A 141,664-nucleotide genomic window follows, 5' to 3' on the forward strand; every position below is an offset into this window, starting at 1 on the left:
CTCCTCTTCCTCTTCCTTCTTTTTTTTGTTGGTATATGTTATTTATCCATAATGAGGAGTTTCATTATGATACTTTTCTACATGTATACAATGTTTTTACTTATATTAAATATTTAAAATAATATTTTAATTTTTTATTTGAAAGATCAAGAAAGAAGCATATAGAGAGAGTGGGCGCTCCGGGGCCTCCAGCCACTGCAAACAAACTCCAGACATGTGCGCCTCCTTGTGCATCTGGCTTATGTGGGTCCTGGGGAATCGAACCTGGGTCCTTTGGCTTCTCAGGTAAATGCCTTAGCTGCTAAACCATCTCTCTAGCCCTTATTTATGTATTTTGAGGTAAGGTCTTGCTCTAGCCTAGGCTGACCTGGAACTCACTATGCAGTCTCAGGCTGGCCTCAAGCAGTGATCCTCCTACTTCTGCCTCCCTAGGAGTTCTAGAATTAAAGGCATGCACCATGCTCAGTTGTTTTTTTTTTTTTTTCTTTTTATGAGAGAGCGAGAGTGAGAGAGAGAGAGTCAGAATTGGCACACCAGGACCTCTAGCCATTGCAATCGAACTCTAGACACATGTACCACCTTGTGCACATACGTGACCTTGTGTGCGTGCATCACCTTGTGCGTGTGGCTTACGTGGGTCCTGGGGACTTGAACCTGGGTCCTTAGGCTTCTCAGGCAAGCACCTTACCCACTAAGCCATCTCTCCAGCCATTATTTCTCTTTTTAATTGAGAACTTTATGATAGGAACATGTTGCAAATCTCCTGCCCCAATTCCACTGAGACCCCTCCTCAATGAGGTTACCCGGAATCCTGGTGGAATGCCCTTCTTGAATCCACAGAGGGAAGCCATGCTGAGTATGGTAGAACCCCAACAGAGCATGAAAAATAGCTTGTTGTGCGACAGAGTTATCAAAATGAAGCGAAACAACTTTCTCTGTGGGAGGCACTGTATTGGGGGTCTTATTATGACATCATCGCATCCTATAATAAATCGCCAAGACCTCCCCTGAGGTTAAGTATCTCCAAGCTTTGGTGGCAGGCCTAAGGTTTCTTTCTTGTTCATATTGTCGTTGGTTACACTTATGCAAAGCATGTTTTCCCTATGGAGCAAAAGAATTTGCATATGACTCTCCTGATTGGACTCCATCCTTCTTCTTCCCCTCTCACCCCTGTTTTGGCCACTGTCTACGCTCAGGGATACTTGCTCATTAAGTAAATGAATGACCACATTGGACACACCTGGATTTGATACTTGAACTACTTTGTTTTGATGTGACAGATGATTTAACAAATAGGGGACTCTTGTTGTCCATCGCTGGGAGCCTGAAGTAGCTGAGAAACAGCCTCATGATGTCCAAAGCTCTTTGAGGGCTGCGCTCCGAGAAGGAAGCTGGACTTCCTGAGGCTGGAGGGATGGCTTAGCAGTTAAGGCATTTGCCTGCAAAGCCAAAGGACCCAGGTTCGACTCCCCAGGACCCACGTTAGCCAGATGCACAAGGGGGCGCACGTGCCTGGAGTTCGTTTGCAGTGTGGAGGCCCTGGTGCGCCCATTCTCTCTCTCTGTCAAATAAATAAATAAATAATAAACTATTTTAAAAGAAGGATGGGAATTTCAGGGTATCTTGTGCCCCAGGGCCTCTTCCTCTGCAGATACACCACAAGTGCATGCACCACGCTGTGCGCCTGGCTTTATGTGGGCACTAGGGGATTAAACCCAGGCCAACAGGCTTTGCAAGCAAACACTTTTAACCTCTGGCTGTCTCCTCAGCCCCCAAGCGTCATTCTTTTGTTTATTTTTCAATGTAGGGTCTCACCCTAGACCAGGCTGACCTGGAATTTACTATCTCAGGCTAGCCTCCAACCCATGACAAGCCTCCTACCTCTGTCTCTTGAGTGCTGGGATTAAAGGAGTGTGCCACCACACCCGGCTCCTAAGGGTCATTCTGTTCTTTTCTTTTGCTTTTTTTTTTTTTTTTTTTTTATGAGAGAGAGAGATTTGGCATACCAGGCCCTCCAGCCACTGCAATTGAATTCCAGAGGCATGTGCCACCTTGTGCACATGTGCGTCCAAGTGTCATTCTTTATATGACAGAACCCTCATCTCAGGAGGGAGCAAAATGCATCAAGGCTTCTGTCTTTAGTGACAGAAGATTCCCCCTGACTCACAGGTATACTGTAGTGTCTCTGACATCTCTAGTTTCAAGGGAAGGTGGGAAGGGCATCTTTCTTCTTTGGGAGCCAATTGAGTTTTGTTCCTAGAGCTAGTGGTTCCAAGAACCCTTGTCGTCCCTTGTCCAGAGGCTACCACACCAATGATGATGAGTTATGCTTGATATATACTGGAAAATGTTACATTCTATGTTTGTGCTGGATACAAATTGGAGAATGTTACTTTGTGTGTCTTGAACTGGATACAAACTGGAGAACGTTACTTTGTGTGTCTTGAACTGGATACAAACTGGAGAACGTTACTTTGTATGTCTTGAACTGGATACAAACTGGAGAATGTTACTTTGTGTGTCTTGAACTGGATACAAACTGGAGAACGTTACTTTGTGTGTCTTGAACTGGATACAAACTGGAGAATGTTACTTTGTGTGTCTTGAACTGGATACAAACTGGAGAACGTTACTTTGTGTGTCTTGGGCTGGATACAGATTAGAGACCGTTACTACTTTTCTTTTCCTTGTTCTTTTTTTGGGGGGTAGGGTCTCAGTCTAGCCCAGGCTGACCTGGAACTCACTATGTCGTCTCAGGCTGGCCTGCAACTCACAGTGAGCCTCCTGCCTCTGCCTCCCCAGTGCTGGGATTAAAGGTGTGCACCACCACGCCCAACTCCTTTCTGTGTCTTAAAATTTTTTTCCTTGACTCTACCCAGGAGCCCACCTGCTTCAACACCAGCAGTGACTGTCACCTCTAAGGTCACAGCAGTAGCTGCTATTCACTGAGTGCTAAGCATGGGGCTGGAGGTTGAATGAGTTACTCAGCCTCTGTGGTTCTTTTGCCTCATCTGTAAAAGACGATGTGCATTAATTAATTACCTCTCCGGGGTGCTTGTGGAAATAAAACTGCTGATAACAAAGGGTTGAGGACAGTTCCTCAGGAAAATGGCTGAAGTAGCATTGCCTGTCCTTGCTGACTTTTTTTTCGCCCCCGCTTTGGTTTTTCGAGGTCTCTTTCTAGTTCAGGTTGATCTGGAATTTGCTCTGTAAGTCTCAGGGTGGCCTTGAACTCACGGCAGTCCTCCTACTTCTGCCTCCCAAGTGCTGGGATTAAAGGTGTGTGCCACCACGCCCAGCACCGTGCTGATTTTTTCCAACCCCATCCACAGTCAGGAATACGTGTTCAGGGAAGTTAAATGACTTGTCCAAGGTGACACAGTTGGGGAAACCAATAGTCAAAGTCTAGTCTGTGCTGCACACACTTTCTCCTCTTCACACTAGCTTCTCTGTGACAGGAAGCTCCTCCCAAATGTCCCAAGGGTGGGATGTCTTGCCAGAGACATGATTTTGTTTGTTTTATTTTTTTTGAGGTAGGGTCTCACTGTAGCCCAGGCTGACCTGGAATTCACCATGTAGTTTCAGGGTGGCCTGGAACTCTCAGCCATCCTCCTACCTCTGCCTCCTGAGTGCTGGGACTAAAGGTGTGTGCAGTTTATGATCGGCAGACATCATTTATTTATTTTGGCCCTGGGTAGACTTTTTTTTTTTGCACGGAATCCAAGACAGTCACAGTCTGCCACTCCAGGAGTGTCTGTGGATTCTTCTGGAACTACCCCTTGTCTCATCTGGTAGATGGGGACAGAGAATGTCAGGCTTGCCTCCTGCTGTGGTCATCAACAAAGACAGGAAGCCCTGCAGATGAGAATCCTCAGGTCCAGGCAAGGCACTCAGATAACCAAGTGCTGGCGGAGCTGGCGCTGGAACTCAGGCCTCCAGGCTCCCTGTCCAGCCGCTGAGGGCTTTGTCCATTTCCTGTGAGTGTCCTACAGGGGCCAAGAGACTCTCAATCAGCTGCCCCAAGCTTGCGACTGTCCCTAGCCCGCGAGGTGCCAGGGCTGACCCCGAGTCCCTGTAATACACAGAAGCCGACACTAGAGGGCGGCCATGCCACTTAAATTCATTGTGTCCACAGGGCTTTGAGGAGCCTCTCCACCCGATGATGATGAAGATGGTGATTGGCCAACGCTGTTATTTACTGAGCCAGCACTCTCTGTACTGAACACACGTCATCTCTAGTAGGCAGTTTCTCTCCCAAGCACACCGTGTTCACATATGTTTGGAATCTCAGAAAATGGACCGCCTCCAGCCAAGCCCCGACATCCCCATCACCTTCAAGAAAGAAAAGAAAAAAGAAAAGCTTAAAAAAGAAAAAGTAGCCGGGGCGTGGTGGTGCACGCCTTTAATCCCAGCACTCAGGAGGCAGAGGTAGGAGGATCGCCGTGAGTTCGAGGCCACCCTGAGACTGACTACATAGTGAATTCCAGGTCAGCCTGGGCTAGAGCAAGAACCTACCTCAAAAAACAAAAAATAAATAAAGTAATATGTAAAAGATTGAAAAACCAGAAGGCACTAAGCACTGATTTTCCTTACTTAGCCAGAAATCCCGCAGGAGGCCGATGGCTTTGGTGGCTGGGGTCTCCTCAAAGGTGCCAGGGGGTGGGTCAGCCTTGGTTCCACCTCTTCCCTGGGAGCAGGGAGCCTGGACGGAGAGGCGCCGAGCCCGCTGCGTGTACATTTCATGTCAGAAAAACCAAAACAATCCCCAGAAGCTTATATCTGTGTCATGCAGCAGGGAGGTGGGAATGAGTATGTTCTGGGGCGAGCCCCTGTCCTGCAGGGAAAGAACGACCACCAGACGAAGATCCTTCTCGATCACACTTTATTGGAGAGCCTCTTGGTTAACAGGAAAGTTGATGGCGAGGGGCGAGGGGCCCAGGAGTGTAGCTGCTTTTATAGGGCAGAATACTATGGGGCGCCTGCTGATTGGCTGCCATAGGCTCACCCACCCACAGGAGCCACGGGATAGGCTCAGGACAAGGTGCATCAAGCGCATGCACAACCTCAAGGGAGGTTGCTGCCTAAATGAGGAAGTATTTACCTCAAGACTGGCGGGAAGCCAGCATCATCTTGTAATGGCGTCTGCATTGGCTCCCTACAATGTTCCACTCTTTCAGCGATAGAGTTAGCTGACAGAATCAGCCACATTTGTGTATACAGTGGTTGGGAGTGTGAGTGTGTGTGTGTGCACATGTACATGTGGGTGCCAGAGGCCAATGTCAAGTGTCTTCCTCAATTGCTCTCCTCCTTATTTTTTTACATTACCTTATTATTATTGTTGTTGTTGTTTTCTGAGGTTGGGTCTCTCGCTGTAGCCCAGGCTAACCTGAAATTCACTATATGGTCTCAGGGTGGCCTCGAACTCACAGCCATCCCTCTGCCTCAGCTTCCTGAGTGCTGGGATTGAAAGTGTGCTCCACCATGCCCAGCCTACTTCATACTTTTGACACAGGGTCTCGTGAACATGGAGCTCAGTGATTGAAGTAGCCAAGCTGCTCATTGAGCCCTGGGACTGTCCTCCTGTCTCTGCCTTCTCGCATTGGGGTTACAGGTACGGATTACCACGACTGTTTTGTTTTTTTTTTTAAAGTATTTTATTTTTGTTTATTTGGGGATTTTCTCTGCAAGTAGATGTCGTGAGGCCACATGCTTGGTGCTCCATCTAGTCATCTATTCGGTAGGCTGAGGCAGGAGGATTGTAGGAATTCAAAGCCAGTATGAACATCATCATAATAATCTACTTAAAAAAAAAAAAAAGGAGCCGGGCGCGGTGGCGCACGCCTTTAATCCCAGCACCCGGGAGGCAGAGGTAGGAGGATCTCCATGAGTTCAAGGCCACCCTGAGACTACATAGTGAATTCCAGGTCAGCATGGGCTAGAGTGAGACCCTAACTCAAAACAAACAAATAAATAAATAAATAGCCGGGTGTAGTGGCACATGCCTTTAACCCCAGCACTCCAAGAAGGCAGAGGTAGGAGCATTGCTGTGAGTTTGAGGCCAGCCTGAGACTATATAGTGAATTCCAGGTCAGCGTGGGCTAGAGCGAGACCCTACCTTGAGAAAAAAAAAAAAAGTATGAGCAATGCAAAAATTAGAGGACATTCTGGGGCAGTTGATTTGATTTTATGAGAGAGTAGATTGAAGAAAGATTATGCTCTTTACTGAAAGAATTCCACTGTGTCCTCCACCCTAGCTGACTTTAATTAGCAGGTAGCCTGTGGATGATTCCCAGTAAGTACTAAGTAGCAACGTAACTTCAAGCAACCAATGCCTTCCTCCTTCCTCAGCCCCCTGCTGACCTCCCCCAGGCCGTCCAGAGGAGGCTGACATCTCTTCAGTCGTGGAGAAATGTTCAGAGCCTTTTTGCTCAGAGAGGGCAAGACAACATTGCTGCTGGTCTGCAGGGAAATTGAGGAGGCCATGGGGATTGTGCCACCTACCCCCAGGTTTTAGGCCCTGCATGAATGATAAAGGCCTTGAATGATAAAGCCTCAGCCTCCTCCTGAATAAAATGGAGAATCCTCTCTGTCTTGTTTTCTCACAAAGCCTTGGTGATACCTCTCAAGGAAGGGGGGGGGGAGACAGTACAGTGATTCATGATGGTAAGAGAAAATTGTATTTTGCTAACAGAGGGCCTTTCCTTTGGCTGAGCGGAGATGCGAGGGACTTGGTATGTAAGACAGAAAGCAGGGGCTACCATTGGGCTGAGCAGAAAAAGGAAGTTGAAATGCACTGAGAGAAAATCCAGGAAGCAGAGCAAAGCTAGGAGCTTGGGAGGGACCCCCTCCTGGGACACAGTGACTGCGGTCTCTGACAGAGCTTGGGGAAGCACCGAACTCTGCCATCTGGGGTGGGTGGGCTGCCAGCCGTCAGCCCAAACGGCCTCCTGGACAGCTGGCGGTGGCTCACGTTTAATCAGTGTCTGCGAGGGCCTAGCATCCTTCCCGGCACCCAGAACCCGGGGTAGATTCCGGCAGTCAGCTGGACCTTCCCACCTCTCTGTTCCAGCTACCTACCTGGCACCAATGAGCGCCTGGTCCAACTCATTCAAGGAGCGAGCAGGCTGTTAACGGTGGAGTGAAAGTGTCTTGGCAGCGATAAAGCCCACCTTTAAGGGTTACTGGGCCCCTTAGCACCAGACAGAACATTGGCTTGTTTCTGCAATGGTCAATCTCTCTTCACCTTGCTAGGATTTAGAACCACCGTGGAGACAAATCACTTACCGTGTCTGTTAGCCCGTTAGGGATTTTCTAGGTTGGATTAATGGAGGTGGGAAGAGCCACCCTAACTGTGGGTGGCACCATTCCATGGGCTGGGGTCCTGGACTATCTAAAAAGGAGAGAGCTGCCAGAGGTAGGAGGATCGCAGTGAATTCGAGGCCACCCTGAGACTACATAGTGACTTCCAGGTCAGCCTGGATTAGAATGAGACCCTATCTCAAAAAACAACAACGAAAAAAAAAGTAAAAGTAGCACCAGCGTCCATCTCCGTAATTCCTGTGGATGTGACAGTGTTGCTGTGGCTGAATGCTCCTGCTGTGCTTTCCCGGGCGTGCTGGACTTCCCACTGAAAGCTTAAACAGAGTGAATGCCCCCCAGCCATAAGCTGCTTCGGGTTGGGTATTTTGTGCCAGCAATGGAAACAGTAACTGATATGCCCTCCCTGGCCCAGACCAGTGCATGCAAATGCTTTCTGAGTGTAAAGTGTTCTGTTGCGTTCCTCTGTAGTCGCCCACCTCCCCCTGTGGATTTAGTCATGAGGTAAGATCTCACGCAGCCATAGGAATTCCCTAGTATGTAAGAATGACCTTGGGCTGGAGAGATGGCTTAGCAGTTGAGGCACTTGCCTGCAGAGCCAAAGGACCCAGGTTCAATTCCCCAGGATCCATGCAAGCCAGCTGCACAAGGTGGTGCATGGCGTCTAGAGTTCATTTGCAGAGGCTGGAGGCCCTCACATGCCCATTCTCTCTCTCCTGCTCTCTCTACCTCTTTCTCTCTGTCAAAGAAATAAATAAAGTAAAACAGGGCTGGAGAGATGGCTTAGCGGTTAAGCGCTTGCCTATGAAGCCTAAGGACCCCGGTTCGAGGCTCGGTTCCCCAGGACCCACGTTAGCCAGATGCACCAGGGGGTGCATGCGTCTGGAGTTCGTTTGCAGTGGCTGGAAGCCCTGGCGCGCCCATTCTCTCCCTCTGCCTCTTTCTCTCTCTGTCTGTCGCTCTCAAATAAATAAATAAAAATTTTAAAAAAATAAATAAATAAAGACATATTAAAAAAAAAAAAGAGTTGTGCGTGGTGGCGCTTGCCTTTAATCCCAGCACTCGGGAGGCAGAGGTAGGAGGATCACCAAGAGTTTGAGGCCACCCTAAGACTACATAGTGAATTCCAGGTCAGCCTGACCTAGAGTGAGATCCTATCTCGAAAAACAAAAAACAAACAAACAAACAAAAAAGAATGACCTTGAACTTCCAGTCCTCATCCTGTCTTCACCTCCAGTGTGCTGGGATTACAGGTGTGCGCCATCACGTCTGATTTATACAGTGTTGACTGAACCCAAGGCTTTGTGCCTGCTAGACCAACACTGCCAACTGAATACATCCCAGGCCCCACATTAGTGGCTTTATAAGAATAGTCTTGGGCTGGAGAGATGGCTTAGTGGTTAAGCGCTTGCCTGTGAAGCCTAAGGACCCCGGTTCGAGGCTCGGTTCCCCAGATCCCACGTTAGCCAGATGCACAAGGGGGCGCACGCGTCTGGAGTTCGTTTGCAGAGGCTGGAAGCCCTGGCACGCCCATTCTCTCCCTCTCCCTCTATCTGTCTTTCTCTCTGTGTCTGACGCTCTCAAATAAATAAATAAATAAATAATTTTAGAAAAAAGAATAGTCTTGCTGTGTGATGCCCCTACCAGATTATGGTACCATAACCAGGTGTCCACCAGATGCCAAGTAGAGGCAGTACCCTAGACTCTAGAACCATGAAGTAAATAAACCTCAGTTCTCCAAAAATTAGCTGGTTTCAGGTATTTTGTTACAGCCACAGAAAGCAGACTAAGACCCCCCCAACAGTGTGGAGAGCCCAGCTATTTCCCCCTCACCAAGAAGCACCCAGCCCTTCACCAAGCAGCTGCCCTGTCCTTCCCCTCAAGTGACAGGTGGAGCTGCTAAGGACACAACCATCCCCAGGGGTCACATGGGCCTGGCTCGACATCCTATTGGACAATACTCTAAGGCTGCTTTCCCACAAGGCCTGACCACCCCCAACAAGACCAGCTTCTGTCTGGTGGCTGGCTCTGAGACCCTCTGTTGCCAAAGCTATGTAGGGGACTGGCCTGGAATGCCCTCAGCTAGAAGGGTCCCTCCATACTGTGGTATGAGAAGCGGGAATGTCATGTTCTCAGGCTGTCAGTGCTTGGCTCTTACAAGAACCTATTACTTCATCGGAAAATGTTCAAAGGGTGACATTTACAGGGCATTTACAGAACTACAACAGCTAATCAACACATTAAAGTACACTCCTCCTCCCTAGTCAGCAGGGAAGTGAAAATGAAAACAAGAATATTTAAAGAAAAATATGTCTAGGGCTGGAAAGATGGTTTAGTGCTTAAGGCACTTGCCCACAAAGCCAAAGGATCCAGGTTCAATTCCCCAGGACCCACATAAGCCAGATGCATAAGGTGGCACATGCATCTGGAGTTCATTTGCAGGGGCTGTAGGCTCTGGCACACCCATTCTCTCTCTCTCACAAATAGATAAGTTTAAAAAAATTTAAAAATATCTTTATTTATTTATTTGAGAGAGACAAAGAAAGAGGCACACCAGGGCCTCCTACCACTACAGAGATACTTCAGAAACTTGTGGCACTTTGTGCATCTGTCTTTCTGTGCGTGCTGGGGAATCGAACTCTGGTTGTCAGGCTTTGGCAAGCAAGAACCTTTACCTGCTGAGCCATCGCTCCAGCTCCTACTTTCCTTTTCTCTTTCTTTCCTTCCTTCTTTCTTTTCTTTTTTTAAAGAAAGAACATTCTAATCCCCTATACTCAGGAGGTTGAGGCAGGAAGATCACAAATTCCAGGCCTGCCTGGGCTGTAGAGTAAATTCAAGCCCAGCCTGGGCAGCTTAGTGAGAACCTGTCTCAAAATAAAAAGTAAAAGGAAAGTTGTGGATGTCCTAACTTAGTGGTACATCATTTGTCTAGCATGCACAAGGCCTTGAGTTCAATCCCCAGTACTGCAAGAAACAAAATTTTAAAAAAATTATGAGCATGGCTGTGTATCCTATAATCCCAGCAGGAAGATCAGGAGTTCAAAATCATCCTTAGCAAATTCAAGGCCTGGATGATATAAGACTCCACAAACATGGGTACTGTGGATATGGCTTAGTGGCTAAAGCACTTGCCTGAAAAGCCAAAGGACCCAGGTTCAATTCCCCAGGACCCACGTAAGCCAGATGTACAAGGAGGCACAGCATCTGGAGTTCATTTGCAGTGGCTGGAAGTCCCAGCATGCCCATTCTCTCCCTCTGTCCCTTCCTTCCTCCCTTCCTTCCTTCCTTCCTTCCTTCCTTCCTTCCTTCCTTCCTATCTGATCTTTCTTTCTCTCTCTCTCAAATAAATAAATAAATATAAAAATAAAGACTCTACAAACTAATACACAAAACTAAAACAAACAACAATGACAAAAAGCACTTTAAGGGTCTCTTCTTTTTCATACCCTCTCTTCCCATATTTCCTCTGCTTTTTTCAAAGGATGCAGACCTGAGGTACCCTCACCCAGGTATTCTGCTCTGAGCGTCTGTGAGCTGACAGAGGATGCGAAACTAGGGTGGCAAATTTGTCCTGGTATCCCCAGGAGGTTTTGGTGTGTGCACCCCAAATCCTGCATCTCAGGAAACCCTTCAGTCTCCAGAAAACTCCTGTGGTGTGCCAGGGACTGTCCTGGTTTAGAGATGGCAAGCCCCTAATCTCTAGGGCCATCTTCAGTTCCGGGCAAACCTGGATGGTGACCAAACTACACAGAAGGGACAGAAGAAAGAAAACAGATCTTGTGGGTGGGGGACACCCACTGGTCCTATGAGGGGTCCAGAGGGCGTCAGAAGGCAGGAAGGGAAGCCTGTGCTACACTAGATAGCCAGCAACTCAAGGGGGATCATCCTGTTTCTATCTCTCCGGTGCTGGGATTATAGGCCATGCTGCCATGCCCAGCTTTTACATAAGTGATAGCGACCCAAACTCAGCTTGTCTCCCCTTCCCCACACCTTAGGATATTGCTCCAACTCAGGCTGACTTGCAACTCACTGGGTAGTTTCCAGGCTGGCCTTGAACTCACAGAGATCAGTTTACCTCTGCCTCTCAAGTGCTGGGATTAAAGCATGAGGCACCACGCCCGGCTCAGATTGTCTTTAAATTTTTATTTATTTATTTAAGAGAGAGACAGAGGGCTGGAGAGATGGCTTAATGGTTAAGCACTTGCCTGTGAAGCCTAAGGACCCTGGTTCGAGGCTCGATTCCCCAGGACCCATGTTAGCCAGATGCACAAGGGGGCACACGTGTCTGGAGTTTGTTTGCAGAGGCTGGAAGCCCTGGGAGGCCATTCTCTCTGTTGCTCTCTGCTTCTCTCTCTCTCTCTCTCTCTCTCTCTCTCTCTCTGTCACTCTCAAATAAATAAAAATAAACAAACAAAACAACTTTTAAAAAAATCATTTAAAAAAAAGAGAGATGGGCTGGAGAGGTGGCTTAGCGGTTAAGCGCTTGCCTGTGAAGCCTAAGGACCCTGGTTTGAGGCTCAATTCCCCAGGACCCACATTAGCCAGATGCACAAGGGGCGCACGTGTCTGGAATTCGTCTACAGTGGCTGGAGGCCCTGGTGTGCCCGTTCTCTCTCTCTCTGCCTCTTTCTCTGTCGCTCTCAAATAAATTAATAAAAATAAAAACCAAAAATTAAAAAAAAAAAAAGAGAGAGAGAGAGAGAGAGACAGAATGGGTGCACCAGGGCCTGTAGCCACTGCAAACGAACTCCAGACACATGCACCATCTTGTGCATCTGGTTTGCGTAGATACTGGGGAATCGAACCTGGGTCCTTAGGCTTCTCAGGCAAGTGCCTTAACCACTAAGTCATCTCTCTAGCCTTCAGGTTGTCTTTAAAAAAATATATTTTTTTTTCAAGATAGGGTTTCACTTTAGCCCAGACTGATCTGGTACTCACTATAACCTCAGGCTGTCCTTGAACTCATCAGTCCTTTTATCTCAACCTCCTGAGGGCTGGGAAACAGGTTTTCATGTAGCAAGCCCTTTACCTGCAAAGGAATCTCTTCTGCTTCCCCCACACCATGTGTTAATAGTATTATTATTTTTTAGAGAAAGCGAGAGACAGAGAAACACACACACACACACAGAGTGAGAGAGAGAGAGAGAGAATGGGCGCACCAAGGCCTCCAACCACTGCAAAGGAACTCCAGATGCATGTGCCCCCTTGTGCATCTGGCTAACGTGGGTCCTGGGGAATCGAGCCTCGAACCGGGGTCCTTAGGCTTCACAGGCAAGTACTTAACCGCTAAGCCATCTCTCCAGCCTCCCACAGCTGTCTTCTAACACACAGGTTAGAGTCATTCTCACTTGCCCTGCTCTGACCCTACAAGTGACTTACACTGCATCTGGACATACAGAACCTGTTCACTGAGGCCACAGGCTTCCCACGTCCTTCCACTCTTCCCACTGCCCGGCATGAGTCACACAGACTCTCCAAGGCCGGCCTGCCACTTGGTCTTTGTACCTTTCACTTGAAGGTTCTTCTTCTGATCATTAGCGTATGCCTGCAGCTGAAGTCACCCTGGTCCATAGGTTTTCCTGCTTTGCACACTATCCCACACTTCTCCATTCCTCAAAGAATAGGACAGAAAATTTCTTTTTCTTTTCTTTTTTTGGTTTTTCAAAGTAGAGTCTCACTCTGGCCCAGGCTGACCTGGAATTAACTATGTAGTCTTCTCAGCGTGGCCTTGAACTCACAGCAATCCTCCTACCTCTGCATACCGAATGTTGGGATTAAAGGCGTGCACCACCACACCGGGTTTTCTTCTTCTTCTTCTTCTTTTGTTGGTTTTTCGAGGTAGGATCTCACGCTAGCCCAGGCTGACTTGGAATTTACTATGGAGTCTCAGGGTGGCCTCGAACTCATGGCAATCCTCCTACCTCTGCCTCCCGAGTGCTGGGATTAAATGGGTGCATCACCACGCCTGGCTTTTTCCTTCTTTTTTGAGGTAGGGTCTCACTCTAGTTAAGGCAGGCCTGGAATTTACTATGCAGTCTCAGGATAGCCTTGAAATCACAGCGATTCCCCCTACCTCTGCCTCCTTAGTGCTGGGATTAAAGACATGCGCCACCATGCTCAGGAGGGGGGGGGGGGAGAGAACGGGTGCACCAGGGCCTCCAGCTATTGCAAACTGCAGACTCGTGTACCACTTTGTGCATCTGGCTTTATGTGGGTACTGGAGAATCAAACTCGGGTTGTTAGGCTTTATGGGCAAGCACCTTAATCACTGAGCCATCTTTCCAGCCCCTAAGAGGTTTTCTTTTTTAACTATTTATTGACAACTTCCATAAATATGCACAATATGCCATGATCATAACCCCCTCCCACCACCCTCCCTTTGCCCCTCCTAACCCCCCTCCACTGAATCTCTTCCTCTGCCCAATCAGTCTCTCTTCTATTTTGATGTCACCATTTCCCCCTCCCATGATGCAGGTCTCTGTAGGTAGCGTCAGCCACTGTCAGGTTATGAATATCAAGGCCGCTTTATGTCTGGAAGACTGCATTGTAAGCACTCCTCCCCTTCCCTTGGCTCTTACATTCTTTCTTCTGTCTCTTCCGCAATGGTCCCTGAGCCTGGGAGGGTGTGATAGTGATGTCTCAGTGCCAAACACTCTGCTGGCACTTCTCAGCACTGTGGTGAGCTTTGAGTCACCACCATCTGAAAAGAGAAGCTTCTCTAACCAAAAGGGAGAGTAGCATTAATATACGGGCATAAACATAAGTGTTTAGTGGGCATAATATATGCATTTAGCCAGAAAACAGTAAGGACCAAAGTTTTTTGTTTTAATTTTATTTTTATTTTGCTTATGTGTGTGCAGTGGGGGGGGGGTGTGTGGCACATGCGCACATTTGTGCCCTTGCCGCGCCCCACAAACTCACCTTTCGGTGGCCAGAGTGGAACAGCGGATGTCAAGCGCCTTCACTCTCCCAGTTAGTCTGTTTTTTGAACCGGAGTCTCTCTTTTTACTGTTTCCGGAGTTTGATGTCAGGTCTCTGCTCCCCTGTAGGACTGGGGTTACAGGTGCGTGTGACCACGCCCAGCTGTTGTACATGGGGTCTGGAGATTTGAACTCCTGGCAGTCTCGGGCCCTCATGCTTACACAGGAAGTGCACCTATCTGCTGGGCCATCTCTCCAGTCTTAGAAGTTCTTCCTTTAAATATTTGTATTTATTTATTTGCAAAGAGAGGGGTGGGGAGAGAAGATACACACACACACACACACACACACACACACACAGAAAGAGAGAGAGAGAGAGAGAGAGAGAGAGAGAGGAGAGAGAGAGGGAGAGAATAGGCATGCCAGGGCCTCCAGCTGCTGCAAACAAACTCCAAATACACGTGCCACTGTGCAACTGGCTTTACGTGGGTACTGGGGAGTCAAACCCGGGTCCTTAGGCTTTGCAGGCAAGTACCTTAACCACTGAGAAATCTTGCTCTCTCTCTCTGTCTTTTTTTTTTTTTTTTAAGTCTGAGACTTTTATTAACTCATACACAATTATTTGTCTTCTGGTTTGTTGAAGCAGTAAGTCAGACAACACTTGCCACAGTAATGCCTGTCAAAATGGCTGGCCATAAAAACCCCAGCCCCACACTCATCAGAAGGACACTCTCGACGAAGGCGACTAATTTTAGCATTTTCGTCCACCTTATAATATTTCAGGACAGCCAACTTAACTTTCTTTCTCTTGTGCTTATTTTTCTTGGGAGTGGTGTAAGACTTCTTCTTCCTTATTTTAGCACCACCACGAAGTCTCAGTACAAGATGAAGGGTGGACTCCTTTTGAATATTGTAGTCAGACAAAGTACGCCCATCTTCCAGTTGCTTTCCAGCAAAGATCAATCTCTGCTGATCAGGAGGAATTCCTTCCTTATCCTGGATCTTGGCCTTTACATTTTCTATAGTGTCCGAGGGTTCAACCTCGAGCGTGATGGTCTTCCCCGTAAGGGTTTTCACGAAAATCTGCATCTTGGCGGCGGCCACCGCAGATGGCGGATCGGAAAGTCTCTCTCTCTTTTTGAGAAATCTCTTTTCTAAATATTTTATTTATTTGCACAGAGTGAGAAGAGAGAGAGAGAGAGAGAGAGAGAGGGAGAATGGGGACAGAAAGGTCTCTAGCCACTTCAAGCAAACTCCAGATGCATGCTCCCCTTTGTGCATCTGGCTTTATTGGAGAATTGAACCCGGGTTATTAGATTTTGCAGGCAAACACCTTAACCATTGAGCCATCTCTCCAATCTCAAAAGTTCCTGTATATACCTTGTTTGCAGCCATTTCCCTGGAGCCTAGGCGGAATTTGAAGCTGAGTAGAAGTGAAATATGCATTTGCTGACAGACCTATCAGGTAAGGATTCAAAGGTTGCCGGGGTGGAATAGCAGCAGTCCAACCTCATTATTCCACACGTGGGGAAACTGGCAAAATCATGTGCCCAGCTGCACAGATGCAAACCCACTCGAGGGGAAGCTGCATGATGGCAAGGAAAACGGATGGCGTGAGCAGAGTGGGCATCACCTGGCCAACATCAGGTGGGCAACAGCAGTAGGAGGGTGTGCCAAGACAGTCTGGAAATGTTTTCCCATCAACCATCACAGCCTCTGTAGACAACGGTTATTTCCTCCTACATGTCCCTGCCAAGTTATCATGAAGACAGATCTCAGGACACTTTGCTGCCCATTCTACACCCACAAAGCATGAGAAAGTGGCCACAAAAACCGGTTCCTATAACTTCTTTTTTTCTCCTTCTCCTCCTCCTCCTCCTCCTTCTTCTTTTTAATGTTTTTTTGAGGTAGTGTTTTCCTGTAGCCCAGGCTGACCTGGAATTCACTATGGAGTCTCAGGGTGGCCTCGAACTCTCGGCGATCCTCCTACCTGTGCCTCCCGAGTGCTGGGATGAAAGACGCGTGCCACCACGCCCAAACCCTGTAACTTCTGTAAAATCAATGCAGGCCCGGCTCTCTGAGACTGCAGGAAGGGACTGCTTAGGGAAAATGCCACATTTTAGAGTTAGGATTCTGTTAGACCGATGGCTATGTCCGTGGGACAAAGGTCCCCTGAAGGACTTAGCCCAGGGAAAGACAATGAGTTCTTTCTGGACAAGTAATGATGGTGTTGGTGGAAGTGAAATGAAACACATCAAAATAAAAACACAGAGGCTAAAGGGAAGTCAACATTCAAAACAAGCTGCTAACATGCCCAAGGCTTGGGAATTGCTGAGGAAGAGGGGGTGGGAAGATTGTAAGAGCCATAGGATGCGTAGAAATATCCTGAGGCACAGTATCCCCCCCAGTAACTAACAAAGACCCTAACTGGAAACACCAAGGACCTCACTGAGCAGGGTCCTCAGGGAAATGGCGACGAAGGTGGGGTATGGAGGGATATAAAACTATAACCTATGTAAAAAGTATTTACATATATATATATATATATATATATATGTATATGTATAAATGGGAAAAAAATGAAGAGATTTAGTGGAGGGAGGCTTTGGGAGAGGGAAAAGGAGGGTGGTGAGAGGTGAATATGATCATAGTATACTGTTACTATGTACGGAATTGCCAATAAAAAAAAGATGGTGCTGATACCATTTCATCCAGTCTGTACATCTAGTGTGTGTGTGTGTGTGTGTGTGTGTGTGCGTGCGCGCGCGCGCACGCGCACACGCGTGCACAGGTGTATACGCGTGCAGAGGCCAGGGGAGGACACTGGGGTCCTCTTCAATGCTCTTCTCCCTTATTTCTCTGAGACAGGGTTTCTCTCCAAACCTGTCACTGTTTTTATTTTTTATTTTAATTTTGGGTTTCTGAGGTAGGTTCTCGCTGAAGCCCAGGCTGAGTTGGAATTCACTATGGAGTCTCAGGGTGGCTTTGAACTCACAGAGATCCTTCTACCTCTGAGCCACCGCGCTCTACCTTCACTTTTTCTTTTCTTTTCTCTTTTTTGAAGACTGGCTGGCCAGGGAGCCCCGTTGATCCTCCTGTGCACCCCACCCTAGTGCTGGGTTACAGGCTTGCACAACCCTGACGGACTTCAAGGTGGATGCTGGGAATCCACGCTCAGAGTCTCTCGCTTACACAGCAAGCACTCTTCCTACTCTTCCTAGCCCAGTCTCATATGGATCTTGAATATGATTACTTCCACCGAAGAGGAATTCATCTCAAATGTCTGCTACGTTAATTAACAATCAGAAGATTTCATCAATGCATCCATTATACTAATAAGGAAAACCTTGGGGTGTAATGAGATGGGGGGGGTAGGCTGTGTGGGATTCTGACCTTACAAGACTGCACCCATCTCCTAGGCTCACCTACTTAAAGTCAGGAGCTGTAGAAATATTTACATAATGAAAATCGGTAAGAGCCTCCACTCCATGGCGGTGGAGAGCTCAGTAAGAAATCTCCGGGGTGTGGCTTTCTGATAAAATGCTGGAGGACTGCTTCAGCTTCAAGGGCTATTTCTGAGTCTGTGAGGTTGAATCCCAAGTCCCTGTAGGTCAGATTCCAATTGGACTGGTGTGTGTGTGGGGGGGGGGGGGGCTGGATACATTTAAAGTTCACAGGCTAAACGAGGCATGGCGTTGCATGTCTATAATCTCAGTACTTGGGAGGTACAGGCAGGAAGACCAGAAGTTCAAGGACAGCCTGGGCTACATGAGACCTTCTAAACAAAATCAGCTGACACCGGGTGAGTCTGGTATGCAGCCAGCGAGCAGCACGCTTACTTACGTACATCATGCTACTCCGCAAGTTCGGACAGTCCCACAAAAGGCACTGGCAAAGCTGAGCCTGGAGTCACAGGACAGAAACCTCAGCGCTGGGCTGGAGGTGGCTTAACTGTTAAGGCGTTTGGCTGCAAAGCCTAAGGGCCCAGGTTCGATTCTCCAGCTCCCACGTAAGCCAGATGCACAAGGTGGTACATGCATCTGTAGTTCGTTTGCAGTGGCTAGAGGCCTTGCTTGGCAGACCCATTCTCTCCCCCGCCCCTCCCTTCCTCTCTCTAACAAATAAATAAAAATAAAAAATTGAAAAAAAAAAAAAAACCCCGGAGCCCCAGCACTTAGGAGAAGGTAGAGACAAGAGCATTAATGAGTATAAAGTCAGTCTGGACTCCATGAAACCCAGTCTCCTTTTTTTCCCTTTTCTTTGTGAGGTATGGCCTCACTCTTGCCTAGGCTGACTTCAAACTCATTTTGATTCTTCTACCTCAGTCACAAGAAAACTGGGATTAAAGGTTTAAACCATCACTCCCTGTGAAACCCTGCTTTAAATAAATAAGCCTCAAGCTGGTGGCCATCGCCTTTAATCCCAGCACTTGGGGGGCAGAGGTAGGAGGATCGCCACGAGCTCGAGGCCAGGTCAGCCTGGGCTAGCGTGAAACCCTATCTCAAATTAAAAAAAAAAAAAAAAAAAAAAAAAAAATCAAAACCTAAGAGCAGCACCGGCCCGCTGGCTTTTCTCTCCCAGCCACGCCAGCCAGGGCAGAGCACTTGTGTAAGGATGCCACTCCGAGAGTCACGACCGGGCACCTCACCCAGCACCCTGCCCAAGCTCACGACCCCCAGGGCCACGCGTTTAATTACTGAGGGCCGCAAACACTCGGTTCCTGAGCTCTGAGCCGAGCGGGGCCCCCGAGACAGGAAAAGAGCAGCGAGTAGAGCTGGAGACCATCTTCGGAGACAGACTCGCAGCCTCCTCCGGTTCCAGGCGGACAAAAGAACTAGACCAAGTGCGGCAGTGGCCGCGGCGCTGCCGGCGGAACCTGGCCTGAAGATGGGCGTGGGGGAGGACTTCCTGGGAGGAAGCAGCTGGACCGGGCGCCAGTGGGCTGTTTTCTTTTTTCCACGGTGGAGGAAAAGGATTTGTTCCGGGAGGAGACTGCCCACCTTCCAGGATGCACACTGCATCGCGTCTTGCACACACACGCTCATTTGCACTTGTAACACCTTCGCAGCTCACCGCTACCCCTTCCCCACGGTTATTCCCTCTTGACAAGAGCGGAAAGCCTGCTTTCTATATTTTATATATATATATAATTTTTTTTGAGGCTGCTGGAGATCTCACCCCGGGCCTTAGGCACAGCGCCAGCACGAGTTCGCGGCCCCAGTCTGGCTGGCTGGGGGAGGCGCGCTCGCCCAGGCCCGCGCTCGGCTCTCGTCCGCGCTCCCACGCCCGGCTCCGCCCGCAGCTTGGAGACAAGCCCCGCCCCTCGCTCCGGTCCAGCGACGAAGCCCCGCCCTCCAGACCCGCCCCCTTCGTTCCCATTGGCTGCCAGGACGGCCGGCTCCCCAGGCCCCGGGGCTGTGATTGCCGCGCGCCCACGTCAGTCCCGGAGAGGGAGAGCGGGCCTTGGGGCTGGCTGCCTGACAGCCGCAGGTGGGGCCTGGAGAGCCGGCCGAGGGAAGGATCCAGAACCACTCCCCCCTCCCCCCCGCTTCTCGAAGCTCCGAAGCCCCCCGACTCCTGCGCGGGGAGCGGCCAGGATGCCCCGCGGGGACTCGGAGCAGGTGCGCTACTGCGCGCGCTTCTCTTATCTCTGGCTCAAGTTCTCGCTCATCGTCTACTCCACGGTGTTCTGGGTGAGTGACCCCGGGGCAGCCGGGGGCATGGGCGTGTGCGGGGGCGTGGGGGGGCCCCACACTCCAGTGATGGGCTCCTCTCTTCCCCGCGGGACCCCGCGTTGGAGCTAGCTTTAGGCGCCCCAGCGCGCGCGCCCTGGCTCCTCGATGCACTTCCCTGGGAATCGGGAACTAGAGGAACTAGACGGCTGGTGGCCCCAGCTCAGCCCTGGTCCCGAGCGCGGGAGCAGCTTGTCCCCAGAACGCCACGTGGCTCACCTTGTGCACCTGTGACGGGTGGCTTGGTTTGCCAGCGGAATCCCCCGGCTGGGTAGGCCATGGTGACGGTGTCCACCGCGCCCACCCCACCTGCAGGGTGTTGCAGAGTTTGCCATCCCCATCAACCTGTGCACAGGTGCAAAGTCAGCCTTTGGGGTTGGCACCGCCTGGATTCGAGGTCTGGTCCTTGCTCGTGCCTCCTCCTCCGAGCAAGACGTTTCTCTGGGGTGCCTCGGTTTCCCCTTTGATAAAGCACGAAGCGCGTGTGTTCCTGGTGCAGTTAGGGCATCCCAGCTAGTCCACGTCTCCTCTCCGACGCTCCTAGGCGGTGTTATTATTTCTCATGTCACTGGACTTCCCTCCCTTTTCCCTGTGCGGGAGCAGGATGGCCTTGAGTGGGCACAAGGCTGCTGCCCATCCACTTTCTAGCCGAGTGATCCTGGGGGGACGTTACTTCATCTCTCTGGATCACACCTTCCTCATCAGCAAATGGAGACAGTCATTAGTTTGTCTTTGGACAAAAAAAAGGTTGTGGAAATTAAATGAAGTAGTGCTTAAAGAGATGGAATGGTCAAGTGTGACTTGTTATGCAGACAGGATCTCACAATGCAGTGAGACTAGCTTGGTTTGTTGTCATCCCTTGGTTGGTTGGTTGGTTTTGTTTGAGACAGGGTGTTACTGTAGCCTTGGCTGCCTTGGGACTCACTATGTTGCCCAGAGTAGCTCAAATTCACAGCAGTCCTCCTGCCTCAGCTTCCCAAGTGCTAGGATTATAGGTGTGTGCCACTACACCCAGCCATGAGGCTGGCTGGTTCGCTCCCTCCCTGTTTGTTTGTTTGTTTCTTTCTTTCTTCAAGATAGGGTCTCACTGTATCTCAGGCTGACCTGGAATTCACTATGCAGTCTCAGGGTGGCCTCAAACTCATGACAGACTAAAGGTGTGCGCCATCACATCTGGCTGAGACTGGCTTTTTGAAAGGTTACTTTATTTTAGTTTTTGTTTGTTTTTCAAGGTAGGGTCTCACTCTAGCTCAGGCTGACCTGGAATTCACTATGTAGTCTCAGGGTGGCCTTGAATTCATGGCGATCCTCCTACCTCTGCCTCCCAAGTACTGGGATTAAAGGCGTGCACCACCACGCCCGGCAGTGTTTTTTTTTTTTAAGACAGGGTCTCATGTAGCCTCAATCTTGCTATGTAGCTGAGGATGACCTTGAACTTCTGATTCTGATTCTTCTGTCTTCATTTCCCAGTTGGTGGAATTACAGTTGTGTGCCACCATACCTAGCTTGTAAGGTCATTGTATCTGGGTCTTAGTTGAGAAACAAGGACATCTTTCTACTACGAGCTGTCTCCACACTTCCTTCTCTAAAATAGCCCTCGTTCCCTGTATAGACATGGGTAGCCTTGACCTGGGACCCCAAGTGGTTCCTACTGTACCCCTCATTACATCTCTTCTGCTAGCAGCAGCTGATGGCACTGACTTTGACTGGGACCCTGTTGCAGTTACTTTCACTTTGCTGGGCAGACCACCCAGCCCCAAGCAGCTGATGGGAGGAGCGTTTCTTATTTCGGCTTCAAGGGGAAGCTTCACCGGGGCAGGGAAAGCATGGCATGAGTAGAGGTTTGACGTTACTTCTCACCACAGCAGGTGGAAACCAGCAGCAAGATAGTGAGCTGAGCTCTGGCAAGAGGCGGAGGCGGGAGGGGAGCTTGCTGTAATGCCCCCAGCCCACTCCTAGAAACACGCCCTCTCCAATTGCCAGCAGCTGGGGACCAGCCGTCCAAAACCACACCCTTTTAGGGTGACCCTGCCCACACTTAGGACATTCTAATTTGGCTGTGTTCCTGACCCTCTGGCATGTGGTAGGCAAGTTTCTGCTCTGATTTGGGCCTTAGAACTGCCCACTGGTCATCCTATTTCAAAACATTCAGCCTCAGGTCAGCTTCTAGCCTAGGTCTCTGACTCCGATTCCCTGTAGGAGAGGTGGACAGTACAGGCTGGGGACTGGAAGGAGAAACCGAGACCCAGGGGGCAGACAACTGCAGGAAGGCAGAGGCTGGAGTGGGGGTGATTCGCGCTGTCGTTCGGAGGCTTGCTTTCACCCACAGTTGCCTGAGAATGGAAGAGAGAGTTTCTCACACGCTGCAGGTGCCTGGGCCCTGGCGCAGGTGTGTGTGTCAATGTACAAATGCTCCTCCAGTTGTTGTACTCTAGATGGTTCCTGAAGTCCCCAGGGTTCTTTCCAGCTTTGTTTGGCCTGTAGGCCAGTTAAAAGGCCAAGTGTGAGTGGTAGAAAGGTGTGGTCTCCACTTCCTCCCCTCAGTGTTGAAAGAAATTGTGCTCGCTCTTTACCCCCCTCCATTTTTTCCACGCGTCATACTTTGCACCTCACTGGGGTTATTTTTTTTTTTTTTTTGGATTAATGATATGACAAGAGTGTGAACAAGAAAAGTACTGTATAAAAGTGAATGATAGCCGGGCGTGGTGGCGCACGCCTTTAATCCCAGCACTTGGGAGGCAGAGGTATGAAGATCACTGTGAGTTCGAGGCCACCCTGAGAATACAGAGTGAATTCCAGGTCAGCCTGGGCTAGAGTGAGACCCTACATAGAAAAACCGGGGCGGGAGGAGGGGGGGAAGCAAATGATGGCTGGGTCTGGTGGCACAGACTTGTAATCCTGAGGCCAAAAGATGGAAGGTTCCAAGCTTGGCCAGGGCTATAAAGAGTTTAAGGGTGGCTTCAGGCAGATTTGTGAGACTCAGTCCTAACAATTTAAAATGGGCTGGGGGTATAGCTCAATGGTAGAGAGTTTGCATAGTATTTACAAGGGTTCAATCTTCCTATCACAGCTAAAAACAAACAAAAATCCACAAAAGACCCACAAAAAGCCCCCCAAAACAAAAAAAAAAGTAAACGCAGTTCCATAAAACCAACTTTGAATCTGCAAAAGTCAGTGGCATGGTCTTTGCAAGCCACTGGAGAATCCCACCCGCTTGAGACTGAGAGCTCAGGACTTGGAGTCTTTCCTTTAGGCATCTGAGGCCGCCCTATTCCCATCCCTGGCAGTATTTCTGCTTTGAAATCTTCCCACCGCAGGCCAAGAACTCAGCCACCTGCCAGCTCTGCTGGGGCAGCTCCAGGTACCAGAGTGTGACTGCCGGGCGGAGGCTCTGCAAGTTAAGTAATGTGTCCCGACTGGGGTTACTGTGAATTGGAAACCATTTACAGAAAAGTCCATTACCTTGAGTTCATCTCTGTCCTCCCCTCTGGCAAGAGGAGGGGTGAGGACCAGAGTTACTCACTTTATAAGCTCACATCTCTGTTTTTAGATCTGGTGGGGCCATAAGAGTTACCATAGCCTAGCCTTCTGTTCCTTCTGTAAAACTTTTTTTTTTTTTTTTGAGGCAGGGTTTCATGTAGCTCAGACCTGGAATTCAACATCTAGCCAAAGCATGACCTTGAATTTTTTTTCTTTTCTTTTGAGGCAGAGTCTCACTCTAGTCCAGGCTGACTCCTTCCCACCTCCACGTCCTCAGGGCTGGGATTACAGGCATGCACCCCCATATGCCTGGTTTGTGCAGTGCTGGGGTTGGAACCCAGGGCTTCATGCCTGCCAGGCAAGCACTCTACAGACTGGGGTCCATCCCCAGCTCTTCACTTAAATGAAAATCCTTGTACATTTTGGAGATCTGCCAGGGGCTGCCTCTTTCTTTCTTTCTTTTTAAAAATATTTTTATTTTTATTTATTTATTTGACAGAGAAAGAGGGAGACAGAAAGAGAATGGGCGCGCCAGGGCCCCCAACCACTGCAAACGAACTCCAGATGCGTGCGCCCCCTTGTGCATCTGGCTAACGTGGGTCCTGGGGAATTGAACCAGGGTCCTTTGGCTTTGCAGGCAAATGCCTTAACCGCTAAGCCAGCCCTCCAGCCCCCCCCCCCTTTTTATGGCCATACCATGGCTTATTTCATCTGGCCACAGCTGGGAATTTGGAGGTTGTTTCCAGTTTGCTGTTGCTATGGGTCACGTGGTGAGCATCTCTGTTGAGTCTGTGTGTGTGGAGTTCTCTGGGGTAGAAGTGAAATTGCTGGGGTGAACTCCCCAAGAATGCATAGCATAACACAGAAATACAGCTATACGTGTATATGCATATGCGTAGCTTGATGCGTTTTCAAGTTAGCTGTACGCCTCCGCCCTCAGGTCACCCAGGGGAAGGAGCAGCGGACCAGCAAGGTCATTAGCTCTTTCCTGTAGTAGCAGTCGTTATGGGAACACTGAGCCATGTAGAGTATTGGTGTTTGTTTTATTTTTATTTATTTATCTGTGTGAGGGAGAAAATGGGTACATTGGGTGGGGCCTCTGCCACTGCAAATGAACTCCAGATACATGTGCCACCATGTGCATCTGGCTTACGTGTACCCTCAGGGTGGTCTTGAACTCGTGGCAGTCCTCCTACCTCTGCCTCCCAAGTGCTGGAATTAAAGGCGTGCACCACCACACCCGGCTGGTACTTGGTTTTGGTGGACATTAAAAAAAATGTTTTAAGAAATATTCCATTTATTTGCAAGGAAAGAGAGAAAGGGAGGGAAGGAGGAAGGGAGAGAATGAGAATGCCAGGGCCTCTATCCACTGTAAATGAACTTCAGATGCATGTGCCACTTTGTGCATCTGGCTTTACCTGGGTTTTTTAGGCATTGCAGGCAAGTGCCCTAACCACTGGACAATCTCTCCAGCCCTTGGAGTTTGTTTGCAGTGGCTGGAGGCCCTGGCATGTCCATTCCTTTTCTCTTTCACTCGGCAAATGAACTCCAGACACATGTGCCCCCTTGTGCATCTGGCTTATGTGGGTCCTAGGGAATTGAACCTGGGTCCTTGGCTTTGCAAGCAAGCGTCTTAACCACTAAGCCATCTCTCCAGCATAGTTTTTTTTTTTTTTTTTTTTTAAACTGTTTGAGAGAGAGAGAGAGAGAATGATAATGGGCACACCAGGGCTTCTTGCTGCTGCAAATGAGCTCCAGGTATATGCACTGCTTTGAGCATCTGGCATATGTGGGAACTGGTCAACAGGCTTTTTTTTTTTTTTGACAGAGCAAGAGGGACAGAGAGAAAGAGAATGGGCGCCTCCAGCCAGTGCAGACGAACTCCAGACGCATGTGCCACCTTGTGCATCTGGCTAACCTGGGTCCTGGGGAATCGAACCTGGGTCCTTTGGCTTTGCAGGCAAATGCCTTAACCGCTAAGCCATCTATCTCTCCAGCCCTGGTCAACAGGCTTTGCAAGCAAGTGCTTTTAATCTCTGAGCTACCCCCTTGGATTTATTTTTCTTTTATTGTTTTAAATTTTTATTAGCATTTTCCATGATTGTAAAAAAATATCCCATGGTAAGTCCCTCCCTCCCTGGATTTATTTTTAAAGGAGGTGTTTCATCACTACTACCTGTGGAAATTAGTAGCTCTCATCATAGAGAGCAGACAGCGGAGACTTTACGACACCCTAGATAAATGTGATGAGTACTGAGGGCCATGACCCTAATGCTCACCTACTCTGACCAAAGGCAGGTTCAGGGTTGCAGAGATGGCTTAGTGATTAAGGCACTTGCCTTTTAAGCCTAAGGACCCAGGTTCGCCTCCACGGTATCCATGTAAGCTGGGTGCACAAGATGTCACATGCGTCTGGTGTCCGTTTGCAGTGGCTGGTGGCCCTGGCATGCCCATTCGCTCTCTCTCTGCCTTGTTCTTGCTGTCTCTCTCTTTCTAAATAAATAAATAAAATAAATATATATATTATATATAAAATATATATATACATATATATGTATGTATATTAAAAAGTGCAGGTTCACAATTGCTAACATGAGTAAGACCCTGAGGCACTTACAGTAATCCCTCAGGCCATGCTGGAGGGTTCCCTGAGAGGGTGTGTTCAGGGCCACTCCTCAGAGCTGGCCTGAACCCCCAGTTCTCCTTCTCCTCAGCCCAGTGCTCCTGTCTCTTCCCTGATGTCTCTGCAAGTGTCGCGCAGAGCTTCCCCTTCCCGCCTGTAGGCTGAATCGTTGTGAGGCACTCGCCTGCCCTCAGACTGCTGGGGCCACATCTCTAATTTTAGCCCCGCAGAGGATATCCCAGAGATCCGTTTACGCGGCTGCTTTTCCGAGGCTGGGCTTTGGGCTCCTGCCGGTTAGGGGTGTGGTTAGGGGTGTGGTCCACGTGTGTGCTCTCTGAATGCCGGTGGGGGATGGGCAGGCAGGAGGCAAGGGAGGTGTATGAGGGTGATGGAATCCCACCAGCACCCAAGGCTGGGATCCAGCCTGGCTGCCTGATTGATCACCATAAGCTTTGCTGAGGCTTTGAACTTGCAAAGTGAGCTGAGCGGGTCTCCCTGCCACCGGCTGTCTAGAAAGCAAAACCTATTGGATTTGCACGTGGGCAAGGGTGTGTGTGGTTGGGCAGGTGGGTGGATGTGGGGGGAGAGGGTGTTGAGGAATCAAGTAAAGGAGAGCCAGATGGGGGCCAGTAGGGAGGGTAAATGGTGGAGATTATGAATGTTAGAGCAATACGTCTTCTCCCTCTAAATCTGTTTTTCTTCTCTTTTCTTTCTTTCTTTCTTTACTTAATTTTTTTGAGGGAGGTGGGGACTTGCTCTAGCCCAGGCTGACCTGGAATTCACTCTGTAGTCTCAGGCTGGCCTCAGTCACCTGCCTCTGCCTTCTGAGCGCTGGGATTAAAGGCCTTTGCCACCACTACTAAGTCGGTTTCTTTCCTCCCTGAGACAGTTTGTGTTGGTTTTGAACTTGGTACGTAGCAGAGGATGACCTTGAACTTCTAATCTTTCCCTCCTGCCAGGTACACTCACCACACCACCCTTAATTCATGTGCAGCCGGCGTTTGAACCCAGGGCTTTGTGCTTGCTAGGTGAACATCCTACCCATTGAGCCACATTCCCAGGCTCTGAACCTTTATGTTTCCTTGGCACGGTGTGTTTCCGAGTGTGGACTCTGTACTGAGCTGCCTTGGTCCCGTCTCCACAGGATACTGGGTGACTGACCTCTGTGGGCTTTCTCTGCCTGATCTGTAAAATGATACTAGAGTCTGCCGAGCGTTGCTCAGGGTGAGTGGGTTGACACGTGAAAGAGTTCAGAGCCACGCCTGGCACGGCAAACAGTCTGCTGCTTATGCACACAGGGTACTGCTTACTGCCCCTCTCCCACCGGGCACTCTGGACTCACCCAGGGAGAATGTGAAGAGCCCTCCAAGATGCCTCAGGACCAACCTTCTTATTAATTTACCCAGGAGAAAACAGACTGGGGAGAAAGGGGGCTGCCTCCAAGCCAGGCAGCAAGAGGAGGATACCAGGAAACAGGTGTCTCTGCCCCAGACCTTATCTTTCTACTTGCTGGGTTAGGGTGGGAGGTGGATTCTGTGGGAGGAGCCAGGCCGCCACCTCCCAGTGTGGCAGTGGGTGACACCAGACAGGGGAGATTGTTTCTAGTGGATTTTTTTTTTTCTTTGTTTGAGATTGGGTCTCACCTAGTAGCGCAGGCTGATCTGGAACTCCCAGTGATCCTCCTGCCTCAGCCCCGAGTGCTAGGAATTATAAGTGTGCCCCACCAAGCCTGGCTTTAGCTAATATGTGTGTGCGTGTGTGTGTGTGTGTGTGTGTGAGAGATACATTTTAAAAAATTTATTTATTGGAGACAGAGAGAGCAAGAGAGAGAGCATGGGCACACCAGGGCCTCTAGCCATGTTAGATGAACTCCAGACACTTGGGCCACCATGTGCATCTGGCTTACATGGGACTTGGAGAATCAGACCTGGGTTTTTAGGCTTCACAGGCAAGTGCCTTACTCACTAAGCCAGCTCTCCAGTCCTCTAGCAGATATGTGTGTGTGTGTGTGTGTGTGTGTGTGTGTGTGTGTGGTATTTGAGAGAGAGTGTGAAAGAGGCAGAGAGAAATAGAGAGAGTGAGTACGGCTGCTTCAGGGCCTCCTGTCACTGCCATTGAACTCCAGGCACCTGCAAAAAAAGAGTTCTGTGTTGGGCTGGAGAGATGGCTTAGCGGTTAAGGTGTTTGCCAGAAAAGTTTATGGGCCCAAGTTCAGTTCCCCAATACCCACGTAAAGCCAGATGCACAAGGTGGTGCATGCATCTGGAGTTTGTTTGCAGTGGCTAGAGGTCCTGGTGCACCCATTCTTTCTTTCTCTCTCTCTCAAATAAATAAATAAATATATTAAAAAAGTGTTTTGTTTTCACGGAAGACATATGTGCACCTGGCTTAAACACTTCAAGCAATGTAGGAAGCCACAGCGAAGAGAGTAAAAATCATCTTCAATTCTCCCTGGGGAAGGGACCCCTTGTTCCAAGTGGCAAATGCCTGTCTGGACATCTGTTTATGTGTGTGTGTGTGTGTGTGTGTGTGTATATATATATATATATATATATATATATATATATATATATATATATATATATATATATATAATATTTCCTTATTCCCCTCCCTCCTGCTCATTAGGCGGGGCCATCTTCACATGATTGGTAGGCTCTTCAGATGAATGAGCTTCACCCGGAAGGAAGCAGAAGCCTTCACCTCGGCGGGGCCATCTAGCATAACTAATGTTCCGTGGGGACTGGTTCATAGGCTGGCACTGGCCACGGCCTCCATCCTCAGCCTGGTCGGGGAAGGCAGCCTTCCAGCGTCCGTCCCTGTTTGCAGAAGGGCAGCGAGGACACAGAGAACCCTGTCACTCACGGTGCCTTTCCCCCCTTCAGGGTGATGGCTGCCTCGGCCTGTAGAGCTGGACCCTCCCCGAGGGGCTCTTGGTCCCACAGAAGTGGGCAGAACTTCCTACCCTCCTTCCCCCACCCTTTCTCTCTGGGTGACTCACTATGTCACCATGGGTGGGGCTCAGAAGAAACCAGATAAGGCGCAGGTCTTGAAGTTCCTGGGCTCGCTGGCCCCACCTGCAGCAAAGATGTCGCCCGGGTGAGCCAGGACAGAGGGCATCGGAGAAACCCTTTCCCAGGCAGGACCTTGCACCGGAGCGGCTTTGGTGCCACATCTTGCCGGGAGGCAGGAGACTCTAGGCGAGACCCGAGCGCGGTGCAGTTAGTCAGTCAACAGCTACTTGACAGCAGTTGCATGTCAGGCTCTGGTTGTGAACTGTGAACAAGAAAGGCTTTCAGGGCCTGGAGAGATGGCTTAGCGGTTAAGGCGCTTGCCTGCAAGTCCAAAGGACCCAGGTTCGATTCTCCAGGACCCACGTAAGCCAGATGCTTACACAAGGTGGCCCATACATTTGGAGTTCGTCTGCCGCGGCTGATGGCCCTGGTGTACCCATCCTCTCTCTGTGTCTGCCTCTTTCTCTCGCAAATAAATAAATAAATAAAATATTAAAAAAAGAAAGAAAGGCTTCCAGACAAACACACAGGTAGAACTCTTGCTAAGAAGGGAATCTGATAGTGAACGAAAACTGGGGGCTCCTACTTTTGGGTGGTGTGGCCTAGGAAAAGGCCTTAGTGACGAGCTGACATTTCAGCTAAGAATCAGTGAGAGGATGCTGGTCACAGGAAAGGACCGGGGCAGGACATCTCCCCGAGGCAGCAGGGCCGAAGTGGACGAGGACGCATAGGGAGAGCCACGTGAGGATGGAGAGCATGATTGTATGAGGGGCCCGGGGGCTGAGCCACAGAGAAGTTGAATTGTCAGGACTGGTGGCAGGGTTATCTGGAACCTTTGTGTGACCTGAGTAAAGGACCAGAGTATAGAGTTCTCGTCTGTGGCCTCCAGGGTCCACCAGCAGCATCTGTGGGCCGTGAGGTAAGCATGCACACGAGGCTGGGTGAAAAGTGCACTTCTAGGCTCCAGGACCAGCGTAGCGTCTGCCTGGGCCAGGGATGTCACACAGCTGGCTACCAAAGTGGTTTAGGTCTGAGCTAGGCTCTGGGCTAGAAGAGGTGTGACACAGAAGTCTAAAGTATTACTTGGCCAGGTGTGGTTTAATCCCAGCACTCAGTAGGCAGGGGTAGGAGGATCTCTGTGAGTTCGAGGCCACCCTGAGACTTCATAGTGAATTCCAGGTCAGCCTGGGCTGGAGCGAGACCCTACCTCAAAAAACAGAAACAACAACCACAACAAAACTGTATCACTTGTCCCTTCTATAGGCTCAGCTACCAAGGAGACATCAGGCAGGGTGGGATATAAGAGAGACTTGGAAGAAGAGTCCGAGATGAACCTTGGTGGGGAGAGTATCCCTCCCTGTGGGGCCCTGCAGACTGAGGTTGGGTTGGTCAGAGGAGGAGGGGGGAAGGGCCGGTTCTGTCAGGCACTTTGCTAGGATAATAGCCACATGGTAGTCAGTGAATGAATAGAGCAAATGCACTTATCCATGTGGTCAGGCATGAGTCAATGCTAACACTCTGTGCCTCATTTTTTTTACTTTTTGAGGCAGGGTCTCCTTTTAGCCCAGGCTGACCTGGAATTCACTATGTAATTTCAAATTGGCCCTGAAGTCAGAGATCTATCTTGGATTCCCAAGTGCTGGGATTAAAAGTATGCACCATCATGCCTGGCAGAGGAGAAAGAGAAAAAAAGAAAGAGACAATGGGCATGCCAGGGCCTCTTGTCATTGGAAACAAACTCCAGATGCATGTGCTACTTTAGGCATCTGGCTTTGGGTACTGGGGAATTGAACCTGGGTTGTTAGGCTTTGCAGGCAAGCACCTTAACCACTGAAGCATCTCTCCAGCCCTGCATCTCGATTTTCTTTTCTGTTGAAAGAGGTTTAGCCATTGCCTCCCGTCAGGGAGAGGAGTGGCGTAGGCATATCCTCAGGGCCTGTGGCCAGATGGTCTCACAGCATGTCATGACCAAGGCTCTCAAGCTTTCCTTAGCCCCTCTAGCTCCTCAGAACAACTGTGCTCTGGGGAGGACAGGGACGCTGTCCCATTGTGTCCATTCAGGCGCTGAGGCATGAGAGGGGACATGACATGCTTCAGGCCACTGTTTGTTTGTATCTGTCTCTGAGACGAGCTTTGGTCGCTATGAAAACAGTGCCCATGGTGTGTTATTTTAATATCTTCCAAAAGGGGCTTTCTCACTGGGGAGGCATGCATATCTTGGCCTGCAGAGCAGCCTTGGCTCAGTCAGCCTCGCTTTCCTGTGTACAGAGTCCTCTGCTTCCTGCTCTAGGGGGCTGGAGCCACGGTCCCAGGCAGCTGCACATCCCTTGCAGGACGGTCACCCGGCATCCCAAGGCCGGTTCCCTGGCCCCAAGGTAGAGTTGGTGTGCCTGGTTCTTCCGCGCTGCCAGGTGCACGGTGGAAGTCCCCGGGGGTGACCACGGTTGGGGGTGTCATATCTACGGACTCACTGTGTGTCCCGGGGCTATCCTGTGGCAGGGATGAGAATGAGGTGGCGGGTGGTCACCCAGTCTGGGACAGTCTTCTGGGTGCCGTGGGGGTAGGGTGTCTGAGACTGGGCCTCTTCCCACGGTCAGAAGACAGCGCTGTCTAGGCCAGTGGGCTTCCACTGTGGGGCTTAGGGTTCCATTGGGTCATGTGACCAGGCCCCAGCACCAAGACTGCTGACTCAGTGGGTCCGGGGTGGAGCCCGGAGCCTGCAGCTTCCAAATAAGGTCACAGTCACATGTTCTGGGACATGTTTTGTGGTGGGATCAGCTTCTCAAGGTGATGTCTTTTGTTTTTGGTATTTTTTATTTTATTTTTAAAGTTTTATTTATTTATTTGTTTGAGAGAGTCAGAGAGAGAGAGATAGACAGAGAGAGAGAATTGGGCGCACCAGGGCCTCTAGCCACTGCAAACAAACTTTAGAAGCATGCTCCACCTTTTGCATCTGGCTTACGTGGGTCCTGGGGAATCGAACCTAGGTCCTTTGTCTTTGCAGGCAAGTGCCTTAAACACTGGACAGGAACTCCAGCTTCACGTGCCACTTTGTTGTGTCCAGCTTTTTTTTTTTTTTTTTCTTTTCAAGGTAGGGTCTCACTCTAGCTCAGGCTGACCTGGAATTCCCTCTCTAGGTGGCTTTGAACTCATGGTGGTCCTCTTACCTCTGCCTCCCAAGTGCTGGGATTAAAGGTGGGCACCACCACACCCGGCTGTGTTCAGCTTTAAAATATATACACACACACACACACACACACACACACACATATATACACATATATATATATATATAAAACTTATTTTAAAAAATATTTTATTTATTTATATTTGTAGTAGACACACAGAGAGAGAGAACAACTTTGTGCATCTTGCATCTGGCTTATGTGGGTTCTGGGGAGTTGAACTTGGGTCTTTAGGCTTTGCAGGCAAGTCTCTTAACTCCTAAGCCACCTCTCCAGCTCTGTGTGAGTGTGAGTGAATCAAACCCTGGCCAACAGGCTTTGCAAGGAAGTGTCTTTAGCCACTGAGGCATTCCCTGGCCTGTTTTTTAGTATTTTTGAGACAGGTGTCTCACTCTCTAACTCCGTGGCAGTTTTGTCTGAGCTTCTCTTCTGCTGGGGTTACAGGCATGCACAAAACTGTTGCACCCTGCTTGCTAGATGAGTTTGTTGCCAGCCCAGTTCACATCTCTGTTTGGTTCTGGCTCAGCCTTTGACCTGGAGCCACTGCCATTGGCCTGGCTCTTGAGCCCCATCTGTCTGTCTGTCCCTTGGGAAGTTGGAGCTGGCTGAGTCCTAGATATGCTGCAACAGCTGCAGACTTGGGTGACCCCGGAGGGCTGGTGGAGGACCTAGTCATCAACTCCCAGGGGCCCCTGGCAGGACCTCTGTCAGAGTTGACTCAAGACTCCCAGAGGGGTAGCAATAGCCAGTTGCTTGGTGTGTGTGTGTGTGTGTGTGCGTGCGTGCATGCATGGGCACATCTGGGCCTCTAGTTGCTGCGCACGAGCTCCGGATGCGTGTGTCACTTTGAGCAGGAGGCTTTACCTGGGTACTGGGGCTTTGAACCCGTGCCAGCAGGTTTTGCAGTCAAGTACCTTTAACTGCTGAGCCATCTCCCCAGCCCCAGGGCCTGGTTCCAATCCATTTGTTGCTGTCCTTCTCCTCTGAGCTCCCCTCTGGTGCTGGGTGTGTGTGCGTGAGACAGTGTCTCATGCGGCTCAGGCTGCCCTTGACCTCACAACATCGCCAAGAATGACCTTGAACTTCTGGTCCTCTTGCCTCTGCCTCTCCAGCACTGGGATGACGTGCGTGCGGCCACACACTTGGTTTATGCGGTGCTGAGTACGGAACCCACGGCCTCGGGCATGCTCGGTGAATGCTGTTCCAACCGAGCGAAGTCCCCAGCCTCCCTCTCTGCAGCCCGGATGTGCCTCTGAGCTGTCAGTTGGCTCAGCCACGTGTCCTCCAGCTCCATTGTTTGCTGGTGCCTCCTGCTTGCCTGAGCGGCTTTAGGGACGTCCTTCTGTGTGCACCCCCATAGTGATGGGGGTGGAGTGTCTTCCTGCCCCATCCTCAGGGGAGGAGGCTCAGAGAGGCCAGTGGCTGGCTAGCCAGTGCCTGCTGTGAGGAGGTCTATGTGGGCTGTGGGTGTTGCAGTCAGCTTGGAGCTGCTGTCGGAAAACACCCGACCAAGAGCAGCTTGTTGGAGGAAAGGATTTACTTTGGCTCACAGACTCCAGGGGAAGCTCCACGATGGCATGAGCAGAGACTGGACATCGCCTGTGGTCAACTTCAGGTGGACAACAGCAACTGGAGAGTGTGCCGCACACTGGCATGGGGAAACTGGCTCTAACACCCATAAGCCCGGCCCCAACAATACACACTCCCTCCAGGAGGTTCCACTTCCCAAATTGCCACCAGTTGGGGACCTAGCATTCAGAACACTAAGTTTATGGGGGACATCCAAGTTGGACCACCACAGTGGGGGTCCTCTCTCTCTCTCTCTCTCTCTCTCTCTCTCTCTCTCTCGCTGGCCTTGGACGATGTGTTCTTATTTCTTTGCTCCGCTTACTCGGTCACTGTCAAACTCTTTTTTAGGGGGGGCATCTGGGAGTTTCTGGAGGCTCCCTAGGGCTGGGGCCAGAGCTCCCTCGGTGATGTGGGCTGGCCGCTTGCTCAGTGTGGGAAAGGAGGGAGTATGCAGACCCCTCCCCCAACAGAGGCTTTTGAGCCCAGATCCTGTCTGGTTCTTGCAGCCACAGGAAGGAGAAATAGAGCCAGTTTCACTGTTCTTCAGAAATTTGTTCATTTTCTTTTTGTGTTTTTTTGGAGAGGGTATGCCAGGGCGTGAGAATGCGTGCTCCTAGCGAGGAAGGGCAGCCTCCTGTGGGGACAGTTGGCCTGGGAGTCCAAAGAAAATGGGTCACAGCTGCTGACCGGTGGCTAATTTGCTGTGTGACCTTGTGGGAGTGACAGTCTTTCTCTGGGCCTCAGATTCCCATCTGCAAATGAGGGAGTTGAGCCAGATCAGCTTATCCCTGGTGGCCCACCCCATGATGTTAGGTGGTCTACACCATCATGCTAGGTGGTCCAGGGGAACGTTTAAGTGTGTGTGTATTAAATAAAATGCATAGTAAAGGAAATAATTAAGTACCTCAAATCTGTAATCTCATAGGTGTTAATAGGTTAGCTCAGGACCATATTTTCAGAAGAAAAGTCATTCACTCAGAGCAAAATCTCATTCAGTATTCCATCACTCAGGAGGTTGGAACAGAAGGACTGCCATGAGTTTGGGGCCAGACCGTGCTACCTAGTGAGTTCCAGGTCCGCATGGGCTACAGAGGACTGAGGGGGAGTCAGGTGGCTTTGTTAGGCACTTAGGGTGACTGGGTCCCTGAAAGTAAAAAGGCAGGAAGGTCTGTACTTGCTGGAGATCAAAGGATGACCTGACTTCTTGTCTCTTGCCTCATTTCCTAGGCCTGGTTTTCCATACCTGCACCCCTCCCTGGGAGGAAGGCCTTTTTCTGGAATCCTGACCTTCTGATTAGTCAAGCTTAGACCCCAGAACTTGGCATCATGGCTGGGCTTTTCTTGAGCCAGCCTCTAGTGGTCTCTCTCTGGCTCGCTTGAGCCAGAAGGTGCACCCCTTCACCGTAAGGATAGAAACACGATTGTAGGGAGATGGCAGGCTCTTTCCGGGCTGACTGACCACCGGTGAACCGCCAGCTTCTGATGAGTTTCGTCTTACCACAGTCCACCTGGGCCAAGGCGAGGGGACAACCCCCCTGTGCCCCTTACTTCCCCACGAGCTTGTTACCCGTCTCTCGCTTTCCACATGGCAGGAGCTCTTTGAACTTTCTTTTCTGTTCCCTCCATGGTTTTTCTAGACCCACCGTCTAGACTCTCAAGCCACGTGGGTGTATTTAGTCTCCTTCCCTTGGCTCTGCACTTCCCTAAATGAAGATAATAATTTCCTTCTCAATCTTATTTTATTCAATTCTCTGGTGGAAAGTAGATATCAGCCTAGGGTTTGGGGTTCAAAGACTTTCCTGATCCCCTAGCACTCCGTTTTAAGGTCCTGACTGACAAACAAACAAACAACAATAAAAAAGAAAACTCTCCAGCCAATAGTAACACAAGTATCTGGGTAGCGTAGGCCACGTAGCATGAGGTCAGCAGGAGCTTGGGAAACATGGAAGCTCCCAGTGGCTGTTTCTTTTTCTTTTTCTTTTTAAAATTTATTTATTTTTATTGATAACTTCCATAATTGTAAACAATAGCTCATGGTAATTCTCTCCCTCCCCCACTTTCCTTTTTGAAACTCCACTCTCCATCATATCCCCTCCCCCTCTCAGTCAGTCTCTCTCTTATTTTGATGTCATGATCTTTTCCTCCTGTTATGCTGGTCTTGTGTAGGTAGTGTCAGGCACTGTGAGGTCATGGATATCCAGGCCATTTTGTGTCTGGGGGGAGCACGTTGTAAGGAGTCCTACCCTTCCTTTGGCTCTTACATTCCTTCCGTCACCTCTTCCGCAATGGACCCTGAGCCTTGGAAGGTGTGATAGAGATGTTTCAGTGCTGAGCACTCCTCTGTCACTTCTTCTCAGCACCATGGTGCCTTCTGAGTCATCCCAATGTCCCAGTGGCTGTTTCTTGCTCCTTCTGGGACTTTGGTACCTCGGAGCCTGTGGCCAGAACCCAGCCTGTGCTCAGCTGACTTTGAGAGAAAGAGCAGGAACCCCCATTGTGCCAAATCCCCATTGTGCCAAGGCACTTCACAGTCTACAAAGGAGCTTGGCCATCTCGGAGGGATCCTCTGAGTCACCATTCTATTCCTGTGCTATGGTAGAGAGAAACAGCACTCAGAGAGTGAGATGGCCTCTTCCCTCCCCCCGACGCAGTGAGGGGGTGCCTCCAGCTGTCAGGGGCTCTCCAGTCCACCACAGCAGCCTCAGGAAGAGCTTGGTGGGTCCTTTCTTCCTCCCTCAGGCCCAGCTCTCTCCTGCCTCTCTGCAATCCCTCACCCCCACCAGGGCTTCACAGTGTAGCCCGGCTATCCTGAAACTCAGGTAGCCCAGGCAATCCTCCTGCCTCGGCCTCTCGCATGTTGAAATTGCAGGCGTGCGCCAGCACACCAGGTTTAGTGCACATTTTCTCTTGGTCTAATGTTCTCAAAGGAGAAGAATTTAAGGTGCCAGACCATCTTTCTGCTATCCTCCTCGGTCCCCGCAGTGAATAGCATGCCCTGAAGCCTGTGGTTTCCTGGTTTCTATAGGGCCACTTGGGTGTGTAATAGGCAGGTTCCCCCTACACCCTGGATTTACCTCCAGTTAGTAGTTAGCGAAGGCCCCAGTTTGGGCATTCATTTCAGGCCAGGGGAGGCTGCCCAACTTTCAGTCCTGGCTGACCCCCCCCCATACTTCCCTGCCAGCACTAGGGTGGTCTGCAGCGTCAGTGGAGGAGAGCTGAAGCCTGCAGGTGACCACGCAGAGAACAGTGGACTGGGATCTGGCTTGCTTTCCGGATCTCTTACTGCTGTAAAGCAATCAATGTTATGGGCAAGGTGAAAGGGTGCTATAGTGTGTACCATGGACTGCCAGCCCCAGTGGGTGATTTTAATTTTAATTTTTACTTTATTTATTTGCATAGAGAGAGGGAAAAAAGAGAAGAGAAACAGAGAATGGGTGTGCCAGGGACTCTATCTTCTGCAAACAAATGCCAGACACATGTGCCACTTTGTGCATCTGGCTTTACGAGGGTACTGCAGTATTGAACCTGGATCTTTAGGCTTTACCGACCAGTGCCTTAACTGCTGAGCCATCTCTCCAGCCCCTCCACGCCTCCGTTAGTGGTTTTGACCTTTGACTATTACAGAGAGTGTGATAGACACCATGGCAAGTCACTCCACGTATGCCAAGGTGTGCTAAACACATGTTCTTGGGAGTAGGCATTTTCATGCCTAAGATGTCAAGTTCGGGCTGAGGATACAGCTCAGCGGTTAAAGGTGCTTGCTTGCAAAGCCTGCAGGCCTGGGCTCAATTCTCCTGTTCCCACATTCTCTCCTCCCTTAAGTGTTATTTTGTAAATCTCTCTCTCGTTCTCTCTCTCTCTCTGCGTGTGTGAGTGCAGGAATGCACGTGGCGCGTGTGGAGGTCCGAGGACAACCTCAGGGTCAGTCTTCACCTTCCGCTGCTCGAGGCGGGGGTCTTCGCTGCTTGCTGTGGCGTGCCGCCGGGCTCGCTGCCCCACAGGTTGTGGGCACTTCTAGCTCTCTCTTTCATCTCACATAGGAGAGAGAGGGCCCATGGGTCCTGGGGACCCACACTCAAGGCATCACACCTGCACTGCAAGTGCTTTTACCCACTGAGATTTTTTTGTTGTTGTTGTTTTGGTTTTTCGAGGTAGGGTCTCACTCTAGCCCAGGCTGACCTGGAATTCACACTGTAGTCCCAGGCTAGCCTCAAACTCACAGCAATCCTCCTACCTCTGCCTCCTGAGTGCTGGGGTCAAAGGCGTGCGCCACCACGCCTGGCACCTCTCAGTTCTTTTTGAACCCTTCGAGGCCCCAGGGTCAGCTGATGTGCAGAACATCTGGATTTGCTTTGTTTTCTCCTAATTAGTGTCAAGCCACACGCTTCTGGCAAGAGCTTTTCCTAGAGGCTACGGCTTCAGAAGGTGCGGGCACTGCATTTGCAGCTGTGCCCTGCCTTGCCAACTTGGCTGCCAGCCCTCTCCCTTACATAAGCACCTTTCCTCAGGATAATGAATTCAAAGGCCGAGAGTGACACTTAAATCCATGCGAGTTTCCTGTGGTTACAGAACTTCGGAAAGTTCATCTAGACGTGACTCTTGATTGGGCATGGTGGCGCATGACTATAGCACTCCGGCCCTGAAAATATTTGTATTTATTTATTTGCAAGCAGAAGAAGATAGAGAATGGGAGAGAAAGAGGGGAGGGTTGAGGGAGGCAGAAATAGGAGGACCCCATCTCAAAATTTAAAATAAAATCACAGGCCCATTGGATCACTTGCATACAGTCCTCAGTGCAAAAGGTAGGGTCTTCTCCATGGCCCCAGACTCTGTCCTTGAGCTGCTTGGCTGCTCATCCAGTATGGCTTGGGTCCTGTCCTTACCCGGATGTCACCTTCCCTTGGCTGTGAGAATGACCTGGTTGGACTGTGAGCTCTGTGGCTTGATGTTTGGGGACAGTGGGAGTAGGGTGGAGGAGGGTCAGACAGGAGCCCATTGCCTTCACTCCCAGTGTCTAGGAGACAACTGGAACCTCATGGGTGTACGTGCAACCAGTGAGTCCTGCTTCAATTCAGAATGGAATTCTTCCCTCTTCCCCGGAAGTGACCCTAGACCAAAGTGGTCGTGAAAGGTAGATGGTTTCTGGCATCTGATTTAGGTCTTTTCTTTTTGTGGTGGTGGTTATTGTTTTGTAAATATTTTTAAAATTTTTATTTATTTGCAATCAGAGAGACATAGAGATTAGAGAGAGAAAGAAAGAGAGAGAGAAAGAAAATGAATGAGAATGAGCACACCAGGGTCTCCAGCCACTGCAAGCAAACTCCAGACGCATACACCACTTTGTGTATCTGGCTTCATACTGGTCCCGGGGAATCGAGCCTGGTTTGCTAGGTTTTGCAGGCAAACGCCTTAACTGCTGAACCATCTCTCTGTCTCTTCAGGACAGGAATGCTGCATGATTACAGAAGAAGTGGCTTTTATTGAGCACTTGCTGGGTGCCTGGAACTTGGGTGTGCCATTTCGCCTCAAAGGCATTATGGTCCCTCGGTGATTGTAGCTTGTCACCGCTGACCACTTTCCCTGTGGCTTCCGTGGTAAGAGCGCAGTCTGGAGGGGAACCACCACGCTTTCTGTAAGCTTTTGGGACATCCTGATGCATTTGCTACATGTGTGCAGACTGTGATGTTTGCTGTTGAGGTCACAGTTGGTACGCACATTGTTGGATCCTACCGCCACATCCTGCAAGAAGTTGGAGTATGGGCTGTTTTGCTCAGTGTCTAGTGCCACCAGGGAGAACCTCCCAGTGTTGGCTTCATAGATGTTGAGAAGAGAAGAGAGGCCCTCATTGACAGGGTGACCCAGGAAGGCTTCCTGGGAGAGGAGGCCTCTAAGTTTTTCTCTGCTCTTTGTAGCCAAGGATGATCTTGAACATCTGATCCTTCTGCTTTTCTGCTTCTCTCTCTCTGTTCCTTTTAAAAAATATTTTTAAAATATATGTGTTTATTTATAATTTATTTGAGAGAGAGAGAGAGAGAGAGGATGGGCACACTAGGGTCTCCAGCCACTGCAAACAAACTCCAGATGCATGCACCCCCTTGTGCATCTGGCTTATATGGATCCTGGAGAGTCAAATCGGAATCCTTTGGCTTTGCAGGCCAACACCTTAACTGCTAAGCCATCTCTCCAGCCACCCCCCCCCCCCCAATTTTTGAAGTAAGGTCTCACTGTAGCCCAGGCTGACCTGGAATTCACTCTGTAGTCCCAGGCTGGCCTGGAACTCACAGCATTCCTACTTCTGTCTCCTGAGTGCTGGGATTAGAGGTGTGCACCATCACGCCCAGCTTGCTTCCAGCTCTGGGATACAGGCATGTGCCCCATGCCTGGTTTTATGTGGTGCTGAAGGTTGAATCCAGGGTCTCACATGACAAAATTCAAGTCCCGTATGTGTTCTTGGAGACTGCCTCAAAAATCAGTCCATCAACCAAAATAAAGTCAGGAACCATGGAATGCTTACTGGGCTCTATTATTGGCTAAACTGTATGGAGACAACTCTTATGTGTCCAGTTAGGTCAGGTGGCTCCTGGGAAACAGTGTCCTGGCTGTGAGGCCTCAGCTCTGCACCTGCTGGATGCATTTCCTTTCTCTCTCTGTTGGTTTTCAAGGTAGGGTTTTACTGTAGCCCAGGCTGACCTGGAATTCACTCTGTAGTCTCAGGCTGGCCTCGAACTCACAGCGATCCTACCTCTGCCTCCCGAGTGCCGGGATGAAAGGTGTGCGCCACCACGCCAGGCTCCACCTGTTGGTTTTTGTGAGCATATCTGGCCTGGGCTGACTGGAGGGAGGTAGTTGGCAGCCACCACTGCCCGTGGACCATGGAGACACCGCGTGGGAGGCAGGTGCCGAGTCTCACCAAAGAGACAGCGGCTGGAGAGGGAGGGAGAAGGAAGTAGGGGAGGAGCGCACTGGGTGGAGGTGATTCTGCTCTTGCCTCCCCTCCCTCCCTTGGCCGTTTCCATGGTTTCCATAGTGAACATGAGTCACTCCTACCCTAAGCCTCCAGGGCTGTGTTCCAGAGTGGGGTCACCACTCCTCTTTCTTTGGGCTGAGAGGCGTCTGAAGGGGTGTCATTTCTACAACTCATGCCTTCACAGAGATGGGGGTCTGCTCCCTGGATACCTGGGCCCCCCCCCCCCCCCATGCTGTTAAACTCGGTGTCTCCTGCGGCCCTTCCCTGACCTCCCCAGAGGAAGAAATTGCTCTGTGGCTTGTCTCAGGGTCCTAGCCACTTACTTCTTTGTGTAGGTGGACACATGAGTGTGTGCACGTGCTTGTGCAAGTGTGTGTGTGTGTGGGGGGGGGGGTGGGAACCAGAGGCCGACATTCGCTGTCTTCTTTAGTTGCTCTCCACCTTACGTATTTACTTATTATTTTTATTATTATTTATTAACAACTTCCATGATTGCAAACAATATCCCATGGTAATGCCCTCTCCCCCCCACTTTCCCCTTTGAAACTCCACTCTCCATCATAGCCCCTCCCCTTCTCAATCAGTCTCTTTTATTTTGATGTCATGATCTTTCCCTCCTATTATGATGGTCTTTGTGTAGGTAGTGTCAGGCACTGTGAGGTCATGGATATCCAGGCCATTATGTGTCTGGGGGAGCATGTTGTAAGGAGTCCTACCCTTCCTTTGGCTCGTACATTCTTTCTGCCACCTCTTCCGCAATGGACCCTGAGCCTTGGAAGGTGTGATAGAGATATTGCAGTGCTGAGCGCTCCTCTGTCACTTCTTTCCAGCACCATGATGCCTTCTGAGTCATCCCAAGGTCACTGCCATCTGAAAAGAGAAAGTTCTCTAACCAAAAGTGAGAGTAGCTTTAATATATGGGTATGAACATTAAGAGAAGTGCCTACTGGGCAGTTTGATATATTATTATTTTTTGAAACAGTCTCACTCTAGCCCAAGCTGACGTGAAACTCACTCTAGTTGAGGCTGGCCTTGAACTCATGATAATTCTCCTACTTTAGCCTCCTGAGTGCTGGGATTAAAGGTGTGCACCACCATTCCCTGCTTATTTTTATTTTTCTAATATATGTATATATAACATGTATATTTATTTATTATTAAATAATATACACATATGTATATATAATTTTATTTACATATTACAGAGAGGCAGATAGAGGAGAGAGAGAGAGAGAGAATGGGTGTACCAGGGCCTCTAGCTACTGCAAATGAACTCTAGACACATGCGCCACCGGCTTACGTGGGTCCTGGGGAATTGAATCTGGGTCCTTTGGCTTTGCAGACAATCACCTTAGCTGCTAAGCCACCCCTCCAGCCCTTATTTTCATTTTTGAGAGTGGGTCTCTTGCTGATTCAGCTAAGCTAACTAGCCAGTGCTCCTTTGGGGTTCTGCCTTTCTCTGCCTTCCTGGTGCTGGGATTACGGACATGCCCCATCATGCCTGGAGTTTTGGGTTTGAAATATTTTTATTCATCTGTTTGCAAGCAGAGAGAGATAGAAAGAAGAGAGACACACAGCGAATGGACACACTAGGGCTTTCAGCCGCTGCAAACAAACTCCAGTTGCATGCGCCACTGTGTGCGTCTGGCTTTATGCGGGTCCTGGGAAATCGAGCTCTAGTCGTTAGGCTTTGCAGGCAAGCGCCTTAACCACTGAGCCATCTCTGCAGCCCATGCCTGCGTTTTACTCAGGCCCCGTACTGGCATTGCAAGCATTTACTCACAGAATCTTCTCCCAGCCTGTGGCCTCTTCTTCAGAGACTCCCAGATGCCTGCCCAACACGGGCCCTGGCCACTCAGCAAGTCCTCTGTGTGTTTGCGATGGCTCTTGATTAGAAATTCCACTCTGCCCCGGCTGGACTCAATGTCTGGGCTGGCAAACCTCCCCGCATGGCTTGCTCCCTGCCTGGAATGTGCTGTGTGTGTGTGGGAGGCTTTTAAATCAAATTTGTGCCAACTGGAGGGGTAGAAAACTGCGTGTCTTCTGCTTCCTAGATAGGCTTGATTTGCAAAGGCCGTGGCTCCTGCCCATGGACCTTTCCAGGCTCTACAAAATGCCTCTGGAAGTCTTTCCCCAGCTCTGCCAGACTGCGTAGGAGAGTCTTGCTATTAAAGAAGACATACGGGACGAGACCTTGCAAGCCAGGCCTGTTTGTCCATGCCGGAGTCACAGCAGTGGGGAGGGTGAGGCAGGCGGGCTGTGAACTCAGACAGGCTGCAAGGAGCATCGTGGGAGTGGTGAGGGGCATTAGAGAGAGACGCTCGGCAGTGTTGTCCAGTACAGTAGCCTCTGCTACATGTGGACAAATCGCCATTGAAAGGGAACAGTGACAAATCCAGGCTGATGAGCATTGGCATGCGTCTGTGGCCCCAGGTAACCGGGAAGCTGAAGTCGGGGTATTGCTTGAATCTGGGTCACATAGAACAACCCTTGTTTGAATGGATGGATGGGTGGATCAGTTTGTGTTTATTTTATTTGTTTGTTTATTGTTTTGAGGCAGGGTCTCACTCTCACCCAGGCTGACCTGGAACTCACGCTGTAGCCCAGGCTGGCTTTGAACTCACAATGATCCCCTTACCTTAGCCTCCTGATTGCTGGGATTAAAGGTGGGTTCCACCACACCTGACTTGAACGAGTATGTAAATAACCACACTGGGCATCCACGACCTCGCAGTGCCTGACACTACCTGCACAAGACCAGCATAATAGGAGGAAAAGATGACGACATCGGAATAAAAGAGAGACTGGTTGGGAGGGGGTGTGATGGAGAGTGGAGTTTCAAAGGGGAAAGTTGGTGGGGGGGAAGGGTTCATTGTCTATAGTCATGGAAGTTGTCAAGCACGCAAGAACTGCAAAAGCAGCGAGGGCAGGCTAGTCCGTGTGGCCGTCACCCTCATCGACCAAAGTGCTGTGAGCTACCCCACACCAGTTTCATCCATTGCTTCATGACAGACCTGCCCAGTGGCCTTGATGGCAGTCAGGGGACGGCTTGTGCGCAGGATCCTGACGGCTTTCTCCAGTGTTCGGTGTTGCTTGGCCTTGTTGGGCCTGGTCTAGGAGATTGGTCGTGTCTTTGCAGGCATTATGTTGAACTGGTTACTCAAAAAAAAATATTTGTTTGAGAGAGAGAGAAAGAGAGGGGCAGATAGAGAGGGAAGGAGAATGGGCATGCCATAGCCACTAGCCACTACAATCTCCGGATGCACGTACCACCTTGGGCATCAGGCTTTCCATGTGTACTGGAGAATTGAACCTGGGTTCTTTGGCTTTGCTGGCAAGCGCCTTAACCACTAAGCCACCTCTCCAGCCCTGAGCTGGTTACTTTATGTCACCATGACCAAGTGCCTGACAGAAGGCAACTTAAGAGGGTGGGGGAGATTTTTTTAGGCTCCTGTGACTCACAGTTTGGAGTCCTTCGTGGTGACTGGATTGGGTTGGCCCATGGCGGCAGGCTGTCACAGGATGGCTTCTCACATTCTGCTGACCAGGACACAGAGCTAGACCAGAGCCAGAGGCAGGACATACCTCCAGGCACATCCTTGGTAGCCTCCAGAAGGTGCCACACCCTTCCCTAACAAGTGTTCAAACACACAAAGCCATCTGGGACACTTCAGACACACACCATTATCCCCACGGATCAGGGATGTCTTGCTTTTTGCACAAGAACCCTTTTGGCTCTCTGGAAAAGCTAAGCTGTTCTCAGAACACAATGTTCTCCTAAATACATAAAATGAAATGCATGGGATTCCAAAGCCAATTATATAAAGAGAACATGATTAAAATATTGTCAAACCCATTTGTTACACGGTAACGAAGTATTTCTGTGTTTTCTCTCTTTTGTTTTGGTTTTTCAAGGTAGGGTCCCACTCTAGCCCAGGCTGACCTGGAATTCACTATGTAGTCTCAGGCTGTCCTTAAACTCATGGTGATCCTCCTACCTCTGCCTACCAAGTGCTGGGGTTAATTAAAGGCATGCCCCACCACATCCGGCTCCTACAGAGTATTTATTTACCAGTGCATTAAATCACTGGATCTAGCGGTGAGTTTAGTATTTCTGTAATTTTGAAGTAATGAGGATTTTACGTGATATTTTAAGGTACTTATATGTGTGTGTGGTCATACATGTGTGTGTGGGTACATGAGTGACTGTGAAGGTCAAAGGTCAATATTGTTTTTTTTCCCCAATTATCTCCACCTTAGTTTTTTTTAAATATTTTATTCTTCTTTCAGAGAGAGAGAGAATGGGTGCACCAGGGCCTGTAGCCACTGCAGACGAACTCCAGACACATGTGCCACCATGTGAATCCGGCTTATGTGGGTACTGGGGACTCAAACTTGGGCCCATAGGCTTTGCAGGCAAGCGCCTTAACTGCTATGCTAGCCCTCCACTTTAGCTTTTTTTTTAAATTTTTTAACTTTTTGAGCTAGGGTCTCACTGTAGTCCAGGCAGACCTGGAACTTATGCTGTAGCTCCAGGTTGGCCCCCAGTGAAGCCATCCAGCCCCAGTGCAGAAAGCAAACGGCCCATTTGTCAAGCAGGATGCTTCAGCCAAACAGGCTCGGGGTGGGGCACGGGCCATGCCCATTTGGGGAAGTCTGGAGACTTCTTACTGGCACTACCTCCAGAAGCACGCCCTGCCCCTGCTAGCACCGCCTTGAGGAGCAAGCCCTCGATGGGCCTCTGGGGACGCTTGAGGTTCAGATTAGAGCAGACGTCGGGAAAGATGTGCCATTTTCTTCTAGCCCCAGTTCCAAGATCCCCTGATTCCCATCCATAGGACAGGCATTTCTGTCACACTGTCTTCCTCAGTCTAGTTCCATATCTAACTTAAAAAATATTGTATGTATTTGAGAGAGAAAGAGAGAGAGAGGGGCAGATATCTCGAGAGAATGGGTGCTCCAGGGCATCTAGCCCCTGCAGATGAACTCCAGACATGTGCCACCTTGTGCATCTGGCTTATGTGGGAACTGGGGACTCAAACCAGAGTCCTTAGGCTTCATAGATAAGCGCCGTAACTGCTGAGCCATTTCTCCAGCCCTCCATATCTAAATTTAACCCTTTGTGCCCTGTGCAGTTCATACAGAGCTTGGAATCCAATAGAAGCCCATTACATGCCTAAGGGTGAGAACAGACTTTGCGGTTCCCATTGTCCCTGGCCGTGGGGGGGGTGGGGGCATGTGCTGACCCAGCGCTTCCTGAGGAAAGCCGGGTGCTGGGGTGCCACACAGGGTCTCCTGCTTCCCAGCGGGTACATGGAGTGAGGCCTGCCCCTCCCCAGGAGGAGGCTGAATTCCAGGCTACAGGGCTCAGAGGGTGTCAGGACGTGTCTGCAGCTGGATTACAAAGCCTGGGCTTTGGGGTCTTGGCTTGTGGGCTGCCAACAGCATGCTCTGTTCCCTTATGTCCCCAAATGGGCATGGCCCGTGCCCCCACCCCAGGCCTGTTTAGCTGAAGCGTCCTGCTTGACAAATGGGCCGTTTGCTTTCTGCACTGGGGCTGGCTGGCTGGCTGCCTAGGGCAGGGTTATAATGAGCAGGAGCGGGAGGGATCGCAGGCTGGCATGGACAGATGACCTCAGACTCAGATGGATACGTTGATGTTGTCAGCAGAGATGTAAATCTCACAGGCAAACCTTGGAGTTCCTGGGAAGATTCATGTTCACCGGCGCTCCCTCTGCCCAGTGCTGCTGGGCACATCTGCATGAGGCTCCTTTGTGGGGTGAAGGGTCCTCATAAGGTTTGCCTGGGGCTGTTAGAAGGGCAGTGATAGTAACCTACAGCTTTTCAGGAGATACGAACCTGTGTTAGCTTGGTGCACGGTGGCGAGGGACTTGGGAGGACTGGGCTTGCGTTTGCCATGGGACTTCTCTTTGCTCGTGACGTCGGTGGTCTAGGATGTCACAGTGCTGTCCGACAGAGGGGGTGAGATCAGAGCAAGGCTGTCTGGGGTGGTCCCAGGGCTCTGGGGAGTCTGTAAGAAAGTAGAAGCAACCTCCCACTGACCCACAGAGGCTCACGGTTGGCTCTGTCCAGAGTGGGGAGCCATGTCAGCGCTGGGGTGTGGGGGACAGCTTTTCTTCTTTGCTTGTGTGTGCACGTGTGCGTGGCGTGTGTGTGGTGTATGCACGTGTATGTGTCCTTGTGCCGTCCCACATGCTGGCCTGCAGCGGGGGTTTCTTGCCTGCAGTGGCCAGAGTGGAACGTTGGGTGTCCCCTGCTCTGTTGCTTTTTTGCCTGGACTTGCTTTTGAGCTGGAGTTTCTTTAAAAAAGATATTTATGGGCTGGAGAGATGGCTTAGCGGTTAAGCGCTTGCCTGTGAAGCCTAAGGACCCCGGTTCGAGGCTCGGTTCCCCAGGTCCCACGTTAGCCAGATGCACAAGGGGCGCACGCGTCTGGAGTTCGTTTGCAGAGGCTGGAAGCCCTGGCGCACCCATTCTCTCTCTCCCCCTCTATCTCTTTCTCTCTGTGTCTGTCTCTCTCAAATAAAAAAAAAAAAAATTAAAAAAAAAAGATATTTATTGCTGGCCGTGGTGGCACACGCCTTTAATCCCAGCACTCGGGAGGCAGAAGTAGGAGGATTGCCGTGAGTTTGAGGCCACCCTGAGACTGCTTAGTGAATTCCAGGTCAGCCTGGGCTAGAGCAAGACCCTACCTCACAAAACCAAAAAGAAAAAAAAAATCATTTATTACTTATTTTCAAGTAGAGAGAGAGAGAGAATGGGCACACAGGGCTTCCTGCCACTGCACACGAACTCCAGGCTCATGCACCACTTTGTGCATCTGGCTTTATGTGGGTTCTGGGGAGTCCAGTGGGGTCCAGCAGGCTTTGCACACAAGCATCTTTAACCACTGAACCATCCCTCCAGCCCTGGAATCTTCTTGCTGTTCCCAGAGCCTTTAGGGCTCCATGGATTCTTGGGTGTCTGTTGCCCTGTGGTCCTGGGGTTAGAGGCGTACCGTCGCGGTGGTTTACATGGGACTGGAAATGTGGACTTGGGCAGTCTCGGGCACTCATGCTTACGCAGGAAGTGGACCCAACTGTTGCATCCGACCAAAAGCAGCTTGTGGGGGGAAAGGGTTTATTTCCGTTTACACACTGAGGGAAGCTCCATAATGGCAGGGGAAATGAGGCATGAGCAGAGGGTGGACATCACCTTCTGGCCAACATCAGGTAGATACCAGTAGCAGGAGGGTGTGCCAAACACTGGCAAGGGGAAGCTGGCTAGAACACCCATAAGCCTGCCTCCAACAATACGCTGCCCCCAGGAGGCTGCAATTCCCAAATTGCCACCAGCTGGGGACCTAGCAGTCAAAACATATAAGTTTATAGGGGACACCTATGCAAACCACCACACGACCCTAGAGATGGTTGCCAAAGACACACAGTGCCAGCAGGAAGGAGGTATGGGGACAGGATGGGGGGGAGGGGTGTGTGTGTTCCCATCCTGATGTCATTCTGAAAATACTAAGATGTAACAGCTGTGGGTTCAGTGACAAGGTGAGAGTCTAGTTAACTGTCCTCTGTCAAAGGTAGATGTTATTTCCAGTGGGAGCCATTTTCTGCAGAGGTGTGCGTGTGTGTGTGTGTGTGTGTGTGTGTGTGTGTGTGTTGCCCTGTAAATTTGAGTTTTTTACTCGGGCTGGTGAAATGGCTTAGCGGTTAAGGCGTTTGCCTGTGAAGCCTGAGGACCCTGGTTTGATTCCCCAGGACTCACATAAGCCAGATGCACAAGGGGGCACATGTATCTTGTTTGCAGTGGCTGGAGGCCCTGGCACACCTATTCTCTCTTTCTATCTGCCCCTCTCTCTCAAATAAATTAATAAAATATTTTTTAAACTTTATTATTATTATTTTTTCTCAGATGGGTCATTAACAACTTCTCCCTCCTTTACTCGGTGTTCCTGATATGTTCATGCTTGTTCATAGAGGGTTGATGACTGGATCTGTCCATGCTGTGAGCCCCTCCTGGCCTTCCTTCTGGACTGGGAGATGGGTCTTTGCAAGCCGAGAGGACTCAGCCTTGACATATAGCAGGATGCTGGGCCCAAGAGAGCTGGCTTCCTGGCAGTGGCGTCCAGTCCTAAGTTCTGTTCATGTGACTCCTCTATCCCTGGCCCTTCTGGAAGCTCAGGAGGAAGCAGAGACTTCCTGTACACAGGGCAGCCTCAGCACTCCAGAAGGCCAGGGAGCTTTGCTACGAGGGCATGATGGTCCATCAAGAGAGGCCTTGTGGGCTGGAGAGATGGCTTAGTGGTTAAGCGCTTGCCTGTGAAGCCTAAGGACCCCAGTTCGAGGCTCGGTTCCCCAGGACCCACGTTAGCCAGATGCACAAGGGGGCGCACGCGTCTGGAGTTCGTTTGCAGAGGCTGGAAGCCCTGGCGCGCCCATTCTCTCTCTCTCCCTCTATCTGTCTTTCTCTCTGTGTCTGTCGCTCTCAAATAAATAAATAAATAAATAAATAAAAGAGAGGCCTTGTTTCTTTGAGACAGTCTCTAACTGAACCTGGGTGATCTCCCTGTCTCTGCCCGCTGAGTACTGAGGTTACAGGCATGTGTGGCCATGCCGGCCTTTTTAGTCAGAGCTAGGGATCAAACGTTGGTCCTCCACTCTTATCCACTGAGCCATCTTCCCAGCCTCTCCTTGGCTCATATAGATGGACATCTTTCTGGGTATATCTTCATGTGGTCTTCCTTCTTCTCCCTCCTTTTTTTTCTTTTTCAGACAAGGTCTCACGTATCCTCAAACTTAGTATGTAACCAGGGATGACCTTGAACTGATCCTCCTGCCTGCACCTCCCGAGGGCCAGGATTACAGGTCTGCGCTGCCCCGCCTGGCTTCCTGCCGTGCAGGGGCCCCGAGCTCAGGTCTTTATGCATGCTAGGCGAGCGTTCTGCCGCTGAGCCTCCCTCCAGCCCATTTCTCCTTGCTTTTGACGCAGTTGATCGGGGGCCTGGTCCTGTCCGTGGGGATCTACGCAGAGGCGGAACGGCAAAAGTACAAAACCCTCGAAAGTGCCTTCCTGGCCCCGGCCATCATCCTCATCCTCCTGGGGGTGGTCATGTTCATCGTCTCCTTCATCGGGGTTCTGGCTTCCCTCCGAGACAACCTGTGCCTCCTCCAAGCGGTGAGTCGGTCCTGCCCAGCCCTCGGCTGGGACCTGGCACTGGGAAGGCTTGGTCCTTGGAGTCTCCAAAAAAAAAAAAAAAAAAAAAAGCCGAGGAGAGCCGGACACACGCCTTTAATGCCAGCACTGGGGAGGCAGAGGCGGGATGATCACCGTGAGTTCAAGGCCACCCTGAGACTACGTAGCGAATTCTAGGTCAGCCCGGGCTAGTGTGAGACTCTACCTTGAACCCTGCCTCCCCCCCCACCAAATAAAAAGCTGAGGCATCGGCCCTTGGGCACTAAGCCGCTTGGTTTGCCCGTCTTTGTCACGATCTAGCTGTCCCGGGGTGTTCGCTGGCTCAGCCATTGGAACACGGCGGCTGAGGCCAGCTCGGCCGCGCCCTTTCGTGTATGCAGCCCTCTTTTTTTTTTTTTTAATTTATTTATTTGAGAGCGACAGACACAGAGAGAAAGACAGATAGAGGGAGAGAGAGAGAATGGGCGCGCCAGGGCTTCCAGCCTCTGCAAACGAACTCCAGACGCGTGCGCCCCCTTGTGCATCTGGCTAACGTGGGACCTGGGGAACCGAGCCTCGAACCGGGGTCCTTAGGCTTCACAGGCGAGCGCTTAACCGCTAAGCCATCTCTCCAGCCCTGTGCAGCCCTCTTGAATAGTGTCCGAGCTGCACCTCTGCTGTCGTGTCATGGAGGAGCCACGCTCCGATGAGAGAGAGCAAGCGAGCGAGCGAGGGAAGATGGAGAAGGGGCAGAGGGCAAGAGTCATCATGGGCCAAGGGGTTCAGATGGGCCACCGGGCAAGGCTGGCAGTCCCACTAATCCCACCCACTAAGGGCCCCTCCTCAGGCCCACGGAGTCTTTCATTGCTAGAGAGTCCAGTGAGGTCTGAATACTCTGGCTGGAGTCTGAGCACTCTGGTGGGCATGACTTGGGTCATGTGCCCGTCAGGTTGGTGGTGGGGAGTTGTGGTCAACCAGGTTGCACCCCTGCTCCATAAGTGAGTGTATCAATTACTTTTGCATCGTTGGGGCAAAAGACTCGAACCAGAAACAGCTCAAGGAAGGAGAGGGGATTCTATCTTGGTAGAGACAACATGGCAGGAGAGCTGGCCAACATCACGTGGTCACATAAATGGGGAGAAAGTAGAGAGAGCAAGAACAGCAAGGGAGGCCTGGGCTGGAACACCTCAAGCCCCCCACCGTCACCCCCACCCCCCAGTGACACACACTCTATAGCAAGGCTCCACCACCTTCCCCAAAATCACCACTAACTGGCGATTACCTATTCCAGCACAAATCTGGGGGACTATTGTACATTCGAATCACCACAGTGAAGGATGGCACCCCAAAGTTGGGGCACCAGGAAGGCAGGCCTACTGCATTTATGTGTGTCCTGACCAAATCATTTTCCCCAGTCTCATGCAAAAGCCTCACGGTCCCGTATAAGCAAGGTCTGGACGCTATGTGAGTCTGGAAGGTTCTGCAATCCGTTTGAATGATGCTTGTTTTCTTATGAGTTTCAGGCTTCTCTTGGGGTGGGAAGGGGCTGGAAATACTGCCTCGGCCTGCCCTTCAATCCTGTTCTCATCCCTCAGGCTGTGCCCGAGTGAGGCTTGGTGTTTTGATTGAAAGGGTGGGCGGTGGGCAGACTGGCCATGCAGAAGCCCTGGGACAAACGTGGATAATACTCCTGGGATGGCTGAGTCACTCTCCAGCCACAGGCTTTCCGGGGCATGACGCTGTGTTTTCAGAGAAGGGCAGGCAGGCCTGGAGCCAGGGACAGCTGTCACCTTACTCTGCTTGATCTTACAGGAGGTGCCAGGTCTCTTGAGGCCCCTTGGCCATCCTCAGCCCCGTCCTGACGAGTCCCTGAATCTTGTTTTCCAGTTTATGTACATCCTGGGACTCTGCCTCATAATGGAGCTCATTGGTGGAGTGGTGGCCTTGATCTTCCGGAACCAGGTGGGCCTGCAGACTTGTCTTCAGCCATGTGGGTGCTGAGAGCCCCCGCAGTATGTGCCCCAAGCTGTGGGGGTGTGGCAGGGTGCTGGGTCCCCTGGACTTTCTCTTCAGAGGTCATGGGCCCTGAACGAGTGGACTGGCCACCAAGAACAGGAAGCAAGGTGTGTTAAGAGAGCCTGGGCGCATGGGGTCATGACGGGGCAGCGGGCAGCGGGCACCAGCTGTCAGGCAGGGCGGCAGGACGATGTGGATGCTGCTTGGCTGGGGGAAGTGTGGGGAGGTGGGTGGGAGGTGGTTGAAAGGATGATCCAGGGATCGTGTGAGTCCTCAGAGGTCCTGGGTTAGGAGCTTGGGGTGTTTGCAAAAGGCAGTAGAAGCATATATACTGGAGAATATATATATATATGTGTGTGTGTGTATACATACATATATACACATTTATACACATACACATATATATGCATATATATAAATTATATATATGTTATTTTTTTTTAAATGGGCATTCAGATAATACTATTTTTAAAAATTTTTATTTATTTTTTTTGAGAGTGACAGACACAGAGAAAGAGAGAGAGGGAGAGAGAATGGGCGCGCCAGGGCTTCCAGCCTCTGCAAACGAACTCCAGACGCATGTGCCCCCTTGTGCATCTGGCTAACGTGGTACCTGGGGAACCAAGCCTCGAACCGAGGTCCTTAGGCTTCACAGGCAAGCGCTTAACTGCTAAGCCATCTCTCCAGCCCATATGTTATTTTTGAGAGGGGGGGGTGATGGAGAGAGAGAGAAGGTGTAATAGAGCCTTCAGCTGCTGTAAACGAATTCCAGATGCATGTGCCCCCTGGTGCACATGCGTGACATCGCATGCTTGTGTCACTGGGTGTCTGGCTACGTGGGACCTGGAGATTCGAACGTGAGTTCTTATGTTTTGCAGGCAAGCGCCTTAACTGCCCAGGCATCTTTCCAGCCCCACTGCAGTCTTTGGCAGGGAAGGGATGTGACCTGACTTACATATCAACATAGCTCGAGGGGGGATGGGGGGGCATGGGCAGTAGAGGAGCGAGGGCCATCCGCTGGGAGGAGATGGGGCTTGGACCCTGGTCTCTGACCCCTGCCCACACTCTTACATGAGCACGGCTGATGTTCTCCCTAATGTGGGAACAGGAACCAGTCACACCTGGGACCCAACCTGGGCAAGCCTACACCCTTTGGGACCCCAGGGCCTGCTTCCTATTGGGTGAGTCTCAGGAGGGGTGAGAAGTGATTCCCATCGTATTGGTGGAGAGTCACGAATACACAGAGCGGTTAAGAAATCTTCTCAAGAGGGCTGGAGAGATGGCTTAGAGGTTAAGGTGCATGCCTGCGAAGCCTAAGGACCCCCGTTCGATTCTCCAGGTCCCACATAAGCCAGATGCACATGGTGGCTCATGCTTCTGGAGTTCGCTTGCAGTGGCTAGAGGCCCTGGTGTGCCCATTCTCTCACACACTCACTCTCCTTCTCTCTGTCTGTAATAAATAAATAAAAATAAAATCTTTAAAAAAAAAGAAATCTTTCCAAGAACATAGAGCAAGACAGAGTCAGCTTCCACCCCATCTTACTATCTTTTTTTTTTTTTTCTTTGAGACAGGGTTTCATGCAGCTCAGACTTAGCTTCAAACTCTGTGTAGCCAAGGAGGACTTTAAACTTCTGATCTCCTGCCTGCACCTCCCCAGTACTAGAATTATAGATACATACCACCACGTCTGGTTTTATGTTGTGCTTGTGGGGGGGGGGGTTGAATCCAGGGCTTCTTGCATGTTAGGTGAACACTCCACCAAGGTTGAACTACATCCCCAGCCTTGTGTTTAAAAAAAAAAAAATTATTTGGGCTGGGGAGATGCCTCAGCAGTTAAAAGCACCTAGTTGCAAAGCCTGACGATCTGGGTTTGATTCCCCAGTATCCACATAAAAGCCAGATGCACAAAGTGGCACATGTATCTGGAGTTCATTTGCAGTGGCTAGAGGCTTTGTGAGCAAGCGTCTCCAACCACTGAGCCATCCCTCCAGCCCTGAGGCCAAGTCTTCTAGAGCCCAGGCCGTCCTCAGACGCACTGTGTTGCTGAGGGTCACCTTGAACTGCTAACCTCTGGCCTCTTCCTCTCGAGTGCTAAGGTTCCAAGCGAGCCTCACCATGCCAGATGCCCTTTCCTTTTTTCTACTTTTCAACCTGTTTGCTCCAAGCTGCCAGGTACAGGCTCCTGGTTGATTTCCCAGCAGCCTCCAGAGGTGTGTGATCTGTGCTCTTCTGTGGTCAGCAGGGCTCTGGGACTGGCCAGCGGCCTTGCGGGTGGGGTGGGGTGGGTATGTGTTAGTGCTTTGCTGGCTGGCACCTGGCCAGCCCTTGTGAGCATCACCCACAGCCTTCACAAGACCCGCCCCTTCCTAAATGGGCCTCAGGGCTGCTTCTAGCACATCTCACCAAGGCCTCATAGGTCAGCTGGGGCCATGACATCACTTCCTTCTTTCAAGGGAAGGAGCCCGGCTGGGAGAAGGCCCCTGGGAAGCCTCTGGGGACCTTCCGTCCTCACGGCTCAGGAAGCCCAGGCCTGAGTCAAGGGCCGTTTCCAGTTATCCCCCCAGAATGGCCCACGAAGCGCGTTCCTCCCCTTGGATGGGGTGTCCCCCCATAGGGGTCTTTGTGCATATTCTGGGCTCTCAGCCATGTGGAGGCTCAAGGGTGGGTCATGGTAACTGTAGAGGAAAACTTGGGTGATATGGGAGGGTGTTCCCCCATGAAAATAACCCGTTCTGGGGATCAGCTGGGTGTCCTCCCATTCAGTCCAGTTTTGTCACTGCCGCTGGAGATGGCATCAGGGCCCACAGTTGAGGACTCAGGCCCCAGGAATGTCCCATCTCCTTCCGCGGCCAGTTGCACACCCCCCCCCCAGGCGGTTCTTCCTGTGTGCACGGCTGTGCACGAAGGTCACCATAGCTCAGCTGTTGGCCAACAGGTCTGTTATGAATGCTGTTCTAAAGGAGACAGAAGGGCTGGAGAGATGGTGTAGTGGTTAAGGCACTTGCCTGAGGACCCAGGTTTGATTCCCCAGTGCCTATGTAAACCAGATGCCCAAGGGGGCGCATGTGTCTGGACTTTGTTTGCAGTGGCTAGAGGCCCTGGTGCACCTGTTCTATATAAATAAATAAAAATTATAAAGGAAACAGAGGGGAGACACCTCTCTGGTGCTCCACCCTCCAGGGTCCTCCTGGAGATCAACTCTGTGAACCATCGCCCCCCCTCTTTTTTTTTTTTTTTCAAGGTAGGGTCTCACTTTAGCCCAGGCTGACTTGGAATTCACTGCGTAGTCTCAGGATGGCCTCAAACTCACAGCAGTCCTCCTACCTCTGCCTCCCCAGTGCTGGGATTAAAGGCGTGCGCCACCACGCCCGGCTCCCCTTGGGTTTTTCCAGGGCTTCGCTGCACTCGTGAATGCTAGGAGGCTGGGTGGGTAGGCTCAGCCAGCTCATCTTCAGATTCTTTGGGAATCCTCCCTTGTGGGTTTGCACAAGACCCCCTGGAATGGGGGTGGTCCTATGACCTCATTGACAAGGGTGGGTCCGAGTCTACTCCTGAAGCCCTCCACCGTGGAGGAACAGCATTCCAGCTCCTATGGCCCCTTGGGGGAGGGCGCGGTTTTAGTTTTGCGGTCTGCTTTGGAGAGGGGCATGAGCCAGGGAAAAGGGGAGCCTACAAGTTAAATAGTTTCCCAAGCCATAGGTGGTGCACTATGTCTGTAATCCCAGGACTTGGCAGGTTGAGGCAGGAGGATTGCTGTGAGTTTGAGGCCAGCCTAAGCTACATAAATAGCAAGGCCTGTCTCAAAAGTGGGGGTGGGGCAGGGGGTGGGGTGCTGGGGAGGTGACTTAGTGGAGAAAGTGCTTACTGTGCAAGCTTGAAGACCTCAGTTCTCATCTCTGGCACCGAGGCAGTGCTGTGGATGCCGGGCAGGCGGGCCAGCTGCCTGTACCCGGGGCTCAGGAAGTGGAGGCCGGATCCCCAGGGCAAGCTGACGAGTTAGGCTGGCCCAATCCGTGAGCTCTGGGCTCAGCTGAGAGACCTTGTCTCAGTAAGTCTAGCGGAGAGCAATTAAGGAAGACACCCAACACCAACTTTTGGTTTTCACACACGTGTACACACACACATGCTCCCACATGCATAGAGTGCACACATCCAAATATCACATTGTCTTTTTTGTTTGTTTGTTTGTTTTTCGAGGTAGGGTCTCACTGTAATAGAGGCTGACATGGAATTCACTACGGAGTCTCAGGCTGGCCTTGAACTCACGGTGATCCTCCTACCTCTGCCTCTCGAGTGCTGGGATTAAAGGCGTGCGTCACCACGCCCAGCTTGAATGTCTTCTGCTTACACATATACAATACCATCCTATTAAGTAGCCCCCCCCCCAACCTTTCTCTTCCCTTTAAATCTCCTTTCTATCTTACTGGCCTCTGCTACTGAGTTTTATTCCTACTCACACAGTCCAATCATCTGTAGGTAGGATCCACATATGAGAGAGAACAACATGCCAAACGTTTGGCTTTCTGGGCCTGGGTTACCTCACTTAGTATAATCCTTTCCAGACCCATCCATTTTCCTGCACATTTCATAACTTAATTGTTCTTTACTGCTAAATAGAACTCCATTGTGTAAATGTGCCGCATCTTCATTATCCACTCATCAGTTTAGGGACATCTAGGCCGGTCCCATTTCCCATAAACATGGTTGAGCAAGTGTCTCTAAGGTAGTGAGATGAGTCCTTAAGATATGCGCCTAGGACTGCTATAGCTGGGTCGTATGGTAGATCTATTTTCAGCTGTCTCAGGATTTGTACAATGGCTGGACTAGATTGCGTTCCCACCAACAGTGTAGAAGGATTCCTCTTTTCCACATCCTCACCAGCATTTAGGGTCATTTGTCTTCATGATGGTAGCCAATCTGGCAGGAGGGAGATGGAACCTCAACGAAGTTTTAATCTGCATTTCCCTGATGACTAGGGATGTGGAACTTTTTTTTTTTTTTCAGATGCTTATACGCCATCTGTATTTCTTCTTTTGAGAAAACTCTATTTAGTTCCATAGCCCATTTTTAATTGGGTTAATTTCTTGTTTAATTTTTTGATTTCTTTGTATATCTTAGATATTAATCCTCTGTCAGATGTGTAGCTGATTTTCTCCCGTTCTGTAGGTTGCCTCTGCTCTATTCAGTGTCTTTGCTGTACAAAAGCTTTGCAATTTCATGAGGTCCCAGCGGTTAATCTGTAGTTTTATTTCCTGAGCAATTGGGGTTCTATTCAGAAAGTCTTCGCCAAGACCAATATGTAGGGTTTCCCCTACTTTTTCCTCTAGCAGTTTCAAAATTTTAGGTCTGATACTAAGGTCTTTGATCCATTTGGACTTAATTCTTTTTTTTTTTTGGTTTTTCGAGGTAGGGTCTCACTCTGGCTCAGGCTGACCTGGAATTCACTATGTAGTCTCAGGGTAGCCTTGAACTCACGGCGATCCTCCTACCTCTGCCTCCCGAGTGCTGGGATTAAAGGCGTGCGCCACCACGCCCGGCTGGACTTAATTCTTGTGCATGGAGAGAGAGAAGGATCCATTTTCATTCAGTGTCTTCTATTCATAACACACATTTTAAAAAATACTAAAGCAGGGCTGGAGAGATGACTCAGCAGTTTAAAGTGCTTTCCTGCAAAGCCTAAAGACCTGGGATCGATTCCCCAGGACCCATAGAAAGCCAGATACACAGTGGTGCATGCATATGGAGTTCATTTGTAGCAGCTGGAGGTCCTGACGCACCCATTCTCTCTCTTTGCATGCAAATAAATAAATAAATGTAAAATTCTAAATCAGACCAGGTAAGGTGGTACACATTTGTAACACTGATGCTTGGGAGACTGAGGCAGGAGGATTGTGAGTTTGAGACCTACGTTTGTTCCATAGTGAGTCACTATTTACAAGAAAAGGGCTGGAAAAACACTATAGGAAACAGAAATATTAACATATTTACTGTATTTTGTGGGAGGGGTGGGACCAAAGTGATTTATATATTTTTATATTTTTTTCCTTAGCTCCCAAGTTTTTCTTTTTTCTTGCTTTTATGGTCAAATGCCACCTCGTTTTTTGTTTTTTTTTTTAAATAGAAACCTCACAATGTCCCTTCCAGCTGAAATGAAATATAATTTTGTCATACAGGAGGCAGGCCAGTGCTGGGCATGGGGAAGAAATGGCCCCGGGGGGGAAGAGGCTGGGGATGTGGAGGAAATGGCGAGGAGCCCAAAGGTCACTCCCAAGTCCATTGTGTCTTCATTAAGAGAAGACGGGTTTTTTTCCCCCCAAGGTAAGGCCTCACTCTAGCTCAGGCTGACCTAGAATTCACTATGTAGTCTCAGGGTAGCCTCAAACTCACAGTGATCCTCCTGCTTCTGCCTCCTGAGTGCTGAGATTTAAGGCATGCACCACCACACCTGCTTTATTGTTTTTAATTTTAGAGAACGAGAGAATTGCAAGCCAGGGCCTCAGCCACTGCAGTCGAACTCCAGATGCTTGCGCCACCTAGTGGGCATGTGGGACCTTGCGCTTGTCTCGCCTTTGTGCATCTGGCTTATATGGGATCTGGAGAGTTGAACATGGGTCTTTAGGCTTCTCAGGCAAGCACCTTAAATGACTAAGCCGTCTCTCCAGCCCCACGTTTGTTTCTTGAGCCACCTTGGAATCAGTTCAGTTCCCAGCCCTGCAGTCTGTTAATTCTGCTAACAATTAATTCTGTTATTCTGTTAATTCTGAAAGTCGGTCTTGTTGGTGGTGGTGGTGCATGCCAGTAGGAAATCGCTGAGGAGGCGGAGGCAGGAGGCTCAGGAGTTCGAGGCCAGCCTGAGTCCATCTTGTGGTACTGTCTGAGCAGTCACTGAGCTAACGTTCCTGTGCTGGCCTGTCGGACCAGGTAGTGCAAGGTGGGCAGACTCTTGGCTCTGAGAAGAAACCATAAGCTCCTAAGCTGGGTGAGGCTTCTGTGGATCCTGCAACCAGGGTCTGGGGGCTTCTCCGCCTGGGTAGGTGTGTGGCCCGTGGCGGGGAGCCGGGTGAGAGGTGCTCAGCGGAGGTATGTGCGGCGCCTTGACACCAGCCTTGAGAGAACTAGGCGAGCCCTCAGCTGTCTGGGTCACACTGCACACCTGCTGTCGTCTATGAGGGCATCAGGTATTGGTGGTAGCAGGGCTGAGCTGGAGCACTGAATAGCTGATAAACCTGTGCCCCACCCCCAGCAGGGCAAGGGGGGAGGGGAGCTTTCTCAGTCTCCATCTAAGGGGGCCATGTTTTCCTTTTTTATTTTCTCTTCCCAGGTAGGGTCTCACTCTAACCCAGGCTGACCTGGAATTCACTATGGAGTCTCAGGGTGGCCTCGAACTCATGGCGATCCTCCTAACTCTGCCTCCCAAGTGCTGGGATTAAAGGCGTGCGCCACCACGCCCGGCAAGGGTTGAAGCTCTGAAGCCACTTGAAGGGGCCGTTGCAGATCTGTCCCTAGGGGCCAGGGTCCCTATGCCGTGAGCTGTGGGAGACCCCGAGGACTCCCTTGTCCCCTGCTCTAGCACCGGCCCTCGTCCCCTGGAAGCAGTCCAGGTTCTCCCCAGGGAGGGGGCGCAGAGGCGGCAGAGCTAGAAACCTAGCTCTGAACGAAAGCTCTGGAAAGGACAGGTCTGCGTGGCTTGACCTGGTGGCTTCACCAGCATGCCCTGAAAGTGACACGGCCTTTGTGATGTTGGCTGGCTCTTGGCCCTGTGCCCCTGTGTGCCATGCCAGTGCTGGGGAAAGGTGGTGTGTCTCGTGCTTGCTGCAACTGGCCCTGCCGGTGTGACCGGCCGGGAGCGTGGGGACAGTGGCGGGCTTGGCCTGTGGGGCAGCGGCAGGAGCCAGAGTTTTCCCTCCCCCGCCTCTGACTGGTGTGCCAGCATTAGTGAACACTTTACGCTCAACGACCACCTGTCACCTCACGGGACCTTGTCACTTACTTGAGCTACCTTCAAAGGCCACCTTAGCATCCTGCTCCTCTCCTCGGAAACACACGCACTTCGCATCTCTCAGTTCATCATATCACGTCACATGCACGCTCCACACATACACACCAAGTACACACACTCCCCACATCACACACACACACACCACGCATGTGCGTGTATAACGCCACACACACTACACACTCCCCAGGTCACATGTGCCACATCCACACACCACCTGCACATCCCCACCGTCCACACTCACACACCACAAACATGCACGCAGTGCCAAAAGCAGCCTGCGCGCCCAAGGAGCACCTCCGCCCCTGCTGTGGGATCTGGGGCAGCTGCTGCCCTGGGCACCCAGGACCATCAGTTCCTCCTGTTAGTTCAGAAAGGCTGCCCAGGCTCCCAGCATGGCCCTGCTTCCTCAAGCGGTTAGCTTGCTTACCGGACAGAGGGCTGACCCTCACAGCAGCCTCCCTTGGATGGGTCAGTGTGTTCTTGAGAGAGGGAAATGGAGCTGGACTGCCCTTCCTCCTGCTCTGGCTCCCTCCCTCACCCGCTCTATAGCCAGTCCTGAGGAAGTCCTGGGGGCCCTCTAAAGAGATGGCATAGTGGTTAAGGCGCTTGCCGGCAAAGCCAAAGGACCAAGGTTTGATTCCCCAGGACCCACATAAGCCAGATGCACAAGGTGGTGCATATGTTTGGAGTTCATTCTTTGCAGTGGCTAGATGCCTTGGTGCACCCATTCACTCTTTCTCTCTCAAAATTAATAACTTTTTTTTTTTTTAACCCTGTGGACTGGATGTGGTGGCACATGCCTTTAATCCCTTTAACTCGGGAGGTAGAGGTAGAAGGGTCACTGTGAGTTCAAGGCCACCCTGAGACTATAATGACTTTCAGGTCAGCCTGAGCTAAAGTGAGATGCTACCTCAAAAAACAGTAACAACAAAGAAGAATCCTGTGGGGGTCTGGGAGTGGGCCAGGGGTCCATGATCAGCCAACTGTGTCCCCAGTCCCTAGAGGTGGCAGGACGCCACCACATCACATTCCCACCCTTGTGGCCCAAGACATCGCCCTGACCCTGCGGCCCCCCTCATGCCCAGCTTGGCCAAGGCCCCAGCAGCGAGGCGTTCAGTGCTGTGAGCTAATTCCCTTGCCCCACCTTGGGTGGCAGACAGACCACACCCTGGTGTCCAGTTTTCCATTCACCCCCCCCCCCACCACACACCCTAGCCAGCTGCCTCGTCCCCTTGTGGCCCAGAGCATGGAGAGGCTTCTGGACCTAGGGACCTCTGGGGAGGGTAGATGTAGGCCAGGGAAAGTCCTTTGCTTTGCCCCAGCTGTGTGGCTGGCAGGCAGGGTGGGAGATGGTCCACCCAACCCCAGCCATGAAGGGCAGTGGGCCAGTGATCTCAGAGCTTCTCTTGGACTCCCTGGTCCCCCAGCTTAGGCCTGCCCGCTGGTGGTGGCTCGGCAGCCGGTTTCCTCCTGGCCCCTCGCGGCCGGGCTCGGCCCTGGCCCTCGCTTCACGGGGAGCAGTGCGGGTCTGCGGGAGGAGCCATGTGGCCGCGCTGAACCAACCCGAGCCTAGGGCTTTTAGCTCGGCACCTTGAAGGTTGTTGCGCTGGAGTGTGACACCCTGGACTCAGCGTCTTCACCAGTGTCAGCTGAGTGTGGCCTTGGACAAGGTCTCTGGGCTGCAGGAAGCCCCAGGACTCTGGCCCCAGGGGCTCCCTCCATGACAGTGGGTCTTTTTGATCAAGAGGCGGGTGTCCCTTGGGCTCGTCGCCCATTCTCGGCATGGTACGAAGCGGTACCACGAGACGCTGGTTGCCTGGGAAAACAGTGAGATGTAGAACCACGCTCTTCGGTGCGCTCTGACACGTGGCTCTGCCTGAAACTTACACCACTGACTTGCCTCCCAATTTTATGGGTGAGAAAATGGAGTTAGAAGTAAAGATGTGCCTGATGGCCCCTCTCAGCTAAGTCTCTGATCCTCAGGTCTGGAGGACACTTTGAAGAAAGGTCCCCTCAGGGTTGGCTCACCAATGGGAAGTTGAGCGATGAGGGGCCCTGGAACCTGCACCCTGCCATCCCAGCACCCCACGGCGGCGCCTCCCTGGGGGAATTGTCTGGCTCCTCTGTAGGGCACCGGAGCCAAGAATGCCCCTTTGTCCCCAGTCTCTGCTGATACCCTGCCTCTGCTCTGAAAGCTTTGCTTGTCGCAGTGATCTCCGGGCCGGGCTACCCACACACCCGCCCCCAACCCTGCCCGCTGTGGGGCCTTTTGTGCCCTCCTGTCTCACACAACAGCCGACTGTTGATTTCAGAAAGCCCAGCGTGACTGGGAGAGGGCACCGTGCCAGAGCTCTTGCCGATGGTGGGGATCAGCGGGGCCTGAAGTGGGAGGGCCCCAGGGTGAGAGCATTGAGTGATGAGGAGAGGCCCGGGCAGAGTCAGAGGCCTGGTTTCCAGCCCTGCCCAGCTGCCACCCGCCTGCCTGCTCTGTGACCCAGAGCAAGTCATCTCTTCTCTCCCTGTCCCACTTTCCCCTGGGGCCTCAGTTTCCCTTTTTCTTTGGAAAGCAAGAGTTAGGATTGTGAGAGCATGGAGTGAGGCCTGGAGGGGTCAGAGGGAGGTTCAGTGAACCTGTGTCCCTGAGTGGGGTGGGGGCCAGAAAGACACCGGCCAGGAACCATGAGGGCCGAGGTCCAGCTCTAGTGGGCTCTATCAGAGTGGGCCTCTCGGGGCCTGGGCACTGGAGGCCTGAGGAGTGGGCTGGGCAGTTGTTGGCGGGCAGCGGAAGGGACACTCCACGCGGGCGGGCGGGCGGGGGCTGCTAGGCACGTGGCGCTCTGTACCAGCGTGGACTTTCAGAAGACATGGGGGCTGCCCTGACGTGTGGTCCTTTTTCCTTGGGCTCTGTCCTCACCAGACCATTGACTTTCTGAATGACAACATTCGGAGGGGAATTGAGAACTACTATGATGACCTGGACTTCAAAAACATCATGGACTTTGTTCAGAAGAAGGTGAGCGTGGGGGGCAGTGGGAGGGGCTCAGAGGTGTGACTCCAGGTCTCTTGTCCAAGAGGGTGGGGTGAAGGGTCAGGTGACCTATCCATTCCCAAAGCACGTTGCTGGCCAAGTTGGGAGGTAAGGGTGGGCCATGAATAGTCTGCCAAGCATGGACAAACCACCCCACTACAACGAGGCCAGGTGTAGCTTCAGCCATTTTGCAGGACCTAAGGGAGGCACCCCTCCTGTGGCAGGAACCCCATCGCCAGTACCCGGTATGCCTGCTCAGTTCCCCGTAGTGCTGGGAGCTCAGCTCATCAGGGGTGGAGAGAGAACTACTGGCCCCAGCTGCCCTCCATGATGAATTCACTTATTTTTACTTTTTTTTAAAAGACATTTAAATTTTTTTTTGTTTATTTATTTGAGAGTAACAGACAGAAGGAAAGAGGCAGAGAAAGAGAGAGTGAGAGTGAGAGTGAGAGCGAGAGCGAGAGCGAGAGCGAGAGCGAGAGAGAGAGAATGGGCGCGCCAGGGCCTCCAGCCACTGCAGACAAACTCCAGATGAGTGTGCCCCCTTGTGCATCTGGCTTTACATGGGTCCTGGGGAATCGAACCTGGGTCTTTTGGCTCTGCAGGCAAGTGCTTTAACTGCTAAGCTGTCTCCCCGGGCCCACGCATTTCTTGATTGATTGAGACCGGTCTCACGTAGTCCAGGCTGGCTTCAAACTTGGCTGTGTAGTCAAAGGCACCCTTGAACTTCACCTCCGAGTGCTGGGGTTACAGGTGCGTGTGGAACGCACCGAGGGCTTTGCACGCTAGTCAGGCCCTCACCTACCAAGCCACACCCCCAGATCTCTCTCTCTCTCTCTCTTTCTTTCTTTTTTTTTTTTTTTTTTTTGGTTTTTCGAGAGAGGGTCTCACTCACTCTATCCCAGGCTGACCTGGAATTCACTATGGAGTCTCAGGGTGGCCTCAAACTCACAGCAATCCTCCTACCTCTGCCTCCCGAGTGCTGGGATTACAGGCGTGCGCCACCACGCCTGGCTCTCTGTGACACTTCTCGAATGCAACAATGATGGGACCCTGTCCTCGGTATTCCTCTTGCCCCCATCTCCTTAGTCCTAAGGCCCAGCTTCCTTTCCTCCACCCCAAGGACTGCACTGCTCTCTCCTCTTGGCACAGCTAAGAGGATTCCCTTGACTTTTGGAAGCGCTTAGAACGGGGCTGGGCACAGAGGAGCCAACCGCCCCTCCCGGGTAAGGACGTGGGGTTGCAGAGTCACATGGCTTCGGGGCTGGGCAGGCCGGGTCTGTGGTATCCCTCAGCCAGGACCAGCCACCCTCTCACCACTCCCAGAGCCCGTGGCTCCAAGCTTCTCCCTAGGCAGAACAGGTGTAGCTTCTGGGAGGTTCTTTCTGTCACCAGTGGGCCTGGCTGGGAGAGCCGCGTCATACTCCGGGACTCGCCTGAGGCTGGCGCGGGGATTTCGCGTCTCTCGGGGCGAGGGTAGGAGGTGACTCACGCTTGCTGGGTGTTCACCCGGTGCTGGGCGTCATCCACAGCCTCTCTGAGAATCACAGCTCAGCCGGGCCAAGCTGGCATTGCTCTTCCTGCTTTATTGGTGGGGCCCAGAGAGGTTGATCGTCTTACCTGTGGTCACACAGCTGGAGCGGTGGCAAGAGAATTTGAATATATGTCCGTTGGGTGGCTAAACAAATGTGCCTAGAACTGCACTGCACATAGGCACTTGGAGGTCCCGAGACCTGATGGCCCACAGGGCACTGTGGGGATTCCGGAAGGGTGACCGGCTTGTGTGTCTCCTGGGACCTCCTACGACACCGCTCCTTGGCCAGCTTCCCACTACTGGAAAGGATCCCAGCTCCCAGTTTACTCTGGCTGTCAGAGTTTTGCGCTCCACGCCGCTGCTCTGTGGACCGTGTCCCCTCCACCCTGTCTCTCACTGAGTTCCACACAGGCCTTTACGCAGGCTGCTGTGTTTCTGCGCAGGGCCTTTGCACAGGCTGGCTGCCTTTTTCTTGTCCAGGTTTCCAATACCTCGTCCTGCCCTCCGAGCAGCCATTCCTGCCCACCCCAGAGCCTCCCTCCTCTCCTTTCTTCCCCCCATGTCCAGGCACACAGAACTCTCTTCCCAACCTTTGAGTTGTGTTGGTTTATCTTTTTTAAATGTTTTTTTAAGATATTTTATTTTGTTTATTTATCTGAGAGGCAGATAAAGAGAGAGAGAGAATGGGCATGCCAGGGCCTCTAGCCACTGTAAATGATCTCCAGACACATGTGCCACCTTGTGCATCTGGCTTACGTGGGTCCTTTGGAATTGAACCTAGGTCCTTTGGCTTTGCAGGCAAGTGCCTCAACCAGTAAGCCATTTCTCCTGCTCAGTTTTTTTTTTTTTTTTCGAGGTAGGGTCTCACTCTATCCCAGGCTGACCTGGAGTTCACTACGGAGTCTCAGGGTGGCCTTGAACTCACGGCGAGCCTCCTACCTCTGCCTCCCAAGTGCTGGGATTAAAGGTATGTGCCACCATTCCCGGCTAGTATTTTTATTTTTATTTATTTATTTGAGAGAGAGAAAGAAGCAGATAGAGAAAAAATGGGAACTCCAGGGCCTCCAGTCACTGCAGACAAACTCCAGATGCATGTGCCACCTTGTGCATCTTGCTTATGTGGGTCCTGAGGAATTGAACCTGGGTCCTTTGGCTTTTCAGGCAGGTGCCTCAACCTCGAAACAATCTCCCCAGCTGTATCTTTTTTTTTTTTAACTTTTCATTTTATTTATTTATTAAATTTTTATTAACATTTTCCATAATTATAAAATATATCCCATGGTAATTCCCTCCCTCCCCACCCCCACACTTTCCCATTTGAAATTCCATTCTCCATCATATTACCTCCCCATTACAATCATTGTAATTACATATATACAATATCAACCTATTAAGTATCCTCCTCCCTTCCTTTCTCTACCCTTTATGTCTCCTTTTTAACTTACTGGCCTCTGCTACTAAGTACTTTCATTCTCACGCAGAAGCCCAGTCATCTGTAGCTAGGATCCACATATGAGAGAGAACATGTGGCGCTTGGCTTTCTGGGCCTGTGTTACCTCACTTAGTATAATACTTTCCAGGTCCATCCATTTTTCTGCAAATTTCATAACTTCATTTTTCTTTACCGCTGAGTAGAATTCCATTGTATAAATGTGCCACATCTTCATTATCCACTCATCTGTTGAGGGACATCTAGGCTGGTTCCATTTCCCAGCTATTATAAATTGAGCAGCAATAAACATGGTTGAGCACGTACTTCTAAGGAAATGAGATGAGTCCTTTGGATATATGCCTAGGAGTGCTATAGCTGGGTCATATGGTAGATCAATCTCTAGCTGTTTTAGGAACCTCCACACTGTTTTCCACAATGGCTGGACCAGATTGCATTCCTACCAGCAGTGCAGAAGGGTTCCTTTTTTTCCACATCCCAGCCAGCATTTATGATCATTTGTTTTCATGATGGTGGCCAATCTGACAGGAGTGAGATGGAATCTCAATGTAGTTTTAATCTGCATTTCCCTGATGACTAGTGACGTAGAACATTTTTTTAGATGCTTATACGCCATTCGTATTTCTTCCTTTGAGAACTCTCTATTTAGCTCCATAGCCCATTTTTTGATTGGCTTGTTTGATTCCTTATTATTTAACTTTTTGAGTTCTTTGTATATCCTAGATATTAATCCTCTATCAGGTATATAGCTGGCAAAGATTTTTTCCCATTCTGTAGGTTGCCTCTTTGCTTTTTTCACTGTGTCCTTTGCAGTGCAAAATCTTTGTAATTTCATTAGGTCCCAGTGGTTAATCTGTGGTTTTATTGCCTGAGCAATTGGGGTTGTATTCAGAAAGTCTTTGCCAAGACCAATATGTTGAAGGGTTTCCCCTACTTTTTCCTTTAGCAGTTTCAAAGTTTCCGGTCTGATGTTAAGGTCTTTAATCCATTTGGACTTAATTCTTGTGCATGGCGAGAGAGAAGAATCTATTTTCATCTTTCTGCAGATATATATCCAGTTTTCAAAACACCATTTCCCAGCCGTATCTTTTTTGAGACAAGGTCTCATATCTCTCAGGCTGGCCTTGAATTCCCTATGTAGTTGAGGATGACCTTGACTTCTGCCTCCACCTTCCTAGTGCTGGGGGTGGAACCTAGGACTCTGCATGCTAGGCAGACACTCTACCACCAGGGCCCTGTAGGCCGGTAGGTCTTGGGACCTACAAGTGCCTACGTGCAGTGCAGTTCTAGGGACATATGTTTTGCCACCAGACGGACACATATTCAAATGCCCACATGCCCAGCTCCACCCCACCCCCTTTTAGCCTTTTGAGACAGGCCCTTACACTGTAACTCAGGCTGGTCTGCAACTCGCAGCAATCCTCCTGCCTCATCCTCTCCAGTGCTGGGATTCCGGGCACAAGCCTCCTCACCCATCTCTTGCTTTGTCAACTAGCTAATAGTCTGTCTCCTTCTACTGCTGTTACTCACCGTGTGTCCAGTGACCCCCGTAGGATAGGCCCAGGCCAGCCAGGGGCTCGGCAGCGGCTCTGCTCTCAGGAGCTGGCCCTGGCGAGGGTGGAGGGGCAGCAGGAGGAAGGTAAGAGGGGGACCTAGGGCTGGGCGGCTGTGCCGGTCCCCAAGGTCTACGCGGAGCAGGGCCTGCCACAGAATCTGGCTTCTGGGCAGGGAGAGGGTCTTTTCTCCAGCCCTGCCCCAGGGCCACGAAGATGGAGACGATCCAGGCTGGCTGTCGGTGTCCTTGGCTCGCCCACCTCTCCAGGGGTGTGCATGCCCCTCTGGACTCCCGTGACCTGACAACGCTTAGCCTCGTGTGCCCTCGGTGCCCCCCACGCCCCCAGCGTCTGGCAGGTCCTTCCTGACATCGGCTCGGGCAGTGGTGCCAGCTCCGACTTGGCTCCCGTTTTCTCTTTCAGTTCAAGTGCTGCGGCGGCGAGGATTACCGAGACTGGAGCCAAAACCAGTACCACGCCTGCGGCGCCCCGGGACCCCTGGCCTGCGGGGTGCCCTACACCTGCTGTGTCAGGAACACGGTAGCTCTGTTTGTGGGTGGGCACACGGGGGGGGGGTCACCTGGATATCAAGGTGCTATTGTCTCTTTACCCAAGTGGGATGCAGCTGGTGGACAGCCCCCAGGCTTTCTTGAGCCCAAGGGCAGTCAGGTGGGAGGCCTTCCTCTGTGAGCATCCCAGTCCACATCCTGAACAGATGCACGCGCCGGCCTGGCCCAGGCTCTGAGGTCGTCTTAACTCGGCCCTTACGACAGCCCTGTGTGTGGGGTGGGGTCCTGTTACTTTACCCACTTTACAGATGAGGGTGTGGAGGAGTGGAAAGGGTAGGACTTGCTCAAGGGAGGCAGGGCCAGGATGGAACACAGGCCAACGAAGGCAGCCACACTAAGCCAGAAGACGGCCGGCCGGTGTTGTAGGGCAGCCAGCAGCTCCTCCTCTGTCAGCTGCAGGCACAGTGGACCTTGTGCACTGGAAGTCTCCGGTGACCCTGGCCTTGATGTCCTGGTGGGCATCCACAGCAGGGTAGAGGGAAGAAAGGGGTCTGGGCACGAAGATGCCCGCCTCGGGCTCTCCCTGGCACCTGCCTCTCAACGGTCGCCTCCTCAGGCACTTGGGATGCTGAGCTGTGTGGTCACCGCCTGGTCCATCCCAGTGTGTAACGAGCGTGTCAGAAACTATCTGGTGTCTGGACTGGAACAGAGCAGGAAGCTGGGCCGTCATGCCATGAGTGGTCATGGAAAGTCCCCTGCTGATGACTTCACCACACTGCTGTGGGAGCCGGTAGCCTTGGAAACGGAGCAGCAGAGGGTGGCACTCCTCACTCAGAGTCCAGAGCAGCCCAAGTGCGTTCGCACTGCCACAGTCTGGGCCAGAGGAACTTTGGGAACTCTAGCTGCTATTTTAGGGGAGAGCTCTGGGCTAGGACAGTGCTGAGGTGGGGTCCAGAGTTTTCAGAGAACCATGGCAGGTGGTCCTGGATGTCACCCACACGAAATGAAGAAGGCCAGTGTGTATTTCGTCATTCCTTCCCTCAGTGTTGGTCGAAGACCTACGAGGTTCCACGCTCTTCGCAAATGGGAATGACATCACAGCGGGGGAAACTGACAAAATGAAAGATGGTGTGTCGGGGCTGGAGGGATGGCTCAGCAGTTAAGGCGCTTGCCTGCGAAGCCTAAGGGTTCATGTTTTGACCCTCCAGGTCCCACGTAAGCCAGACACACAAAGTGATGCAAGCACGCAGGGGGGCCACACACATCCGGAGGCCGATTGCAGTGGCTGAGACCCTGGCGTGTCACTTCTCTCTCTCTCACTGTCGCATTAAAAAAAAAAAAAAAAAGGCCAGTTTGTTGGGCTTGCCTAAGAATAAAAAGATAGCGTATTAGAACGTGGACGATCCTAAGGGGAAAGATGGGGGGCGGCTGTGATGTTAGATGTGGAAAGTAAGGGAGTGAGCCGTGCGAGTGGTGAGGGCGAGGTGTTCCTGGTAGTGAGAGTGGCAATGACAAAGGTCCTGGGGTCAGAATTGCCCTGGTATGATTGAGGCGTGTCACAGACCCACGTGGCTGGAGTAGACTGAACTCGGGAGAAGAGGCGGGAGGCAGTCCTAGGTGCACTGAGGCTATAGGCATCCCCTTGAGTGATGGGGTGGTGCGCAGTGATTTAGGGGTACAGGTCACCCTGTCTAGGAAATTGACTCCGAGATGTTGGTCAGTGAGCAGGAGACACCTGCCAAAGGCCGGGACTCGGAAGCGTAATGGTGTCGGTGACACAATGGCTGTCGTGGTCATTCCGTTCCCAGGCTGCTGCTGGTGGAGAGGTGGCCCCTTCCCCACCAGAGCCCGAGGGTAAAGCCTTCCCCATGTGGGCGTTTATTTCTTGAGGTAGCTAAGATGCAGACTTGAAGCCATACTGCCTGGGGTTGGGGGAGAGGTGACCTCGGTTCCATCTGCATTAGACTGTGCACCTCAGCTCCTTCATCTGCTAAATGCGTGGAATGTCAGAGTAAGGTCCGCAGAAGTGCTAGCTGTGATGCATTTCTGTTTCAGACAGACGTCATCAACACCATGTGCGGCTACAAAACCATCAACCAGGAGGTAACGGCTTTGCAGCCCCTTCTCCCTTAGAAATGCTTTCTTCTGGAGGGCTCTTAAAGGTGGAGCTCCGCCTGCTCAGAATTCCCAGCACTCCCTGCTGTGAACCGTAGGTAGGGCTGCCAGGTGCAGAAGGACTCTGCGAGTTAAAGCCCCCCCCCCCCCCCCGGGAGAAGCCACACGCATGACTGTCCTCTTGGGGCGTCATGCACGCTGTGTACCCAGCCCCGTGGTATGTAGACCACACACTGCTGCTCTCTGCCAGGGGCTTGGGGGGCCCTGGAGAAGCATAAACTTTCTGGGAGTTCAGCTTCCTGAGCACCTCCTCAGAATGAGGAAGGAAGTTGGGGTGCTGCTAAAACCCATGGTTACCGGAGACGTTTGAGCGGTGGTTTTCAGCGTGGATTCCCTGGACCTGTGACAGTATCCTCCACTAAAAATAAATAAATTAAATAAATAAAAGTTGAGGGAAAAGATAAAGGGCTGGAGTTAAGCCACACTTACCTGCTAAAGCCTAAGGACCTGGGTTCAATTCCCTAGTACCCATGTAAAGCCAGATATGCAAGATGGCACATGAGTCTTGAGTTCATTTGCAGAGGCTATAGGCCCTGGTGTGCCCATTCCCTCTCTTTTGTTTTTTTGAGGTAGGGTCTTGCTCTCTAGCCCAGGCTGACCTGGAATTCACTATGTAGTCTCAGGGTGGCCTCAAAATCACAGCAATCCTCCCTATATCTCTGCCTCCCAAAGTGCTGGGATTAAAGGCGTGCACCACCATGCCCTGTGATATTTGATTATTTGCATATGGTTAATGAGACATCTTGGGGGATAGAACCTAGGAATAAACATGAAATAAACTCATACTTCACATCTTTCACACACAGGCTGAAGTAACTAGATGATGTTTTCAAAATTTTGTACATGAAACTTTGTGTCATGGTGTGGAATTTCCCGCTTGGAGACAATCGAATTCTTTTTTTTTTTTTTTTTGTTTTTGGTTTTTTGAGGTAGGGTCTCACTCTGGTCCAGGCTGACCTGGAATTAACTCTGTCATCTCAGCGTGGCCTTGAACTCATGGCGATCCTCCTACCTCTGCCTCCCGAGTGCTGGGATTAAAGGCGTGCGCCACCACGCCCGGCTCGAATTCTTAATTGATGCAGTAGTTCCACAGGAAGTTGTAGTGTACATTAAAACCACGCCCAAACCATTTTTCACACGTGCGTGGAGTGTGGCTTTTGGCTCAGGTGATAGTGTAGATAGGTGGCATTTTTTTGTCTCCCACACCAATGCTGGTGGCGTCCAAGAGGCTGGCGAGGAGGAAGGCAGTTGGGTCCTTAGCCGTGCTGACCACCAGAGCGCCCCCACAGGTCCCCAGTGTTCCCTCAGGACCTGCCCTAGAGGACACGTGATCTAGAGCCACCTTCCCGTGCTGCATATGAGGAACTGGGCCCCGGAGCGGTGGTGGGACCGGCCTGGTTCTGAAGGGGCCGGGTGGCCCGCTCAGCTCCCGGCCTCCTCCTTCCCGCGCAGCGGCTGAGCGCGCAGAGCATCATCCACGTGCGGGGCTGCACCAACGCCGTGCTCATCTGGTTCATGGACAACTACACCATCATGGCGGGCCTCCTGCTGGGCATCCTGCTTCCCCAGGTGGGCCAGCCGAGGTGAAAGTGGGGCTGAAGTGCAGGGGCGCGGGCTGGGAATGCTGGGGCCTGGGAGGAGAGGGGTGGCGGGGGAGTGTGGGGTGCCCAGTTCTTCCAGGCCCCTCCCTGACGTCTTGAGTGCTGTCTGTGAGGTCAGTGTGGTTGCCACACCCGCTTGACGGAGGTGCCAACAGGCTCTGCCCAGCAAAGTGATTTATTTACCCAGGGTCCCCTGGATGAGGGGTGGAGGCCCAGCATCGGAGCCTCTGCTCCGGGGGACCCCAGGATCTCCCTGGGGTTTCTGGGAGGAAAGGCAGTCCAAGCCCAGACTGAAGGCACCTTGGCAGTGGGTCCTGGGAGGCTGTGCTGTCGGGGTGGGGGGTCCCACATTCTGCTTGGGGTTTAGGGACTGCTAGGGAGAGCTGCCCCATGCCTGTCGGTTCCCGCCCACTCCGAGCCCTTTCCTCAGTTCCTGGGCGTGCTGCTGACGCTCTTATATATCACTCGCGTGGAGGACGTCATCACCGAGTACTCAGTCACCGACGGGCTCCTGGGGCCCGGTTCCAAGCCCAGCGTGGATGCGGCGGGCGCCGGCTGCTGTATGTGCTATCCCAGTTAGGACCCCCGGCCTGGCACAGCGACCGGCCACCGACCGCCGCGGAATGGTGGGGCCCCCACCTCCCCAGTCCACGTGTGCTCCACGGCACCACACCGCAGCTCTTGTGCCCACGTGTGGCACAGACCAAAGGCCAGGTGCGGTGCGCCGTGGCCGCTGCCCCGAGGACGGCCTGGGCACCGCCAGGCGCGGGGGACCACAGCGTCCCTGCTCCAGGCCAGGCTCCCGGAGAAAGGGGAGCTCAGGGCTCAGCCTAGGCCTGTTTTGTTCCTGGCAGTGCCATGGCCAGTGGTCATTAGGCCACTTCAAGGGCAGTTTTGCAGTGAACTGTACGTGGGGAGAAAAGAGTGTGTTTGCCCCGTGGGGCAGGAAGGGCTGGTGTTAGCCTGGGCATCCATGCCACAGATGGGAAGTTGTACCATCCTTTAGCGCTTGGGTGCCTTGAGCCCTCTGCAAGGCTCCTGCTTTGCTGACCCAACTTTTTTTTTTTACACGGTTTTGTAATATTCATGTTTTATACACGATTAACAGGAGTTTCTGACTACTTAAAACTAGACACCCGTCCCAGGCCACTTGTCCCTCCAAGTCATTTCATTAATCAAACAATAAATACGTGATTTTTCTTTTTTTGGTCTTTCTCATTTGTGTTGGGTTTGGGTGAGAAAGAAGTGAAGAAGCTGTGGACGTGAACTTTGGAAGCCACTTGTTGTTGCTAGGACTGAAGGACAACCACCCTGGGGTGAGGGTTTGCACTTTGGGACATGGAGGCCGGGGAGAAAACACGAGTTTTTTTTTAATATATAATATATATAACATTTATTATATATATATTTAACTATATGTTGTTAAAAACACCAACAGAGATAGAGGCAAAGATGCCAACACCTACTGCACAGACTGGGAAACCGAGGCCGAATGATCTATGCCATGAGACTCCACCTCTGGAATGTAAACCAGTGGAGAAGCCCAGTGCCAGCAAATCCACCCGTGACTCGGGCCAAGCAAAGCTTGGTGCTGATCGCCCCTGCTGGACGCAGCAGGATATGCAGTCATTCAAACCCGGTGGCTTGGTGCTTGGTCTTGACACAAGCCTGAGTGTCATATGGTGTAAGAAAGGATAGCTTTTATTTGCTGGTTTGTTTTTTTTTTTTTATTCCTCACTAAATGGCAGAGGATAACCTTGAACTTCTGATCCTCCTAGATGACAGTCATATGTCATCATGCCTAGTTTATGCATTCCTGGGAATCAAGCCCAGGACCTCATTCATGTTAAATACGTATTCTACCAGCTGAGCTACATCCCCAGTCTCAGGGGTAGCGTTTTAAAAGGGGCAGCTCTTTGCCTTCACCTGTTCAATGGGGTGCTCACTCCCCTGGACTCCCAAAAAGGTTTGGGAGGAGGGAATGAACTGTCCACCCCACAGCATGAAAGAAGGGAGACTTCTCCACCAGCTGCGGTGAGTTGATATTGCTCATGAGACGCATACTCACGTTCCCAGCTACCTGGGTCACTGAGGCATGAGGAGCCCTTGAGCCTAGGTGTTTGGGGCCAACCTGGGTAACACAGTGAGGCCCTGCCTCTTAAAAAAAATGGTGCCTTGCCCTCAGCCATGAACTTCCCTATACATTACAGTGAACAGGCAGGAGGGCCAGGCTAGTTCCTGCAGCATTTCAAGCCTCGGAGGAGCCCCAGGGAAGAGGAGAGAGGCTTGGGGCAGCTGAAGGAGACACGTCCAGGACCTGCTTAAGGAGCTGAGTCCTGCAGCCCTGGATAGAATAAGACTCGGTTCGAGAGGTTTGGAAGGATTCCCACTACACGCCCACATCTAGCCCAGTGTCTGATACTAACAGATCAGAGGTGAGAGAAGGATCCCAATGGGTGAGATACACTTTGAGAATACTACCTTGGAGTTATAACTCCCAGGAGCCCAGGGGACAGCCACCAGCCAATGAGTCTAGAATAGTGGGCGCGGCCACTGTTGACAGCCTGGATTCCTTGTGTTGCTGGAGCTGTGCTTGGCCCCTGCTCATGAATGCTGGCCTTCCAGTATTTGCGATGACTGTCCTGCCTTTGCGTGACCTCTTGCCATGGTCCCATAGTCAGTCAAAGGCCATCTGTCCCCTTTCACATCTCACTGTGCACACACTTTATTTTGTCTTTTCACCCATGGTGGTCTGTAATCACTGTGTTCTAGAAAGGGGGCCTGGGGGCTAGGAGCGTTAAGGAACACGTTCAGAGTCTCCCATTTGGCAGCTTGGACGAATCCAGATACACATAGGAGACCGAGGCCTTTTTCTCCACATCATGCCTGCCTGGAATTCAAGATCCTATCCACCTGGAGTTTTGTCCTGAGCTCCGCCCAAGTCTGATGGTTCCTGGACTGTCCTGGCTTGTTCTTAACACATGTGGTCATCTTACAGACAAGACCCAGCTCCCAACCCTTTTACATCCCTCCTTGCTATTGCCTATAGTCCCTCCACCTACACATGTGGAAGGATTTAATGTTATGACAACCCATTTTGCAGATGAGGAAAGCTGAGGCCTGATCAGTCTAAGTTATAAGCCAAAATGGGCTGGGGAAATAGCTCAGTTGGTAAAGTACTTACCCTACAGGTGTGAGAACCTGTGTTCATTCCCTAGAACCCACATTAAAAAAATATTTTGGGGCCTGGAGAGATGGCTCAGCAGTAAAGGCACTTACGTACAAAGCCAAGAGACCCAGGTTCAATTTCCCAGTACCCACATAAAGCCAGATGCACAAGGTGGTGTGTGCATATTGAGTTAGTTTAAGAGGCTAGAGGCCCTGGTGTGCTCATTCTCTTTCTCAAAAAAAAAAAAAAAAAGAAAAAAGTATTTTGGTGGCTGGAGAGATGGCTCAACAGTTAAGGCACTTGCCTACAGAGCCTAAAGGATCCGGGTTTGATTCCCAGGTACCCACGTAAAGCCAGATGTACTAGGTGGCACTTGCGTCTGAAGTTCATTTGCAGTGGCTGGAGGCTCTGGTGCGGCTACTCTCTCTATCTGCTTCTTTTTCTCTCTATCTAATAAATATACTTATTTATTTATTTGCAAGCAGAAACAGATTGACAGATAGATGGTGACAGAGTATGGGTGTGCCAGGCTTCTTGCTGCTACAAATGAACTCCAGAAACATGTGCCACTTTGTGCATCTGCCTGTTTGGGTGCTGGGGAATCAAGCCTGGGGCAGTGGGCTCAGCAGCAGCTTTAACTGTCATCTCCTGGGGTTCCCCCAAACCCACATATGTTTTAAAAAAGCTGGGCATGGTGGTGTGTGCCTGTAATGGGAGGTGTAACTGGGGAGGTGGAGGCAGGAGGATCCCTGGGCTTGCTGACCAACCAGTTTAGCCTAATTAGTGACCTCCAGGCCAATGAGAGACCCTGTGTCAAAAAAAAAAACAAACAACAAAACTGGAGTGGAGAGATGGCTCAGTGGTTAAAGCTTGTAAAGCCTGACAGCCCTGGTTCGATTCCCCAATGTTTACATAAAGCCAAATACACTAAGTGGCATATGTGTCTGGAGTTCACTTGCAGTGGCAGGAAGCCCTGGAACATCCATACTCACTTTTTTGGCTTCTTTCTGGCTCTCTCAAACAAATAAAATATTTTTTAGAAGGCTAATAGTGTTCTTAAGGAATGATACACGAGGTTTTTCTCTTGTCTCTATATGCATGCACATACACGTACGTACATATGTACACACACACACACACACACACACACACACACACGGCACCTTGTGTACTGAGGCTTTGCCAGTAATCCTAGAGCCTGAATACTTCCAATCCTTTGCCCTAACTGTCACTTTCCTGGGTCCGGGAGGGCACCCAGAAACAGTCTCTAGTCCAGGCTTCTAAGCCCATGTGGGGTTCCCGGATCCCCACAATCATAACTTGTGAACACTTGTGGTGAGTGAACTGCTGGAGCGCTGAAATAACAGAAGACAGACACCAGATGGCGCCAAACACCCACTTTTCATAGCTCAGTGTTTCCCCGCCCCCTCCCCCATAAGCCTCACCTGGAGGCGCCTGGAATGGGTTCCACGCCCTCTAGCTCCAAGGAGCAGACCTGAGACGCCAAAGGCCAAAAACATAGCCACGTGAAGGTCGTAGATCCTTAAATAATTGAAGCCAGGTGTGGAGGTGCATACCAGCAGGAGGTGGAGACCAGAAGATCAGGAGTTCAAGGCAAGGCTTGATTAAGTAGTGGGCTTGAGGCCAGCTGGGGCTGCTTGAGACCTTGTCTCAGAAACACAGGACAAGGGCTGAGGAGATGGTTCAGCAATTAAACGAGCTTGCAGAGCCTGCTGGCCCCTGGGTTCCATGCTCCATGCCATGTCAAGTGTGTCTGGAGTTTGTCTCTGCAGCCCTGGGGCACCCATTCTCTCCTCCTCACATGAGTAAATATTTCTTTCAGATTTACTTACTGATTTTAAATACAAAGGCTGTACTCTGTTAACCCTCCTCTCCCTCAAAAGAAGTTTTTCAGTTTTTTCCAAAGTGGAGTCTCACTCTAGCCCAGGCTGACCTGGAATTCACTATGTAGTCTCAGAATGGTCTCGAACTCACAGTGATCCTCTTACCTCTGCCTCCAGAGGGCTCAGATTAAAGGGGTGTGTTAACACACCATGGTGAAATAAGTATTTTTTTTTTAAATAACACAACAGGCGTGGTGAGAAAGACAGAAAGAAAAAGAAACAAGAAAACCCCACCACACCACCACTACAAAACAACATTGTTGAGTGAAGAGCTGACCAGTCTATGAAACAGATATTGACCAGCAAACAGGCTTAACAACAGAGGTAGTAACACGGTCACTAATCACCGTGCTTAGCGCCTTTGTATGTTCTATTTAGTCATCAGGACCGTGAGGACGGATGCTTTTTTCCCATTTTGCAGATCAGAATGGGGCCACTCCCTGAAGCCACGTAGTTAGGAGAATAAACAGCAGAACCGGGATGGGACGCACTCTGCCTGAGCCTGAAGGATCAAGGCCATCTGTTGGTCCCTTGTCCTCCCTTGCCTCACCCCAAGAGAACAGTGGGTGAAGCCCCCCTCAGCCAGGGCAGCCTTTGCGTTGGTCATGACGTGGTCCTCAGAGGGGGAGGCCCTATCTTTTTAGGCAGCCACAGGACCTGCAGGAATGTGGGGAGACTGTAGGGCCAGCTATAATGGAAGGGTGGCCATCCTTCCTTAGCCATGGCCCTCTCAGGGTGACTGGACATCAGATTTGCAATACGCCCGGTCCTTGGGCTCAGTGCCTGCCCTTTCTCCGTGCCCTTGCCTTTCACAGGGCACGGTGGTAATGCAGTGGCCACTCCTGCACATTGCTTGGGTGGCTCTGTCTCCCCCAAACCACAGCAGGATTCTTATCTCCCGTGTGTGTGGGGGTGCTCTGCTAACTCTGAGCTTAGATTGTGCCAGGAGCACATTGGGTTCTGACAGGCCTGAAGCACGTGGTCTGCCTTCTGGGGCTTCTGGGCCGTGTGGGCTTGCCGTACCCTACCTCTGATGGGCCGAGGACCTGGGTCCACGTACAGCTATTAGCCTGGTCAAATCTTGTCCCATCCCCCTCCTCCCTGGCCTCTTTCTTTCACCCCAAAGGGAATGTGAAAGGTTTTTTTTTTTTTTAATGTTTTTATTTATTTATTTATTTGAGAGAGAGGGAGATAGGCAGAGAGAGGGAGAGAATGAGAACACCAGGGCCTCTAGACACTGCAAACGAACTTCAGACACATGTGCTACCTTGTGCATCTGTCTTACATGGGCACTGGGGCATCGAACCTGGGTCCTTAGGCTTCACAGGCAAGTGCCTTAACCACTAAGCCATCTCTCCAGCCCTGTGTTTTTGTTTTGTTTGTTTCAAGATCTGGTCTCACTCTATTTCTGGCTGATCTGGAACTCACTCTAACCCCAAGGCTGGCTTTGAACTCACAGTGGTCCTTCTGCCTCAGCCTCCTGAGTGCTGGGACTAAATAGAGACATGCCCCACCACACCCAGCTCATATGGGTTCTTACACATTCGAGTATTCAGTTTCTGCAATGCCATTTGTTGAAGAGGGGCCTTTCGTCGCTGAGCGGTCTTGGCGCCCTCCTGGAAAATGAAGGGGTCATACGTGTGAGGCCTGGTCCCTCTCCCAGCGGCTTGTATGTCCCTCCGTGCTGCTGCCATGCTGTAGGCTCACAGTAACGTGTGTGTGTGTGTGTGTGTGTGTGTGTGTGCCCGTGCACACATGTGTGTGCTGTGGGGGCCAGAGGACAAACTTGAGTGTCGTTCCTCAGGCCTGCTGTCTCCCTCCTTTGAGACAGGGTCTCTCACTGGCCTGAGCTCATCGAGTAGGCTGGCCTGGCTTCCAAATAGCCCCAAAGATATGCCTGTCTCTGCCTCCCCAGTGCTGAGCTTACAGGTGGGTTCCACCATGCCTGGCTTTTTTTTTGTGTGTGTTTTTGTTTTTTTTTTGAGGTAGGGTCTCACTCTAGTCCAGGCTGACTTGGAATTCACTATGTAATCTCAGGGTGGCCTCGAACTCATGGTGATCCTCCTACCTCTGCCTCCCGAGTGCTGGGATTAAAGGCGTGTGCCACCACACCCGTTTTACAGCTTTTTTTTTTTTTTTTTTTTAACATGAGTTCTTGGAATCCAAATTAGGTTCGCCAACTGAGCCATCTCCCCAGCCATTTGCAACAGCTCTTTCCCTCCTTTCCTTCCTTCCTTCCTTTCTTTCTTTCTTTTTTTTGGCAAGGTCTCACTCTTGCCTAGGCTGGCATTGAACTCCTGATGATTCTTTTTTGTTTTTGTTGTTTATTGTTTTTTATTTATGCAAGGAAGGGAGAAAGAGAGAGAGAGAATGGGCATGCTAGGGCCTCTAGCCACTGCAAATGAACTCCAGATGCATGCACCACCTTGTGCATCTGCCTTTACATGTGTACTGGGGGAACTGAACCTGGGTCTTTAGGCTTCTCAGGCAAGAACCTTTACTGCTAAGCCATCTCTCCAGCCCTCACGGTGATTCTTCTACATCAGCCTTCTAAGTGCTGGAATTATAGGGGTGAGCTACCACACCCAGCTTTGCAGTAACTTTTTAAAAAATTTATTTATTTGCAGGAAGAGAGAGAGGGAGAAAGAAGAGAGAGATAATGGACACACCAGGGCCTCTGGCCTCTACAGCAAACTGTGATGTACATATGGCTTTACTGGGGACCCAACCCAGGTCATTAGACTTTGCAAGCAAATGTGCCTTTACTGCTGAGCCACCTCTGCAGGCTGCAATTTAACTTTTGAAATCCAGAAGTGTGAGTCCTCCAAACTTGTTTCTTTTCCAAGATGATGTTGACTACCTGGCTCCTTTTAAAATATTAAAAATGAGGGGCTGGTGAGATGGCTCAACCATTAAAGGCACTTGCTTGCAAAGCCTGTCTGCCTGGGGTTCAAGTCCCTAGCACCTATGTAGAGTCAGGTGTAAAGATTGGCACAGGTGTCTGATGTTTGTTTGCAGAAGTGAGAGACCCTGACTTCCGCCTTCCTCCCCAACACACATGTGCCTTGTTTTTCTAACTTCCCGTTCCTTCCTGTGTATTGTCAGTTTGAATGCACATGCGTGAAAGCCGCAGCCTGCGTGTCCACGCTCTGTCCACAGCCTTTCCACACAGCAGATGAACTTCCCTGCAGGGAGTGTTCAGAAGGAGGAAAAGAAATGCATCAAAATGGAGCATAGCACCAAGTCCTCTCATTCTGCAAGTCCTCTCCTTTCCTCCTGGTCACATTCCTTTCCCCACTACTTCCTGACCCCAAGGTTCACCACTGGGAACGGTTTGAATCAAGTTATCTAGAGAAACCTCACCCCAGAAAGCGCCACCTGCAGGTCGACCTACGCTCCTGCCTGTGAAGGTGAGAGGTGCATGATGCAAATGCGAATTCAGCAAGGAGCAGCTGAGGCTGGCCGCGAGGAGTGGGTAAGAGAGAACTGCGGCGTTTCTAGCTTCAGAGAGGAATGGCTTGGGGTGCTGTCAAACTCTAAGGTGTGACCGGCTGTCATTGATGGAAGGCCAATGTCTCTGGGCAGAGGAGCAGAGGTGCCAGGTGACTGTGTACAGGACGTTGAAGCGCCCAGGGGAACAGCAGACCTTGGGGGCAGGAGGCAGTGATCCAAGTGCTGCTGCTCATAAATAGGGGTCATCAGAATGTCCATCACACGGAGACTGTGCTCATGACAGACCAGATGTGCAAGGAGAGCTGGAAGGGCTGTGGTGGAAGGGACCGTAGATTAGGGGTGCAGGGAATGTTGAGCAAGGAAAGGCCAAGTGAAGGGACAAGCCTGCAGTTGAAGTCTGGCCATGAGAGGCCCATGAGGTGGAGTTTCCTGCCTTTTAGAGTTCTATTCAAGTGGCACCTTGAAAAAACATGTTTTGAGGGCTGGAGGGATGGCTTACTGGTTAAGGTGTTTGTCTGCAAAGCCAAAAGACCTAGGTTCTATTTCCCAGGACCCATGTTAGCCCGCTGCACAAAGGGGGCGCATGTGTTTGGAGTTTGTTTGCAGTGGCTAGAGGCCTTGGCATGCCCATTTTCTCTCTCTCTCTCTTCCTCTTTCTCTGTCAAATAAATAGATAAACAAAAATATTTTTGCATATATACAATACCAACCTATTAAGTACCCTCCTCCCTTCCTTTCTCTTCCCTCTATCTCTGCTTTTTTTTTTTTTTTTTTTTTTTTCTGGTTTTTCAAGGTAGGGTCTCACTCTAGTCCAGGCTGACCTGGAATCCACTATGTAGTCTCAGGGTGGCCTCGAACTCAGGAGGATCCTCCTACCTCTGCCTCCCGAGTGCTGGGATGAAAGGCGTGCGCCACCGCGCCCTATCTCTGCTTTTTAACTTACTGGCCTCTGCTACTGAGTTTTTTTCTTCTCACACAGAAGCCCAATCATCTGTAGCTACGATCCACATATGAAGGAGAACATGTGGCGCTTGGCTTTCTGGGCAAAAACATTTTTAAAAAGAATGTTTTGAAAATTATTCATATATATATGGTTGTTTTGTTTTGAGGTAGAGTTTCACTGTAGTCCAAGCTGGCCTGGAATTCACTATATAGTCTCAGGGTGGCCTTGAACTCCCAGTGATCCTCCTACCTCTGCCCTCTCCTTCCACCTGGCTCTGAGGCGGGTTCAGCTTGCCAGGCTGTCTGGCCCTGAGCTTCTGGAAGTCTCCTGTCTCCGCTTGTCTTCTTGCCCTAGACACATTGGGATTATAGCTGCCTTCCATAGTGCCTGGCTTCTTACAAGTCCTCCGGGGGTCTGGGCACCTGGCTTCATGTGGGCACTGGGGAGATGGAACTCGGGCCAGCAGGCTTTGCAAGCACCACCACCAGCGCCTGAGCAGTCTCCTCAGCCCAAGGGCTCTGAGGGTCTGGGCTCAGGATCTCGTGCCTACACGGGCAGCGTTGAGCCCGGTTAAACCCCCGCAGTTGAAGTCTCGTTAGTCACGTGCTCCCTCGTCCCTCAGAAAGTGCTTTCCTGCAGAGAGTCCTCAACTATTTCCTGGTGACTTCCCGTCCTACTCCTGGAAGCCTGAGGGACTTAATACCACCTGTGGCTGGTGGCTCCTCAGCTGCCTATGCAGCGACAAAACTACCTGACAAAGGCAGCTTAAGGGAGGATGTGGGTTTTTTATTTTGGGGGGGCTCAGTTTGAGAGCGCAGTCCATCATGGTGGAGAAAACACGGTCGCAGCAGCAGGAGGCGGAAGGTCACATGCACTGTCAGCCAGGACGCAGAGAGGAGCGAATGCTGATGTCAGCTCATTTTTCTTTCTTTCTTTCTTTTTTTTCCAAGATAGGGTCTCACTCTAGCCCAGTGTGATCTGGAATTCACTATGTAGTCTTGAACTCACATAAATCCTTCTACCTTGTACTCCCAAGTGCTGGGATTAAAGGCCCATGTCACCATGCCTGGCACTCTGTCTCCTTTTATTTAGCCTGGGGGATGGTGCCTCCCACATTCTGGGTGGGGTTCAGCTCAGTTAAACCTTTCTAGACACATTCTCCTAGACTAGCCCAGAGGTACGTTTCCCTGGTGATTGTAAATCCCGTGGTGTTCACAATGAAGTTTAACCACCATTGCAGTCTCACCTACCTTTTCAAGTTCTCCCACTGGCCCTGAATGCCCCATGGTGGAAGGTTACCTTCCTTCCTCTTCTGCTCCCTCCCATGAGCCCACATTCTGCGTTGCTGGTGGGAGGAGGCACTTAAAACTATTTTTATTGGGCTGGAGAGATGGCTTAGGGGTTAAGGTGCTTGGCTGTGAAACCTAAGGACCTAGGTTCAATTCCCCAGGACCCACATAAGCCAGATGCACAAGGTGGCGCATGCGTCTGGTGTTCATTTGCAGTGGCTGGGGGCCCTGGTGTGCCCATTCTCTCTCTTTCTCTCTGCCTCTTTCAAGTGCTCTCTCTCAAATAAATAAATAAATAAAATATTTAAAATATTTTTCTTTATTTACATGTGGACAGAGAGGCAGAGAGGCAGGGAGAGAATGGGCACAGTAAGGCTCTAGTCCTTGCCACAACTCTTGACACATACATCACTGTGCATCTGGCTATTTGTTTATTTATTTATTTATTTCTGAGAGAGGGAAAGGAGAGAGAGAGAGGGAGGGATAGAATGGGCTCTCCAGTGCTTCCAGCCACTGCAAACAAACTCCAGACACAGGTACCACCTTGTGCATCTGGCTTACATGGGTCCTGGGGAATCAAACCTGGGTTTCTAGGCTTTGCAGGCAAGCATCTTAACCATTGAGGCATCTCTCTAGCTGGAGAATGTAAAGTCAGATTCCTCCAGTGACCTGTCCAGCTACCAGCTACAGCTCTGCCAGGACTCTTGGGCTAGGTGTGCTGGCCAGCCAGAGGGGAAGATGCACGTTGTCCAGGAAGATGGCTCACAGCGGCCCCACTGGGGGGCCAAGAGGTCTGGACAGCTGCGCAGCCCCAGGCTTTGCCGACTGACGGGGCTCTGCTCCTTCCCGCGGTGGCCTGGAATAGATGACATTTTCATTGCAAGCTAACAAGGGGAGAAATCCGATTACCTCACAGAGGGGCTCCTGAAGGAGCTTGGCAGGAAAGAGACAAGGGGAGGGGAAGAATGGGGAGAAATAAGGAAGAAGGGAACGGCATATGAGTCTGTGTGCCCAGAGAAGGCCAAAGCCCCCAGGGGACCTGGTGGCCTGCATGCAGGCAGGAAGGTAGACCTGGGACAATGGCCTGAGTTCAGGTCCCAGAGGTGCCTGAGCAGAGCAGGCCTCCAAGGGCCCAGCAAGCCTCAAGCAAGTCTTCATGCCTCTAGCTCTGTTGCAGGACCTCCTCAACTCCGGCACCCCGTAACCATGCCGCAGCCCCCACTTTCGGCCTTTGCCACGCACACCTACACTATTCGCCCCCTTTCTCTGCATTTACTTAGAGTCTATGATTTAAGCTTAGTGTCTGAAAAGCTTATACACTAAGTGAAACTAGAAGCTACGACTGGAGGGCTGGTCCACACCTACAACCCCAGCGCTCGGGAGGCTAAGGTAGGAGGAACGTCATGAGTTTGAGACCAGCATGAGGAAGAAGCTAATTCTAAAATAACTAAAATTTAACTTATCCATTCTTTTTTTTTTTTTTTTCTGTGGTGTGGGGGTTGAGATAAGGTCTCACTCTAGCCCAGGCTGACCTGGAATTCACTATGTAGTCTCAGGGTGGCCTTGAACTCACCAAGATCCTCCTACCTCTGCCTCCCAAAAGCTGGGATTAAAGGTGTGCGCCACCATGCACGGCTAATTTATCCATCCTTGTGATGTCTCTGCCAGGTGTGGGATACAGCCAAGGGGCTTGGCTGGAAATCTAGGGTGAGTAACATTTGGTAAGCCTTTGCCATTCCAAGTGTCTCCTGGGCTTCATTCCTAGAAAGTACCAAATAGGGAACACCTCTATCCCCAGGGATTGAAACAATTGTGCCAACTGGGCATGGTGATGTTTGCCTTTAATCTCAACACTCAGGAAGCTGAGATGGGGGAGTGATTGCTGAGAATTGGAGGCCAGTCTGGGGCTACAGAGTGTGTTCCAGGTCAGTGTGGGCTGGAGTAAGACCCTGCCTCAAAAATATATAAATAAATAGGAGCTGGAGGAATGGCTTAGCAGTTAAGGTGCTTGCCTGCAAAACCCAAGGACCCAGGTTCTATTCCCCAGGACCCATGTAAGCCAGATGCACAAGGGGGCACATGCATCTAGAGTTTGTTTGCAGTGGCTGGAGGCCCTGGCGTGCCCATTCTTTCTGTCTCCTTTCTCTCTCAAATAAATAAATAAATATTTTTTTTTGGTTTTTTGAGGTAGGGTCTCACTGTAGCTCAGGCTGACCTGGAATTCACTATGTAGTCTCAGGGTGGCCTCGAACTCACAGCGATCTTCCTACCTCTGCGTCCCAAGTGCTGGGATTAAAGGCATGCACCACCATGCCCAGCTATAGCATTTAATAATATAAACAAATCAATAAGTAAATATCTAGGTGAAACAACTGTACGGGGCAAGTCTCGTCTGGGGCTCTCCTTCCATCGCCCCCAGGGTGTGGGGTGTAGACGTCAAGGCCAGGCTACCCCTTAATCTTAGATGCCCAGGGCTTGCTGATACCCTCTTGTGGAAAACAAGCACGAGTGGTGACTTGCATTTAGGTGTACTTTTGTTTTTAATGCTCTGTGGGACAGTCATGGACTCCCAGAAGGATGTGGGGAGATGCTGGTGGGAGGGAGTGGGAGGAGGAAGGGATTTCTGGGGGATACGCAAACCAACCTTCAGCCGGCAGACCACACCTCCTTGGGAGGAAATTAGCTGTGGTGTCCTGGGCCTGGCCAGAGCTGATCACCTTCAAATGCTCCCTGGGCTGGAGGCCACTCAGCGTGTCCCTTTGTGGCCTCCTCAGTGAAGCCCTCTCCCTCTCCCCTAACTCAGTGAACTCACCTGGAGGAGGCCAGATCCAATGGGACGCTCTGGGGAGAGGGGGCGGGCATAAGAACCCTGGGCCTTGGAAAGTGGGGGTTGGGTAGGAATTTTGAGCCTTTAGGCCAATGTCCTTTCCAAATGGACATATCATCTCTTCACCTGCCACATGGAGGCTTGCTTTATTTACTTATTTATTTGAGGCAAGTTCAACAAACTGGCCTTTTCTTTAAAAATTTATTTATTTATTTGACAGAGAGAGAGAGAGAGAGAGGTAGGGAGGGAGAGAGAGAGAGAGAGAGAGAATGGGTATACTGCAAATGAACTCCAGACACTTGCACCCCCTTGTGCATCTGGCTAACGTGGGTCCTGGGGAATCGAACCTGGGTCCTTTGGCTTTGCAGGCTAACTGCTAAGCCATCCCTCCAGCCCTTGGCCTTTTTTTTTTTGGTCTTTTCGAGGTAGGGTCTCACTCTAGCCCAGGCTGACCTGGAATTCACTATGTAGTCTCAGGGTGGCCTCAAACTCACGGCAATCCTCCTACCTCTGCCTCCCAAGTGCTGGGATTAAAGGCATGCGCCACCACGCCCGGCCTTTTTTTTTTTTTTTTTTAATGAGAGAGAGAGAGAATTGGCACGCCAGGGCCTCCAGCCACTGAAATCAAACTTAAGATGCACAAGGTGACCTCTCCAGGTGGCCACTGTCTGTACCTGGCAAATGGCTTTATACATGTCACTCTCTTGCCTTGTGGCCCTTGCACTGGGGCCTCTGAGCAGACAACGGGGCAGTTGTGATGAGAATACAGATCCCGGGGTTTCTAGGCAGAGTGACTTCTGCTATATTCTGTGACCAGTCACCTCCCGGCAGACAGGAGAGGGGGTGACAATACTTCAGTCGCCTGAATTTACACCCAGGGCCCTTGACTTAGACTGGGGCGGAGGCCACACGGGGCACTGTGGGCTTAGAGAGTTTCTGGCATTGTGCAGAAAACAGGGCAGACTCAGGAAGTCCTCTAGCCTCGGGCTGGGTCCAGATCCTCCCAAGCCCTGTTAGTGACTGAGCGGAGGACAAAGCCCCTCCCCTAACGACCCACCGCTTAACAGACCCCTCCCCACCTCCACCCCGCGGATAAATCATTGTCAGAGGCACAAGGTCAGGCGGCAGCTGGCTGCCCCACGCAGAGGAGGCCGGTGGAGGGGCAAAGAGGTGGGGGGCCTGGGAGTCCCTGCCTTTCATTTCCACAGCCCCGGCCCCAGTGCTCCCAAACCTAGGAGACCACTGTTGTACCCTACGAGGCTCCCAGCTTGGGATCTCAGAGGTCATCTCAGCTCTGCTGACAGCTTGGCCCCCCTCCCCCCCCCGGAAGGTTCCAGGTCTTTTGAGCCAGACAGGCCTGGATTGAATCTTTGCTGCCCACCAGTAGTATGTAGCTAAGTAAATTACTGGGTACCCAGTCTGGTTTTTTTTTTGGTCAAATGGTAGCAAAATAACCCTACAGGTCACAGAGATTGTTATGAGAACTTGAGAACAGAAAGAGCACCCCACAGTGCTCTTGGTGAGCGTTCAGTGATTGTCCATTTGCTTTTCCTCCTTCCCCTGGGTCCCAGGGGTCCAGCTTTACGTTGTCTGCTGACCTGCTCCCTTTCAGTATTCTAGAGGCAGGCAAGGTTATCCAAGAAATGAGAGCATGTGCCAGGCATGGTGGCACACCCCTTTAATCCCAGCACTCGGGAGGCAGAGGTAGCAGGATCACCGTGAGTTCGAGGCCACCCTGAGACTCCATAGTGAATGCCAGGTCAGCCTGGGCTACAGTGAGACCCTACCTCAAACCAATGTCCCCACCAAAAAAAAAAAAAAAAAAAAAAAGAGAGAGAACGAAATGAGAGCATGGAGATATGACATGATTTTTCAGACAGTAATTAGAAAGTGACTGCCATTTTTGTGTATGTGTGTATGACATCTGTGCACGTGTGTATGCATGTTTTCATGTGTACGGGCATGCATGTGTGTGCACATGGAGGCCAGAGGTGAACGTTAGCTGTCTTCCTTCATTATTCGCAGCCTTATTTTTTTTTCATTTTTATTTATTTATTGACGTGGGGGTTAGGGTTGGGGGCATGCCAGGGTCTCTTGCTGCTATAAACAAATAGCTGTCTAGCTTTATGTGGGTAACTGGAGAATTGAACCCAGGCCAGCAGACTTTGTAAGCAAGTGCCTTTAACCACTGAGCTGTTTCCTCAGCCCCAACCCATCTAATTTTTGTTAAATATTATTTTTTAAAATATTTTTATTTATTTGACAGAGAAAGAAGGAAAGAGAGAGAGAGAGAGAGAGGGAGGGAGGGAGGGAGAGAATGGGCATGCCAGGGCCTCCAGCCACTGCAAAGGAGCTCTAGACCCGTGTGCCCCCTTGTGCATCTGGCTAACGTGGATCTTGGGGAATCAAACCTGGGTTCTTTGGCTTTGTAGGCAAACGCCTTAACCGCTAAGCCATTCCTCAAGCCCTGATTTTTTTCCTTTTTTTTTTTTTTTTTTTTTTTTAATGAGAGGGTCTCTCACCAAACCTGGAGCTCACCAATTGTGCTTAGCCAGCCAGCCGGCCCTGGACAAGCTTCTGTGTCTCCAGCGCTGGGATTCCAGGTGAGCTGCCCGGTGCCTGGATTCCAGGTGAGCTGCCCGGTGCCTGGCTTTCACACGAGCGCTGCGGATCAAGCTCAGGACCCCATGCTTGTGCGGCGAGCGCTTTACTGACCGAACCATCTCCCCAGCTCCGACCAGCTTCTACTTAAAAAAAAAAGTACTCATTCTTTTTATTTACAAGCAGAGAGATACAGAGAGAATGGATGCGCCAGGGCCTCTTGCCACTGCAAATGAACTGTAGACGCGTGCGCCACCTTGTTCATCTGGCTTTTTACTTGGGTACTGGGGAATCGACTCTGGCTCCTTAGGCTTTGCAGACAAGCACCTTAACCGCAGAACCATCTGTCCAGCCCCTAGCTTCTAGTTTTGGGTGGTTAATTCTTTGGGCTAATAACTGTTTCCACAGGGAGACCCTGGGCAGTGCCCTCAGCCCTCACAGCCATGTGTGAGAGGCAGATGGGAAAGCAGAGGGGTATTGTGGGAACAGGGAAGCCACTCAAGGTCATGGGGTTGTTAGGTTTTGTTTTCGGTTTAGGTCTGGCTGTAGGCAAGGCTTTGCCTCTTGAAGATCAACTCTGTCTGTCTCCATTTCCCAAGCAGGTGGGCACTTCTTCCCCACCTAGAATACTCGTGTTGAGTCATAGCCTTCTGTCCTTCAAGGCTCCCAGAAATGTCACCACCTCTGAAAGGCCCTCCTGGACTTCATCTCCCCCGGAGGCTTTACCCTCTCGACTATAACTTCTAGGCTGTTGCATAACCCAGGAGATTCCCCTGTAAGCCCACGAACTCCGTGTCTTCCCTTCTTGGGTGGAAGTTGGATGACAGACACCTACAGGTGGGATTTGTGCTAGACTGATCTCAACATCAACCACTTGGCATGGACCGCTTTCCTCCTACAACCCCCTGCACCCCAGTTTCACTTTGAGGACGTTTCCTAATGAAATAATAAAACAAGGGGCTGGGGAGAATGGCCCAGTGGTTAAAGGCACTTGTTTGCAAAGTCGGCCAACCCAATTTTAAGTTCCCAATACCCATGTGAAACCAGATGCACATAGTGGACTTGTGTCTGGAGTTCATTTACAGTGGGTGGCACCAGACCCTGACGTGCCCATACTCTCTTGCTCTTAAATAATTTCTTAAAAAAGAAATAATAATAATAACAATAATAAAAGAAATAACTGAGCTGGGCATGGTGGCACACGCCTTTAATCACAGCACCCAGAAGGCAGAGGTAGGAGGATTTCCATGAGTTCGAGGCCACCCTGAGACTACATAGTGAATTCCAGGTCAGCCTGAGTTAGAGCAAGACCCTACCTCAAAAAAAAAAAAAAAAAAAAAAAAAAACAAAAATAATAAATGATATAGTCAGTCCTCTATGTCTATGGGTTCCCCATCAGAGGATTCAACCATCCTTGGGTTGAGCAGATTTGAAAAAATACATTGCATCTGTGATTATTTTCTATTTTTAAAATTTATTTTATTTGATTTATTTGAGAGAGAAAGAGGCAGATGAGAGAAAGAGAGACAGAGAAAGAGAGAGGAAGAGGGAGGGAGAGAGAGGAGAGAGAGAGAATGGACATGCCAGGGCCTTGAGCCACTGTAAATGAGCTCCAGACGCATGCGCCACCTTGTGCATCTGGCTTACATGGGTTCTGAAGAATCAAACCTGGGTCCTTTGGCTTTGCAGGCAAGTGCCTTAAGCGCTAAGCTGTCTCTCCAGCCCTATTTTCTATTTTTTTGTTGTTGTTGAGAACTTTAATTTATGAACATATTGCATATTGGTTATATTCCCGTGGGGTTTCACTCTTACCTTCCCTCTCCATCCCCATTCCACTGGGGGTCCTCCTCAGTTCAGTTACTTGTATTCTCTGTGGGGTCATGAACGCACCAGTCCATCTCTGCGACGGGGGGCACAGAGCCTCAGAGTACCCCTCCCGCCCTGTGGCTCTTACATTCTTCCCACCCCCTCTTCCTCAATGTCCCCTGAGCCTTGGAGGGCATGTTATAAGTTTTCTTTAGTGTTGAGCTCTCTACAGCTTCGGATTTTCTACTTTGATGATTTTTTTAAAAATTTATGTATTTATTTATTTATTTGAGAGCGACAGACACAGAGAGAAAGACAGATAGAGGGAGAGAGAGGGAATGGGTGCGCCAGGGCTTCCAGCCTCTGCAAACGAACTCCAGACACATGCACCCCCTTGTGCATCTGGCTAACGTGGGACCTGGGGAACTGAGCCTCGAACCAGGGTCCTTAGGCTTCACAGGCAAGCGCTCAACCGCTAAGCCATCTCTCCAGCCCTTTTTTGGTTCTTTGAGGTAGGGTTTCACTGTAGCTCAGGCTGACCTGGAATTTATTATGTAATCTCAGGGTGGCCTTGAACTCACAGCCATCCTCCTACCTCTGCCTCCCAAGTGCTGGGGTTAGAGGTGTGCGCCACCATGCCCGGCTCACTTTGCTGAGTTTTGAGTCTCCTCAGTGTCCACTGCCATCTCCCTGGAGGAGGTCTCTGGTGAGCAGTGATAGCTAGATATATATTTTTTTCAGAAAAAAGAGAAAGTCTCATTTGTATTGTAAAGGGCAAAAATTGAGTCTGAGAAGATTGCTTGCCGCGCAAGCACTTGGGCCTAAGAGGGTCTAAGTCACCCTGGGTTTGATTCGCAGCACCTCTGTAAACAACTCTGTATGTCTGGAACCCCAGGCTGTGGGGAGCAGAGAATTGTCGGGGCGTGTTGGCTAGCCGGTCCGCCTAAAGAAAGAACGGGAGCGTCAGGTTTAATGAGAGACTCCTTCCAGGAAACACGCGGATGAGCAATGGAGAAGGATGCCTGACATTCTCCTCTGGCCTTGCATGAATGTGTGCACGGGTCACATGCATCCACACACACATACACCACATACTACACACACGCGCACAAAAGGGCAAAGACTGGACACAACTAAATGACGACGGGATTTTTGCTCAAATGTATTTTGATACTGTATGCACACTATAGACAGCAATTCAAATGATAACATAGACTTGTATTCATTAGCAGTAAAAGGTATTCATTAAGTTTTAAAAGATTATAAGATTAAAACGTATACGTACATGTGTGGAAAGTTATCTAGACAGGTAGGCAAGCCCCTTACCCACCGAACCATCTCCCCAGATGATCAGCCCAACAGATGACCGCATCTGTTTCATATAACACTGATCTTCGCTGGGTGGTAGAATTAGTAGGTGATTTAAAAGACCTTTGGGCTGGGCGTGATGGCGCACACCTTTAATTCCAGCACTCGGGAGGTGGAGGTAGGAGGATCTCTGAGTTCGAGGCCAGACTGAGACTCAGAGTGAATTCCAGGTCAGCCTGGGCTAGAGCAAGATCCTACCTCAAAAGACAAAGCAAAACAGAACAGAAGACTTTTGCTGCACTGGGCCCGGTGGCTAACACCTGCACTCCCAGTGGGAGGTTGAGATAGGATACTAGTAATTTCCAAGGGCCAGCCTGAGCTACAGGAACTGTCTCAAAACAAAAACAAAAATAAGTAAAACAAACAAACAAAAACAAACAAACAAACAAAAACACCAGGCATGGTGGCACATGCCTTTAATCTCAGTACTCTGGAGGCAGAGGCAGGAGAATCACCATGAGTACAAGGGCACCCTGAGACTACGTAGTGAATTTTAGGTTAGCCTGGGCTAGAGTGAGACCTTACCTTGAAAAGAAAAAAAAAACCAAAAACAAATAAAAGAACCCCAAACCTATCCATTTGTTTTAAAGCTGGGTACCACAGGTTTGGCTCCATAGCTTCTCTGTAGGCCTTGTGTGAGAGATTGAATGAGACCAGGTGAGCCAGGTGTGGCCAGGTGAGGCCAGGTGCAGCCAAGGGAGGGCAGGTGAGGGTAGGCAAAGATGAACCGCAGCGGCAGCTAGGCTGACTGCATCCAGCCCCAGCCAAGTCCACCCCAGGCTGGATGGCAATCAGGCCAGGTTCTTGGCCTGGGTCAGGCACTCAATCTCTAGGAGGGACCTTGTCAGGCCAGGTGATCGGCCTGCCCCAGTCTGCACCTGCTCCATTAATCTTGTGGTCCCAATCTGGCTGACAGAGCCCCTTCTGTCTGTTGACCTAGGAGGAGGGAGCGAGGGCTCCGGGAGGGGTTTCTGTTCGGTACCTGCTGTCGCTCAGCAGCAAGCCCGGGCCCTCCCGGGGGGCCATGTTTGTCAGCTCTGATGGATGAAGGGCTGTGGGCAAGTGGCTGTCTTGCCACCAGCTCCCTACCTCCCTGGTCCAGGCTATTCCTTATAGCATTAATCTCTAGGCCATGACGGCTCACCAAAGGAGCCCGGTCCTTTATGCAAATGCCCATGAACTCCACACAGACCCACGTGACCCCGACATACACCTGCAGTTCCACAATCTTCCTCTCTTTAACCTCCCCTCAGCCCAAGGCCAGAGCCAAACTAGATACAGCCACTTTAGGACCCCTGGGCGACGCCTGCTCATATCACTGCCCGTCATTGTCTCTTTGTCACTCAGTAGCCATGGGGGACGGGCTTCGGAACTCCCCAGAGACACCAAATCTGAAGATGTTCAAGTCCCTTATATAAAATGGCATCATATGGGCTGGAGGGATGGCTTAGCAGTTAGAGCATTTGCCTGCAAAGCCAAAGGACCCAGGTTCGATTCCCCAGGATCCACGTAAACCAGATGCACAAGGGGCGCACGTGTCTGGAGTTCGTTTGCAGTGGCTGGAGGCCCTGGCACGTCCGTTCTCTCCCTCTCTCTTTCTCCCTCTTTCTCTGTCAAATAAATAAATAAAAATAAAATATCTTGGGAGGCAGAGGTAGGAGGATCGCTGTGAGTTTGAGGCCACCCTGACACTACATAGTGAATTCCAGGTCAGCCTGGGCTAGAGTGAGACCCTACCTCGAAAAATTAAAAAAAAGAAAATGTTTAAAGTGGCATAATAGTTGTATATAATGTACACATGCCTCCCATGCTCTCTAGCGCACCGCCAGCTCACTTCCGGTGCCTCAGACCATGTAGATGCTGTGGACGTTGCTATCTTGTATTGTATCGGGAATAATGGCCCACCACAAAAGTCTTCACACCATCCATGTCGATGCAATGGACTTTCCTGAATATTCTTTTTTTTTCAAGGTAGGGTCTCACTCTAGACCAGGCTGACCTGGAACTCACTAGGTAGTCTCAGGGTGGCCTCGAACTCCCAGCGATCCTCCTACCTCTGCCTCCCGAGTGCTGGGATTAAAGGCACGCGCCACCACGCCCGGCTTCTGAATATTCTTTTTATTTAAGATACTTACTTATCTACATATGTGAGTGTGGAGTGAGAGAGAGAGTGGGCGCTCCCGAGTCCCCTTGTGTTGCAAACATACTCTGGCTGCATGTGCCACTTCGTGCAGCTTTGCGTGGGTCCCGGGGAGCTGAGCCTGGTACATCAGACCCTGCAAGCAAATACCTTTAACCACTGACCCATCGCTCCAGCCCTTTATTTATTTTTATTCTTTTAAAATATTTTGTTTTTATTTATTTGAGAGAGAGAGAAAGGCATATAGATATATAGAGAGAATGGGGGCGCCATGGCCGCCAGTCACTGCAAAGGAACTCCAGAAGCACGCATCCCCTTGTGCATCTGGCTTACGTGGGTCCTGGGGAATTGAACCTGGCTCCTTTGGCTTTCCAGGCAAGCGCTTAACCACTAGGTCATCTCTCCAGCCTCTATTTTAAAATTTTATTTATTTATTTATTTGGGGGGGGGTGTTTTAAGGTAGGGTCTCACTGTAGCCCAGGCTGACCTGGAATCTACTATATAGTCTCAGGGTGACCTCAAACTCATGGTGATCTTTCTACCTCTGCCTCCCAAGTACTGGGCTTAAAGGTGTGCGCCACCACGCCCGGCTTCCAGACCTATTTTACTGATTTATTTATTTGTGTGTGTGTGCATTTGTGCATGTGTGGGTGTGGGAAACAGAGGAGAGTCTTGAGTGTCATTCCTCAGGTGTGGTCCACTGTCCATTTGTTTTTCTATAAAGTTTTAATTTATTTGTGTGCATGTGTGTGTGTGGTATGGTTCCTTGCCTACGCAAACATATAACGTGTTTTTTTTTTTTTTTTGTTCTTTTTTGTTTTATTTTTCATCTGGCTTTAGTAGGTACTGGGGAAATGAACCCAGGCTAGTGCGTTTTGCAAGCAAGTGCCTTTAACCTTATTGCCATCTCCCCAGCCTTCCCCTCCCACTATTCATTATTTATTTATTTTCTTAACTTATAGAAAATATATTTTCTTTTCTTTTTATTTATTTGAGAGAGACAGAGCCAGAGGCGAATACATATACAGAGAATGGGCGCACCAGGGCCTCCAGCCACCGCAAACAAACTCCAGATTGCATGCGCCCCCTTATGCATCTGGCTTGTGTGGGTCCTGGGGAATCAAGCCTCGAACTGGGGTCCTTGGGCTTCATAAGCAAGCGCTCAACTGCTAAGCCATCTCTCTAGCACCCTTTTTTGTTTTTCACTTTTGAAACAGGTCTCTCACTGGCCTGAACCCCATCCAGTAAACTAGACTGGCTGGTCCGTGAGCCCCGGGGACCCTCCTGTCTCTAGCTCTCCAGCGCTGGGATGGCAGGCACACAGTCACAATGCCCAGCTTCATTTTTTTTAAAACACCCCTCAAAACAAAGAAAACTTCCAAATGCAGTAATAATCGCAACCGCTACACCAGCTGCTCAGCATTGCACGTGACGCGGTTGTGAGGTGGGCTTCAGTGTCCCCTTCCTCCTTCACGACCACCAAGACCAGTGTCGAGGCTCCCGTGGGAAAGGGAACAGAAAGGCCCCAGCTTATTGGGGGAGGAGTCAAGGTCTGCGGCGAGCCCCTGTCCCACAGGAAAAGCACGACCAGCAAACAAGGATCCTTCTCGATCACACTTTATTGGAGAGCCTCTTGGTTAACAGAAAAGTTGATGGCGAGGGGCGAGGGGCGCAGGAGTGTAGCTGCTTTTATAGGGCAGAATACTATGGGACGCCTGCTGATTGGCTGCCATAGGCTCACCCACCCACAGGAGCCATGGGATAGGCTCAGGACAAGGTGCATCAAGCGCATGCACAACCTCAAGGGAGGTTGCTGCCTAACTGAGGAAGTATTTACCTCAAGACTGGCGAGAATGGCGTCTGCATTGGCTCCCTACAGTTCCCCCTTTTTTATTAACTTATGGCATAGCTCAGAAAAATAGCCACCTTCCCGATCAGGTCCGCACCTCATGATGTGTTGACCGATCAAGGGAAGAAGTTCAACCTCCCCTTCCTCAGTGCAATGGGACAGATCCCCTGAGAGTGCAAAGGCGGCGGTCAAACGAAAGCTACCAGATCCCTGCCCATCCTCGTGCAATGGGTACTCTGAGACCCTGAGGGTGCAAGGGCCAGGGGAGCTATATGCCTTTTAAAGCTGACAGCCAAATTTGGGGGGAGGAACCACTTTCCAAGGCAGCAAGCGCTTGAGAAATGACCACCTTGTCCCTCTTGGTTTGGGTTCGCAGGCGGCAAATCAACCAGAGGCAAAGTACGCATCCTCCCAGGCAGCACACTAGGAACGTTCCCACTCCTACCCCTTCCTTAAAATGACAGATAGCAGGAAGCATTGGTGCAATTACTAAAAGAGAAGTTACTAAGAACGAACAGAAACAGTGGATGAACACACACCAGCGCAGGGGCAAAGGAAGTATTCCTCCCACAGCCATGTCCAATGTCATTAACACCCCCAGATGTATTGAGGTGCTTCCAAGACGCCCCTTCATCCTGTGTCCCTTCCTCTTCCACTTGATTCATGGATTCCAGGCACAGGAGGAAGATTATTCATTAGACCTTTATCATCTCCACCCTGATGAACATCACTGTCTCCTGGACCCTCCTCCGGAGATCGCTTGACTGTCCTCACCAGCCGGACTGGAACCCAATGAGGGGAATCCTGTTCCTGTGGAAAAACATAAACAGCTCCCCTGGATCTTATCACAACAAGATCCGGTCCTTTCCATTTATTATCTAAGACATCCTTCCACAACACCATCTCACTAGATGATTGAATCACATGTTGATTGTGCCTGTCAGCTGCACATTGATTATTATTATCCAAGATTAAAAAATTAAGGGTAAAAAGGGCTAAAGACACTCTTTCCTTGGGAGTTGCATTTTCCGCTATACCCCCTTTTTGTTTAAATAAAAGAGCTTTTAGACTTTTATTGGCTCTTTTTACTATACCTTGACCTTGTGGGTTGTAAGGAAGGCCAGTGGTATGTGTAACCTGCATTTGGGCACAGAAGGCTCGAAAGCCACCAGATGAGTACGCTGGGCCATTATCAGTTTTTAGGCGGTGTGGCTTTCCCCAAGCAGCCCAGGCCTCTAGGCAGTGAGTTTTTACATGAGAGACCTTCTCACCTGCCAATGGTGAGGCAAAAATAATACCTGAGCACGTGTCCACTGAGACATGTAGGTATTTTAATCTTCCAAACTCTGGAAGATGTGTCACATCCATTTGCCAAAGGTCTCCAGGACGTAGGCCTCGAGGGTTAACGCCCACATGTGGGGAGGGTAAAAAGGTGACACAAGACTGACAAGATTTTATAATGTCTCGTGCTTCATTTCTGGAAATGAGAAATTTGAGTTTTAAAGTATTTGCAGGCACATGATATAATCTATGAAATTCTATAGCTGAAGCCTTAGGATCTCCTAAGGAAACCATGGCCAGCCTGGTAGCCCGATCTATTAGGTCATTAGCCTGTGACAGGGGTCCAGGCAGCAATGAATGGGCTCGGATATGAGAAACATAAAATGGGCAAGTTCTCTGCTGAATTAAAGATTGAAGTTGTAATAGAATATTGGACACTGAACTAGAGGAGCGAACTGAAGCTGCGATCTCTAAATTAGCCACTGCATTGGCCACATACAAGGAATCTGTAAACAAATTAAAGGAAGTGGGAAATGTCTGAAATACCTCCAAGACTATTAAGCATTCAACAATCTGAGGAGAGTCAGGTCTGAACATTCTTACTATAGGCTCCGATCCCTGTACCAGGTAGGCCCTACGACCAGACTTTGAGCCATCAGTAAAGATGGCAGGGGCTGATGTAATAGGCTCCTGAACAGTGATTTTAGGAAAGTAAACCAGATTATTTTCAACAAAGGACAAAATAGGGCTCTTTGGATAATGATTATCTATGACATTTGGGAAAGCACACATGAGAATGCTCCAATCATCCACAGTGCCAGACAAAACTTCTACCTGTTCCTTAGTATAGGGGATGATGAGTTTGTCAGGCAACTTTGCAAAGTGTATTAAGCAATATTTAAGCCCCAAACAAGCCTGTCGGGCTACCAGCTGCGGAAAATATTGGAGAGTGCGGGCTCCCAAGGAGTTTTTTTCCTTTTTTTTTTTTTTTTTTTCTCTTGAAGCCATAATAGAAGCCCCTCCTAGCGGAGGCCAGCCGCGACCAGGTTTTTGTTTTAATGAAGCGGCATGTGTCCCCAGGGGAGTTATAGGGTGGGGGTGCGGAAGGCTCTAGGGACCGTAAAGGACTACACCCTTGGCCTTTAGGCCCCTTTGTCTGTTCTCTTTTATAACAGGCGGTGGCCTCCTTTAGTCTTTCCTCTTCCCCTTTAAATAATTCCTCTTCTTCCTCCTCTGCAGAATTGGAGCTAGCCTCCTTATCTGTGTCAAGTACATTTGCATGTGTAAGCTCCTCAATGGGAGGATAGAGCCTGTTAAAGGCTCCTCTTTCCCCCTCGGGGGCGGGGGAGCAATTACAGATTTTACCTGTTTCTCTGAGCTCACCTTTTAAACTTTTTTCTTTGTTTAATCCCTTCTTTTTTATTTTTTTTCTTTTTCTAGGCCTAGTTTTTGACTCCCCATTTGAATCTGACTCAGAAACACTATCCTGATGTCTTGCGAGAATTTCTCGCCCCCTTCTAATAAATTCCATGTGGTTTTCTTTAGAATTGCCCATGTTGCACTCACAGCAAACAATAAAGACAACAAACCACACAGGAATGAAAATAAGAAGGACCAGGTAGGGATCTAAGTAAAAAAACATTATGACTGGGGATGACTTACCGACGTCTTCCTCTCCGACGTCTTCCTCTCCGTGTGTCAAGTTCTGGATCCTCTTCGGCCCCTCGCCCGGTGACCACAAAACACCCAGCGTTCCCGGGTTTCGTCACCACTTTGCGGCGAGCCCCTGTCCCACAGGAAAAGCACGACCAGCAAACAAGGATCCTTCTCGATCACACTTTATTGGAGAGCCTCTTGGTTAACAGAAAAGTTGATGGCGAGGGGCGAGGGGCGCAGGAGTGTAGCTGCTTTTATAGGGCAGAATACTATGGGACGCCTGCTGATTGGCTGCCATAGGCTCACCCACCCACAGGAGCCATGGGATAGGCTCAGGACAAGGTGCATCAAGCGCATGCACAACCTCAAGGGAGGTTGCTGCCTAACTGAGGAAGTATTTACCTCAAGACTGGCGAGAATGGCGTCTGCATTGGCTCCCTACAAAGGTCAGACTCACTCAGGCCCAGCTGACCTGGATCTCACTCCATAGTTGCAGGCTGGCCTCGAACTCACAGCGATTCTCCTACCTCTGCCTTCTGAGCACTGGGATTGGATTAAAAGCGTGTGCCACCACACCCTACCCAGCCTGGTTTATTATTTTTTTTTATATGAGTTTCTTTCTGAGGACTGAACACAGGTCCTCATGCTTGAGGGTCAAGAACTGGGCTGACTCAGCTATCTTCCCAGCCCCCCTTTTTATGAATAATTTCAATCTATGGTTCGTTGAATTCTTGTATATGGAACTTGTGGCTACAGAGGGCTGGCTGTACTTATATATATATTTTTCTTGGTGGGGGGAGGTGTTGAGGTAGGGTCTCGCTCTAGCCCAGGGCTTCAAAAAGGCGTGCATCACCACGTCCAGCTTTAAAAAAATACTTTATTTGGGCTGGAGAGATGGCTTAGCGGTTAAGCGCTTCCCTGTGAAGCCTAAGGACCCCGGTTCGAGGCTTGGTTCCCCAGGTCCCACGTTAGCCAGATGCACAAGGGGGCGCACGCGTCTGGAGTTCGTTTGCAGAGGCTGGAAGCCCTGGCGCGCCCATTCTCTCTCTCTCCCTCTATCTGTCTTTCTCTCTGTGTCTGTCGCTCTCAAATAAATAAATAAATAATTAAAAAATACTTTATTTATTTACATAAAATAAAAAAAATAAAAAATTACAAAAAGAAGACTATGCTTTGCATGGACACATCACGTGTTGGTCCAATCCTTTCCCTCCTCCCTGCCCCAATCTGCTGAGGGGCCACCTCAGTGGGGTTGCAGGTGTTCCCCATGAGGTTGTGTTTTATACACTGTGGGAGCAGCAGTCAGTTATTTCTGGGGGGTGGGAATGCCTCTGGGCATGATGTCTCAACCTGTGGCTCTTACAATCTTTCACAGAATTCCCTGAGCCACCATTGCACAGGTACATACGTCTTGAGTCAGAGTCTCTCATGGAACCTGGAGCTCACCAATTTGACTAAACAAGCTAGCTAACATGCCCTGGGCATCTTCCTGTCTCCGCATGCCCAGTGCCACCTGGCTTTTAGGTAGTTCTGAACTCAGGTCCCCATAATTGCATAGTAAGTGCTTTATGGACTAAGCCATTGCCCCCGCCCATGGGTTAAACTTTTTTTTTTAAGCTCTAGTTTTTTTTTTTTTTCTTTTTGGGGGTTAAATATATTTTTTTAAGTATTTACTTATTTATGTATTTGAGAGAGAAAGAAAGAGAAAGAGGCAGATATATATAGAGAGAATGGACATGCCAAGTCCTCTAGCCACTGCAAACAATTGCACATGCATGTGCTACCATGTACATCTGGCTTTTGTGGTTACTGGGGAGTCAAACCCAAGCCCTTAGGCTTGCTTCGCAGGCAAACGCCTGAACCAACAAGCCATCTCTCCAGCCTGGGTAAAACTTTTAAAGAGTATTTCACTGTAACTAAAACATAACACGGGCCTAGCACAGAAAGCTGACAACATTTAGACATGACCATGCTATGATTTAAGTATGAAATGCTCCCGTGTTAGCACTTGTCCCCACCGGTGGCACGGTTTTGGGAGATTGTGAAAACTTTAGGAGGTGGGAGGTAAGGAAGGAAGGAGGCGTCCCCGGGGCATGCTGGTGAAGGTTGTGCCTGATCTCTGGCCCCTTCCTTTCTTTCTCTCTGCTTCCTGTTCACCATGATGTGAGGACCCTCCTCTTCCGCCTGCTCCTCCCCCCATAACCTACTGCCTGAGGACCTCAGGTCAAAAAACATGGACGGAATCTTCTGAAATCATGAGCCCAAACATAGCCTTCCTTCTTTAAGTTATTTATGTCAGGCACTCTTTCACAGCGATCAGATAGACGATGCGTATAGAAAACTGGATAGAGGCCCTGGAACACCTATTCTCTCTCTCTTCCTCTCATTCTCCTTCAAATAAATAAATAAATAATTTTTTTAAATGGCAGTTGTCCATATAGTCAGAAATTCTGGGTGGGACATCAGAATGTTCCAAGGGGAAAAACAGAAGATCAAATTAACACTGGGGGCTAGGAATGCAGCTCAGTTTGTTGAGTGAGGGCTTGATTAACAGGCATGAAATCCTGAGTTCAATCTCACAAGACACGTAATAACAACATAGTAACACATAAATGAATGAATGAATAAATAAAAATTTAAAAAAGAAACATTTTTTGTGTTTCTGTTCTGTCAGGATCTGAAACCAATCCCTGGAGCATATTGAGGGACTGTTGTGTATTACAGATTCTACAGCCAACCATGTTTATATTTTATTTACTTATTTTCAGAGAGAGAGAGAGATAGAGGTGCATGGAGCCCATTATGCCTCTGGCTTTATGTGGGTACTGGGGCATCGAACATGGGTCATTAGGCATCACAGGTAAGCACCTTAATCAATGAATCCTCTCTCCAGCTCTGCAGTCAATCTTTATAGCTATTTTATGAGAATGCTACTGCATCCTTATTTCATAATAACCTTAGGGCTTAAAGAGGTTGCCTAAGACCACCAGCTGGTAGGAGGCACATCTCTTAATGGAACCCAAACCTCCTGTTCTTGACCGCTGCGATCTTCTAAAGCAAGCAAGTGGTCTTGCTGTCTGCCTGGAAGGCTCTGTGCGGAGGGAAGCCGTGAGCAGAGGTCCGGGTGTGAGCGGCAGTGGGGGGAGAGGCCGCGGGGGGCTTCCAGGCAGGGGTCTCTGTAGCCAGAGGGCCGGGTTGTCAAGCGTCAACGGAGAGACCGGGTGAGCAAGGCAAAGGCAGGTCCCATGTGCACCACAAGGCAGGGTCCCGAGGGCCAGGTGGGGACAATGCCAGCCTCTGGTTCAGGCAGGTGACTGACTCTCAAGGTACTGACTGTCATACAGGTCACAGAGGTCTGGCTGAACCTCCTGATTGTTTGCTTTATTTTCGTCTGCTTCTTTGAGACAGGGTCTTATTAAGTAGTCCAGGCTGGACTTGAACTCGTGACCCCCCTCCTGTCTTCTGAGTGCTGAAATTATAGGTATGTGCGGTCTCACCAAGTGTAGCATTTTCTGTAGCAGTTCCCTTCTCATGACTGGAACCAGACACCTGACCAGAAGCAGCTCATGGAAGGAAAGGTTTTGTTGGCTTGGTTGTTTTTTTTTTTTTTTTTTTGGCGTAGTTTCTTGGGGAAGTTTCACCATGGCAGAGAAAGCATGGCAAAAGCAGCAGGGTGGCACTTCTTATCGCACCCGCTAGCGGGAAGCAGCAGGCGTGAGCTGGCAGCACTGGCAAGAGAGGCTGGATAAGAAACTCCCAAGGGCGGTCCCCAGAGACACAGCTCCTCCATCAAGGCCCCACCTCCCAGAGGCCCTGCAATTCCCCCAGATTGCCACCCAGCTGGGGACCAAGAAATCAAAACCTATGAGCCAAAAGGGGACATCACATTCAAACCCCACACCTAGCTTGGGATGTGCTCCCTGCTTTGGTTTTAGGGTCTCACTCCAGCCCAGGCTGACCTGGAATTCACTATGCAGTCTCAGGGTGGCCTCCAACTCACGGCGATCCTCCTACCTCTGCCTCCTGAGTGCTGGGATTAAAGGCGTGTGCCACCATGCACCGGGGATATGTCTTTTTTTTTAATTCGACCTGCATCTCCTTCTGAGGTTGATGTAGCCCTGCACGCAGCAACTACCTCTGTCCCAAGCCACCATTATTCCCCCACGGCCTGCTACACAGGAGTCACTCACTGTTGCTTCCTCTGGCATCACTGTTTCCCTCCTGCTCTGGATGGCGTAACTGGGATGGATGTCTATGGCCACACCTGCCCCAGCCTTAACGGATGTCTGACAGGTTCAGATGCCCTCCCCTGCACCCCCGTTCCCATGGGACTTATTCCCAGAAAGGAAGTGGCTGAGCAAGAGTTTGGAAGCTAAATCCTCTCCCCACTCAGCCCTCCTCTCTGCTCTCCTCTGCGTCCAGAGCGTCTGCCACTGTTCCTCAAGACTAGCAACAAGACTGGGTCCCCAAAGGTGTTGGGACTGCTGCTAAGTGACCCAAAGAGCAAGCAAGGAGGCAGCTTGACCTCTGTATTCCTTCTGTTTAGTTTTATTAAAAGCACTGAGGCTTCTTTCCAAAAAAAAAGGCTGGAGAGATGACTTAGTGGTTAAGGTGCTTGCCTACAAAGTCAAAGAACCCAGTTTGTTTTTAATTAATTTTTTATTGTCAACTTCCATAGTTATAAACAATATCCCATGATAATTCCCTCCCCCGCCCACTTTCCTCTTTGAAACTCCACTCTCCATCATCTCCCCTCTCCATCTCAATCAGTCTCTCTTTCATTTTGAGGTCATGATCTTTCCCTCCTATTATGATGGTCTTGTGTAGGCAGTGTCAGGCACTGTGAGGTCATGGATGTCCAGGCCATTTTGTGTCTGGAGGAGCACGTTGTAAGGAGTCCTTCCCTTCCTTTGGCTCTTACATTCTTTCCGCCACCTCTTCCGCAATAGACCCTGAGCCTTGGAAGGTGTGATAGAGATATTTCAGTGCTGAGCACTACTCTGTCATTTCTTCTCAGCACCATGGTGACTTCTGAGTCCTCCCAAGATCACTGCCATCTAAAAAGAGAAGATTCTCTAACCAAAAGTGAGAGTAGCATTAATATATGGGTATGAACATTAAGAGAAGTGCTTACTGGGCAGTTCAGTGAGCATAGTATATACATTTAGCTAGATACCAGAAGACTACCCCTGTTGTAGGTTTTCAGTATCAGGGATGTATTCCCTCCCATGGAGCAGGCCTCCAGTCCAATTAGAGGACAGTTGGTTTCCACCATGACAGACATGCCACTATTGCACCCGTTGGCTCATTTGGGATGGCTGGCAAAATATAAGGCTTGAAATGTCCACGGCTGAGTATCTTCACTGGTGATTTCTCTCCCATTGAACTGCATGCAGTGTGGCTTTTTCCAGCTTTTTGTCAGCTGGTCTACCTGGAGGAGGTTTTCAGCTCAGCTCCAGCAGGATTTCTCAGTAACCTTGCAGCCCAAGTATGTGGAGTCTTTAGAAATAGGGTCTTACCATCTATTCTTGGTGGGAAACCAAGGGCCTTGGCAATGGCCTATAATGTTTTGGGGGCTTCAGGGAGCTCCCTGGCCAACAGCTTTACTGGAAGGTATCCCATCCCTGGCACTGAAAATTTTCTAGCAACAATATATGGCTCTTGAGTGTTCCATTGTCCAAAAAAGTAGGTTTCCAAATGACTTATTTATACTGTCTAAGATTTTGATTAGCCCTCCCTCCAGCTTTCCTTTACACAATGTCTTCCCCTGACCTCACTTAGGCCTTTTCACCCCCATTAATCTGCTCTTCTACTTACATATATACAATACCATCCTATTAGGTCCCCCTCCCTCCCTTTCTATTCCCTTTATATCTTCTTTCTAGCTCACTGGCCTCTGCTACTGAGTTTTCTTTCTACTCACATAGAAGTCCAATCATTTGTAGCTAGGATCCACATATGAGAGAGAACATGTGACCTTTGGCTTTCTTGGCCTGGGCAAAGAACCCAGTTTTGATTCTTCAGGACCAACATAAGCCAGATGGCACATATATCTGGAGTTCGTTTTTCTCTCTCTATTTCTATCTTCCTCTTTCTTTAAAAAAAAAAAAAAAGGGCTGGTAAGATAGCTCAGTGGTTGAAGGTGCTTGCTTGCAAAGCCTGCTGTCCCAGGTTCAAATCCCCAGCCATCCAGAAAAGCTGGCAAAAAGTGATGCAAACATCTCATCATGTGCAGTGGCAACAGGTCCTGGCATGCCCATACACACACCCATATGCAAATAAATAAATAAAATTAAATTTAAAAATGCACATACCACGATCACTAGGAAGGCTGAGTCAGGAGGGTGTTCAAGGTCAGCCTGGGTTACATAGCTAGTCTTTGTCTCAAAACACCAAGCCAAACCAGCCTTCCTCTCCACCACCACTGAGTGCTCACCATGTGCTAAGCATCCACACAGGCGGCCTGGCCTCCATTTTCAAGCTATAACTCTAGGCTCAGACAGTGTCTTATGCAATCAGGACAGAGGAGTGGCCATCAAGTCCCAGGGGCAGAGTCCACTAACTCTCTTGTCACCTTGGGCCAGTTTCTTCTTCCTGACCTTCACTTTCTGTGGCCCTGAAGCCACAGGCGGGCACCCTGAGGTCCCCAGAAGTCACTTCAGGCCAGGCCATGGAGCTATTTTGTTGCTGTATCTAGAGTGTTTGCTAGCTGTGGCTTTTTTTTTTTTTTTGCTACCATTTTTTTTTAAGCAGGGGTGGGGGTGGGGAGCACTGGCCCTGCAAAGAAATTCCCAGGCTTTTTGTGTGCGCCGAGAGGGACCAGGAAGTCCTGGGGGTGGGCAGAGGAGAAGGGCAGGGAGGGAGCCAGGAGGGCGTTTGCGGTAGTAGACAGAAGAATGAAATAAAGGCGAATCTAACAAAAGGACGCGAACAGTGAGTGACAAGTTTGAGGCTGCAGGCCCTGGGCCCGCCAGGCCTTTGGGGTGAAGAATGAACACAAACGAGCTGGATTTTCATGCTTGGTGGCTGGTGAATGGACGATCACCCTTTAAAATCCTATCAGTAACTCTTTGGACTGTCATTAGATTTGGAGAGGGGCAAAGGTACAGGGAGGAGACGGCTCACTGCGGGCTCCGGGCTGTGAAAAGATCGCCGGGGCTGCTGCAGGCGGCTGGGGGGCTTCGGGCTCTCCCCTTGCTGAGCTGGGCATGCCTGGGCCCCTCAGAGGTTTCGGTAAATTATTTATCATTTCAAGGGTCCTTGACATTCAATGGTGGGCTCCCCCTTCTCCCAGTGGACCCCACACTGGAGCTAGGAAGAGGAAGGAAGGCTTGCGGTGGGCTGCAGATTTCAGGCTCCTTGTGGGGTGCCAACCATTTGGGTTTTCCTGTGACAGGGGACTCGCAATGCCCCTGCCAGAGAAGTCCCAGGATGCCCAGTGTGGTTGGTTGCTATAGTTGAGGGTGAGAGTTGGTGGGGGCAAGAGGGCACTTATTACAGATCTGTTTCGTAGGTATGAAAAGAGCTTAGAGCCCATATTTCCAAAAATGACCTGACCAAGGGCTGGGGGGAAGGTCTCAGTGGGCAGAGCACTAGCCATGCAAGCGGCCAGAGTGTGATCCCCAGAATCCACACAAAAAGCTGGTGGGCCAGGTGTGCTGGTAACCTCGGTCCTGTGGGGTGAGGGGCGGGGGTAGAGATAGGAGAATCACTGGTCAGCCAGACTAACTGCGGGGGGTGGGGGGGGGAGATCCATGTTTACTGAGAGACTTTTCCTCAAGCAAACAATGCAGAGTTCAACAGCAGTACCCAACACAGGGTGCACGCATTTGCACACACATACACGCACTATTTACACATGCCACACCATGCATGCTATATATACACGCATGCCGAAAAGAAGTGTCCTTATTGATTAAAAATGCACTAATGGGGCTGGAGAGATGGCTTAGCAGTTAAGCCCCTTGCCTGTGAAGCCTAACACCCCAGGTTCCATTCCCTAGTACCCACGTAAAGCCAGATGCACAAGGTGGCCCATGCATCTGTTCATTTGCAGTGGCTGGAAGGCTTGGCATGCTCATTCTCTCTCTCTCTCTCTCTTTCTGATTGCAAATAAATTAAATAAATAAATAAGTAAAGCACTAATATACTAGTGGGGTGATGGGCATTGGGTTATCTGTACAGGGTGGAGGAGGGGCTGCAAACAGATGAATTGTTGTCTGCGGATTGAGTGATGTGCATGAAGATATGTTATTCCATTGTCTGTGTCTACTTTAAAGTGTCCAAACCCAAAATGTATTAAAAGGGGGAAGGGTGGGCTGGAGAGATTGCTTAGTGGTTAAGGCACTTGCCTGCAAAGCCAAAGTACGCCGGTTTGATTCTCCAGGTTCCACGTAAGCCAAATGCACAAGATGGCACATGCATCTGGGATTCATCTGTAGTGGCTGAAGGCCCTGGCATGCCCATTTTTTTTTCGAGGTAGGGTCTCACTCTAGCTCAGGCTGACCTGGAATTCACTACGCAGTCTCAGGGTGGCCTCAAACTCACGGTGATCCTCTTACCTCTGCCTCCCGAGTGCTGGGATTAAAGGCGTGTGCCACCATGCCTGGCTTCGTTCTTTCTCTTTGTGTCTGCTTCTTTCTTTCTCTCTCTCTCTCTCTCTCAAATAAGTAAATAAATAAGGGAGGAAAGAATGCATGTTAACATAGAACAGTATAGTGGCTCTGGGTCAAGAAAGCCTGGGTCCACATGGAATATTGTTTACAGTTATGGAAGTTGTCAATAAAAATATTTAAAAAAGGAAAGCCTGGGTTCAAATCCAATGCCACCTCCCACTAGACAACTGACAACATGCTACTTTGCCATTCTCTGCCTCGATTTTATCCTTTACAGAATGGGCATCATAGTTCTGGCCTCACAGACCAATAAACAGAGCACATCAGAACCTGTGGTTATATACAGTGCATACTGTGAGTGAACTGTCATTAAAAACTTACGGGGGCAGGGTGGAGGGCTCGAGGGGTGGCTCAGTGGATAAAGTGTGTACTAAACAAGTGTGAGGACCGGAGTTTGAGCCCCCAGCACCCACATAAATGCCCACTGGGTGTCATGAGCAGTTTCTAACTCCAGTGCTCTGGAAGCAGAGGCAGGGGATTCTCCAAGGCAAGCGCTCAAGAATGTGCTGTCCACACACGGAAGGAGAGCACGCCCAGAGAAGCAAGTGTGCACCCATGTGCATACACATACGATGTGCTGTTCACACGTGGGGGCAGAGCACGCCCAGAGAAGCAAGTGTGCATGAGCGTGTGTACACATACAGTGTGTTCGCAAACGGGATCTAGTGAGAAAGCTAGAGAGTCCAAGATGCAAGAAGAGAAAAGGGGGCTGGAGAGAAGACTTCACAGTTAAGGCACGTGCCTGTGAAGTCTAAGGGTCCAGGCCCGATTCCCCAGGACCCACGTAAGCCAGATGTTCAAGGCGGCGCATGTGTCGAGTTTGTTTGCTATAGTTGGAGGCCCTGGCATGCCTATTCTCTCTCTGTGTCTCTTTCTTTCTCTCAAATAAATAAATAAATAAATAAATAAAAAATTTTAAATAGTAAAAAATAGAGAGAGAGAGGAGAGATGGCTCACAGGCAAAGACACTTGCTTGCAAGACTCAAAGACCCAGGTTTTATTTCCCAGTACCCACATAAAGCCAGATACAGAAAGTGGTGTGTGTGTCTGGAGTTCGTTGCCAGTGGCAGGAGGCCCTGGTGTGCCCATTTTTTCTCTATCTCTCCTTGCAAATAAATAATCAATCAAAATACTTTTTAAGGATTTATTTTATTTGTTTATTTATTTATTAGACACATACAGACAGAGAGAGAGGGAGGGAGAGAAAGAGAGAGAAAGGGTGCACCAGGGCCTCTAGCCACTACAAACGAACTCCAGATGCATGCACCACCATGTGCATCTGGCTTATGTGGGACCTGGAGAATCAAACCTGGGTCTTTAGGCTTCGCAGGCATCTGCCTTAACCGGCAAGCCATCTCTCGAGCCATCAATAAATTTTTTTTTGGAGGTAGGGTCTCACTCTAGCCCAGGCTGACCTGGAATTCACTATGTAGTCTCAGGGTGGCTTTGAACTCATGGTGATCCTCCTACCTCTGCCTCCTGAGTGCTGGGATTAAAGCCACCACGCCTGGCTTTGAATATTTTTTGAGGGCTAGAGAGATTGTTATACAGTTAAGGTGATTGCCTGCGAAGCCTAAAGACTCATGTTTGACTCTCCAGTCCCACATAAGCCAGACACACAATGTGGCAAAAGCACACAAGGTCATATATGTGCACAAGATGGTGCATGCATCTGGAGTTTGGTTTTAGTGGCTGGAGTCCCTGGCACACCAATTCTCTCTCTCTCATAAAAAATTATATATATATTTTTTTGGAGGGACTGGAGAGATGGCTTAGCGGTTAAGGTATTTGCCTGCAAAGCCAAAGGATCCCGGTTTGACTCTCTAGGACCCACGTAAGCCAGATACACAAGGGGCGCACTGGAGTTCGTTTGCAGCGGCTGGAGGCCCTGGTGTGCCCATTTTCTTTCTCTCTCTCTGCTTCTTTCTCTCTCTCAAACTAATAACTAAATAAATAATATGTATATATTTAAAAATGCATATTTTTAAAAGAACCTAGTTTTGTCCACTGGCATGTGTGTCATATAGAGTTAAACATGACTGGGAGAGCCAAGGCTAGGGATGGTATATCGCCACCTGGAGCCAGACTCACTGCTGTGAATCTGGTGTTAGGTAAGGTAGTGACAGGGCACATGCTGCGATTCCAAGACACCTGGACAAGAAGCCAAGAGCTGGGCTGGAGAGATGGCTTAGTGGTTAAGTTGCTTGCCTGCAAAGCCTAAGGACCCAGGTTCAAGGACCCAAGTGTGACTCCCCAGTACCCCTGTAAGCCAGATGTGCAAGGTGGTTCATGCATCTGGAGTTTGCTTGCAGTAGCTAGAGTCCCTGGCATGCCCATTCCCTCTCTATTTGTGCCTCTCCCTTTCTCTCATTCTCCTTTCAAATAAATAAAAAAAAATAAAAATTTTAAAAAGAGAAGCCAAGGGCTAGAGAGATGGCTTAGTGGTTAAGGCATTTTCCTGCAAAGCCAAAAGACCCTGGTTCAATTCCTCAGGAGCCATGTAAGCCAGATGTACAAGGGGGCGCATGCATCTGGAGTTCGTTTGCAGTGGCTGGAGGCCCTGACGTGCCCATTCTCTCCCTCTCTCTGCCTCTCTCTCTCAAATCAATAAATAAAAATCAAAATGTAAAAACAAGAAGCCAAGAGCTGTCCTCCTGCCAGGGTGACAACCACTGAGGGTGGAGCAGTGATCATGGTGTGGAGCTCATGACGAGCCCCGTGTGCTCTGGGCAGGCGTGTGCTGGACACGCCCGCTGCTCTTTTGCGTGCGTACGGCAGTTGCTCTTTGAGAGAGGTGACATTGTATGGGGGGGGTGCTTCACAACTGGGAAGAGGCAGAGCTCAGATTTGAACCTGGGAATTTGTCTTCACAGTAGACATTTATCAGTTGCTACAGTTTAGTATGCAATTTATTCTGAGCAGGAGAGAGAGAAAGAGAAAGAGAGATTGAGAGAGAGAACAATAATGGGGAGGAATTTCGTGTTGTGATCATAGCATGCATGGGTTTTGCTTCAAAGTGGCCCACAGAGGACACTCTGAGGGAAGTGGACAAGGGTGTGGGTGAACTGTGATTAGCTCGGAGGTGACAGCTCTTGCATCTGGGCGATGGCCACACAGGAGCTCATTATACTCCCGTCTCTAGATATTGTCCGCAGTCAATTTGACTGGCTCTGGGCCTTATCCTGGTCTCACCGTCACTGGGTGATCTTGAACGTGTTGTTGAACCTCTGCTTTTTCATTTCCACCTTGGTCCTTGTCCCGTCCGTCTCCAACGCATGGAAGGTGGACTCAATCCATGCCTGGGGTGTATTGTCCTAGGTCTGCTAGGATATAGATCCCCTATTTCTTTTCTTTCTTTTAATTAATTAATTAATTAATTAATTTTTTGGTTTTTCAAGGCAGGGTCTCCCTCTAGCTCAGGCTGACCCAGAATTCACTATGTAGTCTCAGGGTGGCCTCGAACTCATGGCGATCCTCCTATCTCTGCCTCCCGAGTGCTGGGATTAAAGGCGTGCACCACCATGGCCAACTTCTTCTTTTTTTTAAAAAAATAAATATTTTATTTATTTATTTGACAGAGATAGAGGGAGAGGGAGAGAGGGAGAGAGAGGATGGGTGTGTCAGAGCTTCCAGTCACTGCAAACAAACTCCAGACCCCTGTGCCCCTTTGTGCATCTGGCTAATGTGGGTCCTGGAGAATCGAACCAGGGATCCTTTGGCTTTGCAGGCAAATGCCTTAACCACTAAGCAATCCCTCCAGCCCTAGATCTCCCTATTTCTACAAACCTTTTCCACCTGCAAAGCATGCTTTTGTCTTTTACTCCCAGAAAGAAAAAGTCTGGCAAACAGCCTATGTTTTGGGGGTGCATGTGTGTGTACACATGCATGCACGCACACACGTGCGCATTCAATCCACCTGTGTGGGTCTTCTCTCTTCTTCCAAGTCGCCACCTGTTCATTCCTGGCTCAGAAGGGGTCTGAGGGCCCCATGCAGAAGGGCGGTGCCCAGGCCCCGGGAGAGGCAAAAGAGAATCTGGGCCTCCCAAGCACTGGGGATGATAAATGGGGTCCAACTCTTTCAGGCTTCATTACAGAGTCGCCATGGGTTTGCCCAAACCATGGCAACCGACTCAAGCAATGATTAACCTAATAAAGCGAAGGCAAAGGGGAAAAAGATGCATTCAAGACCCCAAGTCAGACCCCGGTTCTCCAGAGACAGTAAATTTCCTTTCGTGGGTACCGTGTCCAGGCCCCAGACGTCCTAAATCTCTGCCTCCAGAGTGGGGGCTGGGAGGCCTGTGAAAGCAGTAAATGGATGATAATGAGCCACTGGGGGAGCTGTGATGACACTGTTGAGGGGGAGGGGGGTCCTGGGGAAAGCAACTCCAGCAATGGAGGAGGGGAGACCCTGCTTTAGCCTCAAGAATACCTGAACTTCCTGGTATACTTAAGTGGTCGTGTGTGCGCGCATGCGGGCATGTGTGTGTGTGTGTGTGTGTGTGTGTGTGTGTGCACGCCTGTGTGCTCATATATCAATCTATTATCTATCTATCTATCTATCTATCTATCTATCTATCTATCTATCTATCTATCTATCTATCTATCTCATTTTCCTGTCTCTGGGGTCTGGAAAGCAGATAGAAGAGGTCCCTGTTACCATGAATGTGATGGGCAGCCTGCAGGATGGCCTTGTGACCCCTGTCTGTGGATAGCTAGCTATTCTCTTTTATGATTCCCGCCCCAGCGCTATGGGTGACATCTAGTAATCTTTTCCCCCCTCATGAAGAGAATGTGGCAAAGGTGATGGGATGTCAAAAAAAAAATTTTTTTTTTTGAGACTGTGTCTTGATATTCAGCTCAGGCTAGCCTGGAACTCTTGACCCTCTGGCCTCACCCTCCAGAGTGCTGAGGTTATAAGTGTGCACTTGTATACCCTGAGGTTGTAAGTGTGCACTCGTACACCTAGTTGGGTTGTCACCTTTTAAATTTGATTTTTTTTTTTTTTTTTTTGGTTTTTCAAGGCAGGGTCTCACTCTAGCTCAGGCTGACCTGAAATTCACTATATAGTCTCAGGGTGGCCTTGAACTCTTGGCGACCCTTCTACCTCTGCCTCCCGAGTGCTGGGATTAAAGGCGTGCGCCACCCCACCTGGTTTTAAGTTTGAGTTTTGAAAAGACTACATAGCTTCTGTCTTGGGTGTTTCCTGCCTTCTGCCGCTCAAGCTGAGAGAACTATTTGCCATGTGGCCAAAGTCATGTGACAATTTAGAACCTAATAAAGAACCTGGTCTCTATGTACTAGCCTGGGATGGGCTAGAAATCCCTAAACAAATAAATCCAGCAACCTCACTTCTAGAACTAAAACTGGTATGTCGAAGAGACATCTATGCACCCAAGATAAGGAAACAAGGGTTGAAATACTATGCACCACCATGGTTAGGACCAGAGGGCAGTGTGCTAAATGAAATAAGCCCGACATAGATAAAGACATGTGGTGTCTTTCATGTGTAGATCTAAAAAATTCCATCTTATAGAAACAGAGAACAGAAAGGTGGTTACGAGGAAATGGGAAACGTGGGGGGATGGAGAACGAGAAGGAGGTGTTGAAGGTACAAAGTTTTGGTTGGACAAGAATTCATTTCAGTGACCTGTGGCCTTGCATGGTGACCACAGTCAGAATGTCACTTTCTACTTCAGATGAGATCAGGAATGCTTGGGGGGTATAGCTGTAGACTGTGTTGCATATTTCAAAACAGATTTCTAGCATTTTCTTGACCCCAAAAAATACATTGATAAGGTCCTTGGTATGATAATTAACTTCACTGAATCTTTTCATAATGTATACGTAAATCACATATGCCCTATAAATGTACAATATTTGTCAACTAAAAATAAGTGGAAACAAAGCCTGGTATGGTGACTCATTCCTATGATCCCAGCAGCTGGGAAGGAGGATTGCTGTGAGTTCAAGGCCAGCCTGAGCTAAAGAGTGAGTTCCAGGTCATCTAGAACTAAAGTAAGACCCTGTCTCAAAAAAGGGGGGGTTGGTATAAAATAAAATAAGGTGCTTGCCTGCAAAACCAAAGGACCCAGGTTCGATTCCCCAGGACCCACATAAAGCCAGATGCACAAGATGGTGCATGCATCTGGAATTCATTTACAATGGCTGGAGGCTCTGGTGTGCTCATTCCCTCCCTCTCTCTCAAATAAATAAATATAATTTTTTTTAACTTTTACAAGTTTATTAAGTTAGAACAAATTACAGTAACAATTTAATTAAGTCTTATTATGAAAATACTTTGACATTATGATATTGTATTGTAGCCTTATATGTTTTTTTCTTTTCTTTTTTGTTTTTTCAAGGTAGGGTCTCGCGTTAGCCCAGACTGACCTGGAAAATTCACTATGTCGTCTCAGGGTGGCCAAGAAAGTTATGATGATCCTTTTATCTGGGATTAAAGGTGTGCTCCCCCACACCTGGCTTATTCTAGCCATTTTTAGGGACCTTAAAGACCTTAGCTACCCTTAATGCTCATAAAATGGCATCACTATTGTCAGCTTTTTCTAAATTTCTACAGAAACACATTCAGATAAGATTAATTGGCTGGCTTTTTTTTTTTTTTTTAAGGTAAGGTCTCACTCTAGCCTAGGCTGACTAGGAACTCTGTAGTCTCAGACTTGCCTCAAATTCACAGCAATCCTCCTACCTCTGCCTCCCAAGTACTAAGACTAAGGTCATGTGCCACTGTTGCAGTCCGGTTCGCATTGCTGGTAGAAATCACCCAACTAAGAGCAGCTTGTGGGAAAAGAGGTTTATTTTGGCTTACAGGCTTGAGGGGAAGGTCCATGACAGCAGGGGGAAACGATGGCATGAGCAGAGGGTGGACATCACCCCTTGGCCAACATAAGGTGGACCATAGCAACAGGAGGGTATGCCAAACACTGGCTTGGGGAAACTGGCTATAAAGCCCATAAGCCCGCCCCCAACAATACATTGCCTCCATAAGGCATTAATTCCCAAATCTCCATCAGCTGGGTATCTAGCATTCAGAACACCACCACATTCCATCCCTGGGCCCCATAAACTGATATCCATACATGATGTAAAATACAATGCATTCAGTCCAACTTTAAAAGTCCCCATAGTTTTTATCAATGCCAATGATGTTCAAACATCCCCATAATCCAAGGTCTTTTAACTGAGCCATAATACCAAAAATCCCCATAATGACACAGAATAAACATTCACATTGCAAAAGATGATATTGGGCATAGCAAAGAAATATTCAACCAATATAAGATTTAAACAGGGCAAACATCAAACTTTGTAGTTCCAAGTCCAACAACTCTAGTCAATGACAAATCTCCAAGCCTGATAATTCTAATCAACAAGTCTCTGGCATTCCGATTCTGCCCCTCCAGCTAGGCTACTCACAGTCCTAGAAAACTTCACCAGGGGCTGGCAGCTTTCCTTAGCAGCCATCTCGTGGTCCCTGCGTCTCCACTGGGTCTCCACTGCAATCCACGGTTCATCCTCATGGCTCCGTGGGCTCTCCATGCAGGCAACCAGCTTCACACTGCCCATGGCCATTTCCAAAACACAAGACTGTGTTGCAGACTCAATGACCCTCTCTTTCCTGCATTGCTATACTCCGCAATACTAGGCAGGGTGCCAATTTGTTAATGGGGGGGGGGGAATAAAGCAGACTTTGGAGAACGGGACATTCCTTGAGCACTCAGGCCCCTTCAAAAGAGTCTACATTCTTCCTGTTGGCCCAGTGCAGGTCAGCTGGCCCAATCTCAAAGGTTGTAATCTCTTGATTGCAGCTGAATGGACAGCAATTCACCCAAAGATTTTTCTTTCTATGCCATATCCCTCTGTTCACACCAGTTCATTTCTATGTAAAGCAACCCTGCACAACTTCTCAGGGTCCAGGCATAACAGCAAGCTTCCCACAGAAACTGCTAGCCCAGTCCAGGCAAAACTCTTTCTCACCCTCATAAGCCAAACCTCACAGTCCATAGTTCTTACTGCATTCAGGCCTTTCAACTGTGACCAGAATAGTCCATCAAGCTGTACTTACAGCACTGCAAGGATCTCTTAGGCCAAGGTTTCAAATCCTTCCACATTCCTCTTGAAAATCAGCTCCAAAATGCCAAAGCCACACAGTCAGGGGTCTAGCAGCAATCCCACTCCTTGGTACCACTTTACTGTTGCAGTCAGGTTTGCATTGCTGGTAGAAATCACCCAACCAAGAGAAGCTTGTGGGAAAAAGAGGTTTATTTTGGCTTATAGGCTCCAGGGGAAGCTCCACGATAGCAGGGGGAAATGATGGCATGAACAGAGGGTGGACATCACCCCCCTGGCCAACATAAGGCGGCCCGTAGCAACAGGACAGTGTGCCAATAAATGTAATTTTTAAAAGTCACATAATTTATAGTAAAATAAAACAATGAATAAATAAAGAAATAAAAGTAAAAACAAATTTCTGAATGAATAATTGCAGTATCTTTCATTCATTTTATCAGTTCACACGTTCACTAATTTATCTTTAAAACACATGGCTTATGGTCTGAGGGTGTGGCTCAATTTGGGCAGTGTTTGGTAGGATACACGAAGCCCTGGGTTTAATACCCAGTACTGTATAGACCAGTCATGGTGGCACATACCTGTAATCCTAGCACTCAGAAGACGGGGGTAGGAAGACCAGAAGTTCAAAGTCATCCTTACCTACATACCAAGTTGGAAGCCAGCTTGACTTACCTGAGATCCTGTCTCAAAACCAACCCAATAAAAACTGAACCAAACCAAAACCAAAACCAAACAAAAACAACCAAAGCAAACCCCGAAATTCATGTAGCTTATGATTTGGAATGTATTCTAAAGCTGTAATCTCAGCCCCAGGGAGGCTGAGGTAGGGAGATCTCTGTGAGTTCAAGGCTAAGTCTACAGAATGAGTTCCACATCAGCCTGGGCTAGAGTGAGACCCTGCTTCAATACTCCTCCCCCCCAAAAAAAGAACCCCAAAGAACAACAACAAGGACCTTTCATTTTGAACTGCAGTGGTGGCTCAGCAGTTAAAGGTGCCTGGTTGCAAAGCCTGATGACCTGGGTTTGATGCCCCACATAAAGTAAAGTACCCACATAAAGCCAGGTGCATTTGGAGTGCGTCTGCAGCTGCAGGAGGTCCTGGCATGCTCAATCTCTCTCTCTCTCTCTCAAATAAATATGTAAATGTTCTCTGGGGGAAAAAAGAATATGTTTTAAGGATCAGAAATACAAAGAGGATCACAGTCCTGGCCCTTCGTAACAGCTCACAGACCAGTGGAGGGAGCCAACGCACAAACCTGGGAAGTGCTAGGATCTTCACATGCAAGCGGTGTTATGGCAGAAGGAGGAGAGGAGGCAAACAGTGAGAAGACAGCTTCCAGGATGAGGCGATGGAGGTTTGGGGAGGGAAAAAAGAAGGTGGGATTTGGACAGAAAGGTCAGTGTTAAGGGGGAAGAAAAGCATAGAATATGAGTCTGGGTGCACGTAAAGAGCAAACATCAGCAGGTCAGCTTTGGGATGGTCAGAGTGAAGACAAGACACCGTGGAAAGAGCTGGTGTGTCAGGACTCTGGTCACAAAGCACACATGACTGGGATGATAAAAACAAGCCTGTCATAGGGCTGGGGAGATGGCTCAGCAGTTAAAAGTGCTTGCTTGCAAAGCCTGCCAACCTGGGTTTACTTCCCAGTACCCACAGAAAGCCAGATGCCCAATAGGGCACATGCATTTGGAATCCATTTGCCGTAACAAGGGGCCCTGGTGTGCCCCTTCACACACACTCTCTTTCTCCCCTTTCCTTGTCTTTCCTATTACATGTAAGTAAATAATGCAAGTCATAATATACAATGCCATCCAATTTAGTCCTGACCTCAATCCAGTAGCAGAGACTGCTTGCTGCCACCAGAATCCAGCCTTCAGTTCTTCCCAGGCAGTCTCCTATCCAGTTAGGTGAAACCCTGTGGGCATGTTCTCATCCTGGGAGGCAAGAGGTGATGAGCACCACTACTGAGCTCAAAGGCTGGGCGAGCATGCCCGGTGCTTCAGTTCTTCTCCCACTGGCTGGTCGAAGAAAAAGACGGAAGGAGCTGGGGTCCCTGAATGGTGGCAAGGGTCGTAGTTACCCACCCACCCACCCACCAGGAATGTCCACCTCAGGTGGAATTGGAGTCGCTTGTGAGTCTCTAAGATAACTTTACATTAACCTGTACCTTAAAAGGTGATGTGACTGGATTGGAGAGATGGCTCAGCACTTAAAGGCTCTGCTTTCACAGCCTGGATTCAACTGCACAGAATCCATGTAAAGCCAGACGCATGAGTTCATTTGCAGTGGCAGGGGGCCCTGGCACACCCATGCTCTGTCTGTCTCTCTCATTCATGTGTGTGTGTGTATATATATATATATATATATATATATATATATATATATATTTTTTTTTTTTTTTTTTTTACAAAGGTAATGTTACTGTCCCCACTTTACAGATAAGGAAACTGAAAGAAAAGTTAGGAAACTTGTTCATGTCCATACTAATGGTGAGCCAGCTGGGAAATGAAACTGAATGCAGGTTCACATCAATTCACAATTCCCATCACCGCCCCCCCACCACCCCTCCCCGTGAGACTAAGCTTTACCTTATGGGCAGGTCATGTGGTCTCTCCTATGAGTGACAAGAGCTAGGCGAGGATAGTTGTGCGGCAGGTGAACTCAGGGAATAGCTCAGCTGCCCAGAACACTGCTTGGCTTGAGCGGGAAAACACACCCCTCTCTTACACAATGTACCTCGCAACCTGTTGGGACTGTGGGACCCTGACCTACACCAAGCTGCTTGTACACCTCACTCCACACAATGAGCTAGTTTTCTCCTCCCCATAGCGACTCTTATTCCTGATCGATACCTATTCATGTATGTTCTTAGAAGTTCCAGGATCAGAACACCAGGGAGCCATCCAGCCCGGACTGGTTTTGGGTCCATAGGTAGTAATGCAAACTGTGTCCTTTATCTGCCTCTTTCCTTCCTTCCTTCCTTCCTTCCTTCCTTCCTTCCTTCCTTCCTTCCTTCCTTCCTTCCTTCTTTTCTTTCCTTTCTTTGTTTCTTTCTCTCTCTCCCTCTCCCTTCCTTCCTTTTTCTCTCTCTCTCTCAAATAAATAAATAAAATGTTTTAAAACAAAACTAACACAAGACAGAGGAGTCACATTTGGGGGAACGCGGGAGGGTCACTCAGCTGGACTTGAGGGCTGTCGGGCTGTCTGCACAGTGGCCGTGCACAGGCCAGATGAACTCTAGATTTCTAGCAGGGCTGACGCTACTGGGCAAGCAGGAGGCAACAGTAAAGTGGGAATGGAGGGGAGGAATTCCATTTTAGATATTTCATTCAGAATGCCGAAGGGACGTGGGACTCCAAAGCTTAGGAAGGATGGATCTAAGCTGGGGAGAGTTACTGAGACACAAAGGGTGGATGGCCTCTGGCTTCCATGCCAGTTTATGACATTCAAGAGTTGGGGGGCAAATTCAAACTCATGCAAGGTGCTCCTCATTCTCCACCTCCTCCTCCTCTTCCTCCCAGAAAGGGGAGAACAAGAGAAGAATTTGAGACACATTTTGGTGCTAATAAAAAGTACCACTGGAGCAGGTTTGCAAAGGAAATCCAGTAAATTTAATTAGTACAACAGTTCAATGACTTGGATGTTACTTATTGTCCCAATGTCACAAGTGAGGAAAACAGGATTTACAGAGATAAAGGGGCTTTAACTGAAAACCAATCGTGATTGGAAACATTCGATTTCAACTCACGTGCATGATTCTAACGCAGTTTCTATTAACCACTCTTCTATTCCGTGTGCTTTTGCTCTCGTTCTTGGAAATACTGAATCTTCATTGTAACCTGCAGAAGAAGTCTCGTGGTGAAGACGAGCGCTCAAGTCAGGTCTCCCATACAGGGCCACCCCAGACCACACCTCCGATGCCCTTCCACTTCCAACCTCTTCGATGCTGTCAAATTTTCCTAAAAGTAAACTCAGCGTTACCTGTCATTTGCAAGGGAGGGTTCTAAGTTTAGAAAGAGAGAGAGAGGAGAGCTGGAGAGATGGCTTAGTGGTTAAGGTGCTTGCCTGAATAGCACAAGGACTGATGTTTGACTCTGGGTCCCACATAAGCCAGACACAGAAGGAGATGCAGGTGTGCAAGGTTGCACATGAGCACAGGGGCTGCACGCAGCTGAAATTCTATTGCAGTGGCTGAAGGCCCTGGAGCAACAATTCTCTCTCCCCCCAGTCTCTGTCTCTCTCATTAAAAAGTCCAGTCTGCTGGGCTTGCCAATAGAGAGAAAGAGAGAGAAGGAGGGAGAGAGAGAGAGAGAGAGAGAGAGACTGATTGCAAGGGTTATCCAGTAGTAACGGAACCCACCACACTTAAGGAAACTCAACCATCCCCTGCATTTTCACATCCACAGGGAGCATCTGTAGGATTCCATCCTGGAAATATACCTGAGAAGGCCTGGCACGGAGTTTTCCTTACTGGGCAGACCTTCCCAGGCTGTTTCTTGAGCCCGGTCTAGGCAGCTATATTTCAGCACCATGGTCAGTGGCACGTCCAATGCTTTCTCAGGAACTCAGGGACTCGCCAGCTCACCAGGCAGCAGCCAGCCATCTGTGGGCCTTTGGGCTGTGGATCTAGAAGCAGAGTTAACATACAGGACCTGGAAGGTGTCCAGGAGCCCTTGGGGTGAGGGTGGGGGCCCATAGCATAGGGGTCCTCTGGGTCTCTCCAGAACTCTGGGGAACAGGCCAGAGGCCAACTCCAAACTCCTATCTATGCGCACAGAGCAAAGTACACCAAGCTGCTAGCCTAGAGCAAGGGCCCCAGGCCCAGTGCTCTCGCATAACCCACCAAATGACTCAGAACCTTGGGCAAGTCACTTCCAGGGCCACAGGTTTTATGAGTGTGGCCACACTGTCATCCCCTGCATGCTGGCATTCGTGACTGGAATAAGAAGTGACTAGCTTCAAGTCACACACTGTTCTGCACCTGGATCCTTGAAGGAGGGACAGGCAGGTAAGGTTAGCAAGGATAAACTCTTCTTTTTTCCCTGAGCACTGGTCTTCAGGGATACTACAGGGGGAGGGGAGGGTGACACAAAAGAGAAATTAACTATGTGAATATAAAAATATAATTACATTTACTGTTTATTTTGCACTCATTCTCAGTCAAATTCCTATTTCCATCCCCCTCCTCCAGTCTTCCCACAGTACTGTCACCAGATGCCACAGAATTTTAAGGCATTCCCCACCATTTACTGTTGCAAGCACAACCTTCTCTTAGGCTCTCGAAAAATCTATTGAGAGGAACTGTGACATTTTTGGGAATTAGCTGGGGCTCCAAGACTTGTCCAAGGTCACACAGCCTGGCTGTGCAGTGTGTGTGTTTGGGGGGGGGGGTGCCTGGCCGGCCAGCCTGCCTTTGTGCCAGCCCAGTGGACTGGCTCCCAGGCATTAGCATTCCAATGGCTCCGGGATGCTTTGTCCTCCGACCCTGGCTGGCTGCGGGGTGGGTTTTGATGGGGGTCAGGGAGCCATAAATCTACCTGTGTGTGTGTGTGTGTGTGTGTGTGTGTGTGTGTGTGTGTGTGTGTTGGCGCGGGAGCACAGCACAAGATTCATGAGCTGCTTTTCTGGAAGGCAGGCTCAGATGCAGACAAAGGCAGAATAAATGGAAGAGTCATTTAACACAAGGGTCTTTTCTGACTGGGTTGGGATTCTGTCCCTGTTTGGGGATATGGGTGCTGACAGCTCCCCAGTTTACAGACAATCCCAAGCATCCCAGGCAAAGCGAGCAAGAGAGGGCGCCCAGCTGAGACCAGAAGCAGGTTGACTGATTTTAACAGCCGCAGAACATCAAATGTCCAGGGAGCTGGGTAGGGATTGGAGTGGTGATGTTGTTGGATTCACCTCTCACACGTTTGCTTAGAAGGGCTCTTTGGACAGAGGCTCAGAGGACATTTCCTATCTTAGTGTGTTTCCACACACATTGATGGTGGATGTCCAAAACAAGCCTTGAATTTTGTGAGTAGATTCAACCCTAAACCTATACTGACCTCCAGAGTCAACTCCGCTCCTGTATCTATGGTAGCTGCCCAGCTGGGCTGGTTAAATGGTGACGTGCTTTAATTCACGGGGCGGAGGTCCAGTCTATGTGCACTGAGTGACTGATGGCTCCTTAATGAGCGCCCTGGGAAGTGGAGAAGGGACCAGGCGGTGGGTGTGCCTCGGCTTCTGGGGTTGCCCAGTCACTCCTTGGGTTTTCGGCCATCCTTTGTGCCAAGGGAGTCCCTGCCTAGAGGAACCCCACTTCCCACAGGAAAAAGGCTCTTTCTACTCTGGGAATTCCTCTCCAGATTTTTAGTTTTGGCTCAAAAGCCTCTCCTGCAATACAACCCCCAGCTGCCTTCTATTTCTGGCTGCCACTTCACCCCTCTTAGTGACAATGGTTTTTTTTTTTTTTCTTGGTTTTTTGAAGCAAGATCTCACTCTAGCCCAGGCTGACCTGGAATTCACTATATAGACTCAGGGTGGCCTTGAACTCATGGTGATCCTCCTACCTCTGCCTCCTGAGTGCTGGGTTTAAAGGCGTGTGTCCCCACTCCCAGCCCATGCTTATTTATTTATTTTTGTTTGCATCTATGCCATTGCACCTGGAAGACAGAGACCTTCTTGCTTTTTATGTCCACCCACACCTCTCCCTGCAATGCCCAACAATTCTGTGAAGCATGGGGCTCTTTATGCCTCCTGCCTGGGCTTCAGGTGGAAAGTTGGCTGTGGCCAAGGGTTACCAATAACCCCTTAATCTCCCCTTCTTAGATGAAAGCCACCATTACAACAGCAGCTCTGCTCAGTCACTTCCGGGCCCTCCCCCACCCACCCCCTGCCCTTGATGACAAAAGTACAGCTCCTCCGAGCTTCCTTTAGGGACCTGGGAATAGAGAAAATGTTCAGTTTGAAAAGGGAAAGGTGTGAGAGAGAGAGACTAGAGAAGCAGGAAGTTGACTCACCTGCGGGCCCAGGTCATTAGACCATCACCTCATCTGGGGTGTTGCACTTCCAGAGCCCAGGGACCGTCCCGAGGGGGGTCTCTGGATCCCTGCCCTTCATTTTTTCTCTTGTGACAAGCTACAAGGATTCTCATAGCTGAGCCCAGCTTCCCTGAGGCAACACTACACCAGGGCACCTCACTAGCAAGTTCAGGACCTCTTTTCCTGCTGCAGGGAGCCAGTCCTGTGCCACCCTGGGAACAAGAGCGCTTGTGGAAGGGAGGGGGCTGGAAGCCGTGAGCACTTTCTCTCTTGATGAATTGCCATTGGAGTGTCTGGGGTGCGGGAATCCCAGCCCTTAGCGTCCCGCTGCTAAGCTGCGGAATCAACACCACAGTTCAAGGCCTCCTGGGGAAAATGGATGTAGGGGTGCACTGGGCCTCTAAGCACCTGGGGGGAGCCCCTGGGAGGGGCACTGGGGGACTGAACTCTAGTCCTTACAGTTCTGTGGCCAGGGCTACGTGACTGAGCTAGCTCTCCAGTCTCCCCGACCAAGGAATTCTTGAGAGATCTCTTGGTCTCTACAATCTACCTGTTCCCAGCCCAGCATCCCAGGAAAGAAGTCACCGCTTGCTCAGGGCCAGCTCGCTCTTGGGCTGGGGGCGACCTCCCCTGCAGCCCGGAGCTACCTCCGGCACCCCCGTGGCATAAAGAGTCCGTCCCTTTCCAGAGGTGCCCTGCTTAGGGAGCGGCTTCCACCCTCCCCATCTCACCACAGAATCCAGTCACCTTGTTGAAGATTCCCGAGGGTCCAACTTTTATTGGTTAGCTCAGACTCTCATTCACCAATCCCTAATAATTTTATGTACAAAATATAAATTTTCCCCCACCATGAAATATCATCAATAAATACAAACGTGTAAAACGGGAGAGGTATATAATTTACCACAACAAATCTCATTTCAAAAGACATTATATAATTTACAAACTGATTTTTTTTTTTTCCCTTTTCTAAAGAGAGGCACGGGGCTCCAGGTACCTGCCAGGCCAGCTCACATCTCAGGCGCGGGGCTTAGGCAAGCGGAGGAAATGCTGCCAGCCACAGGCAAGCGCTTTGTCAGTTCACTGCTTGGTGCCCCACTCCGGAAGGGCATCGGCTACGAAAAGTGCAGGAGGAGAAGGCAGAGGAGAGCCTTCGTGGGTTAAGGCAGAGTGGGGTAACCGAACCCCCGGACTTGGCAGCACGCAGAGGAGATCGGAGGCATCTTTGGAGCAGCAGGGTGAGAGAGGAGTCTCCAGCTCCGAGAGAGGGAGCGCTGGACTAAATCACGTTGGGGAGGGGTGGTCAATGCCGCACAGGAAAGCGGACAGACAGACAGACTTGAGTAAGAGCTCAGCAGCCGAAGACCACCGGTTGTAGCGAGCTACCATTTCAGTTGACTTTGAAACAGATCTCGCAGTGGGTACCCGGAGGAGGACCCCGCTTGGTCCCTGCAGCAGCTAGCGTGTGCGCAGTGCCCAGGGTCTGTAACCGCCCAGGGCACAGCCAGACAGAGAGCCCTGGAGGAGAGAAGAAGGGTCACAGGCAGCCAGACGTCTCAGACGGTTCTGGCTCCCTCCCTGTCTTCCAGCATCCACCACTTAGATGAAGACCCACCGGCCTCTTCACAAGAAGTCTGAAAAGGCCAGTGCGCCCGGAAGCAGGCAGGCCGGGGGACTGGGCACCTGCCGCCCGGGGCACTCCTCTAGGGAGGTGGTGGGGCTCAGGCTTCCAGTGTGAGAAACTGGAGAATAGAGGGAGCCCCAGTCCCCGAGGGAGCCACCCTCGAAGCTGCCCAGCGCCCCGCCGCGGGGTGGCACAGGGACCTCGGGTCCGTAGAAGCTGTGGTCGGCTATGCGCAGGGCCTGCGTCAGGGCCCAGATGTAGTTGTGGGCGAAGCGCAGCGTCTCGATCTTGGTGAGTTTCGCGTCGTCGGGGAAGGTGGGCAGGACCCCGCGCAGCGCGTCCAGCGCCGAGTTCAGGTTGTGCATGCGATTGCGCTCGCGGTCGTTGGCCTTCTTGCGCCGGCTTCGTCGCTGCTTGCTCAGGGCCAGCTCGCTCTTGGGCCGGTGGCGACCTCCCCGGCGCGCGCGGAGCTTCCTCGGGGCCCCTCGGCAGCCGCCCTCCTCGGCCTCCGCGCAGTCCCGCGGCCTGCCGGTGGGGCTGGGCGGGGCAGACCGAGCGCCGAGCGCGGGATGGTCCGACGCTCCGGCGGCGAAAGGCTGCTGGGTCTCAGAGGTCACTTGGCAAGTGGCTGTCCCCAAGGGATGAGGCGCCATCCTGCGGCGGAGAGGGAGAGGGAAAGGGGAAGCGAGGCTCAGACTCCGGAGCCGGGGGCGGAGGGGGGAGGATCGAAGTACCCCTTTCCCCTGGCCGAACCCCTCGGTGGGCTCCGAGTGTTACCTGGTTCTCCGGGAGCGAGGGAGAGCAGGAAGGCCAACCTAGCGTCGGGAAGCCGCGGGGTCCCGGGCTTCCTGGGCTCTCCAGGCGCAGCTCTGGGGACGGTGGGGACGTCCTGAGCTACGGGTCGTGAGCTCCTTGGCACGCTTTATCTGCTTGGCCCGGGCCAGGAGCGTGCCTGCCGGACGGCTGCCCGCGCCACCGGCCAATCAGCGGCGGGGCCCCAGGGGAGCGCCACGCGAGCCCGCTCCTCCCCCGCGGGGCACAGCTGGATTCCGGACAAAGGGCTGGGGTCGGGGGAGGGGAGCGTCGCTGTGTTTGCTCTCCCTCTCCCTCTTTCTCTCTCTCTCTCCCTCCCTCCCTCTCTCTCTTTCCCTCCCACCTCCCCACCGCCCCGCGGCTCGGTCCCAGCAACTCTCAGTTCCTCAAAGAGCCTCACCCCGCCAAAGAAGTCTGGCTCGCCTCTAGCTGCCCCACACCGCTCTGCCCTCCTGTTCCTGCTTTCTCTCCTGGGCCTCTGTCCCGAGGACTCCCTCTTTGTAGCCCCGAGAGGATTTTTGGGAGCCTAAAAAGAGACCATAGGGAATGTGGGCTCCTGGAAGGATCGGCTTGAATCACATCAACCGGAGGACTGTGGAACCTCGTGCGCAGACCAGCAGCTCGGAGGAGCGCTCACCCGGCGCCTTTCAGTATCGCCCTTCGCTCTTGCGCTATGGTCCAGGCTAGGAAAGGAGCGCGGGTGGTGTTTCACTGGTTTTGTCCACTCGGGGAGACTGGGGCGATCACGGAAAGAGACCCTACACACTCCTTCTGAGATCTTCGCCTGGGGGGTGTCCTGTCCCCTCCTTTCAGATGCCACCTTCCCGATTGCCCAGACAGACGCTGAGAACCAACACCCCCTCCCGCCACACACGCACACTGTGCCCAGCTCGGAGACCTGAACCTCATCCCAGAGTCCAGGTTGGCTGTCCTGGCATTGAGGCCAGGCTTGGCCTAGAGATACTGGAGGTGTAAGGGGGTCAGTAGGAGGCCGGGTCACAGCCACCCCTGGTGCGTCGACACTGTGACAACAGCGGATCTTCTCTCTCCTCTCGCTTACTTCTCGGGTCCAATCAGGGGCGGAAAAGGGGCTGCCAGTTCACCTGGGCCAGCTCCTACCCCTCGGCATCCCTCTAGGAACCTAGAGGGGCACGGGGCAGGGACTCCCCAAGGATTCTGATTTGTCCCCTCTTAGCTCTGTCTGGCATTCTTTCCCAAAATGAGTCTGAAGACGTGGTCCGCTCTTCCTTCTCCCGCCCCTCCCTCTTGTCCCCGCCTCGGACACCCCGTGGTCTTCTGCTTCCGGTCACTCAGGGTGAGGGGTTGTAGCTTCCGCTCCTCTCTCCTCTCTAGTCCGGCATGTGAGTGAGGGAAGAAGCCGAGGCCCGAGAGCTCAGACTCGGGTCAGCAAAGCTTCCTTCTGTAGCAGGCCTTGATATCCTAGAAACCGCAGCCGGGCAAACCCGGGCTGAGAGGCTAAGGGGGAAAGGGTTAGGGCAGCGGGAGCTGTGCCCTGGTGATGGCCTCCAGTTCCCTGGGCTGCTTGTGGGGTGAGGGGGAAATTCCCTAGGAAGGCAGAGAATGGTAGGCTAGGCAAGCTGCAGAAGGGCAGCTAGGGCTGGGTGATGGGAGCTGAGCGCCTCCCACGGGTTCTGGAAGGCCCGCGTGAGCTAGGGGCTCCTTCCTGCCTGCGCTCAAATTGAGTCAAGGGTCAAGGTCACAGCCAACAGCGACCTTCCTGTGCGCGCGATTCTCAGATGGGGGAACGTGCGTTTTGTTACAGGTCTCCCTTTAGCTCACCACTTACTATAAGGCTGTCTTCTAGTGCTAGGAATGGATGCTGGAGGCCCTCTTTACACGTGGAAAAGCCAAGGCCTTGAGAAGAAAAGTGACTTGCCCACCGTCACGCGGCAAGTTCTGTCAGAACGACTCAGAATGCAGAGCCTAAGTCTCTTACACCTAGATTTCCCCTAGTACTGGCTCCCTCGATTTGATTTTCCGGGGGGGAGGGAAACCCCGAAATGAAGAGAATAGAAGGAGTGCTGTGTCTGTTAGGATCTGATAACCAAAGGAGTATTGGCCTGTCCCCTTAGCCAAGAGAAGCCAGTTCCACTCTCCTGCTTTTTGTCCCATATTCCACTCTTGCTTTATTTATATGACTGAAAATTTGAAGTTGGGAGAGGAACCTCAAAACACCAGCCAGGCTCTGTGGAAGGATCCCTGGCCAGGAGGGACCCAACTGGCCCTGGGGTTTTCTGGGAACCTGAAGAATAAGTAGTCCATAGCTGTGACTCTCATCTGGTGCTTGACCTCCAATGGGAATGGGACTCATCCTGCCTAAGGCCTGCCCTGAGAGGCTAATGGATACTGGCTGGAGCGTGGAGCCAGCTTCCTGTGCCAGGGACAATTCTGGGCTTTCTTGCAGAAATGTCTTGATGGGTAGAGAATTCGGAGATCCGCTTGGAATTCTTGCACTGGCTCCTCAACAATCTTCCTGGCTCGGAGCCCTTCCCAGTTTTCAGGGCGACTGCAGCTGCTTTGCGTAAAAAACAAAGCAGTCACGCCAAGGAGCGCGCAGTGGCGCGGACCCCCAGCCGCGCTAGAGCGAGGCCAAAGGTGTTCTTCGGGCCGGGAGGCCAGGCCGGTTGTTCTGGGGTCTCAGAGGTTTAGAGATCCACTCTCCATCCCCTGTCTCTCAGCCGCAGAGGGCACATAGACCGCTCTCCAAAGTTGGTTCCTGAGCTCTGGAGGTGGAGGCGCAGGAGGTGACTGCGCCTTGCGCTTTGGTAGTTTGTAAAACCGCCCTTCCCCCACCGGGATCAGAGGGTCTTCCTACAGTCTTCCTCACCCACCGCCTCTAAGGCCTCTGGGACACCCCGCCCCCCGCAACCTTACAAAACCTAGGCCAGAAAGTTAAGGGGGGGGGGGTTCCAGGAAAGAGGAGACAGCTAGACGCCTGGAGACAGAGGGCAGATTGCAAAAGAAGGAAGGCAGCGGCTGGCCCTATAGCCTTCCCATCGGCCGGGGGAAATCCTAGCTTTGCCTGGGGGCTTTTGGAGGATCTAGCGAAGAGGGGGGGAGCTATGGGATGCTGAATAGCTAATGGCTTGCTAGAAGAGGGGGCTTCTTTCTCTCGCCTTCGCTTTGGCCCTGAAAGAAGGGAAGACAAAAATCTGGCGAGCGAGCTGCCCGGCCGAGACTGGCCACTTCAAACAGTCCTTCAAACAAAAGGAGACGACGAAAAGAAAGCCCCACCTGTCTCCAGTGTTTGCTAAAATAATAATAAATAGATTTCGTTTAATAAATAATTACAAGAGATTGTAAAGCCAGAGTGCTTTGGAAAATATCTACCCCGGGAGAACAGCCCAGCCAGTCACCTGCTCCTAAGGCCGACAACTTTATTGTTAAGCCACCCCCAACTAGTTCGCCTCTGATAAACTCTCCCTCGTTTTCACAATGACTGTTTACTCATAGTCAGCACAATATTACCTTTGCCGTGATAAACCTCGAGGGGGGGAGACCTGGCCCCTGGCCCCTGGGCACACCTGTCTCAAAAGCTGACACACGTATTTGGCACCAGTGGAGCAGGCTCTCCCCCCCGGGGGCCCTGTCCCCGTGTACATTGGCCCAATTGCCACTCATTTATAACAGGTTGGCTGCAAGGCCTATCTCGGTCCTATTTGTCTTCTTTTATTGAAAGCATATGGTCTCCAGGGGCTCTGCAACCCCATATTTCATCTGCCAGGAGCTGAGGCGCTTCCGCTGGCTGCTGCCGCCCAGCGCATGGCTTGCCACCCAACGGCTGCTGCCGACAGATGAGGGGATGGTGGAGGTTGGGGTGGGGAGAGATAAGGCGGGGTGCTCACCGGCTTCAGGAGAGGGGCCATTCCCACAGTGACGCCCCCTCCCGAGGTCCTGGGACCTCGCGCGCTCTTGAATGGGTGGTTGCTCCTTTTCTTGGGTAGGTGAGAGGGCGCCATATGTTACCCCCCAGAGCGCACGAGGGGAGCTTCGGCCCAGGGAGTCTGAACAAAGGGAGGAGAGGGCTGGGACACTCAGGAGGGCCCTGGGTCTTTATTTCCAGAACCCCCTCCCTGCCTGGGGCGGGGAGGAGGCGCCTCTTCTGGGCGCCCGCAGCTCGAGAGCGCAGCGCCTGGACACAAAGTGTCCGCTTCCTCGCCGTCGCCGGCGGGGACTGTGAAAGCTTGAAAGGTGCCTTGCGCACCCAGACACCTGTTGACGGGACGCCTCTTCTCAGCGCCTCTCGGGGCTCTGCGCTGGGTCAGGAGCTGCGCGGGGAGTGTGGGGCCCGGAGGGGGTGGGGTGGGGACAGAAACTGTGATTTGTGGCGACATATGTTGAGCAGATCGGTGTGTACTCTTCACAGGCGCACACGCACCCTCGCTCCCACACACACCCCAGGAGGAGCAGCAGCAGCTGCTCGCCTCACCTTCTCCCCACATAATACCTGGGCCAGGCGCTTTGGCCTCGCCTTTTGAGACATGAGCGCTCCCCCCACCCTCTGTCTTCCGCCCCCACCCATCTCCCCAATCTGGGCAGCTTCCTTCTAGGATTTTATTGTCAGATTTAACAGATGCACGTTTGTTCCCAGCGCCTGGCTCCAAGCGCGCTCGCGCGCGCTCGCGTGTGCACACACACACACAGCATTCACAGAAAACGCCGCTGATGTCACAGACGCGGAGCGCAAACTGTACATACGTCCCACGGAGCTCCTGGCAGGGCCGGGGAAACAAACAGAGAGTGTGAGTCTCCCTCCCCGGAAAGAAAGAAGCAAGGCAGCTAGGGCAGGCGGTGAGGGCCACCTCCAGCCTTGCCAATTTGGTACTTACCTTTTGGTGCTGTGACGCACCAACCAAGCCCAGTGGCAACCAGTGGAGCCCTTGAGAAGCATTAAAAACAAACAAACAAACAAAAAAAACAGACCTTAAGGCGACGGAGAGAGGCACCAGTGGGCAGAGTGGAGAGAGGGCTGCCATGTCTGAAGGGGCCACTGGGTGTGCCTTGGTGCGTTCCTGCATTTACTCTGGGCTCCTAACCTTCAGAGTGACGGACCTCCCGGCACCCACCAATGACGCACCCAGGGCCTCTAGAACTCCAGTAGCTCCTAGAATTTCTTTGGCACACACTTAGGTGTTTCTGAACATATTGGCTACAAATTTCCAAACGGGCTTCAGTGATAGAATATAATGGAAAGAGCACCAGATTTGAGGCTGGAGAGATGGTTTTGCAGTAAAGCACTTGCATGCAAAGCCTACCGGCCCCCAGTACCCAAATCAGGACAAGTTCAAAAGTAGCACATGTGTCTAGAGTGCATTTGCAGTGACAGAAGGCCCTGGCATGCCCATATGAGCACATGCAAATAAATCATAATAAAAGACCACCTGTGTGTGTGTGTGTGTGTGTGTGTGTGTGTGTGTGTACAGACAGCCTGGCTCTGCCACTGTCCCCGTGCCACTATAGGCAAATTGTTTCACCTCTGTGGGATTCCCTTGCTTTCCTATTGACTCGAGGTAAAAACTTGCGGGGGGGAGGGTGTGGGTAGGATACTTTCATATTTATTTTTCAAATATGCAAAAATTAAGACTACATAGTGAATTCCATGTCAGCCTGGTCTATAGTAAAACCCTACCTTAAAAAAGAAAAAAAAAAAACAAAAAAACACCAAACTCTTAAACATCAGTGGCCATCCATTGTGAATAAGGGCCCCTCTTCCCCAACACATTCGCTATTTTCTGGCATTGTGTTCTGGTTAACGAGTCTTTTTCCCCCCTAATCAACAGTTGAAGGGCTAAGGTTATGACGGTTACTGAACAGGTTTGGCACTGAAGTTTAGAAAGCTACCCTGTGCCTCTTCCATCTTCCAGCCCTTGGACCAAACACAACCCTTGGATCACTGTGACATACTCCACAAGAGGTCTGGCAAGTCCCCTGATAGCAGGCTTTTTAGACCTCCATATCTCCCAGTGCTAGGATGGAATTGGGAAGCTGCGTGGTGGGTGTGGCTTTTGAGCCCTTTCATTTATGAGGATCCATTTCTGGAGGAAAGGGTGCCCAGCCACCTTCTGTGTGAGCGTGGATCAGCTCTTCTGGCTCTGGGGTGTGGTCTTATCTTCTCTGTGCGAATGTATTTCGTGGACCGTGTACTTTACATTCTGAGGTCTACCAGCCCAGTGCATAAGACATTGCCCTTTTGTGTGGCTGTGTAGATGTCAGAATTGTGACAGAAGAGCTCACTGACTGGCCAGTCCTCAGTTCCCCAGAGTCATTGCCACCAACCCAGGGACCCCTGCTCACCTGTGGAATATGTTTAGCAGCAGTAACAAAAAGGACAAAAAAGGGGCTGGAGAGATGACGGCTCAGCAGTTAAGGTGCTTGCCCATGAAGCCTAAGGACCCGTGTTTGACTCTCCAGATCCCACTTAAAACAGATGCACAAGGTGTCACATGCGCACAAGGTAGTACACATGTCTGGAGTTTGACTGCAGTGGCTGGAGGCCCTGGTGTCCCAATTCCATCCCTCCATCTCTCTTTCTCATTAAAAAAAAAAAAAAAGAAGAAGAAAAGAAAAGAAAAAACCAAAAGGAGTTTATTAAAACTTCTTGGATTTTTCCAGCCACCTGGCTAGAGGAGGTTTCACTGGGCAGATCTTAGGGTCTAAGGTGTGGTGGTGGATTTGAAATTCCACTCTAAATATATGTGAAGTGCTTGAATTCCTCCTGAAGCTCCTAAGTGTGCCTGTGTGTGGTGTAGCTTTTTTTTTTTTTTTTGGCTTAGGGCTTCTTTCTCTCTCTCTGCTTGGACCTATGAAAACAGGCCAGCATCTTCTACCACTAAGGAACTTCCCCTGAATCTGTAAGCTTCAATAAATCCCTTCCTCTGTAACAGTGCCTGGTCTGAAAGTTCATCTCAGCAACCTGAATCTGTCTGCTACAGAAATTGGTACCAGGAGTGGGATTAAATAAAGCTGACCATGTGGATTTTGGTTTTTTACAACTTTCGTTTTGGAGGAACTGACATAGACTTGGTACTTGCAACTAAAGATGCCTTGTGAAGTGGTAACCCAAGTATTATGGACTATTCCGATGAGAGTTTTAAAATGTGAAGTACAAATAAAACTGTTTAGAGGCTTGGCTTATAAACTTTCTAAGAGGAAGGAAAGACTACAAAGAACTATGTTGGACCTGGGTTATGGGCATAAGGGCTGGGTATGTTCTGCTGCCCATGCCCAGAGAGTTTGATCAAGGTTAAGTTTGTAATGGACTGCCAGGCATGATGGTGCACGCCTTTAATCCCAGCATTCAGGAGGCAGAGGTGGAGGATTGCTGAGAGTTCAAGGCCACCCTGAGACTACATAGTGAATTCCAGGTCAGCGTGAACTAGAGTGAGACCCTACCTCAAAAAAAAAAAAAAAAAATTGTAATGGACTGATGTGCTTAGCTAAAGATATTGAACTGAAAGGTTTAAGATTTTAAGTTGAGGGCTGTAGAGATGGCTTAGCGGTTTAGGCGTTTGCCTGCAAAGCCAAAGGACCTCGGTTTGATTCCCTAGGACCCATGTAAGTCAGATGCAGAAGGGGGCATATGTGTCTGGAGTTCGTTTGCAGTGGCTGGAGGCCCTGGCATGCCCATTATCTCTCTCTCTCTCAAATAAATAAATAAAATATTTTTAAAAATTTCGAAAAAATATTTTAAGTTGAAAAAACTCAAGTTAAAATTATAGGCACTGAGACTGGTTTTAGGTTATGGAAGCTACTAACGTCAAACACATGAACAATTTTAAGAAAAATGGCCCAACTAATGCTTTACATTAAAACAATGCAAAAGATGCCTGAGGAAAGACTATGATAAAAATACAAACTTTTTACAAAAGTGTTGACTAAAACAAGCAAACATTGGGGATGCACGCGTCTGGAGTTCGTTTGCAGTGCCTGGAGGCCCTGGCACGTCCATTCTCTTTCTCTCTCTCTCTCTCCCTGCCTATTTCTCTCCCTCTCTCAAATAAATAAATTTAAAAGAAAGAAAGAAAGAAGGAAAAAGGCAACACCAAGGAAACCCAGAATAATAATGATGAGAAGCAGGTGAGACCTCTAAGATCAGGAGACCAGAGGGAAGGTGCTGGGTATTAGAACCTAGGAGGCCCACGTAGGAGTTCAAGGTGCCAGAGTTCAGCTCTTTACAACGAACGCCTCTTCTATTTTTATATTTTATTTATTTGCAAGTAGAGAGAGAGAGAGAGAGACAAAGTGAATGGCAACGCCAGGGCCTCCAGCCACTGCCACGAACTCCAGATGCTTGTGCCACTTTATGCATCTGGGCTTTATGTGGGACCTGGGGAATCAAATTCAGGTTGTTAGGCTTTGCAGGCAAGTCCGTAGCCACTGAGCAACCTCACCAGCCCCCCTTCTTCTATTTTGATACCATAAATTTTATTTTCTTTCTTCTATCACCCATCACATGCTGATGGACTCAATATTCTGCAGGTCTTAGGCAGGTAGTGACAGCTGCTGTGAGGTCATGAATGCACTGCACTTTTTGTGTCTGGAAGAGAGTATTCCAAAGCACTCCTTCCCTTCCTGTGACTCTTTCATTTTTTCTGCTACCTCTTCTGCAATGGTCCCTGGGTCTTGGAGAATATGATAGAGATGTCCCAATTAGTGCTGAGCCCTCAACAGTCACTTTTCCTCAACGCTTTGATAAGTTGTGAGTGTCCCCATCTGCCATCTGAAAAAAAAAGTTTCTCTAATAAAAGAAGAGGGTTGGAGAGATGGCTTAGCAGTCAAGACATTTGCCTGCAAAACCAAAGGACCCAGACTGAGTTCCCTGGGACCCACATAAGTCAGATGCACAAGGTGGTGCAAGCATTTAGAGTTTGTTCGCAGTGGCTGAAAGCCCAGGCACACCCATTTTTTTTTTTTGTTTGTCTCTCTTCTTTCTCTCTCTTTGCCTGCAAATAAATAAGTAAAATAAAAGAAAAAAAAAAAAAAAAGAAAGCTGGGTATGGTGGCACACGTCTTTAATCCCAGCACTCAGGAGGCAGAGGTAGGAGGTTTGCTGTGACTTTGAGGCCATCCTGAGACTACAGAGTGAATTCCAGGTCAGCCTGAGCTATTATAGTAAGACCCTACCTTGAAAAACAAAAAACAAACAAACAAACAAACAAACAAAACAAAGAAAGAAAGCAGTACTAATATATGAACATAAACATAAATGTCCAGGGCTGGAGGGATGGTTTAGCAGTCAAGGCGTTTGCCTGCAAAGCCAAAGGACCCAGGTTCTATTCCCCAGGATCCATGTTAGCCAGATAGATAGACAAAGGGGCACATGCATCTGGAGTTCATTTGCAGTGGCTGGAGGGCGTGCCCATTCTCTCTCTCTCTGTCAAATAAATAAAAACAAAACATATAAAAACAGATTTGCCTGAAAAGAAAAGAACTTGTTCTCAAGTTGTACTGTTTCCTTAAAAAAAAAATATCCAGGGAATTACCATGGGATATATTTTATAATCATGGAAAATCTTAATAAAAATTAAAAAAAATATATCCAGGGCTGGAGAGGTGGCTTAGCAGTTAAGCACTTGCCTGTGAAGCCTAAGGACCCCGGTTCGAGGCTCGATTCTCCAGGACCCAAGTTAGCCAGATGCACAAGGGGGTGGCGTGCATCTGGAGTTCGTTTGCAGTGGCTGGAGGCCCTGGCATGCCCATTCTCTCTCTCTCTCTCTCTCTGCCTCTTTCTCTCTCTGTCTGTAGCTCTCAAATAAATAAATAAATAAAAGTAAACAAAAAATTATAAAAAATAAAATATCCAGAGCCTGATGTGGTGGTACATACCTTGAATCCCAGCACTTGAGAGGCAAAGGTAGGTGGATTGCATGAGTTTGAGACCACCCTGCGACTACATAGTTAATTCCAGGTCAGCCTGGACTAGAGGGAGACCCTACCTCAAAAAAGACCCTCCAAGAGAGAACCCCCCCAAATATATCCAAGTATCTCTTATTTCTGATTTGTCTGATTGGAATGCTGTGTCCATCTCTGAGCCCCCCCAGTAGAAAAAAGAATGAGATGCTCAGAGTGACTTGGCCTGGGCCTCATGTTCCCTCCCTGGAATACTGTGTGTGAGGCACCTGGTTTGTAGGACTCAGAATATAGAAGAAAGAGTTCCCCTAACGTCAAATTACAGAAGTCCTTGGCCACAGGGAGATCCCAGTGTCCTAATAACAGTGTGGAAAGCATGTGTTGGGAACACAGAGGGGACCAGGCTGGGAAGACACAGGCCATCACACACTACTGGCAAGCATGTGGATTAGAGCATGATTTTGTCAGAAAGTCCAGATGGGCCCAAAGTTCAAACAGATTGATAATGGTAAAGTGGTCAGGTGAGAGGGTAGGGGTGTGGATAAACTGCTGAGTATGTGTGCAGGGGAGGGGGGAGGGGGGGGAGAGAGAGAGAGGTGTCTAGAGCTGGGAATGGATGGAGTCTGGGGTAGAGGACTGGGCAGATAGGGTGCTAATTTGGGGGGTGACTTTTGGAAGTGTAAAAGTCCTGTCTGGTACAAGGATACAAGGAAGGGACACAAACCCGAGAGAGCAGATGTCAGAGTTGGGAACACCGGTGACTCACATGATAACCAGCAAAGGGGGATTATAGAGGAGAACGAGGAGCCAAGCCAGCAGGGGGAGGGGCCTCGGATGCCTAGGAAGAAGAAACATGGCAGACCTACCTGAGCTGCCCTGGTGGTGCTGAGACAAGGTGCCTCTCCTGCCAGGAAGTGTGGTGATTTTGCAGTAGCTGAGAAGTCTTGGAACAATGTGGACTTATTGTCTCTCTGTCCAGTCCTTTCCTTTCTCTGGCTCTGCTGTGAGTTGTAAGGGGACTGATCCCACAGCTATCTCCCAGCTTCTGGGAGGAATAGATCCTGCCTGGAGTTAGCCAATGGGAGAAACTAGTGGGAGATTAAAGGATGGAAGGAGGGCTGGAGAGATGGCTAAGCAGTTAAGGGTACTTGCTTGCAAAGCCTGAGGGCCCTGGGTTCAATTCTCCAATACCCAAGTGGAGCCAAGGGCACAAAGTGGCTCATGTGTCTGGAGTTCCTTTCAGTGTCAGGAGTCCCTGGCATACCCACATTCACACACACACTCTCTCCTCAAATAAATTTAAAAAAAGATTTTTTTTTTTTTTAGAAAAGGAGGCCTGAAGATATGGCTTAATGGTTAAGGCTCTTGCCTGCAAAGCCAAAGGACCTTGGTTTGATTCTCCAGGACCCATGTAAGCCAGATGCACAAGGTGGCACATGCATCTGGAGTTTTCTTTTTGCAGTGGCTGGAGGCCCTGGTGTGCCTATTCTCTCCCTCCCTCTCCCTCTCTCTCTCTCTCTCTCTCTCTCTCTCTCTCTCTCTCTCTCTCTCTCTTTCTCAAATAAATAGATAAATAAATACAGGAAAGGATGGACTCTCTAGTGCTCAGGGGATTTCCACCCCCTTGTCTCCACATTGGTCTTCTCATTGCTGGGACAAAACTCCTTGACCTGAAGAAGGTAAGCGAAGGAAAGTGTTGACTTCGACTTGTAGTCTCAAGGCGAAGTCCAGCGTGGCAGAGAAAGCGTGGCAGGAGCAGGAGCCACGGCTGTATGTTCACAGCAGCAGGGAGGGGTAGAGCAGAGGTTTGAACACTCAGCTAGCTTTCTCCTTTGTATAAAGTCTGGGAACTCAGCCCATGAGGTGATGCCACCTGCAGCTGGTGTGTGTGTGTGGGGGTCCTTCCACTGAATCTAAAAATCCCTCACAGACATGACCAGAGATTTGTTTCCATGGTGATTCTAAATCCATTCCAGTTGGTAACCAGAGATTAACCATCATGCTATCTATCTAATACAGAATCACTTGCAGCAAATTTACCAACCAATTATTTTTTTTTGTTTCTGTTTCCTAACTTCCATTTTCACTATGAGGTGTTATAGCAACTGTTTTCATAGATGAGTTTTGTCATGTCAGGAAGGTCTCTTCAAAATGTTTAAAAAATATTCATTTATGTGCAAGGAATGAGATGGAAGGGAGAGAGAAAGAGAGAGAGAGAGAGAGAGAGAGAGAGAGAGAGAGAGAGAGAGAGAGAGTACCAGGGCCTCTTGCCACTGCAAATAAACTGTGAAAGTCAACACCTTTAACTGAATGGTAAAAGACTAAATTCTTTCCATTTAAGATTAGAAACTAGCCAATATGTTGTTCTCACTTATGATTTTGTCAGTTATTTGTTCTGCCTTCCTTTTTTAAGATGTTATTTTTATTTATTTATTAGAGAATGGGCACAATGTCAGGGACTCCAGCCACTGCAAGCAAATTCCAGACTCACATGCCACCTTGTGCATCTGACTTGCCTGGGACCTAGAGAATTGAACCTGGGTCCTTAGGCTTTATAGGCAAGCACCTTAACTTCTAAGCCAGCTCTCCAGCCCTGCTTTGCCTTCTTCTATTGAACATAGCCTTGGAAGTGTTAGCCACTGCTCTGTGGCAAGGAGAAAAACAGAACACAGATTGCAAAGGAAGAAATCAAACTGTCCAGGTTTGCAGTGGTGCACACTGGGGTCTCAGCCTGCCAGAGGCTGAGGGAGGGTAATCAGGAGTTCCAGGTTCAGTGTTGACTACATGAGATCTTCTTTATAAAACATACACACAGGGCTGGAGAGATGGCTTAGCGGTTAAGCGCTTGCCTGTGAAGCCTAAGGACCCCGGTTCGAGGCTCGGTTCCCCAGGTCCCACGTTAGCCAGATGCACAAGGGGGCGCACGCGTCTGGAGTTCGTTTGCAGAGGCTGGAAGCCCTGGCGCGCCCATTCTCTCTCTCTCCATCTATCTGTCTTTCTCTCTGTGTCTGTCGCTCTCAAATAAATAAATAAATAAATAATTTAAACACACACACACACACACACACACACAAACACAAAACAAAAACAACCACTATCTTGCAAATTTACAGACGATATTGTCTATGTAGAAAAATCTATAAAACTCTATAGAAGCACACACATACACACACACACACACACACACACACACACAGAAAACAAAACAACCTGGAACCAATTAGGGATGAGTAAGGTTGTAGGATGCAAGACAAATATACAAAAGCAATTTTATTTCTGTGCAAAATCAATGAGCATGAGAAGATTAAAATTAACAATGCAATACTGCTCACAGTTACTTCCAAAAAGCCCCAGTTAGCTATAAAACTAGTAGAACATACATAGGACCTGTGCATTAAAAGCTACACAATGCTCATAAACAGAACAAGAGAAAGGCTGGAGAGATGGCTTAGCGGTTAGGGCACTTGCCTACGAAACCTGAGGACCCATGTTTGACTCTCCAGATCCCACGTAAGCCAGAAGCACAAGGTGACACGTGTGTAAGTTTGCACGTGTGCACAAGCTAGCCCACACATCTGGAGTTTGATTACAGTGGCTGGAAGCCCTAGCACGCCAACTCTTTCTCTCTTGCCTTTATTAAAAAAAAAAAAAAAGGCAGGGCGTGGTGGCACACGCCTTTAATCCCAGCGCTCGGGAGGCAGAGGTAGGAGGATTGCCGTGAGTTCGAGATTACCCTGAGACTCCACAGTGAATTCTAAGTCACTCTGGGCTAGACTGAGACCCTACCTCAAAAAAAAAAAAAAAAAAAAAAAAAAAAAAAAAAAGCCAGTCTGTTGGGCTGGCTTAAGGAAAAGGAACAAAAGAAGATCTAAATAAAGATCTAAATAAATGGAGAGGTATATGCATTGGGAGAATCAACATACTAACAATATAATTTCTCTCCAGATGGATAATAAGTTTAACACAACTTCTATTAAAATCCAGCTGGGCGTGATGGCGCACACCTTTAATCCCAACAGTTAGGAGGCAGAGGTGGGAGGATCGCCATGAGTTCAAGGCCACCCTGAGACTACATAGTGAATTCCAGGTCAGCCTGGGCTACAGTGAGACCCTACCTCAAAACAACAACAACAACAAAATCAAATCTAAGGGCTGGAGAGATAACTTGGCAGTGAATGTGCCTACCTGCAAAGCCTAAGGACTGAGGTTCGATTCCCCAGTACTCACATAAAGCCAGCTGTGCAAGGTGGCACATGCATCTAGAGTGTGTTCGCAGGGCCTAGAGGCTCTGGGGTGCCTATTCCCTATCTGCCTCTCTCTCTTAAATCAATCAATCAATAATTCTTTTAAAAAAAGAAGGGATGAAACTCAGTCTAAGCTTCATGTGTCCTATAGAAATACATTCAATTAATTCCAGACTTAAATGTATGCCTAACATTACAAAACATACGTAGCACCCTAATAGTTTTCAGGGTCTAGGAGGAAAGAGCTTATAGAGGCAATTCTCAAAGCAAAACCCATAAAGGAAACAAATAGATGAATTGAATTTTATTAAGGTTAAAACAATCTTTTGACTCTGCAAACTCCTGCTAAGGGCAAAGATAAGATATAGATGATGGAAAAACATTTGTAATACATGGCTTCAACAAAATAGATATTCACAACTCTCAAAACTGCATAGTTGGGCTGGAGAGATGGCTTATCAGGTAAGGTGCTTTCTTGCAAAGCCAGAGGACCCAGATTCTATTCCCTAGTACCCACACCCGTCAGATGTTCAAGGTGGCACATGTGTCTGGCATTTTTTTTTTTTTTTGCAGTGGCTGGAGGCCCTGGTGCACCCATTCTCTCTCTCTCTCTCTCTCTCTCTCTCTCTCTCTCTCTCTCTCTCTGTCTATTTGCCCCTCTCTCACACACATCAATAATTTAAATGAATTAAAAACAAAACAAGACTAGTGTTCACACAAAAACCTGTCTGTGTCTTGTTCTTTTTCCTGCAGAGTATCGAGTAAACCTTGATTCAAATAGAAGCACATATATGTGTGTTCCTAAATCAAACGCGGAAACGTGATAGCAGTCAGCCTCTTTTCCCAGCCATTGCGGTCGTTGCCCAATGGACCTATCAACAAAGTGGCCACTGTGGTCAGAATGGAGGTTATGCATGGACTCAACAACATGAGCGTCCACTCATCAAGGCTGACCTGGCTACTACTGCAGCTGAGTGCTAAATCTGTCAGCCACAGAGACTTGACACTGAGCCCCATTCACAGTGGCAGCTTGGCTACATTGGATCATGTCCATCCTGGCTGAGGCAGTGTTTTGTCCTCCCTGGAATGGATACTTATCCTGCGTGTGTATTTGCCGTTCTTGCATGTAGGGCCTCTCCCAAAGCCATCATTTATGGTTCTCTCAGAGAATGCTTCCGCCCCAGTCATGGAGACCAAGGATCTCTCTTCACAGCACTGCGTTCAAACTTAACGAAATTCACCTGTCTTTCCACATTCCCACCATCCCGAGGCAGCTGGCCTGACAGGACGTTGTGAGGGACTTTTAAACACACAGTTACAGTACCCACGAGGTGGCAGTAGCCTGGGACAGGGTTCTCCAGAAGGCTGCATATGTTCTGTGCTCAGTACACAGGACTGTTTCTCCTATAGCTGGGATTCACCACCAGTCCAGGCCCCCAGGGGTGGCAATGGCATTGGCACCACTCTCTATCACCCTGTGACCCACCCATGAAATTTTTGCTCCCTGTTCCCTCAACCTTATGCTCTGCTGGCCCTGAGGTCTCCGTTCCAAAGGGAGGCAGAGTGCTTCTGACAAGAGTCACAAAAACCGTTTCATTGAAGTGGAAGCTAAGACTCTGAGTCCACAGGCTAAGAAAGGAGTTGCCGTGTTCGCACGGGTGACTGATCCACGCTACCAGGGTGGAATTGGACTGCTCCTCCACTATGGAGGTAAGGAAGAGTATGTTGGCAATGCAGGAGACTCCTTGGGCTCTTAGTGTTACCATGTCCCATGGTCAAGGTCAAATGGCCCAGGCCCTTCAGGAATGAAGGTGTGGGCCACTCTGCTGAGATACAAAGAGGGACACAGAGAAGCTGTTATGCTTTCTAGCTACAGCCGTGTGGTCAGTTGCAGAAACAAGTATGGTTGTCACGGGCTTTCATTTCCTACTTTGTTAAACAGATGGTTATGGTGCTGGGGAGATGGCCTGTAGGCCTGGCATCCAACCAACTCATCAGCAAAGTGGTGAAAGTGTCTGGCACTTGTTTGCAGTGGCATGCCCATACACACGCACACACACACAGTTGTGTGTGCAAATAAGTACATTAATTAAAAATTTAAAAAGAATATGTTTATGCATATGTACAAGTGTATTAACCAAATATTCTTATTTTCTTCCATTTTATTATTCCTTTATATGTTGCGTAACATTGGCTGAGTGAATATAACTACTTGAGTGTTGTTAAATCTACATTATTGCTGGTCCTGGTGGTGCACATTTTTATCCCAGCACTCAGGAGGCAGAGGTAGGAGGATTGCTGTGAGTTTGAGGCCAATCTGAGACTACATAGTGAATTTAGGTCATCCTGGGCTAGAGTGAGACCTTATCTAAAGATACCAACACCTACAGTGAGCTTGACCTTACAAAAACAAACAAGGGTTGGAGAGATGGCTTAGTGGTAAAAGGATTTGCCTGCAAAACCAAAGTACCCAGGTTCGATTCCCCAGGACCCACATAAGCCAGATACACAAGGTCGTGCATGCTTCTGGAGTTCTTTGCAGTGGCTGGAGGCCCTGGCATGCCCATTACCCCCCCCACCCCCGCTTCTTTCTCTCAAATAAATAAATAAAAATAAAATATTAAAACAGACAAACAAGATTAAAGTGTTTTACAAATAACTGCATTGTTATACTTAAATCATGGGGGCAGGAGAAGGATAAGAATCCCTCAAAAATACTCTTCCAGCTGTTCTCGGGGAAGAAATCAGTAGGTTTTTCTTTGGAGCAGGATGGTCGTACAGGTTGGGTAGAATTATGACCTCGCTATGTTGTCTTCCCTTGAAGAGTTGAGCGTGGGGAAATGGATGTATTGGGGTGTTTGAAACTGGCAAGGGACGAGCTCATGGCAATTAACCAGTTTGGCCTGTGAGCTTGGCTGGATTGAGAGACACTTCCGACATTAGTCAAGTCCTCTCCAGCGAGTGTCTGTGATGGGGTGATTGGCATGTGGGCAGCCGCTGAAGGGGACAGACCCTCTCTGAATATGGTGGTGCTGTCCAGTAGGCTGGGAGCCTGGTTGGAATACCAGTGGACGGAGAGCCAGGCGCGGTGGTGCACGCTTTTAATCCCAGCACTCGGGAGGCAGAGGTAGGAGGATCATTGTGAGTTCGAGGGCAGCCTGGACACTACAAAGTGATTTCCA

At 50.1% G+C, this 141,664-nt stretch overlaps 3 protein-coding genes and 1 non-coding gene across 5 annotated transcripts; 1 reads left to right on the top strand and 3 right to left on the bottom strand.

Moving 5' to 3' along the window:
* Positions 1-14,808: 14,808 nt before the first annotated feature.
* LOC123455799 (ubiquitin-40S ribosomal protein S27a-like) lies at positions 14,809-15,342 on the bottom strand. The gene has a single exon (XM_045137631.1). It carries the CDS (start codon positions 15,324-15,326, stop codon positions 14,856-14,858), a length of 471 nt encoding a protein of 156 aa, XP_044993566.1. The 5' UTR covers positions 15,327-15,342; the 3' UTR covers positions 14,809-14,855.
* Positions 15,343-19,670: 4,328 nt separating this feature from the next.
* On the top strand, positions 19,671-73,059 carry Tspan15 (tetraspanin 15). Of its 2 annotated transcripts, none has more exons than XM_045137546.1 (8): positions 19,671-19,930; positions 49,808-49,993; positions 51,878-51,952; positions 62,924-63,019; positions 67,995-68,111; positions 70,136-70,183; positions 71,708-71,824; positions 72,287-73,059. In XM_045137546.1, exons 1-8 carry the CDS (start codon positions 19,835-19,837, stop codon positions 72,434-72,436), a joined length of 885 nt encoding a protein of 294 aa, XP_044993481.1. In that variant the 5' UTR covers positions 19,671-19,834; the 3' UTR covers positions 72,437-73,059. The 2 variants fall into 2 exon arrangements, with proteins under 2 accessions (XP_044993481.1, XP_044993482.1); XM_045137547.1 differs by lacking the exon at positions 19,671-19,930 and adding an exon at positions 43,113-43,240.
* A 40,240-nt stretch (positions 73,060-113,299) lies between these two features.
* On the bottom strand, positions 113,300-113,427 carry LOC123455896. The gene has a single exon (XR_006634199.1). It is a non-coding gene; the product is annotated as a small nucleolar RNA SNORA33 (small nucleolar RNA).
* Positions 113,428-123,554: 10,127 nt separating this feature from the next.
* Neurog3 (neurogenin 3) lies at positions 123,555-124,208 on the bottom strand. The gene has a single exon (XM_004657885.2). The coding sequence runs from the start codon at positions 124,206-124,208 to the stop codon at positions 123,555-123,557; it is 654 nt and encodes a 217-aa protein (XP_004657942.2).
* Positions 124,209-141,664: the final 17,456 nt, after the last annotated feature.

This window comes from Jaculus jaculus, chromosome 18 (genome assembly GCF_020740685.1).
Source record: "Jaculus jaculus isolate mJacJac1 chromosome 18, mJacJac1.mat.Y.cur, whole genome shotgun sequence".
In the NCBI taxonomy this organism is placed as follows: Eukaryota; Metazoa; Chordata; class Mammalia; order Rodentia; family Dipodidae; genus Jaculus; species Jaculus jaculus.

Excerpts from the sequence above, each read along its gene's own strand:
- LOC123455799 (XM_045137631.1), bottom strand. The coding sequence starts at position 15,326 with ATGCAGATTTTCGTGAAAACCCTTACGGGGAAGACCATCACGCTCGAG.
- Tspan15 (XM_045137546.1), top strand. The coding sequence starts at position 19,835 with ATGCCCCGCGGGGACTCGGAGCAGGTGCGCTACTGCGCGCGCTTCTCT. Across the intron at positions 51,953-62,923 it reads CCTTGATCTTCCGGAACCAG|ACCATTGACTTTCTGAATGA; the intron begins GTGGGCCTGCAG and ends TGTCCTCACCAG. Across the intron at positions 70,184-71,707 it reads ACAAAACCATCAACCAGGAG|CGGCTGAGCGCGCAGAGCAT; the intron begins GTAACGGCTTTG and ends CTTCCCGCGCAG.
- Neurog3 (XM_004657885.2), bottom strand. The coding sequence starts at position 124,208 with ATGGCGCCTCATCCCTTGGGGACAGCCACTTGCCAAGTGACCTCTGAG.